The sequence below is a fragment of the Mesocricetus auratus genome, unplaced genomic scaffold (genome assembly GCF_017639785.1).
Source record: "Mesocricetus auratus isolate SY011 unplaced genomic scaffold, BCM_Maur_2.0 Super-Scaffold_100676, whole genome shotgun sequence".
In the NCBI taxonomy this organism is placed as follows: Eukaryota; Metazoa; Chordata; class Mammalia; order Rodentia; family Cricetidae; genus Mesocricetus; species Mesocricetus auratus.
Window position 1 is genome coordinate 181,193,560 of NW_024429266.1, and position 142,954 is coordinate 181,336,513.

The 142,954-nt window shown below is 46.4% G+C and overlaps 3 protein-coding genes and 3 long non-coding RNA genes across 6 annotated transcripts; 3 read left to right on the plus strand and 3 right to left on the minus strand.

Annotated features, from left to right (window-relative positions):
- Positions 1–8,542: 8,542 nt before the first annotated feature.
- Positions 8,543–40,102, minus strand: LOC121137248. Its single transcript, XR_005874491.1, has 2 exons — positions 39,986–40,102; positions 8,543–8,945 (listed from the first exon to the last, which is right to left on the minus strand). It is a non-coding gene; the product is annotated as an uncharacterized LOC121137248 (long non-coding RNA).
- A 14,557-nt stretch (positions 40,103–54,659) lies between these two features.
- Positions 54,660–55,286, minus strand: LOC121136813. Its single transcript, XR_005873959.1, has 2 exons — positions 55,125–55,286; positions 54,660–54,822 (listed from the first exon to the last, which is right to left on the minus strand). It is a non-coding gene; the product is annotated as an uncharacterized LOC121136813 (long non-coding RNA).
- Positions 55,287–55,350: 64 nt separating this feature from the next.
- Positions 55,351–68,244, plus strand: Pex26 (peroxisomal biogenesis factor 26). Its single transcript, XM_005066043.4, has 5 exons — positions 55,351–55,845; positions 56,940–57,080; positions 58,683–58,978; positions 61,473–61,619; positions 65,586–68,244. Exons 1-5 carry the CDS (start codon positions 55,628–55,630, stop codon positions 65,687–65,689), a joined length of 906 nt encoding a protein of 301 aa, XP_005066100.1. The 5' UTR covers positions 55,351–55,627; the 3' UTR covers positions 65,690–68,244.
- An 11,792-nt stretch (positions 68,245–80,036) lies between these two features.
- Tuba8 (tubulin alpha 8) lies at positions 80,037–102,389 on the plus strand. Its single transcript, XM_040737798.1, has 5 exons — positions 80,037–80,195; positions 90,404–90,626; positions 91,569–91,717; positions 93,150–93,830; positions 95,965–102,389. The coding sequence occupies exons 1-5, from the start codon at positions 80,193–80,195 to the stop codon at positions 96,256–96,258; spliced, it is 1,350 nt and encodes a 449-aa protein (XP_040593732.1). The 5' UTR covers positions 80,037–80,192; the 3' UTR covers positions 96,259–102,389.
- Positions 102,390–115,058: 12,669 nt separating this feature from the next.
- Positions 115,059–132,672, plus strand: Usp18 (ubiquitin specific peptidase 18). Its single transcript, XM_005066042.4, has 11 exons — positions 115,059–115,211; positions 121,363–121,616; positions 122,458–122,554; positions 123,781–123,926; positions 124,872–124,951; positions 125,185–125,331; positions 125,888–125,983; positions 126,401–126,568; positions 130,482–130,613; positions 131,009–131,058; positions 132,220–132,672. Exons 2-11 carry the CDS (start codon positions 121,469–121,471, stop codon positions 132,263–132,265), a joined length of 1,110 nt encoding a protein of 369 aa, XP_005066099.1. The 5' UTR covers positions 115,059–115,211; positions 121,363–121,468; the 3' UTR covers positions 132,266–132,672.
- On the minus strand, positions 130,373–133,828 carry LOC121136838. The gene is made up of 2 exons (XR_005873996.1): positions 133,723–133,828; positions 130,373–131,952 (listed from the first exon to the last, which is right to left on the minus strand). It is a non-coding gene; the product is annotated as an uncharacterized LOC121136838 (long non-coding RNA).
- Between the last annotated feature and the right edge of the window lie 9,126 nt (positions 133,829–142,954).

Here is a 142,954-nt window from a genome sequence, read left to right on the forward strand (position 1 = left end):
TCCAGAGAAAGCCAAAATTGATATTCAGTTCTCCTAAAAAATAACATTTTCTCTGGTCATATCTCTAGCTTTCTATATTTGAACTAAATTGTCATAAGAGTATATATTTTAATATATGTGAATGCACACACACACACACACACACACACAAAACCATATCTTGGTTTTAATTTAAAATACCTGTAGAAAAAAAGTCCCTGTCTTTGAAGATTCTTTTGTTTCTATGTTTATTTATTTATTTGTTTATTTATTTTTGAGACAGAGTTTCTCTGTGTAGCTCTGGCAGTACTGGAAATCACTTTGTAGACTAGGCAGTCTCAAACTCAGAGATCTACCTACCTTTTCTTCCCAAGTGCTAGGAGGAAATGTGTGCACCACCATTACCCGGCTTCTTTAACAATTCTTTTTACTGGGCAGTAGTGGCGCACACCTTTAATCCCAGCACTCGGGAGGCAGAGGCAGGCGGATCTCTGAGTTTGAGACCCGTGTGGTGTACAAGAGCTAGTTCCAGGACAGCCTCCAAAGCTGCAGAGAAACCCTGTCCCGAAAAACAAAAACAAAAAAAATTAAAAATTCTTTTTGAACATTATTTTATCTATTGAAGATTTATTTTTGTCATTCTAAAATAGTGTATTTGTGGGAGAACATGTACACAGTGGTGCAGGTGCCTGCAGACGCCAGAATGTCAGATCCCCTGGAGCTGGAGCTACAGTCATTTGCAAGCTGCCCCATATGGGTGCTCAGAACTGAACTCTGCAAGAGCAGTATGTGCTCCTAACTGCTAAAGCATCTCTGTAGCACCTATCTCAGTTATTTTATATGTTATTTTTTATTCATTTGGGATAGAACCCAGGTCCTGTGCAAGCTGAGCATGATTCACCTCTAAGTACTGGACCCAATCAAGCTATTATTTTCTATCATATGTATATATTTATGTCTTTATATATACATATATTTTACATATACACATATTTTATTTTATATATTATATATACATCATATTTTACATGTCACATTTTATATGAGGCAGAACAGAAAGACCGAGAAAATGATGGGGGCATGGCAGGGGAAGGAGCCCCTCATCTTGGAATCTGACTGATTTCTTGCCAGCTGAGAATCAAGAGTTCTGGTGCAATTAACATCGCTATGAAGGTCACAACAGAGATGTTGTAACATTTCTCTCACAATGACAACGAACCAAGCTGAGTACTAAACACATATGATTTTAGATTAGCTCTGTCTCAGTTACTTTCCAGTTGCTGTGATAAAACATCATGACCAGGGCAGCTTATAGAGGAAGGAATTTAAATTTGATTCCAGGAGGATATGAGGCAGTCATAGCATGGAATCATGGCAGGGGGCATGTATCAGGAGCAGCTGAGAGGTTACATCTCAAACCTCAATCAGGACGCAGACAAAGTCACCTGAAAGCTCAAAGCCCGCTCCCAGTGACACACTTCCTCCGGGAAGGCCATACCTCCTAAACCTATCCAAAGAGTACCACCTACTGAGGACAAGTATTCCAATGCCAGAGCCTATGGGGGACATCCTCATTCAGACCTCCACAGGCCTCATCCCTTTTCCCAGACCTCCTCCAAAAATCACAAACAAGACTATGAACTTGGGCTGCCGTGTAGATGCCTCAGCTGCCAGCATTCCTGTGGTCTGGATTTTTGCTTTCTCCATCACTATCTTGCCCCTTGGGAGACTATCATTTCACTTGGACACAATAGCGTCAAAACCCACCCAAAACTGATGGATGACTAAGGGAAACACAGTGAAGTGTGACTGTCTCAGAGAAATCCACGCCAGGGCTCTGGTGCTTTCTTCCCTAGAATCTCTTTATTTCTCTCAACTCTTGTGTTTAAAGTCTACATAAACCCTAACTCTGCCTCACACTGGCATTTTCTGACTGGTTGCTGCTGCTGTCCCTAAAATATAAAGGAACTCCTTAAGCTTTCAGGTGGAATTACGTCTTATATTTCTGTCTCTGTCACGGTTGACTCTCCCTCTCCCCTCACATATATGTATAATTTCTCTTCTATTACATATTTATTCCCAATTTTTACTGATGGAAGATAAACAGGAATACCCTTTTCCACCCCCCACTCCCCATTAATTCTTGACCATGTTTGTGTGCATTTCTTTGTGATGGAATCCTAGAAGAGTACTAGGTCAAAGAGAATAAACTTTTTCTGGGGACAGGATCTCTAGCCCAGGCTGTCCTTGAACTCCCTGAGGATAACCTTGAGCATTTCTGTTTTGGATGCTTCCACCTCCTAAATTGTGTGATTCCTGGTATGTGGCACCATGCTGGTTTATGTGGTATCAGGGTAGACTTTAGGAGCTGTTGGGGATAGGAGCTGAGCTCGAACTCCAACCAAAACCATTATTTAAAGCAGTATGTAATATTGTCCTGGCTAGTTTTATGTCAAGTTGATACAAGCTAAAGTCATCTGAGAGGAGGGAACCTCAATTAAGAAAATGCCTCCATAAGATCAGGCTGTAGCCTGGACTACCGAGCGAGTTCCAGGACAGCCTCCAAAGCCACAGAGAAACCCTGTCTCGAAAAACCAAAAAAAAAAAAAAAAAAAAAAAAAAAAGATCAGGCTGTAGGCAAGTGTGTAGGGCATTTTCTTAATTAGTGATTGATGGGGGATGGCCCAGATTATTATGAGTGGGACCACCCCTGGGCTGGTGGATCATCAGTTCTATAAGAAAGCAGACTGAGCAAGCCATGGGAGCAGCAAGTAAGCAGCATCCCTCCATGGCCCCTGCATCAGCTCCTGCCTCCAGGTTCCTGCCCTATTTGAGTTCCTGTTCTCACTTCCTTCAGTGATGAACAGTGATAAGAAAGTGTAAGCCTAATAAACCCTTCCCTCCCCAAGTAGCTTGGGTCATGGTGTTTCATCATAACAATAGAAACCCTAACCAAGGCAAAAACATAACCGACGTGATAATTCATAATTTATATTTCATATGCATTTTCTATTATATGAGACAGGATAGAAAGGGCACATTATTAGGCAAACTGAGTTGCATACCCTCTCTCCTCTGTTTTTAAGACAGGGTCTTACTACGTAATCCAGGTTGACCTTCAAATCAAGATCCTTCTGCTTGAAGATCAGGTGTGATAGTTCACACTCCAATACTTGGAAGGCAGAAACAGGCAGATCTCTGAGTTCAAGGACAACCTGGGCTACATAGCAAGTTCCAGGCCTGCCAGGGCTACATATAAGACCATCCCTTTAAAAGAAAATCCCTTGGCCAGGCAGTGGCAATGCATATCTTTAATCCCAGAGGAGGCAGGAGCAGGTGTATCTCTGTGAGTTCGAGGCAAGCCTGGTCTAGAGAGAGTTCCAGGACAGCTAGGGCTACACAGAGAACCCTGTCTTGAAAACCAAACAAATGAAATCCCTCTTTTTTTCAGGCTCCCCAGTAGTGGGATTGCAGGCGGGCACTGCTGCACCCAATAGGCTTTTGGAGACCTCTGTGCTGTCTAGCCCTTCTCTCTGTCACTTTCTACCCAATTCCACAACTGCACAGCCAGTCTCCTAAGTTTAGAATGGAATACCCACATTGTATCTTGCAAACCCTCTCAAATACAAGGACTTGTTTGTAGGTTTGTTGTTGGTTTATTCAGAAAAACTCAGTGTTTCCTTTTCATTTAAATATCCTCAGTAAGTAAGAAGTAGAACAGGTTTAGGGAGGGAACATTTGAGGAAGTGGTGAGCTTTTCCAGGTCCCATAATTAAAGCAGGGAGGCTGGATCTTGTCATTTTTTCCACATTGACTGAAGGGATAGCTTTAACCCATCACTTGAGGCTACGGATTATATTGCTAAGCTCTTGGTTATCCCTTGATATTAAACTCTGTGTGTGTGTGTGTGTGTGTATGTGTGTGTGTGTCTGTGTCTCTGTCTGTCTGTTTCTCTCTGTGTGTGTCTGTGTGTGTATGTAAATTGAACCCAGGGCCTCATTCAAGCTAAGCACTGAGCCCAGACTCTACCCTGAGAATAACTTCAGCCATCCACGTTCTTATTTCAGTGTGTACCTGATTTGCTGCTGTCAGGGAAAGCTGGGCTCAGTTGGGAGGATGAGAAGAGCTACTAGACAAAACCACTTTCTAGGGTAAGAGGCAGAGTGATATCCCTGACTATCTGCCGAAGTAAAAGGTAGCACGAGCTGGCATCCCAGTCCCCTGGGAGGAAAAGGTGGTAAGCAAAGAGGCACACAGGCCAGGCCAGAGGTAGATGCCGCCTTGGTCCTGCACAGCATCAAGCTCTCCAAGCAATCACTAGTTCTCCAGAAGAAGGGACATGGAGAAAGGGAGTGTGACATGGAGAAGAAAAAAACTATTTCTTTTCAATTTTCAAAATCGGCTTCTAAAAACTAGGGCAGGCCCAAAGGGGAAATCATTGTGCAAACACTATATTTACTGAGCTGCATTCCCTACCTCCCCCTTTTTTGAGACAGGGTCTGGTCTCACTGTGTAGGCCAGGTTGGCCTCTTGAAAGGGCTGAAGGCTCTTGCAAAATTGCTAGGAGTTAATGTGACATAGTGACATAACTTTCATAAATTCTCTTATGAATCAAGTTCTGAATGTTCAATATAAGGTTAAGAACACCAAAAAAGAAGAATGGCAAGACCAGGCAGTGGTGGCACATGCCTTTAATCCCACTATGGAGGCAGAGGCAGGAGGATCTCTATGAGTTCAAGGCCAGCCTGGTCTACAGAGTGAGTTCCAGGACAGCCAGGGCTACACAGAGAAACCTTGTCTTGAAAAACCAGAAAAAGAAAAAAGAAACAAAAACAAAACTAATGTCAGGCAGAATAACAGACTAAATTTAGGAACTAAATTTATCACAATGGAATGGGCAAACTGTAAATTTTTATGATTTTTTTCTCCCACAGACTAGAGCTATGTAAAAAATTAATGTTTAATTACAGAAATATCTGCTATGGTGTTTTCAGAGTTTAATTTCCTTAAAAGAATGCCTGGGGGCTGGATATATAGTTTGCTGATAGAGTGATTACCTGATTTCAATATCCAGGGCACAAAAATCTATGTATTAAAATTTTTATTTATTGGGCTGCAGAATTGGCTCAGTGTTTAAAAGCACTTATTGCTCTTGCAGAGGACTTGGGTCTAGTTCCTGGCACATGGTGGCTCACAAATATCTGAACTGCAGCCCAGGGGATCTGATACCCTCCTCTGACTTCAACGGGCACCAGGTACACATGTGGTGTACAAACACACATGCAGGCAGAACACTCAAACACACAAAAATAATAAGACAAACAAATATTTTTGGTGATATGTAATTTATGATTTATTAAAATTTGCCTGAGGATCCAGAAAGCAAAGTCAGCCTCAAGCTATAGGGATCAGGCAGTGGTGGTACACACCTTTAATCCCAGGACTCAGGATTAAGAGGTAGACAGATATCTCTGAGTTCAAGGTCACCCGGCCTATGCAAGAGTGGAGAGTAACAGAGCTCATGCCTTTCATCCCAGCACTGGGATCACACACCTTTAACCCAAGCATTAAGGAGGTGTATAAGACAGGAACAGGGTCTCAGAGCTGGCATTCATTCTCCAGCCACATTGAGGATAGACAGACAATCAGTCTCAGGATTCACCAGCCTCCTTGAGGAGAGCACAGCAGTCTGGGACTTCAGTCTGAGGTTTGGTGGAGCCAGGATCGCCTTTCAGTCTGAGCTAGAGGTAAGAGCTAGTGGCTGGTTGCTTTGCTTTTCTGATCTTCAGCTTGAAGCTTGAACCCTAATATCTGCCTCTGGGTATTTTATTTTTTTTGTGCTACAAATATTAAAAAATCATAACCCCACCGGGAGGTGGTGGCGCACGCCTTTAATCCCAGCACTCGGGAGGCAGAGGCAGGCGGATCTCTGTGAGTTCGAGGCCAGGCTGGACCGACAGCCTCCAAAACAATACAGAGAAACCCTGTCTCAAAAAACCAAAAAAAAAAAAAAATCATAACCCCCCCCCACCCAGTGTGTGTGTGTGTGTGTGTGTGTGTGTGTGTGTGTGTGTGTGTAGATGTCAGAGGACAACTTCCAAAGTTTTCCATCATGGTTTCCACAAACTGATTTTAGGTCATCAGGTATTTTCAGCAAGCTCTTTTACCCACTGAGCCAACTTACCAGCCCTGGGGCATCAAATGCAAATCTAAGTTAGTCAGTCTAGACAAAGAGAGAAATGTGATGTTGGGTTCTTATTTGCTCACGAAGGATTACAAGAGTGTAGGAAGACTACACCTGTACACGGGGCTGACCTTTCCTCCCCACAGAACAACTCCTTTCTTCATTGTCAACTCCAACAACACCAGACTGTTTATCCACAGTAGGCATTCAATGTCTTAGGTGTTCATTGTGTTTTTGAGTAAGCAGACATTCTCAAAAGTAGACTCAAAAGGTTTCAACACCCCCCCACCCCACCCCCACCCCCGCCCTGCACTCACAGCCCTGTCTTCTTTTCTCATGGCTAAGAAGTGGGTTCTGGTAGAAGGAATCTCCTGATCGGTTTTTAAGCATGGTTCTGAAAGTATGGTTCATCTCTCTACACAGCAGTTCTCAACCTGTGGGTCTTGACCCTTTTGGGGTCCAAGAACTCTTTCATAGGGGTCGTATATCAGATATCCTGTATACCAGATATTATGATTCATAATAGTAGCAAAATTACGGTTATGAAGTAACAAGGAAATAACTTTATGGTTGGGGGGGTTCACCACAACATGAGGAACACATAAACCATCACAGAAGTAGGAAGGTTGAGAACCACTGTTCTACAATGTAGCCTAACTTGGCCTACAGTAGGCTGTGGGTGCCAGCATCGAATTCATTTTCAGAACAGGCTGTGTCTTAATCCCATTTGCATTGCAGAGGGTTACTCCTTTTCAATCTGGGCTTTCTTTCCTCCCTTGTGGGACACCATGCCTAGAAGTCACAGCTGCTGGCACCTTTCCTCCTTTGTGGGATGCCATGCCTAGAAGTCACAGTGGTTGGCACCTCATTTACTCAGAATGTAGGAAGCACTGCTAGAGGCGATTCTGTAGAGACTCTGTTTAAACTCCCAACTCTAGATTTGTGCTCCTGATACTGAGCTCTCAAACAAGCTGTCCTTCAGTGCATATCTCATCAAATCAGCAAGTCTCCAAAGTCCAGCCTGGGTTCTGCCTTTTCTGTAGCAAGATGCCAGGTGGTACCAGTTTCCTCTGCCCCGCCTCTTTCCACCACGCCCCTGTTCCCTAGAGACACACAGCCCTGCCCTGTTACAGCCTCCAGGCTCCTGGGCTTCCAGGCTCTTTGAGCTGTTGCCCAAGCTGCTCCCAGATATGCTTGGCTCGGGGACTTGGAATGAAAGACAAAAGACCAAGTCCTTTGGGTGACTTGCATGTCTTTGGGGGTGGTTATGGCCTGGTTTTATGCCATTTAGCAATTAATTTCCTCTCCAAACCTACATGCTCTTCATTTTCCTAAAAATGCCAGAGGGTATTTTTAAAAAACAATGAATTTTTATCATCTTAGCTTTAAGAGTCTATGGATACCTCCCTGTCCCTTCACTCCATCCTGCTTCCTCCTCCTAGGACTTGATGTTGTTAGAAATGCCCTCCCCACAGTGTTGTAAAGCCAGGGGTCCAGTTGCTGCTGGAGGCCAGGAATTGACTGTTATCTGCAGGAAGGTGCTTGATAGAGTTCCCCTATCCCTTTCTTCTCCTGTAAACAAAAGGTAGCCTAAACTGGCCAAGGATAACCTTGAACAACTTCTGATCCTCCTGCCTCTACCTCCCAAGTGCTGGGATTATAGGCGTGTACCACCAAGCCCAGTAATAAGAGCTGTCTAATGAATTGCAGAGAGGGTTGGGACACAGCCCTGCCCAAGGCTTTGTCTAGGCCAGGATGGAAGGGACAGGTCTGAGCCTGGAATACCATTTCTGTTGCTGTTAGACACAGCTAAGCTCAAGAGCAGAGAGAGACAGAGGGTGTGTCCTGGGAACTCCATCCTCCTTCCTAAGGCTTCCCACACAGTCTGGAACCAGTTCTGTCCTTCCTTATGCACAGGTTTGGCTGAAACTGGATAAATCCTCCATTGTAGGAGGCCCCACGGAGTGGAAAGCAATAAACCAGAAAGTCATATCCCATGATGCTAGCCTGCGTGCCCTTCTGTGCCTTCCTGTTCTTTCGTGGACCAGATTATATCTATACTGGTATAGAGACCAGAGGCCAGACTTACAGTCATATGTTGGGCATGTTCAGAATTTTCATCGCAAGTTCCAGGCCAACTAGCCAGGGCTACATAGTGAGACTCTATCTCAAAAAAAAAAAAAAAAAGCCGGGCGTTGGTGGTGCACGCCTTTAATCCCAGCACTCGGGAGGCAGAGGCAGGCGGATCTCTGTGAATTTGAGGCCAGCCTGGTCTACAAGAGCTAGTTCCAGGACAGCCTCCAAAGCCACAGAGAAACCCTGTCTCGAAAAACCAAAAAAAAAAAAAAAAAAAAAAAAAAGCCAGTGCCAAAGAAGCGATCAAAAGAAGAACCGAGGCTTTTATTACAGTTTCCTAGGTATAAAGACATAAAGACATTAGGAAGTGCTAGGCTCATCCTGCTGAGGCACCCCAAAGAAAGGGAGACACAGTAGACTGTTGATTATAAGTCGGCCATGGGCACAGATGGCGTAGGGGCAGTGGTGGTTTGTGCGATATTTTATTAAGCCTGCTCAGCCTTTTAAAGGAGGCTAGTGGATCTCAGAAACCAGTGGACAAAGACTCTGGATACTTTCTAGGTCTGAGAAGGCAGGAGAAGCAGGGCCTCTGATCAACACAGGCAGGTTTTGATGAGGAAGCTGAGTTCATTATTTGCATCAGGAGATGGGCACAGGCCCAAGAAAGCTACTCTTCTGTGAGTCCAGAGGGCTAGTGGCGAGATCCCTGTAAACAAGAGAGGCAAGGTAGAGAGATGAGAAACTGAGGGTTAATGGGAAGGAAAGGAAACCCTTCATCTTGTCTCTTGCCAGCTGAGAGTCCAAAATTCCCACTCAATTTGTGGTGAAAGTTGCCTGCAAAAAAAAAGACACAGTTCTTTCTATTTACAGGTATTTTCAGCTGAATGTGATAGTGAATGTTTGTAATCCCAGCACTCAGGAATTAATAGCAGAAGGACAGGTGCAAATTTGAGTATGGCCTGGCCAACAGAGTGAGCCCCAGGCCCGCCAGATTTACACAGTGAGACCTTTTTGCAAAACACAAAATAAGGTTAAGCAAACAAAGAAATTCTAATAAGAACACTAAAGTAACAGGGAACCATGATGAGTATACATGAATCTTCTTCCTTTCCCAGATAAGTTCTGGAAATTTCCAAACAAGAGCAAACTATTATTGACAATGACAATATTTTAATTTATGCTGGGCAGTGGCAGTGTACACCTTTAATCCCAGTGCTCAGGAGGTAGAGGCAGGCAGATCCCTGTGAGTTTGAGACCAGCCTGGTCCACCAAGTGAGTTCCAGGACAGCCAAGGCTGTTACACAGAGAAATCCTGCCTAGAAAAACCAAAAGAAAAAAAAAGAAGAAAAAGAAAATGTCTTTTCATGCAATCTCTGTGATACTGGGTATAAGGATTCAGGCATTATGCTGGCCTGCCCCTGACACCTGGCAGAATGCACTCAGGCGGTTCCCTGGTCAGCCCAGGCTTCTATGACTACTAGTCTGCAGGAAGGTGCAAAGGACACCTTTAAAATACAGACCCCAGCCCACTTACGCTCTCTTTTCCTCTCTCTTTCCTGATGTTCCCGTGGGGCAGACAGGACTTTTCCTGTCTCCCTCTGCTCTTCTGTCCTCTCTCTGTGTCTCTGTCTCTTTACCTCTTTTCTCTTTCCTTCCCCTTCCCTCCCCTTTCTTTTTTTTTTTTTTTTTTTTTTTTTTTTTTGGTTTTTCGAGACAGGGTTTCTCTGTATTGTTTTGGAGGCTGTCCTGGAACTCACTCTGTAGACCAGGCTGGCCTCAAACTCACAGAGATCCGCCTGCCTCTGCCTCCCGAGTGCTGGGATTAAAGGCGTGCACCGCCAACGCCCGGCAGAAACTCAACTCTTCTTCTTACTGGCTCCTTGGGAAATTCTTTCCTACTCTGGCAGAGTCAAGAATCCTGTATCACCCAGTCTCTGGAAAGAAGTCCCTGGGCCACCAAAGGGTGACATTGGGTAACTGTGTCTCAACTGGTGCCTTACTGCCACTGACAGAACCAGGACACCAAGGAGGGAGAGCCTGCTCTCCATGTGCCAAGGGGTCTTCAAGGAAAGGGACTGCTATTTGGAATGGGGATGGGGTGGACATTTGCATTCTGGAGCAGGGGAATGAGCAAGCCAAGCTATGTATAGAGTGGGGGCTCCCCAGCTCCCCAGCTATAGCAGGCCATCTTGATTGCAGTACAGAATTTGAGATGGGAACGGGAGTGGGCAAGAGTTGTGTGGTTTGCAATGGACTTAAGTAAGAAAACTGGCTCTCATTCAAAAGTGCTTCTATCAGAGGTCTGGATGGGGAGCTGGCTTGGGTTCCCAGTAGCTGTCACCTTTGCACGGTCCCACTCCCTCCTCTGAGCAGAGTTCTGAGCTTAGGAACCTCAAATGGTTAATGGGGCTCAGCCCCTCTCTTAACAGACACCTACTGTGTCTGGATCAAACACTGTCAAGGGACTGACACATAGCTCAGCTAACAGGTTCTCCTCCCCCCTCCCCGGCCCTAATACATCTGCATGCACTCAGATATGTCTGTACCATCTCACACAGGCTGGTGGACATTCCTGTGTGCATGTGTGAGCATCAGTACTCTTATACACGAGTGCACAAGATAGCACACATGCAATTTGGCTGCCTGTGCATTTACAAAGAAACATAAGAATGTGTGTCTGTAGACAAACTAATATACATGGACTTTCAGGGTACTGAAAGTCAGAACAAACAGAACAAGTCCGCACCTCCCCTCCCCCACGGCCAGCATTTTCTTTGGTTCTGCATAAGCACACAGGTCCTTTGCTCCCCTGCCAGGGTTCCAGGATAGCCATTTCCACTTCTCTCTTCCCCCTCAGTCTTCAGTCCCCATCTGATTGGCCAGCTGTTGACACTACCCATTCTAATGGCCTCTGTGATAGGAGGGAGGAAACACTGAGCTAGCTGGTGGCAGGGAGCCAGGACCCAGGACAGTGGCTGACTTCCTCTCACAGGCCTGCCTCCTTGCTGCTCCTGAGAGGCCTGATGCACCTCCCTGCTCATTCCATCCTAGGGCTGTCTTAAGCTAGGGGAAGGCTTAACTCCCCCAGCTACAGGTCGGAAGGCCTCCTTTCTACAGCAAGGACCTCAGTTTCCCGGCCGCACCACGGAGTGATGAATTGTGGTACTTGTATCTGCATTTGCAGACCTGGGTATGATTTTTCTGTAGTAATAAACAATGCTTCTGGTGTGGATGTGAATACATACACACACACACACACACACACACACACACACACACACACACACACACACGGGGTGGGGGATGAGGCTCATTCCCTACGAGAACTCGTATTACATTGGGGACAAACACATCAAACAAAGATCAAGAAGAGTAGTGACAAAATATGTCTTGGGAAGACTTAATTGACTACAAAGTCTTAATTGAGCCAGATATGGTGTCACATGCCTTGAATTCCAGCACAAGAGGCAGAAGCATGCATACATCAGTAAGTTAGAGGCTAGCCTGGTCTACATAGTAAGTTCCAGGCCACCGGAGGCTACAAAGTGTGGCCCTGTCTCAGCATCAAATCAATCAAATCGGAATTGGTCATGTTCTTCTCGGGTAGAATCCGACACAGTGCATATGCTGTACTGTGGGGGCACCAGACCTTGAGCAGAAACCCACTTCCCCTTCGGCCTGGGAGCAGGCAGCTGTGTAATGTTTACTGAAAACAATTCAGTGCTATAAAGCTCTTGATAGGGCTCAGATAAGGGCTTGCTCACTGAAATACCATGCCTTTCACACCCCCTATGGCTAGATGCCTCTTCCTGTCCCCCCTGTGGTGTCTCCCCGATTCTGGGGCCGGAGATTAAACCACCAGCCAGGAGGGTGAGAAGTCTGGAAAGAATGGTATGTAGATGAATGGCAGAAGTCCTTAAAAAAGGGAAGCTCCTTTTTCTTAGAGAGACTTCTCCTGAGACTTCTCTCTCCTAAGTGGATTTGGAATCTCCTCCTAAGCTGACTTGGGAAGCATAAAGTTTTCTTAAAGCAACCGACCGGTCTCTGTGTCATCTATCCCGACCACCTCGCTACATTCTCGGATGCAGGCCGCACAGCAGGTGCGACACTTTACCACCGACCTACACCTCCAGTCCCTTAAAACAGTTACGAAGCAGAGAAGGAAGCAGACTAAAAGAAGACCTTAAGAAATTCCGTCAGATTTAGATCATGTTAACCAACCCTCCCCCAACCCCCCCCCCCACTATCCCAGCTGTGCTTCTGAGGTTGTCTCTCTCCTGCAGGCTGACTCATTATTCTTTTTGTTGCTGTTGTTTTTTGAGACAGGGTTTCTCTGTGTAACAACCCTGGTTGTCCTTGAATTTACCCTGTGGGCCAGGCTGGCCTCAAACTCACAGCTGCCACTGTCTCCTGAGGCTGGAGTTAAAGGTGTGTGCCATCACCGTCCAGCGACTGATCAGTTGTCAGGGTCCTTTCCTGGCCTTCTTCCCATCAGCTCCATGACCTTTGGCCAGCCTGGGATGTAGACGTCTGGCTTCCACATGCCTTTCCACCCGTCTCTGCAGGCTTCTGTCCATTGCACCGTCTCTTTCCCCCTCACTTCCCAGAAGCTGCTTTAGCTACCAGGCCGTCATACTCAGCTTGAGCAGACCTGGACTAAAGACAAGACTTTGGGCATGCCTCCGAGGGTTATCTAGACAAGGTGGTTGAGATGAACTCTGAAGCCCTTAAAGAGGAGGAAGTTGCCAGAGTTTGAGCACTGGTCTCTCTCCTGATTCCTATTTTCTCAACATCCTCACCAACACAGTAGGTCCATTCTTTTTTTTCTTACACTAAAGATGCTTCCTTTGTTCTCAGGATTAAGAACAAAATATTAGCCGGGCGTTGGTGTCGCATGCCTTTAATCCCAGCACTGGGGAGGCAGAGGCAGGCGGATCTCTGTGAGTTCGAGGCCAGCCTGGTCTACAGAGCGAGTTCCAGGACAGCATCCAAAGCCGCAGAGAAACCCTGTCTCGAAAAACCAAAAAAAAAAAAAAAAAGAACAAAATATTGCCTAGCACTGGGGCATTTGCTGTTAGTCCCAGCTATTCTGGAAGCTGAGGCAAAAAGATTGCTTTGAAATGAGGAGTTCAAGATCAGCCTGGACAACAGATCTTCATCTTAAAACAAAGCAAATATGTGTGTGTGTGTTTAATATTTCATATACATACATACATACATACATACATACATACATACATACATACATTCAAAGGGAAAAGCACTGCTGGGCAATGGTGGCGCACGCCTTTAATCCCAGCACTTGGGAGGCAGAAGCAGGTGGATCTCTGTGAGTTGGAGGTCAGTCTGGTCTACACAGAGAGCTCCAGGACAGGCACCAAAGCCGCAGAGAAACCCTGTCTCGAAAAACAAAACAAAACAACAGGAAAAGCATAAAATCCCTACAGCTCTGCTTGATGGACCCGCCCGGCTCACAGCCCCTCTTACTCACCGTCTGCCCCCTGCCTCAGTCTTTCACGGCACAGTGTCCCCCCCACCCCACGTCCTCCCTTCGTGATGGCTCTCCTTGACAAGCCTTTTCTCTGTCCTCCTTGGGAAGGTTGTCCTAGGACACAGATGCTGCTCGTGGTCCCCCAGCGGTCAGTGCTGCCCACAGCTGTGATCTGCTTCATGCCTCTGCTCTGCTCTGGAAGAATCTGATTGTCTGCTTTGCAGACCACTGAAAGCATTCCTCCCTCGAGGAGATAAAGGGTGGAGACAGGCTGTTTTGGAACTTTGGAGGCTGAAGTATGCAGGGGTCTCTGTTTGTATTTTGTTGCAGGGTTAGGTTTAAACTCAGGGCCCCATGAATGCTAACAGGGAGTGACATACCCCAGCCCAGTGTCCCCTTTTGACACACAGATGAATTGTTAGCAAACCTAGTCTGTGCCCCTTGTCCAGAAAATGTTCAGTTTAGGCCTGTGCCTCTACCTGCTGCCCCGCTCCCCCATTGCTCTCCATCTATGCCTGGTCCTTAGGGATTAGGAAAAATGGTGTTGGGAGTGGGATTGGCCAGCCCTAGGAGCCTAGTCCAGGAGCAAAACTGACTCCTAGTTCTGCTGACTCCTGGGCCCAAGCTAAATTTGTATATTCAAATTGCCTGGTGCTTGTTTCATTCTTCTATAAATGGTGACACTGCTTGCTGTAAGCAAGATGAAATGTCTCTCTCCCAGCAAGGCATGACGGCACACATTTGAGAACCTAGCATTCATGAGGTTATTCTGAGCCACATCGCCTATTCAAAGCCAGCCTTTGCAACACGAGACCCTGGTTTTTTGTCTGTTTCTTTATATTTATTTATTTGTTTATAAATTCCATCTATCCAGTTCTAACCTAACCTAAATGAACTAAAATTTCCATTTCTTTCTCTATTATGTCCTTTTTCTCCTAAAGGACTTGTTCAGACCCACAGCCAGGCAAATACTGCAGTGTAACACCTGTACTCTTGGGTCTGTGACCTCTGTGTCCCTTACCACATGCCAGTTTTCGATGCAGGATTTGGCTTTCTCTCAGAATGTACAATCAGCTTTTCCAGAAGGTCTGTCATACTCCCATCCCCACCCTACTGAGTCTTTGGTTGTGATTTCTGGAAATGGTCCTGTTTTACTTCTCTCTCAGCCTTAAGTGAATTCTAACGTGAGTTCAGAGGAAGTTCAAGAGTTCCAATCAGCCTTGTCAATGTTTATTTAGTTCCTTTTTTCTCCTCCCCTGGGGACCAAATGCTGGCCTTGCACATTCTTTAGGTTCCTAATGGCAACTCTGGTACTAGATTCTGGGGGCTAAAAGTGAATTAGAGTTAGCACCACTTGTCTGGAGGCTGTGGGGATGGGGAGATTTTGGTGTAGAATGGGGTTTACTCTGGGCCAGACGATGGGGTATGCCAGGTTTTGATCCTTTATGTTAATGACAAAAATCCCACCCTCTCAGGGAGAAACGGTAGCTCTGTGTGATGGAGTTAATGCCCTTCCCCTTCAAAAAATGACCAGGGAGAGCCCGATGTGGTGGTGTATGCCGTCAATGACAGCGCGCGGTAGGTAGAGGCAGCGGGGTTTCTCCAATAAGTTTCAGGCCAGCCTGGGCTACATAGTGGGATCCTATGTGGTGATTTGAGAAACGTCCCCCATAGGCTCAGGTATCTGAACATTTGGTCCCTAGCTGGCAACACTGGGGAAGTTGGGAACCTTCGGGACGTGGAGCCTTGACAGAGAAAGTCTGTCACTGGAGCCAGGCTTTGAATGTTTGTAGTCTTGCCTCACTTCCTGTTTGCTTCCTGTTTCCTGCTTGAGGACATGACTCCGCTTACTGCTTCGGTCCCCAAGCCTGCCACTTGCTGCCACGCCTAGCCACATGATGGACTCTCATTCCTCTGGAACCATAAGCCAGAATGAAAACCCTTTCTTCCATAAGTTGTTTTTTTACAGCAGCAGAATAGAAACTAATGCATCCTGTCTTTTTTTTTTTTTTTTTTTTGGTTTTCGAGACAGGGTTTCTCTGTGGCTTTGGAGGCTGTCCTGGAACTCGCTTGGTAGTCCAGACTGGTCTCGAACTCACAGAGATCCACCTGCCTCTGCCTCCCGAGTGCTGGGATTAAAGGCGTGCGCCACCAACGCCCGGCTGCATCCTGTCTTTGAAAGGACAAAGGGAACACAGATAAAAGGGCCTGGGATCGTCCATCTTGTTTGCCACCTTTTTACATTCCACAAAATGGAGGGCAGATAGACCTGGGAACAGCTGAGGGGTCAGATCACAAGAAAATGCAATGAAGAGAAGACAAGACAACTGTCTTTAGTCCCTGTTCTGGCCTCAGGAAGGAATTAGAGCAATGTAAAAAGGACATAGAAAACTTTCCCCTTCCCTCTAAACAGCGGCCCCCAAAATGTTTCTACTCCTTTAAAATTCCTGTGGATCAAGGGGTGATTAGATCTGTAGGTGTTCCACTCACTAGTGTTGGAATAAGGAAGTTCAAGGAAGAAATGAAGCCCTGGGAAGAGCCAGCTTCTGGATCCTAGCTTCTCTACCTAGACTGAGACAAGGACTCCTTGGGAAGGAAGGGGGTGATTACATGGGCAGTTTTGGTTATCTGAGAAAAACAACTCTCTTTGGAGAAGGATTTCCCCTGGCAAAACAAAAAATTCCAAATACAGACATTAAAAGAGATAATAATGATCTCCAAGACTCTCTCCCAACTGCTACTGCTGGCAATGTCACCTAGGTGACAGAGGGTATGCCACCCAGGTAACCTCAGAACAGAGTGTACCACAATTTGGTCTTGTAAAAAACACAGTCGACCATAGCAGCCATTTTACCTCTAAGACATTACAGGGAACCACGGGAAGTTTAATGTGGAGTGGAACTGTCATACTCCATGGTGTCCCTCTTCATCTGGGGGAGTGGAAAAAATGAATCAAAACTTAAAATACATATAACAATGCTCATCTTAGACACATACCTCCCCTGGACCAAATGTCTCCCTGTATCCCTTCCCAGGATTAGAACAGCTTCCAGAAGGGACATGGGATCGTCCCAATTATAAGATGTTATGTAGTCTACGAAATAAGAAGAATTGATTCTCCAACAATGGAAAATGAAGGCTGATTCTTGAAAAACTGCATACTGGCTACATCCCTCACTCTGTCACATAGTCAAGGGACTTTTTTCTTTTAATGTGTGGCCTACTGTTGGGAAAGTCCTGTGTATATGTCAATAAAGCACTGCTGGCCAATAGGGAATCAAGATAGGTGGGACTAGGAGTCCAGGAGGACTCCGGGAAGGAGAAACACAGGGAGTCAAGATGTAACCGCCATGGGGTAGGAAGCTCAGAAATTTCTCCGGTAAGAGAAATACTTAGATTAGCAATTATGGGATAAATACTTAAGTCAGAGCTAGCCAGTAAGAAACAAGCAAAGCCAACAGCTTCATAATTAATATAGCCTCCTGTGTGTTTATTTGGGACTCATGCGGCTCTAGAACCAGGCTGGCGGGAAGGTTTCTCTCAAGGAAAAAGCTTCCCTTTACAGCCTACCCTTGAAGTTCAAGGTTTATCAGTACCAGCCAGAAGATTTGGACAAGTTTCAGCTCAGCAGAGCAAACTCCTGTGAGGTTTTCCTGACCACTAAGGCTGCTATGTGAGCTGCAGAATATAGGCAAGGCCCATGGTGTTTGAGTAAAGGACAGTGTTTTAGGATTTCTTCCATTGCTGTGAAGAGACACCGTGACCATGGTAGCTCTTATAAAGGAAGACATTTAATGGAGTAGCTTATAGTTTCAGAGGTTTAGCACATTATCATCATGATGGGACATGGGAGCACCTGTCTCCTCTCTATCCAGAGACAGTCCTTTGTCCCCCTGGGGCAAATATTCCTCCCACCCCCTAACCCCTTTTCTCCCCTCTCCCTTGTTCCTCTTTCCTTATCCCTTGTCCTGTCTTCTTTGTCTCTTATTCCCACTCTTTGTTCCTCTGAAGAAAATAAATTTCATTTGTGCTGAGAACTCGATCTTGGGGTGTCTTGTGCCAACTTCGAGGTCCTTTCAAACAGGACTTATGGGCTTTGTCTCTCAGATGCAAGGACCAAATCCAGGGCCTTATGATTGCTAGGCAAGTGTGCTGCCACTGAACTAAGCCCCCAGCCCCAGGAAATGGACACATCTGGATCCATCTGGTAGGCTGGCTCTATATCTTTGTTAGATTTAATCCCCTCCTAACTGAACCACTACTGAAGGTGCCTAGGGGCCACAGAGGAACTCCTGAAAAGACCCAAAGAGGGTAGAAATGGTAGAAATCAAGGATTTAAGGCACACCTTAGAAATAGAACTTGGATATGCAGAGTTAAATGCTTCAGCAGAATGGGTTCAGTTTACGCTACAGGCTCTCGTTAGAGTGGTTGTTATGCTCACGCGTCAGGACAACCCCAGGTCAAGCAATACCTTTCCCCCTCGGATGAGACACATGCTGGAGGCTTGCATGCTGCATCAGTTGTGTGCTGGTCTTGTTTCAGGATAGGAACACATTGGGTGTGGGGACAACAGACCTTGGCCAGAGACCCACTTCCCCATCAGCCTGGGACCAGGCAGCTGTAAGACAATGTTTACTAAAAACATGTTTACTGGGCTGGAGAGATGGCTCAGCGGTTAAGAGCACTGACTGTTCTTCCAGAGGTCCTGAGTTCAATTCCCAGCAACCACATGGTGGCTCACAACCACCTTGAATGAGATCTGGTGCCCTCTACTGGCATGCTGAAGATTGTATACATAATAAATAAATAAACTATTTAAAAAAAGAAATATTCTTAAACTACTGGATGATATTCTAAAAAAAACAAAACAAAACATGTTTACTAAAAACAATACAATGCCCGGGGCAATAAGTTCCTGAAAAGGGCTGGCCCACAGAACGCCCTGACCTCCACCTTTTCCAAAGACTAACTGCCTCTTCTGACACACCCACGTAGGTCTCTGGTGTCAGAGCAGAACCAGCCAGGGTAAGGCAGGGAGCAGAAGCTTTTCTGAAGGGAAGCCTTTCTTGGGAAGTTTTCTTGAGCCTTTTTGGGGCCTGCTTAAAGTTTTCTTTACATTGTTGACTGGCCTCTGTGCCATCAATACCGATACCCTCCGCACATTCTCGGATACAGGCTGTGCAGCAGGCACGGCAATTGGGCAGTGAGACTTGCTGGAGTCTGTTAATCTTGTTCCTAACAACGCAGACTGGCCCACCTGAACATCCCCCTTCTCAGCCAAGACCGAGGGATGGATTTTTCTCTCACCCAATTAGGGATCCTCTACCCATGTCCTCTTGGAGACTCTCCCCGTGTCCAAAATGTCTCAGTTGACGAAGGAACAGATAACAATTACGCTGTGCTCAGTGTCTCCCAAGCTCACATATGGTGGGATTATTGATGGGAACCTTTATTCGGGTACAGTACCCAGCTTGGTGTAGGACCTGTGCAGTATTTCCATTACTCTCACCTTCAATTTCCCTGCCTTAGAAACACTGATCACTGAGTTAAGAGGTTCCTATCTGGTTCCTCTGACTCTCATGTCTGCATTGATTCTGTAGGGGTTTTCCAGGGAGGTTCCAAATGAATTTACGGCAAGAAACCACATAGCTAAAGTATTTGGACAGCTATGTTCTGGTGGTCAATAATAAACAAAAATGTAGATTGGGAAGCTGGAGAGATGGCCAGCTGTTCTTCCAGAAGACCTGGGTTTGGTTTCCAGCACCCATATCAGTCAGTTTACAACTGTTTCTCCAGCTGGACGGTGGCATTCACCTTTAATCCCAGTACTCAGGAGACAGGCAGGCGGATCTCTGTGAGTTCAAGACCAGCCTTATCTACAGAGGGAGTTACAGGCCAGCCAGGGCAGTTACACAGAGAAACCCTGTCTTGAAAAAACAAACAAACAAAAGAAACCAACAAACCACCCCCCGACTTCTTGTATCTTCAAGTCAGGTATCGAACGCCCCCTTCTGGCCTCCATGAATATGGGCACACAGGTGACATACACATACATACACAAAAACACCTACATAAATAAAAAAAATCTTAAAAAATAAAACCTGTGGACTGGATTGACTATCTCTTATAAAGAACAGCTTTTTAGTCATTCTAGGGTTGCTCATAAGCAGCGTATAGACAGCTGGATGCTGCCACTAGACTGACTGCCTTGGGCTCATACTCAGCATGATGCTAGCCCAGAAGGGAGGTTGTGTCATGCCTAGGAAGAAATGCTGCACATTTACTCCCAAGACTACTGCTCTTTTTTTAAATTATTTCTTTTTCATTTTATGTGCATTGATGCTTTTTTTATGTGCATTGGTGCGTATGTGCATGTATGTCTGTGTGAGGGTGTCATATTCCTTGGAACTACAGTTACAGACAGTTGTGAGCTGCCAAGTGGTGTAGTGAGAGATCTTACTAGGTACCAGTGGTGCTGACCATGCCCGTTTGGGCGTAGTCACAGGTGCATACATGGGCTTGTGGGATTTAGGACAGAGGGGAAGGATAGGCTGGCCCTCTGGGTTCCAGTCGGCTCTTGAGGGCAGCTGAGCTTGGATGCTTGGAGTGCTGATCCTGGGTTATTGCTTTCTCATGTAAGTGACTTCTCCCCTAATAAATTAATGTACTTCACCCCAATCCTGTGTATCGTAATTTTACTACCACAATGTGTGATCTGGGAATTGAAACCAGGTCCTCTGTAAGAATGTGTTCTTATGGTGGGGCGTTGGTGGTGCACGCCTTTAATCCCAGCACTCGGGAGGCAGAGGCAGGCGGATCTCTGTGAGTTAGAGGCTGGGCTGGACCGACAGCCTCGAAAACAATACAGAGAAACCCTGTCTCGTAAAAACCAAAAAAAAAAAAAAAAAAAAAAAAAAAGAATGTGTTCTTACAACTGAGTCACCTCTCTAGACCAAGACTACGGCTCTTTTTTTTTGAGGGGACGTGTTTTGAGACAGGATTTCTCTCTGTGTAGCTCTGGGTGTCTTAGAACTCCCTCTGTAGACCAGGGTGGTCTCAAAGTCACAGAGATCTGCCTGCCTCTGCCCCCAAGTGCTGGGATTAAAGGTGAGCACCATCACCCCCACTGGCTAAGACTACTGATGGGACAATTATGTTGTCCATTAATGTATTTACTACCCTTGCCAGTGAGTTAGCAGAAAACTCAAGGGTAGATCGTCCAGTTACCGATTGGTTAGAGGGGAGGTTTGGAAAGTGAAAAGGTGTAATAGCTTTAGCCTTCTGTCATCATCGTGGCAGAGATCCTACCTGCATCTGGCTGCTGTATCATTCTCTTTATGAAAGGATTAACCTAAAGGCTCATTGAAGCAGCAGTTAACAAACAAATGCCCGTGACATATCAACAAAATAATATGATGCTTCTAGGTGCTGAATCAGATCAAAAGTCCTGTGATGAAAAGAGTGGAGAAATTTTACCTTGAATTAAAAGGCTAAACTAAATATAAAAATACATCCAATGTAGATAAAATGACATTTGGAAGAGCTGCCAATTTTCTTTAATTTCTTTCCTTCCTTCCTTCCTTCCTTCCTTCCTTCCTTCCTTCCTTCCTTCCTTCCTGTTCTTCTTTCCCCTTTTTGATTGTGTGAGTGTGTGGAGGCTAAATGTAAACCTAGGGTGTGTGATGTCGACTTCTTTTTGACATAGTGTCTCTTACTGGCCTGGAGTTTGCCAAATAGACTAGGCTGGCTGACAGCAAGCCCCAGGGTTCTGCCTGTCTCTGTATCCTCAGCACTGGGATGACAGGCATGTTTCTTCCCAATGCACTTTTTTTTCAATGTGGGATCAAATTCCAGGCATCAGGCTTGCATGGCAAATACTCTACCTCTGAGCCCTTTCCACCTTATTCTGAGACTGGATCTCTCACGGAACCTGGAACTCATTCATCCAACCCCAGAGGTCCCCTGGGATTGCAGGTGCACTGCGTCACTGGCTTCTTATGTGGGCATCACGGATTGAACTGAAGTCCTGATGCTTGACTGGCAATAACTTCGCCAAGGGAGCCAGTTCCCCAGCTCATCCACACTTCTCCCTCCCTTCCTCCCTCCTCTTTCTTTCTTCCTTCCTTCCTTTCTTTTTTTTTTTTTCTTCCTTCCTTCACATAGCTTTTGCTGTCCTGGAACTCCTTATGTAGACCAAACTGGCCTCAAACTTAGAGATCTTTGTGCCTCTGCTCTCCCAAGTGCTGGGACCAAAGACATGCACCACCATCCACAGCCATACCTCTCTCTCATGTCATCCTTGCGTGGTGGCCACACTATTTCTCTGCGTTGTTCCAGTTTTAGTATATTTTCTGCCAAGGTGAGCACACCATACTCCTTTCACGTGAGAGAAAACTAAGGTGTCTCCCTCTGTGGGATAGGCCCTCTGGTTTAAGACCAGATCTTTCTAGAAAACTAGATTGACTGTGGATGATGCACACTTATTCTAAAGATATTAGGGGCTGAAAAGCAGTGCTTGGGAGCAGAATTAGTAAATGTTTCTGGTAAAAGGCCAGGCAGTGAATATTTTAGACTTTGAGAACCATACAGATTCTGTTACAACCACTTGACACTTGTCATCTTGCACAAGGAACCATGAGACTGTAAATAAATGATCGTGACTGTGCTCCTGTAAAGTGTTACATATACACACTGAAATTTAGGGTTACCATAATTTTCACATGTCATGAAATACTATTCTGCTTTTGACTTTTTTTTTTTTTTTTTTTTTGGTTTTTCGAGACAGGGTTTCTCTGTGGCTTTGGAGGCTGTCCTGGAACTCGCTTGGTAGTCCAGGCTGCTCTCGAACTCACAGAGATCCGCCTGCCTCTGCCTCCCGAGTGCTGGGATTAAAGGCGTGCGCCACCAACACCCGGCATGCTTTTGACTTTTTAAACAAAAACATCCTTTGCTTGCAGACCACACTAAACCAGGATTTGGCCTTGGCTGGAGTTTGCTAGTCAACATTATATAGACTACAGTTCCTATGGATCAAGCAAGGACTGAGCAATTGAGCCTTTACTGTTAGCTTGTTAGTTGTTTGTATGTTTCTTTTTCACTTAATTTCTAAAAAGACAAATGCCTTTTTCCTTCCACCCCTCCACTCCAACTCACCCCTCCCATACCTCAATCTTTTGTGATGCTTGGGACTGAATCCAGGGCCTTGCATATGACAAGCAAATAAATTTCTCGATGTCACCAACTCTTTTGATTTTTGAGACAGGATCTTACTAAGTAGCCTTCAACCCATTCTGTTCCCTAGATTGGCCATGAGCTTTAAACCTCCGGCCTCAGCTTTGAACTTTTGAACCTCCTGCCTTCAGCCTCCTGAGTAGCTTTGATTACAAACCTGTTCTGCCAGGCCCCAATTCCTCTGTGTTTCTAAACCATCTTAAATGTCTACAACGCAAGGCGACTAATTTTAAAATTCATCAAAATTTCCACATCTCCATGAATACTGCTGAACTGTAGCAACTTCGCCCGAGAAACCTCCTGCGGAGCAAAACTGCTACACTAGGCGAACATCCCCAGCTGGAAGACCCTGTCCTGCCGGAGCGGAGCTGACACACCGGAGAAGCCTTTCTCTGAGGCAAGGCTGTAAGCTGCCAAGCTTACTGCAACCTGTGGTGGTCCTTGGCTCCCGAGCTCCAGGATACCTTTCCACCTGAGCTGTGTAACACTCAGTATCCTTGGCTCCCGAGCTCCAGGATACCTTTCCACCTGAGCTGTGTAACACTGGGTATTCTGTGACTCCCGAGTGCCAGAATACCTGGCCCACTCCTGTTCCATCCTGTCCTGACCCATCCCGACGAAACGCTTACAATAGCTCCATGGCAAGAGCTGAGGTTGAAGACTATACCCTGGGGTATGGAGGAGACTCTCTCCCTCCCCTCCATCCCCCCTCCCTTCCCTCCCTCCTGTCCCTCCCTCCTTCCTCCCTTCCCTTCCTCCCTTTGTACTTGTGCTGGCAAGTACTCTACCACTGAGGTACATCCCCAACCCGCAAGAGTCTATTTTTAAAAGTTATGGGGTGTGAAGTTTGATCTTAGTAGGTAACTTTCCCCCTGAGGAACACAAAAATTAATGGAAAAACAGGAGGATAGCGTTCATGAGTTGATCCTAGAGACAGGAGCTGTAATCAATTCCAGAGTCATTGATTATTTCTGGGTGGTGGTGTTAATGTATGAACTAACATCTTGTGTACACCATTTGGTTAAAATTCTCATCGTTGTTTTGGGAATTGTGATAGTACATACACACTTGTTTTGTGTTTTGGCATAGGGGAGGGTTGTCATTCTAGACAATACAGAGAAACATGTAGGCTGGTTATGGTTAAGATCAGCAATTAGCAGCACTCAGGAGGCAGAGGCAGGTGGATCTCTGTGAGTTCGAGGCCAGCCTGGTCTACAGAACCGATTCCAGGACAGCTTCCAAAGCCACAGAGAAACCCTGTTTCAAAAAAACAAAACAAAACAAAACAAAACAACAAAAAAAATCAGCAATTAGGAGGCAGAGGCAGAAGGATGGAGAGTTAGAGGCCCAGCTGGGCTGTACAACAACACTCAACAAAAATTCAAACCAGAGGCTGGAGAGAAAATTCATCTGCTCTTCCAGAGGCCTTGGGCTTAGTTCCCAGCAGTTACTTCAGGCAGCTCACAACTCCTTGTAACTCTAGCTCTAAGGCAGTGGTTCTCAACCTTCCTAATGCTGTGCAACCCTTTCATACAATTCCTCATGTTGTGGTGACCCCCACCACAAATAAAATTATTCCATCACTACTTCATAACTATAATTTTACTACTGTTTTGGATTGTAATGTAAATATCTTCCAAGGGATCTGACCCCACAGGTTGAGAATCACTACTCTAGGGAATCTGCTGCCCTCTTCTGGCATTCTCGTGTACATGCACATACATAGTTTCATACACATATATACACATAATTAAAAAAATAAAATCAAGCCGGGCATTGGTGGCGCACGCCTTTAATCCCAGCACTCGGGAGGCAGAGGCAGGGGGATCTCTGTGAGTTTGAGACCAGCCTGGTCTACAAGAGCTACTAGTTCCAGGACAGCCTCCAAAGCCACAGAGAAACCCTGCCTCGAAAAACCAAAAAAAAAAAAATCATTATATGGAAGTGTCAAGATGAAATTCATCACGTGTATATGCCAATAAAAATAAAAGACAAAAAAGAATATTTTACGTGGTACTAATAGCAATGTATCTCTTATTCTTTCTTTGCTCTGTTGCTCATATCTCACATTGATTTTATTAAAGAGAAAGGGTGTGTGTGTGTATGTGTGTGTGTGTGTTTGTTTGGGTGTTTGCACTGTAAATAAACTCCTGAGGATAAACAAGTAACGTTTCCTCAAGGGCTTCAGAGTATGTACTAAACCTCAGATCTCTGCTGTGTGGTAGAGAATGCATTAGGATTCCAGGACTGAGGTACTGCCGAGATCAGCGGCCTCTTCTAGAGCCCCTCACTTCAGTCCGACACCCCACCCTGCCTGCTCCCAACCAGGTGCTTCCACTGAGGAAAGAGCAAGTGCTGGCAATTCAGAGCCTCTACCCTTTCTTTCAACCCCTTTGGAAGGCAGTAATGGTGTCGGCCTGCTTCCTGCTGGCACCGAGGGTTCAGCGGAGAAACGGCAGCCAGACCCGACCACCACCCAACGGATTGATCATGATTGTGGTCGAAAGCAGGCAGCAAAGCTGTGTGACAAGTCTGCCTGCCATGGTACCTGCCATCGTGAGCACCCAGGATGTGGAGACATAGTCCGGCTACAGGCTGCCCAGCCTGTCCTTATGACGTTAGCCCCTGGTAGAGTGTGGACTGACCAGAGCCACCAGCTGAAGGCTCATGGTTTCTGAGTGCTGGTGTCTCCTGAAGCCTCAGAGGATTTCTTGCAATTCCCTTCTGTCTTGTCACATGCTTAAAAACAAGTAAAAAATTTCACAGCTTGTATAATTGAACCATTCGGGGTTCATTTTACATTTGGGACTATTATAACCCCTTTATGCAATGGACTGTGAAGAGCCAAGAAAAAAAAATTGGACAGCATAAATTGGACTTGGCGAGTTTAAAAAAGAAAAGGAGAATATGCAGTTGGATGGGTAGGAAAATGGGGCTGGGCTGGATCTGGGAGGAGTTGGCAGAGGAAATGAATATTATCAAAATACATTGTATGAAATTCACAAAGAATACAAATGTTATTTTTAAAAAAGAAAAGAAAAGAAAAAGTCACAGGAAGCAAGTGCAAGATCAGCCTCAGGAGCACAGTTCCTTCTGCAGGAATCCCAAAGCGAAGGCAGTTCCTGAACGGGTGTGTGTGTGTGTGTGTGTGTGTGTGTGTGTGTGTGTGTGTGCTGTAAAAGCACACACACACACACACACACACACACACACACACACACACTCGACCTACAGCTCTGTGGGAGGGCTCAGCAGGCCAGGCACAGCTCGAGGATGCTATTATCTGGCTGTTCCTCACACATTTTTCTCAAAGATCCAATTTTTATCTGTTCTGTGCTCCCTTTAGCAGACTTCCCTCCGGTCCCCTCTCACATCCAAGTCTTACTTGGCTCTGGGACCTGGGAGTCTGGTAGACCTATCAGAAGACTTCATCTCTGGGGCAGATGGCAACACTGGAGAAGAGAAAGGTGACAGGGTGTGGCTGTACACGGGGGCCTGGGGCACTGTCTGTATCCAGTGTGCACCCCGAAAGGCCTCCAGAGGCCTTGGCAGTGGCAGCACTTCCCTTCCTCTCCTTTTCCTGCTGCTTGAGTCCACTTTTCAGAGGACATGGAATTTGAGACCTGGAATGCCTTTGAGTCACTTTCTTTTAGACTCTGACACACTGTTCTAGATTCACAACCCCAATTCATCTCATTTCCAAGGGATCCGACAGTCCAGGAATGACCGAGAACATCCTGAGATCACATCCCACCACTGGAGCTTAGATCTAAAGTGTCCTGGGCTGGAGTGAAGCTTTTCGGGGTTGAATCCAGGGAGCTAACCCAGAGCCTGAAGATATGGGCTTCATACTAGATGGAACAAGGCACATTTGCCTTTCTAGACTTCGACTGGAAGGGGGTGACAATCGGTCAAGGAGGGGTTGAAGGACTGAGCTGAGAGACAGATGAGAGGAACCCTGCCCCCATGGGGCCCGAAGAGGTCTTGGTAGTAGTGTGGGTGGCAGGGAGCCAGAGTTCCAGAGAAAGGCAGGAGGACATAGGGTCTGAGTTGCCTTATAGGGAAGCAACTTCACCAGCGATTCCAGGCTCAGAGTTGACTTTGCCAATTCAGAGCAAGCCTTGGCTCCTTCTTTCTGGTGTGTCATGAAACCCCAGTGTCCCCAGTCACTCTCATCAGCCTGCCACACACAGGCCTCCTACTGGGGTAGGTCCCCAGGGTCTCAGAGGAGAAGCCTCAGGGTTGGGTTTGAGGAATAATTAATTATTAGTAATCAAATAGACTGTTCTGCTATGCAAGGAGTAGGAATAGGCTTATTCCCCCTCCATTTCCCTCCCCCCCCAAGCAAAAATCTTTGCTTGACTTGGGGGGCTCACACCTTTAATCCCAGCACTCCTAAAGAATTTCTTTTCTTACCAAGCGAGTAGTGGGAGTCAGAGACAGGTGGATCTCTGTGAGTTTGAGGCCAGCCTAGCTTACAAAGTGAGTTCCAGGACAGTCAGGGCTACACAGAGAAACCTTGTCTCGAAAAGCAACAACAACAAAACAAACAAACAAACAAACAGATAAAAAGAATGGTCTTATCATGAAGAGAGAAAGATGTGGCCAGATTGCCATGTTCTTTCTGGTTAGCCTTCTGCCAGAACATCTCACTTAGCTCTTTGCCGTAGCTCTACAATGTTAGGAAGAGGTAGGTCTCTGGTACTCCCAGAGAACGGGAAGCCTCCTGAGTGAGGGCTCTGCTGCTATTTCCACTGAAGACACAGAAAAACTATCATCAGATAAAGCAGGCGGCTCATGAAAGCAATCTTAGGGCAGAATACATGATGGAGACAGGTCAGAGACTAGAGGACTGCAGGTCATGCTGGCTCCCGGTGGTGGGATGGATGCGTTCCCAGAACCTGTCTTCCAGTCCCAGTGCCAGTCCTGGTTCCTCCCCACTTGCCTCCATAGAAGGACGGCCACCAGTAGGTGTCCCGCTCTATGGTCGGCCCTACTTCCTCTGCTTTGGCAGTATATTTCCTGATAGTACAATCTTTCATCTCCAAACAGAATTCCAATTGCATTCAAAGTATTTAACTCACTATAAAAACTCTCTCTACAACCAGACAGAACGTGCTATGCCGCTCACACTTACTTCCCTAGGAAAGTCCCTCAAAACATCTGCTCAACTGAAATGATCAGAGCCACGGCACAGCTGCCCTTGTCAGAGGTGGTCTGTGAAGCCAGTGCCTCCGCCTGCCAGACTCCACTTCCTGGTCCTCTCTCTTCTGCCCTAGGAGAGGACAGGGCCACACTCCTTACCTGGATGCTGAGTCTCCAGCATCCTTCCCTGCCTTTCCCATGAGGCCTTGCTTCATCCTTTCTGGAGACAATCAGGTGGTCAGACGAGACCTCCTCCCTCTTCCCCTCCCCCATGCAGTTGGCATCTGCTTGCCTTAGCAGCACATTTGCCTCTAGTCTGTTCCTGTCTAATGACACCCTGTCCTTTGACCCTGGGACCCACACCTTTTCTCCTCAAGATCTTGGTTGGCGTCTCCCCATTCTGTCTGAAAACCTTACTCTTTCTTTTGCTCTCATCATTTGAAATTAAAGAAAAAAAATGGGGGCTTGGGGATAATTGAATGGTAAAATGTTTATTTGGAATGTGTGGAGCCCTGCGTTTGATCCCCAGCACATCTAGAGAGAGAAAGAGAGAGAGAGAGAGAGAGAGAGAGAGAGAGAGAGAGAGAGAGAGAGAGAGAGAGAGTCAGCCAGGGCTACACAGAGAAACCCTGTCTTGAAAACAAAACAAAAACACAAGAATCCCAAAATCACAAGTCAAATCTTGATAAGTGAGGAATGTTGGTTCTGTGCACACATGGAATGCAGCATGAATACAACAGACAGATGAGTGGGTCATGTCCTGGGAGGGACAGAGGGCATCATGTATGAGATCTCATCATGCTACTCAGGATGGCCAGCAATTTAAAACTTATGAATTATTTACTTCTGGAATCTTCCATTTAGTAATTCCAACCACAGGTAACTGAAAACGTGGAAAGTCTGGTGGTAGGAAGCATGCTGTAAAAAAAGAAAGAAAGAAAGGAAAAGAAGCCAGAAACTTTCGCTCCTCTTAAATCTTACAGAGCTCTATTTTAACTTCTCTTCATTTTACTCTCATTGTGCATTTACTGATGGGCTGGTAACTCCACTCCTACTCCTCCATCTTCTCTTCTTTGGACCAATGCCCCTTCCAGGTATTCAGTACCTATTCTTGCACCCCTCCAGGAGGGAAGAAGGAATCTTTCCTCTCCTCCTTCTCCCTCCTCCTGTCTTCTTCTTCTTCTTCTTCTCCTCCTCCTCCTCCTTCCTACTCTTTCCTCCTCCTCCTTCTTCATAGTATCTAGCCCAGGCTGGTCTTTTTTGAGGGGGGGGCGGTTTCAAGACAGGTTTTCTCTGTGGCTTTGGAGGCTGTCCTGGAACTAGCTCTTGTAGACCAGGCTGGTCTCGAACTCACAGAGATACGCCTGCCTCTGCCTCCCAAGTGCTGGAATTAAAGGCATGCCCCATCACTTCCCAGCCACCAGGCTAGTCTTTTTTTTTTTTTTTTTTTTTTTTTGAGACAGGGTTTCTCTGTAGCTTTGGAGGCTGTCCTGGAACTCACTTTGTAGACCAGGCTGGCCTCGAACTCACGAGATCCGCCTGCCTCTGCCTCCCGAGTGCTGGGATTAAAGGCATGCGCCACCAACGCCCGGCTCACCAGGCTAGTCTTGAACATGCAATTTTCCTGCCTTATCATCTGGAATGCTGGGGTTACAGTCACTGTCTACAGCACCCAGATCCTGTTTTCCTAAAGCAGTTCTTGCATCATGGCATTCCTCCCCTAAAAACATCCAACAGACTCTTTCCCTTGGCCCACAAGGCCCTTAAAACTGGCCTTTCCTGTTTGCAGCTGCCTCTCTCTGCTCTTTTCGCCCCCTTATCTGTCTTCCTGATCTCATCTGTAGCATCTCCATCTTTCAGGTGCCAGATTTAATGGCATCTGCTCAGACGGCTTGCCCTAACTTCTGCGCTAAAGGAGCCCCAGTTGCTTATTTGTGCTTAACTCTGTGTAGCGTTTATCAGTATATGATTACCTCATGGAGTCATTATGTATGTCATCTCTCTCCAACAACACCCTGGCCCCACACCTTGAACTCTCCAATGCAAGGTTCTCGAAGCAGGGATCTGTCTGTCTGCCGCCACTGCCTAGGACTCTAACTTGGCGCATGGCAGGCACCGAATATTTGTGGGTGCCTCCAACACTCCCGACGCGTGTGTGGTAAGTACCCATAGAGGAAGCTGTGGAGAGTGTGAAACCTTTCCTCTCCTCTAGGTCTCTGTGCAGCCCATGGCCATCTGCCTCTTCCTGTTTTTGTCCCCATTTCCTAGTACACTAGATACTTGCCAGGTGGGTGTTAGGTAAGGCGTACTTGGGAGAATGGGAGCCAACAAGTCCACAAAACACAGGCCAAAGTCCAGATTGATGGTATCAAGCCTGAATGACTCCAGCTGCATCTAATTTAACCTGGGCTGACTCACTGGAACCTTGTGGCTTAGTTGTCTGATTCTGCTCTTTTCCAAGCTTCAATTAAGGGAGCAACAAAAGATCCCTGTTATGAGCCATGAGTGGTGATCTCATCAGCTAAAACAAATATTTTCTTTCTGGGCATATTTATAGAACTCTTTCTTGTTTCCTTGGACGACCCTGGCTGGCATCATCTGTTTACCTCCTCTTCATCTGGGGCTGCATGTGTGGGGAGCAGCTTTCTATCTGTGCCTCCTGGCTGTGCTGGATTTCAAATTCTTCTGCTTTGCTTCTCTTTGCTTTCATCTGCAGGGCTCTTGTCAAGTCAGTTTGTAATCTCCAGTTACCGAGGCAGTAACTAGTACTGTTTAAAAGAAGGAGAAAGAGGAGGAGGAGGAGGAGGGGGAGGGGAAAGAGGAGGGGGAGGAGGGGGAGGAGGAGGAGGGGAAAGAGGAGGAGGGGGAGGGGGAGGAGGGGAAAGAGGAGGAGGGGGAGGAGGGGAAAGAGGAGGAGGAGGTGGCCTAGGCTCCAGGCCAGCACTGATTTTTCTTAGCAGTGCCTCTGTCCTCCCATAGGATGGAATTCGGTATCTATTTCCCCTTTTTCTACCAGTCAAATGCTTTGGATGTTAGGCCATCCTTGGTGCCCTCACTGGGTATGAAGCACACACCATATCCCCAGGCCATTAGACCCATGCCCGACTTTCTCCTAGGGTGTTGGCTCCTGCCACCTGGGAATGTTTGCCAAGTTTGCAGGAAAAGGTACCGTGGCCACCAGAAAGAGACCCTTCTCTCCTTGCACAGAGAGAGAAGCTGTCTTTGTGCCCCTTGGCCTCTTAGATCTAATATGTTTTCTTCTTGGTGATGGCTGCTCAGCCATGCATTCTGAGGTGAATGTTTTTCTTTGTCTTTTCTTTTTTTTTTTTTTTTGGGTTTTCGAGACAGGGTTTCTCTGTGGCTTTGGAGGCTGTCCTGGAACTAGCTCTTATAGACCAGGCTGGTCTCGAACTCACAGAGATCCGCCTGCCTCTGCCTCCAGAGTGCTGGGACTAAAGGCGTGCGCCACCAACACCCGGCTTTCTTTGTCTTTTCAAGACAGGGTTTCTCTGTGTAGCCTTGGCTGTACTGGAATTAGCTATGCAGACCAGGCTGTCCTCGGACTCACAGAGATCTGCCTGCCTCTGAGGCACATTTTTGGGAGACTGGAAAGCATCTTGTTTATGCCCAAAGCATCGATGGACATAGAGTTGACAAACATATGACACAGAGTAATGCCAAGAGGAAATGACCAGGAAGATGTTGGAATGCTTATGGTGATGACAAGACAGTCCAGGAACTCACTGAGTGGCTAACTGCGTTTGAACGAGTCACTCACTGAAGCTTCGCTTTCAGTGAAGAAGCTAAAACACATCCCATTAAGTCATAAATGTCCACTAAGAATTAAAGGGTATTGTCCACCGATAAGCCCAGTGGACTTAGGAAAGGAAGGGAGGAGGCACTAGCTGGGAGAGTAGGTTGAAGCAAGCAGGGGATCCACTGCTTGTTGGAAAGCTTGGACTCACTGATCATTGTCTTAAAATAGAAACATTTGGACACGGCACCAGTCAAAAGATCTTTTATTATTAATTGGAGATGTGTGAGGCTTCCTCAGAGATGTCAAAATTCTGTGTTTAGTTTGGTGATTTCTTTTTTTCAAGACAGAGTTTCTCTGTGTAGCCCTGGCTGTCCTGAAACTCACTCTGTAGACCAGGCTGTCCTTGAACTCATAGAGATCCTCCTGCCTCTGCCTTCCCAGTGCTGGGATTAAAAGAGTGTGCTCCACCACCACCACCTGGCTAATTTGGAATTTTATGGCAAAGAACAGAGTTTGGGGGGTCTGAACAGTTCTAGAGAAGTCAGGACTTGTGCTCATGCAGCCTTTGCCATAAGTCGGAGCTTCAGGGTTCTGCCAGCTTCACTTTCAAAAGGGCCATTTGGTCGGGCGGTGGTGGCACATGCCTTTAATCCCAGCACTCGGGAGGCAGAGGCAGGCGGATCTCTGTGAGTTCGAGGCCGGGCTGGACCGATAGCCTCCAAAACAATACAGAGAAACCCTGTCTCGTAAAAACCAAAAAAAAAAAAAAAAAAAAAAAAAAAAAAGGGCCGTTTGCTGTCAGTACCTCGATGATTCAGATGGAGACGAGCAGGTGTAAGTGGGTGTGTGGGCGGAGGAAGAGCACCTGGGGCCCTTTCCTGTGGACATGGCCCCTGGGCTGGGGTGTGCCTGCATGCATTGAAATGAGTTCCTGGGCAAGCTTCAAGACATGAAGTCACCCTTCCTCTCTCTATCTACTCTTGGTTTTGAACCAGAATCTTTCTGGTGCTGACCCATGTCCAACTTTGGCTGTAAAGGAAAAACAAAAAAAACAAAAACGCAGCAGGGCGGTGGTGGCGCACGCCTTTAATCCCAGCAATTGGGAGGCAGAGGCAGGCGGATCTCTGTGAGTTCGAGGCCAACCTAATCTACAGAGTAAATTCCAGGGCAGGCTCCAAAGCTGCAAAGAGAAACCCTGTCCTGAAAAACAAAAGAAAAAAAAATAAAACAACAACAACAACAAAAAAGTGGTTGGGAACAACTGGATACAGTCTGTAAGGAGGCAACAATGACAAGTGACTGAATACTAGGAAACAGATCTTTTTCAAAATGCAATTAGGATGGCCTTATGGCGAGAGAGGAGGCAGAGGGGGGGTGAGAATCACTTCTTTTTCTCTGCAGTTTTGGATGTGGAAGGGATATATGTGATACTCAAGGGGTTGGGTTTGTTTGTTTGACTGTTTGTCTGTCTTTATTCGGAGGCAAATACAAAGCTAACTGGGCTTTGTGTGCAATCCCAGACTCAGGGTTAGTGTAGGAAGGTATTGATTGGGATATCTTGTTAAGCCCAGGTCTTTCAAGTTACCTCGGATTCTCTCTTTTTCTAGAAACTGTGGAGGATCAAGGCACAGGGAGAGTTTAGTTATAATGGGGCTGGTTAAATTTACAAAGGACCTGTGACTCAGAACCTTGGATGGGCACTGCAGAAGCCATGCACTTGCTGTTTCTGACATGTCTTGATCTTAGGTTTAACTATTCTGATATTTGGTGGGTTAGATGTAGTATAAGAAAGAGTGGTAAAATGAGTGTGAACCCGTATTCTGCATTAATCACTTGCTAATTTTTGGACCCCTGTGCAAAGCACGCTCTCCTTGATACTGCAGATGGTTTTCCAGCTTACTTTTCATGCCGTGAAGCTTGCCAAGTAAGAAATAAATATGACAGTAGCTATAAACCGTTGTGTCTCGAGCAAACACAGTACATCTGTCCCTCTGGATAAACCCTCCTGTAAGCTCTGGTTGAGTGCTTCTGTCTGGAAGTGTTGGTGGAAACTGATTGCAGGTTTGAATCTCAAAACCTGTGAAATCCACCCATTCCAACAGCCCCCCCTGTTTATCAGCATCCCATTGCTGAAGTCTGCTGCGTGGCACTGATCTCCTTCCCAAGTGCTGGGATTGCAGGCGCATACATACTAGGGTGCTCAGTTATACAATCTTTTTTTTTTTTTTTTTTGGTTTTTCAAGATAGGGTTTCTCTGTGGCTTTAGAGGCTGTCCTGGAACTCGCTTGGTAGTCCAGGCTGGTCTCGAACTCACAGAGATCCACCTGCCTCTGCCTCCCGAGTGCTGGGATTAAAGGCGTGCGCCACCAACGCCCAGCCAGTTATACAATCTTAATGTATTGCAAGAAGCAAAATAAGTTTGGGGTGTGTGCCCCCCCACTCTGGAGGACGGGGATGGAATAGCAATGGGAAGTCACATTGTCATGTCTGCTTTGCTCAGGGTTAAGGTCAGGTTAGAATTTTAGAAATGTCACTCCTAATTCAGAGGGTGAGCTAGAGGGGCAGGAGGGGTGGGAACTGGGGAAACCGGGGAGATCTGAGAGCTCCTGCCAATGCCTAGGTCCAGAGTTAGGCTGGAGAATGGGTGTGAGGGGAGATGCAGCTCAGTCTGAATGATGCTAAATACCCGGGAGGCTTCTCCCAATGGCTTAAAATAAATCGTGTTAAAATGCACCTAGCAGCCAGGCACAGTGGCACTCACCTTTAATCCCAGTCCTCAGGAGGCCGAGGAAGACCGATCTCTCTCAGTCAGGCTACATAAAGAGACCCCGTCTCAAAAGAGCAACAACAGTAAGGCACATGGCGTGTTACCGTCTTAACCTTTAGACGTGAACCAAGCGCGCTGCGTCAGGTGCATTAGAATACTACGTGTGGGGCCGGGCGTTGGTGGCGCACGCCTTTAGTCCCAGCACTTGGGAGGCAGAGGCAGGCGGATCTCTGTGAGTTCGAGGCCAGCCTGGTCTACAAGAGCTAGTTCCAGGACAGCCTCCAAAGCCACAGAGAAACCCTGTCTCGAAAAACCAAAAAAAAAAAAAAAAAAAAAAAAAAAAAGAATACTACGTGTGGGGTGGAGAGATGGCTGCTCACATCAAGTGCTTACTGTCGTCCCAAAGAACTTGGGCTCACAGCCCCAGAACTGGGGCGCTGGAAGAAAAGATGTGGGGCTGGGTGTGGTGACACAGACTTCCAGTCCTAGAACTTGGGAGCCAGAGGCAGGAGGATGGAGTGTTCAAGGCCAGCCTGGACTATACAGTGAGCTCAAGTTGAGTTTGGTCAGTATGGTAGGATTCTGAAACGCCACACTCCCTGAAAGCAAGGGTTCCCACCATCGTCTCCACCACATAAGACTGAAACTCTGCTCCCGACACCATCCCCAGCCTGAGCAATTCTATGAATTTCTGCATGAATTTGGCTATTCTAGGAGCCTCATATAAATCATACCGAGTAATATTTTCTTTTTTGTAGCTGGCTGATTTCACTTACTATAATGTCCCAACTGTCAGAAAAAATTTTTCCCTTGTAAGGTCAGATATACATACATACATACATACATACATACATACATACATACACATATTCTATGCTGTTATTATGATGCACAATAAAAATGTAGTTTACATTATGATCTGTTACATATGTGTATATTATTGAAATCATATCTCATTAGTAAGTGTTATACAATGTGTATTACTTAAGTAAATATTTTAGATCCAAACCACACTTCTTTTAGGTGAAGTACTGGCATGTTCCTATTCTGTTCCTTTAAAAAACAATGCTGCTACAACCCTCTAACTCAATTTCATGACACACTAATGGGTTGTGATCCCCAGTTTGTAAATAATTGGTCTGTTTAGACAGTGAAGTTATCCAGGAAAATAGCAAGACTTGGTGTGGAGTAGTGCCAAGGCTTTGAATGAATCTGGAGGGGAAAAGCTATGCCACACGTTTGTCTTCATGAATGGCCTGCAACTGCAGCACACGCTACTAAGTTAAGTTAGAACTATCGGTTTGTATTGCGTGTAAACAGAATAATTCCAGGCTGCGCTGACTTTCCCAGCGGCCTGCAGCTGGCACAGGCCTTTTGCGCTGATTTATTCGCTGCCAGTGGCCATTGCTATCCATTTTTTTATCCCCTTCATGTTTCCAGGCTCCATTCTCTGCTCCTGGAATGGGGAGTAGGATCCAAAGCAGTGATGGTGGCCTCTAGATCTCCCAGAATCCCCAGAGGTCTAGAACCCCCAGGAGAGGGGCAATGTGTGTACTGGATGGTGGGGTGTGACTGAACCTCCGGCCTGCATGCTGGGCTGTGCCTTGCCAAGAGTGGTGTGCAGGTTTTGGGAAGCACTGAGAACAGAGGGCAGGCCTCACCCCCCCCCCCAGGGTGTACACCAGGATACCTGAGGGTCCAGGATGTTCAAAGCCTTTGCCATTGCCTTCCTGGGTCATTGCTCTCTCAGCTGCATCTGTTAAATATTAACAAACCAATGTCCCCAGGGAGTCACTATCATTAATTAGCTAATCTCTGTGGCATCTCACAGGGTGAGGTCAGGCCAGTCATCTTGTGAATAGCAGCAAAAATTTAATGAGGGTGGGGGGAGCAGGGGGCCATTCCGCCTTCCTCTGGCACCTCCTGCGTCATGTACAGCGGTGGTTGTGGAAGACACGGCAGAGTCTGCTTTTGGCACACTGGCCTAAGAGCAGTGTAGGAGTGGTCACCTGAGCAAAAGTCCAGGGATGAGGACGCATTTGACTTGTTCAGAAAATGGGTCTGGGGTTGTTCCCATCACGAACTTAGAACTCAGTGGCAGACAGCTAGATAGGGACTAGGTGGGGAGCTTGTCAGGATTGAGGAGAGGCTGAGTGATTTAACCAATGAGGATCACAGAGAACCTCAGCCTGGGCCATTTGAGTAGCAAAACATCTGTGCCTTGAGAATACCTGTAAAGCTGGGTGGAACAGCACTTAGCTAACAGGAAGGAGGCCCTGGCTGCTAGTCCCAGCGCCAGACAGAGTGGCGGTCCTCCATCTTCCTAAAGCTGTGACCCTTTAATACAGTCCCTCATGTTGTGGTGACCCCCAACCATAAAATTATTTTTTGTTGCCACTTCATAACTGTAATTTTGCTACTGTTATGAATCGTGATGTAAATATTTGTATTTTCTGATGGTCTTAGGTGACCCCTGTGAAAGGGTGGTTCAACACTCCAAAGGGGTCGTGACCCACAAGTTGAGAACCACTGAGATAGAGACAGGAGAGGGAGCCGGGCGTTGGTGGTGCACGCCTTTAATCCCAGCACTCAGAAGGCAGAGGCAGGCGGATCTCTGTGAGTTCGAGGCCAGCCTGGTCTACAAGAGCGAGTTCCAGGATAGCCTCCAAAGCCACAGAGAAACCCTGTCTCGAAAAACAAAACAATAACAAAAAAAAAAAAAAGAGACAGGAGAGGGAAAGGAAATGGGGGGGGGTGAACATCCATGAAACACACTGATTGGTTTGGAGATTCAACTATACAAAAACGTACAGATTTTATGCAACTTTCTGTATATGGTACTCAATATTACTCAAGGTTCTGTTTGAGCAAGGACTGCATTTTACCCTTATAACCCAATGAGGTTGAGACTGGTCAGTGACATCCTCATAGCTCTGTTCCAACCCCATAGTCCCAGCCCCTTTCCTCCCGAGAGCATGGAATTAAAGTGTGAGTAGCTTGATCTGTGTGAAATAGAAAAAGAGCCTGGTTGCTCTGATCCAGGGCTTTTTACACTACTCCCAGATCCTCCCCTGTCACCCTGCCTCCTCTGCCTAGCCCTGTCAGCCCTTACTCGTTCCTGGCGTGGCTAGGAGAGAGGACACCTTGGGGTCCTCGTATGTGTATCTGCAGAGTTAGCACTGTATGTGCTTTGTCCTAGTGTCTGACGGGCCTCTCTGAATAAAGCTTGGTCCAGACTCTCTCCCGACTGGCCAACCCGATGCCCGGGGATCCATCCCCAGCACCACAGACATTTTTGATGGAGAAGACCATTAAGCCTGATTGCTGGACCTGCCTGAAGGACTGTTTCAGCTCAGGGGGTCAGGATCAGCTGGGCAACAGCATAGCAAGCCCCTGTCTCAAAAGAGGAAAGCAAAACAAAACAAGAAAAACAAAACGACTAAGGCCGGCCCATAGTTCAGTGAGTAGTCATGGGGTTAAGAACATGAGATGGGGCAGCCGGCAGGCACAGAGGCGTTGGGAGCCTCTGCTCCCCTGAGTCCTGGCTTGCCCATCTGCTGAGGGTCCCGGGCTGCTGAGATTGCCCACTTAACCCAGGCCACTCTGCACACTGGAGACCGTTGTTCTGCGCTGCCTAGGGCAGAGGAGGTGCTGCGGGGCACCCTGACCTAGTGAATGTGGGGAGCCGTGCTTTCTCCTCTCAGGACAAGCTAATTTACTGCAGATCCAAACAGCTCCTATGGAAGCTGGGTCTCCGGAAGGCACAGCTGGCCTCCAGCACAGAATTCCAGGACAGGAAGTGCTTCTTGGGGGTCTCACATTAGCTAGACAATCCCTACTGTGGAAATCCATTTAAACACGCCCTGCATCTAGACAGTTCGTCTTAGTTTCAGCCTCCCAGCTAGGTACTGATTCTCCTTCACTGTTTTGTTGACACCGGCCCTACATTTTAACACAATCAAGTTTTCACCTCCGCTCCCTCCCTGAGGTTGGGGGAGGAGAGGATCTGAGATTTAGAGAGAATACAGGCCACCCACATCCTCCTGCCCTAGGAAGAGGAGTAAAAGAAGCTGCATCCAAGAACTCAGTGTGCTCTCTCTTCGAAAGGCTACTTTGGAAGGTTCCCTTAGCCAAACAAGAACCTGAGGGGAGCCTGGGGTATACAAACCTTGGATGAGGAGTGGAAGGAGTTGAGGTGAGCAGAGGGCTGGAGAGAGCATGTGTGGAGAACTCAAGTTTCCGAGTAACCGGTGTGTTTTGAGTCAGGTAATAGGCCTGGAAAAGCCACACCTCTTTATTTCTCTGCTTCAAGAAGCCTGGCTACTCATTAAGCCAAGTGATTCTTCTCATTCATTTAATAAGCATCCATGGACCCAGGGCCTGGAGAGAGGGCTCAGAGATTAAGAGCTCTGGTGGTTGTAGACAGTTTCTTTCCCACCTGGTACCGCAGCCCTTTAGGCCCAAATAAACACACGAGGTTTATATTAGTTATAAACTGTCTGGCCGATGGCTCAGGCTTCTTATTGCCTAGCTCTCTCTTAATTATTAACTCATTTCTATTAATCTAAGCGTTTCCACGTCATCTTGGCTTGCCGGAGAATGCCTGGACCTGGCGGCTCCTCTCTGCATCCTCTCCCCAGAATTCTCATCTGGTAGCCCCACCTCTACTTCCTGCCTGGCTACTCGCCAATCAGTGTTTTATTCATCAACCAATAAGTGAAACATATATACAGAAGGACATCCCCCATCAGGTCGTTTTTCTGGAAGACCAGAATTTCCAGCACCCACATAGCAGCTCACAACTGTCTGCAACTCAGTTCCAGGGGAATCAGATGCCCTCTTCTGGCCTCTGTGGTTACCAGGCATGCACACTGACACACGCAGACAAAACACCCATACACATAAAATAAAAGTTTTTTTAAAAATGCCGGGCGGTGGTGGCGCACACCTTTAATCTCAGCACTCGAGAGGCAGAGGCAGGCAGATCTCTGTGAGTTCGAGACCAGCCTGGTCTGCAAGAGCTAGTTCCAGGACAGTCTCCAAAGCCACAGAGAAACTCTGTCTCGGAAAAAAAGAAAAAACAAAACAAAAAAACACATTCACATATTCCCTCCATGGGTCAGAAGTTAGAAGTACAGAAGTAATATGTACAGCTGAACTCCAAAGGAGTTAATTGTCATGTGGGAATTCACTTTAGAATTGATGGTTACTGCAATATAGGTAAGTAGGGGGTGCTCTAAGTGTACAGACTGGGGGTGGGTATGATAGCACATGTTGTCTTAGTTATGGTTTCTATTGCTGTGAAGAGACCCCATGACCAGGATAACTCTTATTTAATTAAAGGGGTGACTTACAGTTGTAGAGGTTTAGTCTGCTTTCCCTACGGCAGCGAGCATGGCAGCTGGGATCATGGTAGTGTGCAGGCAGACATGGTGCTGGAGAAGTAGCTGAGAACTTTACATGCTGATCTGAAGAGGACAGGAAGTGGTCTGTCTCACTGGGCGTGGCGTGAGACTATGTGAAACCTCAAAGCTGGTCTCCAGAGACGAACTTCCTCCAACAAAGCCACACCTCCTGCTGGGTGGTGGCAGCACACACCTTTAATCCCAGCACTTGGGAGACAGAGGCAGGCAGATCTCTGTGAGTTCAAAGCCAGCCTGGTCTACATTGTGAGTTCTAGGACAAGCCCCAAAGCTACACAGAGAAACCCTGCCTCGGAAAACAAAACAAAACAACAACAACAACAAACGAACAAACAAAGCCACACCACCTAATATCGCCACTGCTTTTGGGGGCCATTTTCTTTCAAACCACCACACACACCTTTAATCCCAGGCCCCCAGTAAATGGAGCGGAAGGCTATTGTGTTCCAGGTCAAGGTTGGGTTATGAGGCCATGTCTCAACGCAAAACAAGTCCTCCAAAAGGAGAAGGAGGAGGAAGAAACAAGAGCAGCAACAACAAACCAATGGGCCAGACAAAACAACAAACATCAACAAAGACCAGAATAGAAAAGAAAAACAGTGGAAGGGAGGTGGGGGGCCGTGTCTACTTGCCAGCTGCATTCAGGGCATGGAGTAACCGGCAGCACATTCTAACTGTAGCGGCCGTTCAGGGAGTAGAAGCGGTGAGGCGCTTACTGGTAAACACCGTGACTCTCTTTGGAATCTTCTGGGTCTATGATGTTGGGAGGAATAGGGGACCTCAGTGTGATAGTCCAAGGGAATGTCTGTCTTATTGCTACTTCCTATTACTGAGAATTTACATGGGACCCAGTTTGGTCATGGACATGTAAACGCCAGCTCTCCATCCCTGCCTTTTCCTGGGGAAACAGGCCACCCACGCAGCATTCTGCCGCTCCCTGTTTGTGAATACTCCTCTCTCAGCGCGCTGAGGGCTGGGAGAAAAAGAAAGCGAGGAGAGGACTGTCGTTTAGTTTGGACACAGTCTGCTTTGACCTGGTGCAGGGGCACCGTGGTTTCCCAGAATGCAGATAAAAGGAAAAGCAGTTCCAATGAAAGCGCTTGGCATCGTGCTTAATGTGGACTTCGGCTTATCGTCACCACCAGGGGCTGGGGGACCGGAGATAACCATCTTTCCCTGGTTCAGGGTCATCATCGGACTCCACAGCTCTCCCCCTCCCTTTCATCTCTCGCTCCATCGTGGGCCTGACTCCTCTTTTATGCCCCTTCGGTTGGGCTTTAATCTGGGGAAGAAGAGGCTACTAAAGCGCCATGTGCCATATAAAAAAAGATTTATTAATTGTATGTGTATGTGCCGGTGGGAGTTTGTGTGTGCCACGCGTGTACAGGTGCCCCAGGAGGTCAGAAGGTGCCAGATCTCTGGCACCAGAGTTGTAGGTGGTTGTAAGACACCTGATATGGGTGCTGGTTACTCAGCCCGGGTCCTCTGCAAGAGCAATTAAGTGTTCTTAACCAATGAGCCATCTCCTCGCCACACTGTGCGCTTTGGCAGGACTGATGTCCCACACGACGGTGCCCCTCGCCTTGCGGATCACAGTGTGCACAAGAACTACCTTTCCCGTGCAAAGCAAACGGTGTTCCTGGGAGCTGTGCAATGCAGACACCTTGGTTTCACTCTGAGACTCAAAAACAAAGCAACAGATCTCTTGGAGACAACATCAGCCACCTGATGAAGACCAGGTTCTGACTAGACATTTAAACTGATGAAAGAAAACTGTCCCTGACCTGTCAAGTCTTGTTATTGTTGGCCCGAGGCCCAGGGTCTTTTAATATAAAGGCTTCAAAATGTTTCCTATCTTCTCTTTCAAGCTTGACATCCACTACTCCCCACCATGAGCATACATCTGGGCAGATGGATAACCTGGAAATGCCTTATGCCATCCTGACTCCATTCCATACTTCAGAAGTCCCTCCCAACTGAATGTCTCTCCCTGGAACAGTGGTTCTCAACCTATGGGTCGCGACCCTTTGAGGGGCCAAATGCCCTTTCACAGGGATTGCCTAAGACCATTGGAAATATCAGATGTTTACATTATGATTCATTACGGTAGCAAAATTACAGTTATGAAGTAGTAATGAAAATAACTTTATAGTTGGGGGATCACTACAGCCTGAGGAGCTGTTCAAGGGTGGAGCGTTGGGAAGGTTGAGAACCACTGCTCTAAAGTGCCGAGTCCACTGGGCCTCTAGCTAAGCCTTCCTTGCCAGCCCAGCTCTGAGACACTCCACCATCCATTCTCAGACTTTCTTTAATAGTCCCCGTTACTCAGCCAGCACAGATGGCACCGCTTAGGAACAATGGATTCAGCAGGGGCAGCACAGCTCACGTCTGTAATCCCAGTGTTGGGGAGGTGGAGAAAGGAGGATCGCCAATTTGAGGGCAGTCTATGCTAGATGCTGAGAAGCTGTCTGAAACACTCTAATTAAAGGTTGGTGGTGAAGCTCAGTGGTGGGGTGCTTGCCTGGCACACACAAGGCCCTGGGTTTGGTCAGACACCACAGAACCAAAACCAAGCCAACTGAAACAACCACAGCTTCCTACAACCCTTAGAGGAAAGGTCCTTGTCATCCTGAGGCCATGTACCATCTGATCCCAAACTCTCTTGCAGCATGACATCGGGGTTACCAGAAGACATCTAGGACAGAGTCTTCTGTGTTGACGTCCACTCCACCATGGTAGGTGCCTGGCCGAAACACAGTGGCCGGAAGGCACACGTGCCACACTGCCACGCCATACTGCCGTGCCACACTGCCATGCACTGTCGTTCCTTCCCTTTTGTCCCGTCTCTACTAAGCATCCTGAAGGCAGAGCTCTGACTTCTGCTTGCCACCTGCGGGTAGGCTCCAGCGCCTCCAACCAGGTGAGTGTGTTCATTGTGTTTGCTGACAGCATGAACACGGAGTGGTAGGAACAGCACTTTCAGGCTTTCCCACTGGGCAGGTTCCAAGGCAGAAATGAGTAACCCTTGTTTGCCTGGACACATCTGTGGATCAGACAGGGCACCAGCGGCCCCAGCCTGTGGAATTCCCCTGTGCAGCAGGGCTCCTCCCGCCACCACCGTCGCTTTCTGAGCTGCTCACGTGGGAATCTGATGTGATGTTCTGCAAGTGGCCCTTCCCTCACACATCTGCCCTGAGAGGACCGTGCAACTGAACGGACTGCTTGCCCCCAGAGAGATCTTCCCAAAAGACTTACAGCAGTATGACTTCAGGCTGCTACATTCCAAACACTGGACAGACACTGAGGAGATGGAGTTAAATATTCTAAACTTACCTCATCCTCCCCCTCTCTTAAGGGTGTCCGTGCTGCTCCTCGTCCAAAGCCCAGTCCTTCTCCATATTTGGGAATCTGAAATGGGCACTAGGGGCACAGCCCTGTCTCCTCTCACTGTCTGCTGGGAGCTGTAGTTCTTTTGGCCTGTAAGTGGGCTGTCCTCCTCAAGGGGACATCTACCAGCAGGAAGCCTGTGTCCACATGGGAGACGGAAAGGCACTTGTAGGAGTCTGGCCTGCTCTTTTCAGCTCTTGTTTTAAGCAAGGTTGTGCTCTTGTACAGGTTACAGTCTCCTAACCTGTAAAATGGGAATAATTACCTCTCCCTTTTCCTACTTTTCAAATTGTTCGTGGGTAGGGTAATTAACCAGCATCTGGGAAATCCTTTGAGCTCATTCCAGCATGGAGTCCTTTATAAAGGAAAATTGTTATCTCTATAGGGGCAAATATTAATTTTGATTACCTAATGGCTTTCACAAACCAACCCTGCCCACACATCAGGAGGATGCGATTTAATCCCTCCTATGTCTTTCACCCACCCTGTATTTAAATGGTTTTCCTTCACCTCTTTTTACCTTGTTTCATCATCTACAGTTTTGTGTCCTCAAGAATTAGCTCTTCTTTCTCTACGAAAAGAAAGAAGAGCCAGTTTGCTGTGTGAGAAAAGCCAGGAAAGTCACGATGATGAAGGACTTGCTTTGGGAGCCGCTGGCTTCAGCTTCCTTCTTCCTAGCTAACGTTGAAGCGCTCAGCTGTTGTGGGAGAGGAAGGAGCTACCAGTCTCCCTGCTCTTTAGTGACTGGAGGCTCCATGGTGTGGCGGGACAGCAGCAGACAGCAGCGGCGTGCTTAGAATCCTGGCTTGGAGACCTCAGGTCAAACATTTAACCTCTCTGGTCTCTGTTTCTGTCCCCGTAAAACTGAGAGGTCACAATATATACTAAAATGTTTTGCAAGATGCTGTAAAAGTGGTATAAGAAGTTAGGTATGGCTGGTAAGATGCAGTGGTTAACAGAAGGGACTTCTAAAAAATTAGTTCTCATGTAGCCCAGGCTAGCCTCAAACTCTTTATGTAACTCCTGGTGCCCCTGTTCCTCTGTTCCCCAGAGCTGGGCTTGCTGATGTGTATTGCCATGCCTGGTTTATGCAATGCTGGAGATCAAGCCCAGGGCTTCATACATGCCAGGCAAACAATACAAACTGAACAACATCCCCACCCAATAGAAGGGACATTAAAGTCAGATACACCAGATTGAAATTCCCCTGGGTTTGCCCATGGAAATTTGATAAAATTTTTTAGTCTACTTAAGCCTAAATTATGTTTTTTTTAAGATATAACTGAGACCAAGTGTGTAATGAACCTAGCTTAGTGCACACTCAAGCTATCCTAACACAGCTATGATTGTGACTGTCAAGTAAAATAAGATGAGGGGTCGGAGAGATGGCTGCTCTTCCCGAGGTCATGAGTTCAATTCCCGGCAACCCCGTGGTGTCTCACAGCCAACTATGATGTGATCTGATGCTCTCTTGTGCCATGCAAGTATACATACACAGCACTCATACATAAAATGTAGATAAACTTTAAAAAATTAAACAAATTATTGCTAAAAATGTGAAAATGCTTCTTGAGTTGGAAAGTTCTGCACAAATGAGTAAGGTCATCAATCTTCAACAGAAGAGAAGAAATAGAGTTCTGGAATTTTCCTTCTAGTTTCATGACCACAAGGCCCAAGATTATTACTTAGCTACAGAGAACTACAAACACATAAATCATAGCGTTAACAGCCTTCATGAGTTCTTGTTTTAGGTAGTGGGTACTACTAATATCCAATAGAGTGCTAACAAACACTCCCAGCACACAGTGTGAGTGGGTGGAGGGCAGAGCATAATTATACATAATTTCACAGATAGGCTGTATTCATTAAATGTTAAAGGTCACTTTGAATGGTGGGATTTCCTGTTATTATTCTCTTTGCACCTGAGGGATCTTGATAGAGTTATTTTGACTTTGGGTATATTTCATTTTAACAAGAATGACAAAAGGATAAAAGACAGCTGTTTCTGGACAGCTAGGTCTCAGGTGGAAAGGATGGAAGGGAGGGGCCTGAGTGCTCCTTCAGGTCTCAGAATGTGTCCCTAGGAAAGGAGAATGCAATCTCTGGGATCAAGGAGAAGATCCTAATGACAGAAAGTCAGAGAGAGGTGGGGGCCCTTCTAGACATCCCTAGAGCAGGGGTGGGGTGGGGTGGGGTGGGGTGGCCTGTGTGCCCTTCCCCCTCCCTGCTGTTTGCTTCATGGGCTGTGATAACATGGTGGTTTCAGTCAGAGCCTGTGTACACATGCATTTCCTTGTTTGCTATGGTAACACGGGATTCCTGTTTTTCTACCTCTATTCTTTGTGGTCCCTTGGATCCTGGCTGTCAGGGAAGAGGACGCTGAACTCGCCCACACATTCACATTGCCCCCATAATCAACCTTTGTCCCGAGGGATTAGGGCAAGGGTGTGGTGAGCCTACCTGTAATATGCCACCATTGCCTGCAACACTTGGAGCCAGATGCCCAGGAGGGAACACACTCCTCAGCAGGACACAAAACAGAAGGGGTGACAGCAGTGTGCCTACTGTGCATGACACGCTTCTCTCCAGAGAACTTTCCATAGGCAAGTCTGTATGTGCCTGGAGACAGCTTGTCTGTGGGGATCCCATCCTCTTCTGAGAACAAGAGATGTGGGACTGGGACTGGGAAGGCTGTTTGTTGTTCACACACACACACACACACACACACATATACACACAAATACACACATACACACACGAGCACACACACATGAGCACACACACAGACACACACACATACACACAGAGATATGGACACACACATACACACACATACACACAGAGACATGGACACACACATACACATATACACACAAATACACACACACAGACATGGACACACACATACACACACAAGCACACACACACAGACACACACACATACACACAGAGATATGGACACACACATACACACACATACACACAGAGACATGGACACACACACATACACATATACACACAAATACACACATACACACACACAGACACAGACATGGACACATACACATATACACACAGAGACATGGACACACACATACGAGCATACACACAGACACACACACAGACATGGACACACACACATACACACACAGAGACATGGACACACACACATACACACGCACAAAGACACGGACACACACATACACACATACACATATACACACATACACACAGAGACATGGACACACACATACACACATACACATATACACACATACACACACATACACACACAAACACACACAGAGACATACACACATACACATACACACAGACACACACACAGACATGGACACACACATACACACACATACACACAGAGAGACATGGACACACATACAAGCACACACACAGACATACATAGACACACACACATGGACACACACACATACACACAGAGACATACACACACATACACACACACAGAGACATGGACACACACACGAGTACACACACAGACACACACATACACACACACAGAGACATAGACACACACACATACACAGACACACACATACATACACAGAGACATGGACACAGAGACATACACACAGAGACATGGACACACACATACACAGACATACACATACACGTGAGCACACACACAGACACGAGCACACACACAGACACACACACATGAGCACATACACAAACACATACACACACATATACACAAGGACACATACACACACATAGGAGCACACACGCACACATAGAGACATGGACACACACATACGAGCACACACACACAAGCGCGCGCACACACATACACACACAGAGACATGGACACACACACATACGAGCACACACACACAAGCGCGCACATACACAAGGACACACACACATATAGGAGCACACACACACACACACAAGCACACACACCTGAATACAACTTAAGGAAGAGCCCAGTATATTAGCACTTCAGCACCAAAAGCCCTTGTCCATGTGTCCCACCCCCACCATGGTTAAGTCACACAGTTCCAGTTGTATCATTTAAACAGTCTTTGTTTTTGTTTTTGTTTTTCGAGACAGGGTTTCTCTATGGCTTTGGAGGCTGTCCTGGAACTAGCTCTTGTAGACCAGGCTGGCCTCGAACTCACAGAGATCCACCTGCCTCTGCCTCCCAAGTGCTGGGATTAAAGGCGTGCGCCACCAACGCCCGGCTCATTTAAACAGTCTTGACTTGATGATATTTCCTAGAGGTGTGCTGAGAGAATCCCAGGGTGGGTGACTTTCCTGTTGCCTTGGCTATACAGAAATAAAACCAACCAGACTAGATCTTAGCTGTGTAATTTGTTACTTTGAAATGAAGGAAACTGTTATTGGAGATCTGTCTATCTACATATCCATGTATGTATGTATGTATGTATGTATGTATGTATGTATGTATGTATGTATCTATCCATCCATCTATCTACCCACCCATCTACCTATCTAATATGTATATGTCTCCAGACACCTGTGGTCTTCGTCCTGTTAATCTCCAATATTCTACCTCAGTTCCCTTGACTGTAGTATACGGCTCCTTCCAACCCCAAAGCTGTTTCCTAGAAAACAAGGAAAAGAATTAGTTCAGAAAGGACACTGAAAATTACTTGTAAGCAAGAAGGCAGGTTGGGGTAGCAACATCTGGAACGTATTAAAAATCCCCTTCCTGCTTTCTGAGGCAGACTCTTGCTACAGCCAGCCTGGCCTTGAGCTCCTGATCCTCCTGCCTCAGCCTCCCGAGGGTTGGGGCAGATGTTTCTCTTTTCTCTGGAGCTGGGCAGGGTGGTGTCCTATATGTCTTCACTTATTGCTCTCCAGCCAGGTGTTCCAGCATGGAGATGCAATGGTGAGAACTGTTTGGAGAGGTTCGTCCAGAGCACTTCATGTCTGCTGTGTTGTACCATGCTGAGGAGCACAGGGATCCAGACATGAGTGAGACCCGATCTTTGTCCTTAAGAAGGACACTAATATGGGAATGATAGAATTAAAAGGAAATATGGAAATTGGGAAAGATGTATAGGAGAGGTATGAAAAAAGTCCAGCCCAAGTGGGAGTTTGCAGGAAGGAATAATGAACTTGAACTCAGTGCAGAGGAGAGCATTTTACTTCTTTGGCAGCAGGGTCAGGTTGAACACTAGTCCTGAGAGCATCTATTCCGTATTCCAAACAGCTGTCTCTCTGTCTGTCTGCTGTGAGATTAGGTCACCTGAATAGATCTTCAAGGTGGATGAATGAAGCTTTGTGTGTGTGTGTGTGTGTGTGTGTGTGTGTGTGTGTGTGTGTGTGTGTGTGTGTGTGTGTGAAATAGTCTCATTATGTAACCCTGGATGACCCAGAATTTACTATGTAGACCAAACTGGCCTCAAATTCAGAGGTCTACCTGTCTCTGCTTCCTGAGTCCTTGGATTAAAGGTTTGTGACACCACCCCTGGTTTATTAATAACTTTGCTGTTGTTATTTTATTGATATTGGATATAGAATAGCCAAGGCAATGCTGGGAAATTTGTTAAGTTGGAAGCTTTGTCATCAAAGACAAGGATTTGGAGTTCAGGCCGTCTCAGCTTTAGTAGAGACAGTAAGTAGGAACAACAACAACAATAATTATGGCAGTTTAAATTAAAATACAAGGGAAACCCTTCCCTTCATCCAGTAACAATGTTGTTTGCCTTGCATGGCTGCTGCCAAGTGCAAATAAGACACGCATCAGGGGTTTCGAGGAGCCGATGTTACATCCTCAGTAAGAAGGGGACTCTGGGGCCCGAATGCCCAAGTCATAATGCTAATGATTAAGATGAGTTCTGCCAGCCGGGCGTCGGTGACGCACACCTTTAATCCCAGCACTCAGGAGGCAGAGGCAGGCAGATCTCTGTGAGTTCGAGGCCAGGCTGGTCTACAGAGTGAGTTCCAGGACAGCCTCCAAAGCCACAGAGAAACCTTGTTTCGAAAAACCAAAAAAAAAAAAAAAAAAAAAAAAAAAAAAGATGAGTTCTGCCTTCAGCAGTCTGAAGAGCACCCAGCATAGAGTCAGTGCCATGCTGCATCAACTGAGACATCATTATGTCGGTATCCTCTGCAGGAGGAGTGCAACTGTGGTGACCACTCTCTAGGCACAGAAGTTGAATTTCCACTGCATCTAAGTGGGGAGGAGAAAACAGGAGCACCGAGTTCTCCCCTGTGCCCTGAGTCTCAGCTTTACCAAAGAGCCACAAAAATGCCTGAGAGGTCTAGAGCAGGAAGGCACACCCTTGAAGTCTTGGGAAAGCCTTCTCTCCACCCTGCCCTTACTTGGCTTTCACCAGGCCAAAGGTTCATGCACGGTGGCATCTATCGCCTGTGAAGCATGGATAAAGATAGCCTGTACTGAGGACCAAAGGTTGGCTGGAATCTGTGGAGAGGGCCGCTGAGGAGACAGTTTACTGGCTTGGAATGATGGGCCAGGCTGACCAGAGATGTGAACGCATCTGACTTTGCACAGAAGCGTCTAGCTAGAGTTGGATTCCAGGCTGAGGATGTGTCTCAGTGTGCAGACGGCTTTCCTAATATGCATGAAGCCCTGAGTCCAATCCCCACGACCATATAAACCGGGTGTGGTGACATAAGCCTATAATCCCAGCACTCAGGGGAAGTTCAAGGTCGTCCTTTGCTACATAGCAAGTTCAAGGACAGCTTGTTCTTAAAAGTAGGATCACAAAGATTCCAGAGCCTGGAGGTGAAGAACACTTTCCGTTCCTTACTTGAGCCTGAATATGTGACACCAGTCATTAGCCTGAAGGATGCCACAGATTTGGAATCTCCAGATGCTCAGCTGCATGTGTGTATGTGGCATGTGCTAGTGCCCACATCCTTAGAGAAGTCTGACGCACAGGGAAGTTGGATAGTTACATGGAGGTCAGCCAGCTTTGTCACAGACAGAACCAAGAATGTAACCAGAGTCTCACTTTTCTTCTGCCACAGCGGGGTGCCATGCTGTAGCTACCTGCATGTGAAGAGCCGAGTCCTGAGGATGGCCCCTAGAAGGAGGAGCACTGCATCATCACAGGAAGGCACTAGGAGCTGGGATAAGACCAGGAGACAGGTGTCTCATTCCCCCTGCTGGTTTTCCCGAAGTGAGAAAATCCCACCAATACAGATACTAACGCAGGCCAGGCCTTGCTGATGGGGAGAACTGTGCTTCGTTCTACTCCTGGTATTTCAAGGATGAGCGAATGGCAGGAAGGTAGGTGCTTCCCAAACGTCCCTGTATCAAGGGCCCTGAGTTAGGAAGAAATCTGGCTGCTCAGGTGTAGTATGTCATGCATGTTCACTTTCTCATACACAGAACAGACTGGCACTGGAGAAACTGGGCATACTCAGAAACAGGGGACAGTGGGTCACTGCAGGGGTATGCTGAGGAGTCAATCTGCCAAAGGTTAGGCGCTGACATACAGACCACTATGGAGCCCCAAATGCATAGCTGAAGGTCAAGTGAAACAAATGAAGCACAAGCTTATTTTCATTAACATTTATTATGCATATTAACTGTAAGAAATAATGGGTTTCATTGTGATGTTTTAACACATGCATTTAGCACACATTGACACAATTTTATTTTTATATGAGTTTAGCACATCCCACTCCTGCTTTAAATAGCTTGACCTCATTCTGATTATTGTACCACTAGGAAAATTTGTCTGGTAAGGAAGATTTAAAAAAAAAAGGCTAGTCTGCCATCTGCTGGACAAATCTGGAATAGTGGAAAAATTTGTTAGGTAGTAAGAAAGAAGTCTCCTGGCCTCAATCACACAGTGGTGACTCTATTTGGTGGCAGCCTCAGTTTGCTTATGTTGTCGTCGTCGTTGTCTTCTTCTTCTTCTTCTTCTTCTTCTTCTTCTTCTTCTTCTTCTTCTTCTTCTTCTTCTTCTTCTTCTTCTTCTTCTTCTTCTTCTTCTTCTCCTCCTCCTCCTCCTCCTCCTCCTCCTCCTCCTCCTCCTCCTCCTCCTCCCCCTCCCCCTCCCCCTGATTATTATTATTATTATTAATTTTTGTTGCCGGCCAGTGGTGGTGGCACACACCTTTAATCCCAGCACTTGGGAGGCAGAGACGGAGGATCTCAGTGAGTTTGAGGCCAGCCTGGTCTACAAAGTGAGTTCCAGGACAGTCAGAACTACTACACAGAGAAACAAAACACAAAACAAAACAAAATTTGTGTTCTATTTTTTGCTGCTCTCTCAGCTCTTACTGTTCTGACCTCTTAGGCCAGAGGTTGACATTGGGTATCTTCCTCTATTGCTTTTCAATGTATCTTTTGAGATTGGGTGTCTCACTGAACCTAGAGATCATTGATCTGGCTATCTTGGGTATTCAGTAAGTCCCAGAGATTTTCCTGTTTCCACTTAAGAGGCCTGGATTACAGGTATGTGCCACTGCACCTGTTTTTTTTTTTTTTTTGCTTTGTTTTGTTTGTTTTTAATATGGCCGTTGAGAATCCAAGATTAGGTCCTCATTCTTGCAACTGATCGTCAGCTGAGTCACCAACTGAACTACCTCCCAATTTCTGCTCTTCTGAGTTTTCAAGGTATACTTTTTTTTTTTTTTTTTGGTTTTTCGAGACAGGGTTTCTCTGTGGCTTTGGAGGCTGTCCTGGCTGGTAGTCCAGGCTGGTCTCGAACTCACAGAGACCCTCCTGCCTCTGCCTCCCAAGTGCTGGGATTAAAGGCTTGCGCCACCAACACCCGGCTTCAAGGTATACTTTTAAACTCGGTTTAAGGGACTAGAGAAATGGCTCAGAGGTTAATAGCAGTTGCTGCTCTTCCACAGGACCCAGGTTTGGAGTTTCAACACCCATACGGTGGTTCACAAACATCTGTAACTCCATATATTGGGGGATCCAATATAACACCCTCTTCTGGTTTCTGCAGGCACCAGGCATGCATATGACACACAGACATACATGCAGCAAAACACCCATCCACATTAAAATTAAAAAAAAAATCAGTAACTCAGTTTGAGAAACAGATGAGCTGTTATGTTTTGCAACCTCATAATTATGTTATTACTAATGATCTTTATCATTTAATGTTCATTGGAGGCAGAGCTGACGGAATATTTTGGCAGTCTCAGTCTACCCAATTCACATGCCAAGTATCTTTGCTTTGTCTTAGTGTTGGCTTCAGGGAGTAAATGTTGTCTGTTGCGGAAGAGGGTCTCCTCACAATGACACAGAGAATATGTTGGCTCCAAACGTGATGTTCCAGATAGTGAGCCCTAATAACAAGGACCGTGCACGGCAAAAAGACCATGCTTTCTGTGTGTTCTGTCTCTGTCTCTGGACTTGCTTTTAGAAAACAAAGACCATGTTTTCTGTGTGTTCTGTCTCTGTCTCTGGACTTGCTTTTAGAAAACAAAGACCATGTTTTCTGTGTGCTCTGTCTCTGTCTCTGGACTTGCTTTTAGAAAACAAAGACCATGTTTTCTGTGTGTTCTGTCTCTGTCTCTGGACTTGCTTTTAGAAAACAAAGACCATGTTTTCTGTGTGTTCTGTCTCTGTCTCTGGACTTGCTTTTAGAAAACAAAGACCATGTTTTCTGTGTGTTCTGTCTCTGTCTCTGGACTTGCTTTTAGAAAACAAAGACCATGTTTTCTGTATGCTCTGTCTCTGTCTCTGGACTTGCTTTTAGAAAACAAAGGCAAATGTATCTATTGCGCTGGTCTCTCCATGGTTGCCTCCATCTCTCTTCTCTTTCTCCTTAGTCTTTATCCTCTGACAACACCATTAACTGTATTTTAATGCTTAGATGTATGTATGCACACATGTACGTATATATTTAGAAACTGGTGTTGCCCAGGCTGGTCTCCAATTCCTGGCCTCAAAATAATCTCTCCACAGCAATTGCAGGAGTAACTGGGTCTAAGACATGTACATTTTTTTGTTTTTGTTTTTTTTGAGACAGGGTTCCTCTGTATTGCTTTGGAGGCTGTCCTGGAACTCACTCCTGTAGACCAGGCTGGTCTGGAACTCACAGAGATCCGCCTGCCTCTGCCTCCCGAGTGCTGGGATTAAAGGCGTGCACCACCACTGCCTGGCTGTACATTTGTTTATTAATAAACTTTTGTTTATTTTTGTTGTTTGTTTCCTTCTGTTATTATACAAGCTCCTGAAGGCTCTGTCCTTGATTTCTGTGATACCCTCAGTGTCTAGAATGATGTCTGCCACACACTAGCCAGTGTGACGGCTCAGTGGGTAAAGGAGCTAACCCCCGAGCCTGGTAAGCTGAGGTTGATCTCCAAGACACAAAAGGAAGCAGGAGAAAACTGACCCCTGCAGGCTGTCCTCTGCCCTCCACACCTGTACTGCGGCACCTACCTGGGGGCACATAAACACAGGTAGAATATTTAAAAATATATATTTTAGATTTATTTATCTTATTTTATGCGTGTGAATGTTTTGCCTACATGTATGTATGTGCACCATGTGCAAGCCCTCTGCCCCAGGAAGTCAGAAGAGGCGTTGGATCCTCTGGAACTAGAGTACAGATGGTTGTGACTATGTGGGTGCTGGGAATTGAACCCAGGTCTTCCACGAGAACAAGTGCTCTTAACCACTGAGCTATCTCTCCTGTCCTTAGGGGAAAAGCAAATTAAACAGTATTTTAAACGAGGGACATCCTGCCCTTTTCACCTTCGTCACAGAACCAGAGCCTGGCAGACTCGACATTCCTGTCTCAGCTGCCAGGACTTTCTGTAGAGACTTACAGGCTGTTGGGCCAGAAGAAGGTATGCATGAGGTGAGCAGGTCCTGGCCTGGTGCCTGCCTGCCATATCCAGTCACTGAGGGGGCAAATGGTTCTAGGAAAGCTTGGGAGAGAGTCCAGAAGCTAGAGAACTGGACAAAGGTAAAACAAGAAGGCTGAGAATACATGTAGAAGAGTTAGGAAACCCTGAAGCACACAGATAACAACTGGTTTATGGGTCTGTGTAAAACTGTATAACAGCAAGTGGTAGCAGTCTGATCCCTGAGTTCGAGGCCAGCATGGTCTACAAAGTGAGTTCCAGGAAAGCCAGGACTACACAGAGAAATCCTATCTCAAAAGACAAACAAACAAACAAACAAACCATATATAGTAGCCACAACTTAGCATTTCTTACTTTGGTCCCAGTACTGTACTGAAAAATTGCATTACACATGCATGGCTTTGCTTTTAAGATATCTTTATTTTACGTAAACAATGCAGGTCCCAAGAGCTTATGTGACTCACTTGTGTATTGTTGGATCATCTGCTGAGTACAAAGCGTAGATCAGTTCTATCTCCACCCCGACATTCCTTTCAGCCAAAAAAGTGCTTCCTTTGGTTTGACTGTAAAAGAGTAATAACTGTCCTTAACATGGAGAAATAACTAAGAATGCACAGAAAGCACTTTGCACTGTGCCACACTTTAAAAGTAACGAACGCAGGAAAGGGAAATAGCTAGTTCGGTGTTTCATTGTCCTAAGCTCCCTGTTGACGTCTTCAACGCACCCCTTCGGAAGTTCAGACTAAGGTGCAGGTAGCTCCACCTCCTTATTGGAATTTCTTCCGCCCTGCCTCTTCCGGTGAGTGAGAAAAGGATCCTATTTTACAGGACATAGGCGATTTTATGAATGATTTAAATGCCCCACCTTTTCCAGCCCAAAGTTAGTGAGGTGGTGTGTTCTTTGCAGGATGACAGTCTCTGGGTGCAAGAGGTTTGAGGCTGTAGTGGGAAAGCTCCCCTAAGCGTCACAGAACCAAGAGGCCAGGACTACAACTCCCAGAGTCCCGTGCTCCTGGACGCGCGCGTGCGCCGTAGTGGCGGGGGTGGAGGTGGGGCGCGTTTGCGACTCTGGGAGCTCGGGTTCTTCCAGCACTTGTCGAGGGGTGGGAGGAGTAAGTGCCTGGCGTTTGGCAGCATCACGATTTACGTGCAGGCCAGTCCCGCAAGAGTTAGGCTGTCGGTGAGCGCGGGCTGTGCTTCGGGTCCAGCGTCTTCATGGTCCTTTCCTAGGAACTGACCTGGGGAGGCGTGGAGGGGAAGAGTACGACGCCCGCCGGTCATCTACCGGCCCCCCATTCCGGATTTCTAGGAGCTCTGGAGAACTGGCCTCCCGACCTGTGAGGAGACCCGGCCGAGACCAGGCTGACTATGAAGGGCGACGCCTCGACTTCTGCAGCCCCCTTGAAAGGGCTCGGGGGCCCTTTGCGGAGCAGCGAGCCTGCGCGTGCCCTTCCGGCTGTGTCACCCGCGGTGCACCTGCTGGAGGAGGCGGCCGACCTGTTGGTGGTGCATCTGGACTTCCATGCCGCGTTAGAGACTTGCGAACGGGCTTGGCAGAGCCTGGCCGAGGAGCCCACAAGTGGCACGTATGTGCTGGGCTGCCTTCCTTTCTGATCCTTTTGGGGAGGAGTTTCTGGCATTGCCGGATTGCACGGACCTGACACCTTGCTTTCACTGGGGGATCCTCTCTGGGAGGGGCTGGTTGCTCATTCTGCACCCGTGCTACCGAGGAAGAAAGGGTCACTGTACAATGAAGTCAAATGATGAACAGTTTGCGGGGAAGCCACAGCCAATTCTTTCCTCACTTTCAGGGCAGGAGGACAGGGTGAATGTCAACCAAGTGTTCCGTTGTAAGGGCTTCAGTAAGCACGTAGCAGGAGGCCTCCTTTGGGGACCCACCCCCTATTCACTCATGGCTTTGTCAGATCATGGAAAATGGGGTCAAGGCAGAGTGGTCTGGTTCTGTTGAAGGATTGAATGAATTACTTTTAGGAAATACTTGCCCGGGATTGCTCGTTCTAATGCATAGGCCTCCTCTGGCAGCTGGGGGCACCGTTGCCCTGTGGAGTGTTACCTTCCTTAGGGCTGTATGAGCATACTAGGGAGGGAGAAGGCAGAATGAATCGTCAAATTTGATAGCAGAGAAACAAAAACTGGAGAGGTTGGCTGTGGTTTTTAGGTGGGCAGAGGTTGCACAGTGAATATTGGGGACTTTGCTTATGACCATCTGGACATAGATAATTCTTAGAGGCCAGCTGGGTTTCTATATGGATACCCAGTCAGACACCTCTGCAAGCCCACTTGTCACTAAGCAAACTCTTGGTGCCCACTCTGCTTCAACACACCTGGTGCTTCGTGCTAGCTCCCCACAGGTGCTGTGCTGTCCCCACAGGATGACCTCCAGCTCATTCAATTCTGATCCCAAAGATGTGCATTGGGCAATAGCTCTTTTGCCTCTAAAAGGTTTCCAGAACTTAATTCTGGGGATGGGTGTGGGGGCAGCATAAGAGACCAGTGGTGAGGCCTGGTCCAATTACTAACAGAAAAGGTAAGGTGGTAGGCTCCGAGTTGGATGCTGGACACTGGTCTGAGTGGAAGAGGGAACGGATGGTCTGAGTGGAAGAGGGAACGGAGAGAGGGCGAAGGCTTCTAACCCTGACTCGTGCCTTTCTGCTGACAGTGTTGTGGAGGTGAAGTGCTCCCTGTGCGTCGTGGGAATCCAGGCTCTGGCAGAAATGAATCGGTGGAGAGAAGTCCTGTCCTGGGTCCTCCAGTATTACCAGGTTCCTGAAAAGCTTCCTCCCAAAGTCCTGGAGCTGTGGTAAGTCCCTCGTGCTGCTACTGGGTCTGTGTAGGAACACACGTCCTCTCTTGAGTCAGGGTCTCATGACTCCTTTGCCCTCCTTCTCTGTCAGTTTCCTTCAAGTTCAGGTCTCCCCACTTTGTTCAGACCTCAAACCGCAGCAGCCAAGGATGAGGAAGGCTGCATTTGGGAGTAGGGTCCAAGAAAAGAGAGCACAAGGGACAGTCGTGAAGCACACATGGGACAGTCGTGAAGCACACACGGGACAGTCGTGAAGCAGGCTAAGGAGCGGACAGGGCCAATCAAGCGTCCTGCCTCCTGGAGAGCTCTAATTCCTAAAGAAAAATTAGAGAGAGAGAGAGAGAGAGAGAGAGAGAGAGAGAGAGAGAGAGAGAGAGAGGGAGGGCATGGAGATCAAAGAAGGGTGTCCGGAGTCCTCTGTCATTCTCTGCTTTATTCCTTTGAGGCAGGGCCTCTTCCTGAAGCTGAAGCTCACATTCTTTCTTGGCTGGGCTGTTAGCCAGCCAGTCCCAGTGGTCCTCCTGTCTCTTCCCCCTCAATGGTGGCTTTACAGATATGGGTAGAACCACATTGGGCTTGTTACGTGGGTACCAGGCCCCCAATTCTGATCCTCAGGATTGTACAGTTAATGCTCTTTTAAAAAATATTTTACTTTTTGTTTTATTATGTGTATGGGTGTTTTGTCTGAATGCATTATATGCACTGCACTACATGCATTGTATGTGTGCCTGATGCCCACAGATGCCAGAAAAGGGTGTTGGATTCCCTGGAACTGCAGTTACAGACAGTTGTGAGCCTCCATGTGGGTGCTGAGAATTGAACGTAGGTCCTTTGGAGGAACAACCAATTCTTTTAACTTCTGAGCCATCTCTCAAGTCCTCAGTCTTCATTTTTTTTTTTCCTGTGTAATAGCCTTGCCTGTCCTAGAACTAATTTTGTAGACCAGGCTGACCTTGAACTCACAGAGGTCTGCTTTCCTTGCCTCCTAAGTTCTGGGCATGAGCCACCATTCCCTATTCCCTGCTAGCAATCTCTAATTCTTTCTTTTTTTTCTCTGTGTAACTCTGGAGCCTGCCCTGGAACTTACTCTGTAGACCAGGCTGACCCTGAACTCACAGAGATCCATCTGCCTCTGCCTCCCGAGTGCTGGGATTAAAGGCGTGTGCCGCCACCACCCAGCACACCCAGTTAATCTCTAATTTTTTTTCTTTTGGTTTTACAAGACAGGGTTTCTCTGAATTTCAATCTCTAATTCTTAAAAACATTGTTGTTATTATTTAAAAAAACTGTGTGTGTGTGTGTACACATGAGTGCCAGTGCCCTTGGAGGCCAGGAGATATCCCAGAGCTGGAGTTACAGGTGGTTGTAAACTGTCCAATATGAGTGTTGTGAATCAAACTCCAGTCCTCTGCAAGAGAAGTAAACACCATTAATCACTCTCTCTCCAGCCTTCCAGTTTTTAATTCTTAACAGTGTTCATGCCCCCCAGGGAAGAGCTGGAGGACCTGGGAGGGCGGGATTGCAGAAATTTGTGGTTTTGCGAATGAGCCCCCTGTAGAGTACTGATTCTTCTCTCCTGGGGATTGTTTGGGCACACAGCATCCTTTTATACAGCAAAATGCAAGAGCCTGGAGCTGTGCTGGCTATGGCTGATGCCTGGCTGCAAGACCCAGACAACCAGGGCCTTCCCGAGTATGGATCACTGGCAGAACTCCACCTGCTCCAGGTGCTGCTACCCTTGGGCCGCTTGTCAGAGGCGGAGGGGCTGGCAGTGGGCTCTGCAGCTTTCAGCGAGGAGCAGCGGGAAGCAGTGCTCCAGGCCGTCTGCACAGCAAGGCAGCAGCTCACGCGGGAGCACTTGAGTCCTCAGGAGCAGCAGAAGCTGAGCCAGGAAGGTAGGACATCAGGGCTCTCTGGCCTCTGCAAAGGGGTCTGGCATCTCTGTACCAGGTTTAGGAACTTAAGGATTTAAGTCACAGAATAGAAAACCACTGTGTTATTTTACAAACCAAGCTAGACCCTCTGAAGTTAGAGGGCAAGGAGAGTCTACATATGGGGGGGGGGTGTTGTTGAGTCCCCTGACCCTGTTTTGTTTCCCAGTTGCAGGGATTAAAGGCTGATTGTGGTGGTGCACAACTTTAACCCCAGCACTTGGGAGGCAGAGGCAAATGGATCTCTATGTATTCAAGGACAGCTTGGTCTATGGAGTGAGTTCTAGGACAGCTAGGGCTCCACAGAGAAACCCTGTCTTAAACAAAACACAAAAGAAAGAAAAGTCACTTCCTTTGGAGTCTGATTGGCCTTTTCCTTGGGATCCTTTCACAGGGTTTTTTGCTTCTGTCATACTGGCTCGGGAGCTGTTACTCCTGCTTTAAATGCTGGCCCTATTAGACACATAGTGTGACTCTAACTTGTGAAATAAAAATGGCCTCCTTCAGCGTTGGGTGTTTATGTCCTGCCTCCTATCTGCCTTCACTTAAGTAGCGCTTTTGAGTGTTCTTTTAGCTGAGGTCCGCCTTGTTCTTTAGCACGAAGTTGTGCTACCCAGTGACTTCTGGTAGCATCCTTACAAGGCAATGGCGTGGAACCGGGAGGGGGTTGCTCTGTTACAGGAACCTAAAGGCTCCAAACCATCATTGCACCTCAGTCTTTTCAGCCCCCTTTCCTTCAGCCTGTGTGTGAATACTCCCAAGGTTAGAGCAGTGCCTGTCTCCTGGAGCACTGCCTTCTGTCCTTTCTTAAAGGTTTATTTTTATTATTTTAAATTATACCTGTGTATGTGTGTGTGAATGCAGGTACCCATGGAGGCTCTAGAGATCTCTCTGGAGCTGGAGTTATAGGCAGAACCTGTGAATGCCAGGAACTGGACATATAATGTGTGTGTAAACTTTATTATAGAAAAGGTTGCCTCCCTTTTATTTGCTATGATAATTGGATATGACAAAAATGATTGTAAATTAAGCAAAGCAAAACAACAACAAAATAAAACACACACCAAAATTAACGAGACTGAAAGACTATACAATTCAATAATCTTCTAAATAGTTTGAATAGCCATTCGGAACAGAAGCTGTGGAGTTTCACATTGGATTTTATATTTCCACATTGAATATATTTTTTATGTACTTAGCCACCATCAGAAACAAAATATCCATTTCAGAGTAGAACTAGAAAAACAATTGGCTTTATGCCTCCTTCCAGCAGCTTCTGTCTTTGGGCAGCTTAGGGACTGTTAAATTTTCTTCTTTTTAAAATGAAAGCCTGTCATTTTAATTAGGAAATCATAGCCTGTTCTCCAGGTTATAACCTTTTCTCTGTGGCCCTGCTGGGATCTTAGGCCTGCTTTGCTGGCAGGTGTTGGTTTTAGAGTTGCCTGTGGCCGCCAGGCCATCTACCTTTGCCTTAGTTAGGTTTCTAGTGCCGTGATAAAACACGATGGCCAGAAGCAATTTGAGGAGGGAAGGGTTTATTTCATCTTAGCTTCCCAATTACAGTCCCTCACTAACGGAAGTCAGGGCAGGAACTGAAGACAGGAACCTGGAGGCAGGAACTGTGTGGAAGTCATGGGGAGAGGGGTGCTGCATACTGGCCTGCTCCTCACGGCTTGTTCAGCCTGCTTTTTTCTTTTTCTTTTTTTTTTTTTTCGAGACAGGGTTTCTCTGTATTGTTTTGGACCCTGTCCTGGAACTCACTCGGTAGACCAGGCTGGTCTCGAACTCACAGTGATCCGCCTGTCTCTGCCTCCCGAGTGCTGGGACCTGCTTTTTTTCTGTGTGTGTTTATTTAATTTTTTATTAGTTTTTAAGGTTACATTACAAAGCAATTGGTCTCATTTATGGCATTTCTTTTTTATTTAAAAATTTATTTTTCATTTTACATTCCAGCCCCAATTTTCCATCCCTCTTCTCACCCCCCCCTCCTACCTTCCATCCACTCCTCAGAGGGTAAGGCCTTCCTTGGGGAATCAACAGCCTGCTTCCTTCCTTCCTTCCTTCCTTCCTTCCTTCCTTCCTTCCTTCCTTCCTTCCTTTCTTTTTTGGTTTTTTGAGACAGGGTTTCTCTGTGGCTTTGGAGGCTGTCCTGGAACTAGCTCTTGTAGACCAGGCAGCCTGCTTTCTTACAGAACCCAGGACCACCACCCAGGGGTGGTCCTGCCCCTATGGGATAGGCTCACACACATCAATAATCAAGAAAATGCTCCCCAAACCTCCAAACAAACAATGCCAGTTTTAGCGCTTTCAGAAGCGTTTTCTTTTGAACTATTTTATGATCTGTGCAAGGAAATCATTCTCATTCTATTTTGATTGACTCTTCAGATCTGGTTCAAGTCTCAGAGCCAGGGAAGATGATTTGCTTGCCTCACCCCGCAATGCTCTGTCCCCTGGTCAGGTTCATTCTCCCATAAGCTGATGTCATTGCTGAGGTTGCTTCGCCGGCTTTGGGACTCTGCAGCGAGCCACCTTCTCTCTCAGCCCTTCAAAAAGAGCCTCCTGGCAGCCTTGATCCTCCTCCTCTTGGTTCTGCGCTTTGACCCAGGTGAGTGAAGGGCACCTACAGCAGGGCCTGTGAGGGCAGGTGCTGCTGGGACAGAGCCACCCTCTATGATACTGTTCTCCGAGCCTCTTCCATAAAAAATAAGTCAACCTCACCTGGCAGGAGAGACCAGGCCTAGAACCTAGGAGAGCAGTTGGAGAACATTTCCTGCCCTCCTGATGGAGTCACCCTAAGCCTCTGCTCCATCCAGGGATGACCTCTAGTCAGAATGCAAGATAAGGACGCCTTCCTCATCCATAACACCTAAAATAGAATCTGTTGATCAGGTGTCTCCTGGCTAGTGTGACCTTGAAATTGTAAGTGAAATTCTGATGTATTTTAGAAGATGTGGGAAAATAACTGGAAAGAGCTTAATAATCAGGTTACAGAACCCTCCCTGCTGGTGTGTGCTGGGCCTCAGGGAATCATGGGAAAATAACTGGAAACAGCTTGATGATCTTATGGTTACAGAACCTTCCCTGCTGGTGTGTTAGACCTCAGGGTGGTTCGTCTTTTCTCCTTCACTGTGACATAGAGATGAACTTTCCAAGTGAGACTTGGGAACACACCAGAGGAGTGATTACCCAGATGTGCAGACACTGGGCCATAGTTAGGGGACCATTATTTGAGAAACACCCTTCCCCACCTTAAAAAAAAAAGACAAGGTATTGCTGTCAGTACAGAATGTCCTCTAATGTTTTACGTTGCAGTCTCCCAAATGCTGGGGTTGCAAGTGTGCATCCCCCAGCCAGGTTGTCTGTCTTACCCTTGCTTTATGAATTGTGACCTAGTCTCTACCTTTTACAAGAATTTAAATGTAGGGTAGAATCACGCAACTTTCAAAGCCAAGAGGAAATGAAAGTCCTTTATTTTGGTCCATTCATTTTCTTTCAGTTTTGGTTGAGAAATCTAATAACCAGAAAGGCAAAGTGACTAGACCAGAGTCACACAATTTGTCTGTTTTTAAAGCTGTCACCTTTTGACTTTAGGTCCCTGTTTTCCTCACTTCTCCTTTTCTTTAGTCAGAGTTTGTTTAACCCTTTGCTGGATTCTGAGCAGGAATGTCTCCTGTGGACAATTATGTAGGAAAGTCACCTGCAGCTTCCAGAAACCCTGAAAAAGACAGCAAGCAGCCACACCTGACAGAGGAAGCATCCTCTCAGACCGGAAAATACACTTAAGGGAGGGACGTTTAGTCTGTGCGGCTTATGTCTGTCCCCGACTTCTTCATGACTTCCCCCAAATACTTTTGTGTCATAAACGCTGATTTCTTAAATGTGATGCAAAAAGTGTCCTGAGCCACTCAGAGCTTCCCCAGATGTGTCCTGGTCCTCAGGAGAGGAAGACCTGGGGGTGGGCTGCAAATAGAACTTGTAAGGAGGAGGTCAGTTGCTTTAAAGAAAAATAGCTTGTATGGAGGGTTAGGGGTAGTTTCTGGTGGTAGATGCATACATAGCTTTTGTGAAGCCCTGGGTTTCACCCCTAGCCTTAGAGGACTAAATAAATACCTTTCTTCCCCCCTTGCACTATGTGTGCATGTGATGTGTGTGCGTGTGTGCACAAGCATGTGTGCACATGATGTGTGTGCGTGTGTGCACAAGCGTGTGTGCACGTGATGTGTGTGCGTGTGTGCACAAGTTGTGTGTGCACGTGATGTGTGTGCGTGTGTGCACAAGTTGTGTGTGCACGTGATGTGTGTGCGTGTGTGCGTGTGTGCACAGGCGTGTGTGCATGTGATGTGTGTGCGTGTGTGCATAAGCGTGTGTGCATGTGTGCATAAGCGTGTGCGCACGTGATGTGTATGCACAAGCGTGTGTGCACAAGCATGTGTGTGTGTGCACAAGCATGTGTGCACGTGATGTGTGTGCGTGTGTACACAAGCGTGTGTGCACGTGATGTGTGCGCGCGCATGTGTGCACAAGCATGTGTGCACGTGATGTGTGTGCGCATGTGTGCACAAGCATGTGTGCACGTGATGTGTGTGCGTGTGTGCACAAGCATGGACACCCGAGGCTGATGTTGGTTGCTTTCTTCTCTTCCCACGTTTTTGTTGTTGTTGTTATTACTGTTATTATTGTTATTACTGTTGTTACTGGGTATCAGGTCTGGGGTTTCTTACTTGTGAGACAAGTGTTCTATCACTGAGCCGCAGCCCCAGCCCTCCCGCTTTAGTTTCTGAGAGAGTCTCTTCACCGAACCTGGATCTTGCCATGGGATTACAGGCTCATGTTCCTCCCATGCCTGGCTTTCACATGGGTGTTCAGGATTTAAACCCTGGTCTTCCCACTTCTTCCACAAGGACTTTACCCACTGAGCCCTCTCCTTAGCCCTAAACACTTTTCCCCATTGGAGTGGCCCAGCCTGGCCTCAACCTAAGCTTGGTCCCAGCTAAGCTCCTGCCTCAGCCTCCTAAGGACCTGGGGTATTTCTTATGTTTAAGAAAGGGATATGTATTTCTTTTTTTTTTTTTTGGTTTTTCGAGACAGGGTTTCTCTGTGGCTTTGGAGGCTGCCCTGGAACTAGCTCTTGTAGACCAGGCTGGCCTCGAACTCACAGAGATCCACCTGCCTCTGCCTCCCAAGTGCTGGGATTAAAGGCGTGCGCCACCAACGCCCGGCGGGATATGTATTTCTTAATTGGAGGCCAGGGATGAACTACGATACCATGTTTTCCTGGTGTATACTGAGGCCTGGCTTCTGTTCCCAGCACCACATGAGACGTGGTATGGTGGCACATCCCCGTGGTCCCAGCATTTAGGGGATGAAGACAGAAAGATCAGAGGGCCAGTCATCCTTGCCTGTGGAAGTCCCAGCAAGCCTGGGCTACATAAGACCTTGTCTCAAACAAAATAAATCATGTCCCCAAATCAAACCAAAGATAGAGATATATGTTTTTTGTTTTTTAAATATGTAATCCAAACAGGAAAATAAACAAATGGAGCCAGGCATTGGTGGCGCACACTTTTAATCCCAGCACTCGGGAGGCAGAGGCAGGTGGATCTCTGTGAGTTCGAGGCCAGCCTGGTCTACAAAGCGAGTTCCAGGACAGCTTCCAAAACAATACAGAGAAACCCTGTCTCAGAAAACCAAAAAAAAAAAAAAAAAAAAAAAAAGAAAAGAAAAGAAAAGAAAAGAAAAGAAAAGAAAAGAAAAGAAAAGAAAAGAAAAGAAAAGAAAAGAAAAGAAAAGAAAAAGAAAAAGAAAATAAACAAATGGTAGATTTTTATTTATTTTCAATGTAATTTGTGTTTAAATGGGTAATACTGTCATAAGACTCCAAACTGAAAAGGCATAGAAAGGTACAAAATGTAGTGAAAGTCTCCCAAAATGACTCCCCAGTGGTAGCCATTGCTACTAGTGTATTTACTTTTCTCATGAGTTGGTTTTTAGACTTTAAAAATGAGTATGAGTCTGCATGTATGTATGTGCACCACAAGTGTGCCTGGTACTCTTGGAGGCCAGAAGTGTTGGATCCCCTGGAACTGGGTTTACAGATGGTTGTGAGCCTCCATGTAGACCCTGGGAACTGAACCCGGGCCTTTGCAAGAGCAGCCAGTGCTCTTAGCCACTGAGCCATCTCTCCAGCCCCAGTAAATATATTTTAATATCGGCCTAAGCATGGGAGTTAGAAAGAGAGGTACTCAGAAGGAAGCGAGCGAGGCACCCCTGGGCGCATGGGTGTGGGCTTCTCTCGAGAGACACCAGTGTCTCTGTGTATCAGAAAGATTACGATGTAATAAATCTGGATTGTTTTTCCAGAGACATCAGAAAGATTACGATGTAATAAATCTGGGTTTTTTTTTTCCAGCATATTTAAGGTTATTGTAATTCGAGTAGAGAAAACGTATCTCAGAGAAAGAGAAATTCCCTGTTGTTGAGAAGGCGGCTAAAAGCAGGAAGCCCAGATGTGTTTCCAGCCCCCATGGAGGGCTGGGGGAGAGCACTCATGATGGTCTTTCCTTTCCCACAGCAACCCCTTCTTCACTGCCCTTCCTGTACCAGCTGGCCCACCTCTTCCGCAGGATCCAGAAGGCCACACTCTCTCGGCTCTACCCCCTTGCCCTCCGTGACTGAGTGGTCCTACCGGGTTGCCTTGGCCTCCTACAGTCCACATCTCCAGAAGCAGAAAAGTTGAGTCCAGTGGCTGAGCTCCATCCAGATGGCACCATGAGAGTGAGCCCACTTCATTCTAGAAAGTGACCAAGGCAGGTGAGCTGTGGCTTGCTGCCTGAGCCCTCCCTTGGGCATCCCACCGCGGCTGGCCTCAAAGGGAATGTGGAAATAGTGGCGCCTGAGGCCCAGCCTCACCGGACAGAGGTCTGGCTGACCAGAGCAGTTCTCTTTTACCTCTTACTGCAACAGCTCCTCAAAAAGGAGGGGCTCTGGAGCAGGAAATTTTTGTGACAAAGACAGAGGGTGACTTGGCTCTGGAGCAGGAAATTTTTGTGACAAAGACAGAGGGTGACTTTCCAGGTCAGGGTGCTAACGGGGGGCTAGCTGGGGGTTCACACACATCTGGAGGAGAAGCCTTCGCTTTTGAAAAACTTACCTCTGAGACTTGCACCACAGGGCAGTGTTTGAATTCAGTGAAACCAGAGACGCCTCTTCTCCCATACTCCTCCCACAAATGCCATCCCCTCCCACTGGTCCTGCAGTGGGGCAAGAGGCATCTGTCTGCTTGAGGCATTTTGCTAATCAGGCGGAATGTGGCTTCTGACCCACCCAGGTGACCACTGGGAGCAAAGTGAGCCTGCCCGACCTTATCTCTGGGGAATGTGATCTTTCTTGGTGCCTCTTAGTCTTAGCTCAGTTTTCCAGTATGCCAGGGGCCAAGCACAGCCCTCTTGGACCCTCTGTACCCCACCACCCTTTGACCTGTCCAGCTAACTTTGTCTCATCACTGTTTCTCCTCGGGGCTCACTGTGGCAGGTCCCTTGTCTGTACCCTGTTGTCCTAGCTGTGGTCTGTTGTTTGTAAAACACCCAAGTTGCTTTGCTCGTGTGCCGTGAAAAGTAGGCCAGTCTCAGAGTTGAGAGCTGAAAATGGAACTGGGTAATCAGGTGAGCTGGAAGACTGTGGGGGCTGGGCCATGGGGGCTGATGGGGACCAAAGGGACAGACCTTGGGGAGGAGGCTCTGGACATGTTTCAGCATTTCTTTCGATGACCACAAACGTCTCGTGTGTTTCTGTGTCAGTAAATTGTATTTCATTCTGGTGTCACCTGTATGGAGGCCCTCAGCCGGCCATCTGTCACCCGATCTCCGTCAGAGTGGATGATGAGCATGCAGAGAGAGTTTGCTAGCTTTTTGCTGAGCTGTGAGTCGACAGCTTTTCCTTAGAAGAGGAAACTAGGAAACTGCACGATACTTAGAACTCCATCTGCATCCTGAAGACTTGGGAGTCACGACAGCCTTTCCCTATCATTTTGTGTGTGACTTTTAAATAGACCCCTGATGAGCTGGGAAAGAAAAGGACCCAGGAAGGGCTGAGACTCCTTGACAATGATTCCTCTCTTGCTTACTTTTGGGATGGCAGACTCACTATTGTTGCCCAACTTGGCCCAGAACTCCAGGGCTCGAATGGTGAACTCCACCCACCAGCTTCTTGAATATTTGTGACTCATGCACCTTATGAGAATGGTTTTGAAATGAGAATCTGGACATTCACTGCCCTAGGGAAAAAAAACAAAAAACCCTTAATGGCTTCCATGACCCACAGGATGCAAGTCTAGATTCTTATTAGAGACTTAGGCCCATTGTTTGGGGGCTCGGCTGCCGGCTCCTTTGTTGTGTTACCCTATTCCCTGGACATGCTGCATTCTGGCTGCCAGGCCCTCCTCAGGCCTCTCCACAGTGGCTTAGCTGTTGCTTCGGAGGGTCTTACAGCAGCTCTGTCCCAGGAGACTCTTGGTTTTTCAGACATGCTCAAGGGCTACATGACACCCTTCAGTAGCTCTTTCTGCTTCCCAGCCCGTCTCATGCCCCTCCTACAGTGGTGACTGGATGGTGGTGGGATTGTTTACCTCACCAGTGCTGTGAGCTCTTTGAAGCTGCAGAGCAAGGCTCATATCCCTGCCCTGCTGTGTGGGTGACTGCTGGGCAGAGTTCCGCCTTCTCATCTGTAAGTCATCCCTCATCTCACAGGGATTCACGTGACGAAATGGGCACGTAGGAAGCTTTTGGCACTTTCTCCTGCCCCAGGAAGAGTTCTTGTGAGTGGTGGCTGAGCTGAGGCCCGGCTGAGCCTGCGCCAGTGCTAACCTAACCACCTACCTGTCAGGTGAGGAATTTGCAACCGAAACTCCTGCTGTTACTTCGGCCTTCCCAAGGATGTAGGCTGGTCCTCAGCTCTGGGCGTAGCGAGGTCAAAGTGAAGTGTGGGCCTTCTTGGTAAATCAACCAGTAGAGGAGCCATCAGCCAAAGATGGCTTTTGAGCATGAAATGTGGCTCGTCTGTGTAGAGGCATTCTGTCATTGTAAGACATACACACTATTTCAAAGACCAAGCACTAAAACATAAAAACACAAGCTAAAATAAAAAAATGGAAATACAAAGATTTTTATATTGATCAAATGTTGAAATAATAGTATTTTGGGTGTATCGGGTTAAATAAAATCTATTGGAACTAATTTCAGCTGTTTCTGCTTTTTGTAGTGAGGTTTCTAGAATGTTTAAAATGTCTTATGCTGGTTGCATTTGATTAGTGCCATCCAAGACACCACACATACTGGCCAGCTCAGAGGGGGATCGATGTCCGAGAAGAGCAGTGCATGCTGGGATTGGGAGATGTTGGGTCTAGAGTCTCAGTTGCAGATGGTATCTTGCGGCCACCTTCTTTTTCAGTTAATGACACCGAGACTCAGAAAGGTAAAACCATTTGTCTTAAGTCGCAGGCTGAATAGGACCCAGGCCTTCTGAGTCTCCTAGTGTTCTTACCCTGCCCCTCCCGCCCAGTCTTCTCTGTCACTCTCTGGCTGGAGTTCATTGTTGATAGGCAGATGTATCAGAGAGGGAAAAAAAACTAGATAGACCCAATCAGCTTCCAGGTTCCTGCGGTGTGTGACGTAGAATAGACATTCTGACTTAAGGAGTCCTTGGGGCAGCTGGAACCCGTGTCCTGAGCTTGGCAGGAGGCTGGGCTGGTGTGGGTGGGCGGGATCCTGTGGAGGTGGGCAGGCAGCAGAGAGCTAGTCCCTGAAGGAGGACATGAAGTTCTGAGAAGATGAACTGTGCATAATGTCCCCTGCTCTTTGTATGTATATATACATATGCACATTTGCATGCACATTCATGCACGTAATGTATATGAAGACATACATATATTAGAGTTTTACACATACAAGTCAATGCATAAGGTATAAAATTATGGGAAAGAAACCTGCCCCTTTCACAGATCTATTCCCATGCCTCATTTTCCGCCCCAGGACAACTGCTGTTGGAATCATCAGATATATTCACTCACCCTTCAAGTTTTCCTTTATCTTACACAATAATAGTACACTACTGTTTTTGCACACCCTGACCACACTTAAAAAGAAAAGAAAACAACAACTTTATTAATCAAGGGGACTTTGCTCCCTGTAAGCACAGGTAGATCTGCCTCATTTTTCATAGCGATATAACAAGATCACTTTTTCATTTAAAAACAAAAACGGGCTGGGGAGATGGCTTAGTGGCTGAGATTACTTGTAGAGGAGCTTAGCTTGCTTCCCAGCAGCCATCAGTTCCAGGGGATCTGACACCCTCCTCTGACCTCCTCAGGTACCAGGCACATAAGTGGTACACACACATACATGCAGGTAAAATACTTACACACATAAATAAATCTAATAGTTAAAAACAACAAGCCAAACACCTTTTGTGCTGGTGTCTGAGCATGTTCCTCAATTGGCCTTGAACTCTTGGCTCCTGGCTCAAGTGATAAATTTTTTTTTTTTTTTTTTGGTTTTTCAAGACAGGGTTTCTCTGTATTGTTTTGGAGGTTGTCCTGGACTCACTCTGTAGACCAGGCTGGCCTTGAACTCACAGAGATCTGCCTGCCTCTGCCTCCTCAAGTGACAGTCTCAGCTTCCTGAGTGCTGGTGTCACTGACCCCCTATTCCTATCACAATGCTGGAATTTGTCTCCCTCTTCCCGGCTTAAGATTCCCAGAGATGGTCAGAGCTCTTCACTGTCACTTAACACAGAGCAGCTGCAAGGGTAGCTCCATGGTCCTTGCCCCGCAGCAGTGTCTGTGTGTTTGGGTGGAGGGCAGGCCTATGCACCCTGTCTGGACTTTAGGTGTCCCCTCAGCCTTCAGTCAGCCTCTGAAGCTGCCAGAAGAAATGATTGAAAGAGAAAGGTTTGGTATGGACAGCCTGTGGAGAGCTGTCAGGGATCCTTACTTTCCTCTCTGCACAGAAAAGCTGCAGAGTTAGTGGACTTTGGTCTCTACCCTTTTTGGGGTGTGGTGAGTTCACCTCTGCCATAGTTTGGCAAGCTGCTATGGCCTGGCCCCAGCTGACCTCACTCTACTCTTTGTAAGGTAGCTGAGAAACGCTTGAATGTGTCCCCTGTGCTGTCCCTCTGCACGCTGCTCCACCCCTCCCTAGCATGTTGAACTAGAAGTTAAGTGCAATGGGCCTGATGCCTTGAGCCGTTTAGGGAGCCGGGGTTAAGTGGATCCAGATGTTACCGAGCCTCCAGCCTTTTGACAACACACATGCTCTCTTTGATGGTGCTGGGGATGGGTGTAATTCAGAGTCTCGCACATGCCCAACATCACCCCTGCCACTCAGCTGTACCCCCGCCCTGTTTTCCCTGACTTAAAAGCATTGGTTCAACCTGTCCACTTGTCGGAGGTCACGATTTTCACAATTTCAGTTGCTACATCAAGGATATGACTAACTTCATGTTGTATCCGACTTGTAAACTTAAAACTTTATTTAATCATTGTGTGTATGTGTGTGTGCCACACGCAGCACCTGCATGGAGGTCATAGGACAACCTGCAGGAGTTTGTTCTTTCCTGTCACCATGTGGTCCCAGGGATCAAACTGTGTCTTCAGGTTTGGCTGCAAGTACCCTTACCTCCTGATTCATCTTGATAGTCCAGTTTATTTATTTATGTATTTATTTGAGACAGTGCTTCTCTGTGTTTCACCCTGGCTGTCTTGGAACTTGCTTTGTAGACCAGGCTGGCCTTGAACTCACAGAGATCCTTCTGCTTCTGCCTCCTAAGTGCTGGGATTAAAGGTGTGTGCCACCACCGCTGAGCATAGCCCCCAATTTATTATCTTTATCATATATATGATTTGCATACATATATTAGGATTTGCCATTGTCCTCAGTCTCATCTCAGGCATCCACTAGGGGAGTCTCTGGTCTCCTTAGGTGTGTGCGTGTGTGTGTGTGTGTGGTGTGTGTGTGTGTGTGTGTGTGTGTGTGTGTGTGTAGCATGATGATCTACCTAACCAGATTGCCTCAGACTGAACTCACTATGTAGCAGAGAATAACTCTGAACTCCAGAGCTTCCTGTCTCCACTCCCTGCTGCTGGCTTTGCATGTCTGGCTCACCATCTAATCTTGGCAGCTTGAGACCCTGTGGAGGAAATAGCAGTTTGCACGTGAGAGACACTGAGAGGTTGCTGGGCGTCCTTTGCTCCAAGAGAAGGGAAATGAACTTGGGAGACGGCTATAGGATGGTGGTATGTCCATCTGGGCCACACTTAGCACCGGGGCCAGATCTAAACATACAGGCTAGGGATTTTGTGGCCTGCTTCTAGCTTTTAGTTGTTGTTTGTTTGTTTTGTTTTTGATTTTTGAGACATGATTTTTCTGTGTAGTCCTGGTTATCCTGGAACTAGCTCTCTGTGGACCAGGCTGGCCTCAAACTCACAGAGATCCTCCTGCCTCTGCCTCCCAAGTGCTGGGATCAAAGGAGTGCACCACCACCTCCTGGCCTCACTTCTAGTGTTGATGCTTCTGGCCCAAGCTCATGTCTTTCTCCTACTTTCCAGGAGTCTCTTGACAGTTTTTTAACACCCCTTGTCCCTTTCATCCTGTCTGAGGTAAAATGTTAGATTAGATGGAGACTGACAAGCATAAGATGATATTTAAAGGCTTGCTTGAAAACCCAAAGAATTTTTTTGTATGTTTGGTTTTTTGAGACAGGGTTTCTCTGTGAAACAGTCCTGGCTGAAAGAATTTTTTGTGGACATATTTCAGTTTGAAAAAAAAAGTCACTTCAGCAATAATATCAGTGTTATTTACATGGAGATGTTTCTTGGGCAGAAAATCAATTTGTATGGCTAAACTGTAACCAACAGTTCTCATCCTCAGAGGTGTTAGGTTCTGGAAAAAGAATTCATATTTTTTTTCCTATACTGGGGATAGGATCCAAGATCCGGAGCATGCCAGGCTGTCCAGGGTGGCAGCACTCCATCCCTGGCTCAGCTCCGTGCAGCCTTCTGCCCTCCGTGGGGCCATGGGGTGTGGCCTGTATGTGTAGGGAGGTGGGGCAGAGTGCTGCAGGGGTGAGGTGGGGTGGGTGCTGCAGGGGCAAGGTGGGGCGAGTGCTGCAGGGTGAGGTGGGGTGGGTGCTACAGGGGTGAGGTGGGGGTCGTTTGCTCTCTCTGGGAGACTAGTCTTCCCTTTGCCTGGCAGTTTCCCAGCTCTGGTCCTGACCTCCCGGGGTTTGCCCGACTGCATTCCCAGCTGCAGAGAGAGCCTGGACCCGAGCTGCTCCGGCCACATTCCCCATCGCGCCATCAGCTTTCGCTCTTGTTACTCACTGGCTTAGTCCCAAACGCAATCGTGTCCAGTGTTCTCTGTTTTCCATTTTCCTGTGGTTCGTTGCCTGATAGCAACTCTCTCCTCAGCTGCGTTCTTTCTGTGAGGCCAGTGCTGTTGCAACAACTGGAATCCGTTTCTCTCTTCAGACCTGTTCTTGCACTTAATAACAAACCATGCGTTCCATTCGGTCAAGAGGCGCATTTTGAGGAGGCTAGTAGAGTGTCCGTCCTGCCTCACCCCCTGAGACGGACCTGAGCACTTTCCATATGGCAACACATCGGATCTTGCCACTTACAGTGAGGCGGGCATGGGTATGACAAAGTAGACACAGTAGGTCAGCAACTTGCCCGGCTCTGGTTGGCTGTTAGGTGGTGCTGAGATTCGAACCTAGACTGACTGGCACCAGGGGTCAAATTCTCACCTTCCTAAGAGGCCATGCAATAAAGAAGAGCTGCATCAACTTGGATTTTGGTCTGGAGAGTCAGAGGGAGGAAGGAACAGAAGCAGCAGAAGTTGCGGAGCCATAAAGGCCAACGTGAGGACTAAGGGTGGGGGAGGAAGGACCAGTTTGGGGACACGCTTCAGTTTGCTCAGCTCACCAGCACTGTACTGCCAATGACTAGGACAGATTGGTGGCTCCACCAAGATGAGCCCCACTCCTGCTTACCATTCGCCTTAGCTGCATTCCAGAAAAACTGCCTCTTCAAAAGGAGCCACTTTGCACCTTTGACCCTCCCCAAATGGTCGCCTGACATCTTGTTCCCTTTCCTTAGTCTAGTACAAAGCTGGGAGCTGGCAAGATTGTCTGTGATCCTACGAGAGATGCCACCAAACCCATTCCCAGTCTCTCTTTGGCAGTGGATGGTAGCCACCTTCCAGCAAACACTCCCACCACTACAAAATTCTGAGCTTAGCCTCTCTCCTCTCTGAGTGGTGGTCTGTCCCATTCACAGGTCTTATGGTCTCTTAGAGGAGTGACAATGACTTGTTTTCATAGGTGCTAAAGACAATGGCCCAAAGGTATGCTCTTGTGTCTTCTCTCTCTCTCTCTCTCTCTCTCTCTCTCTCTCTCTCTCTCTCTCTCTCTCTCTCTCTCTCTCTCTCTCTCTCTCTCTCTCTCTCTCTCTCTCTCTCTCTTTTTCTCTCTGTCTGTCTCTGTCTGTCTCTCTGTCTCTCTCTGTCTCTCTCTCTCTGTCTCTCTCTCTGTCTCTCTCTCTCTCTCTCTTTCTCTCTCTCTGTCTTTTTCTCTCTGTCTGTCTCTGTCTGTCTCTCTGTCTCTCTCTGTCTCTCTGTGTCTGTGTGTGTGTGTGTGTGTTGGAACTCAGAGTCTTGAGCATGTTAAGCACAAACTACTGCCAAGCTTAAAGGATAAATAATCCCTTCATGACTTAAAAGAAAGATTTATTATGTATACAGTGTTCTGTCTGCATGTGTCCCTGCAGGCCAGAATAGGACACCACATCTTATTACAGATGGTTGTGAGCCACCATGTGGTTGCTGGGAACCAAACTCAGGACCTCTGGAAGAGCAGCCAGTGCTCTTAACCTCTGAGCCATCTCTCCAGTCTGGCTTTTTCTTTTTTTCGGTATACTCAATGGAGTACTTTTGCTGTATAAGTGAATGGGTACTGTGGGATGCTATTTAGGAGTGCAGTTTCTGAGACTATGATTTGTGAATTGATGTCTCAGTTCCCCTTTCTTTGACAAATCATCTTTCCTGTACCTCAGTTTCTTTAATATATGCAGGTGGTTACCTGAGTTGACATTACTTTAGATGTCTTGAGGGATCTAAGCTTTAGGTGCCAGCCTCTAGGGTGTCTGAAGCAATTGGTGAAGGAGATAAAAGTTTTTCTTGGTCCCTTGACCTTGATGGCCTCTGGATTTTGTTTGCTGTCCTTGACATTCCGCTCCTAGCACCCATTGCACCCTGTTCCCTTCAGCTGGGTTCCATGTGTGGGGTTAATTGGTGTCATTAAAAAGCTCTTCCACTCCCAGGCCAGTGAGTTGAACAGGAGTTGAAGCTAAAGCTAAAGAGATGATGCCCTGAGAGTTACCATTTGTGACATCAGCCAGCCAGCATGAGAATCAGGGCCAGTGTGAAGATGATGTCTTTTCCAACTTAAGACAAAAGTGACCCAGCTACCCTAATGTTGACTTTGGAAGACTTACCTAGAAGAAGGGCTGATAGGACTGGATGGTCTTACAGTTGCCCTGAGATGTGCTTTTTCCCTGTTTACAGCTGCTATAACTATGGAGACCTGAAAAGGGGACCTCTGTGTTTGTGACACAATGGCCAAAATGTACATCATTCCTTTTCCAAATGCCCTTCAGACTCTGAGATAATAACATTGGAATATTAACATTTAAATATGAGTGTGCTTAAGGTGGTAGGGGATACACAACACTAATTATCAGTGTCACATTCTTGAATCCAGGTTATCTCATGATAAGATATTGCTTACTGTCTGTTACAGGCCATGGGCATCTGGACATGGACCCTTCTACCTAGATCTTTCCACAAGACAAACTCTGTCTTTGGCACTCCTTGTCTGGTTGCACCATCCTAGATATCTGGACCCTCAAGGTCTAAGCCAGTAGAGCATGGATAAGCCTCTTAATGTAAGGTTTGGACTCCCAGTTTGGGTTCACAGCCAACAACCACACTGGAGATCATGCCTCTGGCACCAGAGGTCAAGCTCTGCCTCTTACCAGTTGGACTGGGACTGATGGATCAGATTTCTACACAGTAAGTTTAAGGTTAGCCCAGGTAACATAATGAGACTGACTCAAGAATAAAACAGAAGCTGGGTGTGGTGGCTCATGTTTTTAATCTCAGGGAGATAGAGGCAGGTGGATCTCTGAGTGAGAGATCAGCCTGTTCTATAGAATATGTTAGTTTCAGAACACACAGAGCTACACAGAGAGACCTGTCTGGAAAAACAAATAAATTAACAAACGGCCAAAACCAAACTAACAAAAACCTGAAGAATAATCAGTTATTGAATATTTGTCTAGGATGTACAAAGCTCTAGCATATACTGTAAACACGAATGTATACATACATATTCATTCCTATGAAGACCAACTTTTCCTGTATAATCTGTAGACATTACCTCCTATTCAAATGAGTATGGCTCAACTTTGAGGTCATCCTAATTATTCTAGTAACATGAACTCACTGTACAGAAATGCATCCAGAAGAAGTAGACTCACACCTGCTAGGCAGACTGTGGAAGAGGTGGAGGTAATTCCTTCAGAAGACTTTTGAGACACACTGTGGATGGTTGCTTTCTCATAAAAAGCCTGGATTTGACATAGCTTTTCTCATTGCAGAAAGGGAATTGTATTAGGTTCCTCCAAGGAATGGAGATGGCATTTTATTTACTTATCTACCTAGATGTAGATTAAAGAGATTTATTTCATTTACACGAGCAGTGCTGGGAATCAAACCTAGAACCTTGGGCCTGCTAGGGTGATGCTCTACCACTGAGCCGCATACCCACTACTAATGAGATTGGTCATAAAGAGTGGTCCATGATATTACTGTGGCTAAAAGGTGTTAGGACATGAGGTCTGCCCGCTGCAGACCCAGGAGAGCCAATGGTGTCTGTTCTAATCCAAATGCAAGAAAGCACAAAAGGTCACTCGGAACTTAGCCTTGTACTCTGTCCCTCTCTTCATTTGGGTGAGCCCATCCATGTGTAGGAAGGCATCTGGTTAACTGGATGCTAATTTCATTCAGAAATGCTCTCATGGATACACCCAGATGTTTGACATCCTATGGCCTAGTTAAAGCATCTACACACACACACACACACACACACACACACACACACACACACACACACGCATGCACGCACGCGCACACACACACACGCACACACACACACACATACACACGCGCACACACACACATACACACACACATACACACACACACACCTACCTTATAGGGATGGAAAAAACATGTCCTTTTGTCTTCTAGAACTTCTACTCAGGAAGGGGCACGTGGGGTAGGGGTGGGGTTGGGGAGTATTAGTAAGCATTCTGGGATTGCTCAGGTCAAATGATTTTAAGAAGGAGGACTTAAAAATAAAAATGAAGCACACACCTCTTTGTAAAATGTTCATATTCATGAGGTCCTATGTGATGTGATATGGTGTGTGTGTGTTGGGCGGGTGGTTTGCCTGCATGTGTCTGGGTACCACATGCATTAAGCGCCGCCAGTGGAGGCCAGAAGAGAGTACTGAATCCTCCTGGTCTGAGTGACAAACAGTTGTGAGCTGCCAGGTGGGTGCTGGGAATCAAACCTGGGTCCTGTGGGAGAGCAGCCAGTGTTTCTAAATGCTGAGCCATCTCTCCAGTCTCCAGCACACATTTCTTACTCCAGAGCCACTTCCAGTCTGCTCAGGCTGACAAAACAAAATACCGCAGACTGAGCATCTTAAAGGGTACAAATGTGTTTTCTTGGGCTGAAGATCAAGTACAGGTAAGGTGTGATTCTCCTGTGGCCTAGCTCCTTGGTGTGCCTATGGCCTTCTTGCTGTATCCTCATATGGCCTTTGGGAGTCATGCCTAGTCTCTCTCTCCTCTTTAAGGATACCAGTCCTGTTGGATTAGGGCCTTATCCTTAAAAATAATATGTATGTATATGAATGCTTTGCCTGCATGTATGCATGTGCACCTACACAGGCCAGGAGAGGGCCTCAGAACCTCTGGAACTGGAGTTAAAGACTGTTAGGAGCTGCCATGTGGGTGCTGGGAATTGAACCCTGGTCCGCCGCAAAAGCAATATATTGTAGGAACTCATATGGCCTTTGGGGTGCTGGCCCATTAAGGTGTGGGCTCAGGTGCTATGCGTGAATGGATAAGGGGGCAGAATTGTGCTCTCCCCCCCCCCTCTCTCTCTGGTGGTGGTTGTGGGTTGGATCACAGTCTCCAGCTCCTCAGTGCAGAAGACCTTGATGGTGCCCCCCCAAAGTATTTGTTATCCTTTTATTTGGGCTTTAGTGGTCTTCTTTATACCTGTCCACAATTGGTGCTCAACACTTTTGGAAGGCAATCTGTATGCCATCCAAAAGTAATGTTTATCTGTTAGTTTGTTTTGACTCTTTGAAATGGGAAGAATTTTTCTGATAATATTTTCCATGTTTCATTGAGTGTATTTTGTTTGTCAAATTATGATCGTCATTTCCAATGGTATGAATCTTCTCAACTAAGCTGTCATTAGCAACAAGTGGTCTTGAGAGCTGAGCCATCTCTTCAGACCTAGGGTCTTCTCTTTAATCTCCAAATACACCCCATTGGGAATTAGGGCTTCTAAATGGGGAGGCAGATGCTAATAATTCCATAAATGACAGTCAACACTCTTTTTATTTATCTGGAATCAGTTAGCATTTGTAATATAGTCATGGGTCCATCAAATCTCATTATAGAATGCAATTAAATGCCATCATGATTACTAGTATCATCAACTTTATCCTTAGTCATTAAGAGACTGCTCATAAAGTCGGTGGTGGTGGCGCACGCCTTTAATTCCAGCACTCGGGAGGCAGAGGCAGGTGGATCTCTGTGAGTTCGAGGCCAGCCTGGTCTAAAGAGCTAGTTCCAGGACAGCCTCCAAAACAATACTGAGAATCCTGTCTCGACCCCCACCAGAAAAAGAGCCTGCTCATAGTATATTTAGTGGCTTATGAAAAAGACTTGAGAAATTAATTTATTCAGGTGCATTCTCTGAGCCTAAGATGAACAACATGACAGAGATGTTGCAATTTTATAGGAGTATTGAAATGTGTATACACACAACCTATAATCCAAAGAACATAAAATATTAAGTAATAAATGAATAGAAGAAGTAATAGAATAACCATAGGAGTTTGAAAGAGAATTAAATTGTGGAATTAATAACAACCATTCTTTTTTTTTTTTTTTTTTTTTTTGGTTTTACAAGACAGGGTTTCTCTGTATTGTTTTGGAGGCTGTCGGTCCAGCAGCCTGGCCTCGAACTCACAGAGATCCGCCTGCCTCTGCCTCCCGAGTGCTGGGATTAAAGGTGTGCACCACCACCGCCTGGCAATAACAACCATTCTTTATTGAGTATTTGCCATGAGCTGGACACGATTTAATTATGAGTCTCTATTTTTATTTATTTATAGTTTAAGTTTTTGGTTTTTCAACACAGGGTTTCTCTGTGTAATAGCCCTTCCTCAGTGTAGCCCTGGCTGTCCTGAACTTGCTCTGTAGACCAGGCTGGCCTCAAACTTAGAGATATCTGGCCTGTTTCTGCTTCCTTTGTACTGAGTCTCCCTTTTGAAGCTATTACGTTATAAGACTGTGACCTGCCTGGGTCCTTCCTCTCTGTGGGCCCTGGGATGCTTCAGGGGAGCTGCTGGTCCAGCATGTCTGTCCCAAGCACTCTTCATAGTGTGTTACGTGGAGGTGACTTTTCTGGAACATTTGGAGTGGGCAGTCTCAGCTTGGAGGCTGGGTATCAGTGGGAAGTGTGTTCAGTGCTTTCTTACATGCAAAGATGCTTAAAATAATGTGTATCCTATCCTCAAGAAATTCATAAATGGGCAAATACAGGAACGGTGGGCCCGCAGAGTATACTACTGCCTAGAGCAGAAGGGAAGGTTGTGTCTTCACCCATGTTTGGAAACAGAGAGGCACATGTCAGGCCACAGCCGCTCCAAGTCCATCTTGAAGAACTGATTTCTCTCAGTGACTTGCTTGGTGGGCAGGTACCAGGGGAAGAGGGAGAGAGGGAGAGAGGTTTTTTGTTTTGTTTTTTTTTTTTTGGAGACAGGGTTTCTCTGGTTATGTCTTTAAGTGTAAAGTGGCCCTTGGTGGGAAAGACTGTTGAGGTCGAGGCATAGGAACCATCCAGCCCCCACGGCCCAGAGACAAAGGGACACTGAATCCAGTCAGCAATGTGGGTAACTAAGGAGCAGAGGCTCTCAACAAGGCCAGGCACCCCCTCCCCAAACTAGATGGAGCGTGAGGAAACCCCTTGCTTTTTAATGTCGTCTGTGGCCACAAAGAGGAGGTCCTAGCACAGGGCAGAGGCAGTGAGAACCCTGGTGTTCTGGAGTAAATGAGGTGGCACCTGCACATTTGGTGACTGAGTAGGAAGGGGTCTTGTAGCAGAGTCAGGAGGAGAGGCTTGAGAATGGTGTAGCAGGAGTTACTCTGGCAGCATTTGAAGCAGGGCCGGGTTCCTGAATCCCATTGTGGAGTGCTTGCTCTAAACAGGAGCCCCATGCATGGTGGAAGCAGAAGCTTGAGCCCTGACCCGGGGCTGCTCAGATCCTGCCGGCTCTCCTGGGCCGAGGTGACTCTGCCTGACAGACCAGTTAGCTGCCTTCCCACCACACCAGCCAGTGCTGGCAGCAGAAAGACTGTGAACATTTGGGGAGAAATGAGCATTTTGTTTCGAAGTATTTTTCCACTGCTTTCCAATGCTGATCTCGGAGTGGATGCGGGGTATGTGTGCACACGTGTGTCACGGTCACAGGACTGCTGAGCTCCCGACTCAGCAAGGCGCAGGAGCTCAGCCGCCGCCTCCGGGCAAGGGAAGCAGCGGGGCTGGATCAGGGAGCCGCCGGTGGGAGGGGAAGTGCCATTGTGACCTACCCAGGTCCCTCCCCTCCGCGGGCACTGTGATGCTGCTGGGCCACTGCTGGCCCAGCATGTCTGTCTCTGGCCCCCTCCCTCGCAGTGTGTCACAACCGCGGAGGCGGCCGTATCTGGAGCAGTTGGGGTGGGCAGGCCCAGCTGGGAGGCGAGCGGGCGAGGAGAGCGGCCACGATGGTGAGACTTCCCGGCCATGGGCTAGTCAGGGACGTGCGCAGGTGCCCCGGTAGAGAGCTGCGGGGCCATGGAGTAGCTGCGGGATAGCTTTGGATTCGTTGAGCTCTCTTGGAGGGGGTGTGGGTCAATTCAGGACCAAGAGTCGTATTCCAGGGGTGGGAAACATCTAGTTGTCAGGTACCGTTTATTTTGCAGAGCAAGTGGAGAGCAGGGGCCGTTCGCCCCTTGCAGGGACCTAGGGGAGATTTGCGTTCGCTAATCAGAGGAGGGCGGACCTGGAGAACGGGTGAGAGGCGAGTGACACTCTGGGAGACCCCCACTGGTGGTTAGAGTGAGAAGAAATGGGATGCCAGGGACTGGGTGGCTGGGCGAGTAGATGGAGTCGAGTCTCCAAACCCAATGGGGTCATTCTCCACTCTCATCATCCGGTCGTCCGCTTGGGTTTGGGCAGCTTCAATTCGAACTGGGTCCTCTGGACCCGGCCAGCTCCGCAGGCACCTGCTGCTTGTGCTGGCTTTCTGGCCATCGTCTTGGGTTTGGCGCACCCTCGATTCGAGCTGGGTCCTCTGGACCCAACCAGCTTCGCAGGCGCCTGGCGCTGGTGCCAGCTCTTCACCAGCGGTCAAAGTCAGAAAGACTTTGGGACTCGTAAGTTTCCCTCCCTGGAGACCTGGGGACATCAGCAGTTTAATTTTATTTTCTTTCTTGGCTTCGAGGCAGCGACTCCTCACTGGTGGCTGTCTCCTCTAGCGGCTGTTACCTTCTAGCTAGAGAGACCCCCTCCCGAGCGCCTCATCAGCTCTGCCAAAAGCCCCTGGGGTGTCGGCCTCAATTACACCCTCCCACCCATCCCGGACGCCTGGAAGCCCTGGGGTTTCTGCAGAGAAGTGGGGCAGAAAGGTTAGGGTGGCGGGTGGGGCAGAATAGCTCACAGACCAAGGTCAGGTTCACCGAGCGAGCGCACTTGCTTGGTGTCGGTGTCAGGGCAGCTGCGCCAGAACCTCCCTTCTCTCCTCCCCACCCCATCTCCCCTCCCTTTCCCCTCCTCCTCCGCCTCCTTTCTCCCTCCCCTCTCTCCTTCCCCCTCCCCTCCCCTCCACTCTCCTTTCTCTCTCCTCCCTCTCCTTTCCCCCTTCTCTTGTTTTCCACCTCCCCCCCCCGCGCGCTCTGGCTGTTCATTTGTGAGAGTGCCCAAGAGTTTCTGGCGCAGGCCCTCCTGTTAGTCCTAACTCTAAGCCTGTCCATCACTCCTCACTCCCCAGCAAGCTCCCAGACACACCTGGGAGCTTGAAGAATTTGAGAACTCAGGAGAGAGTGGCCAGAGGAAACCACTTCTGGTACCTGGTTTGGGATCTTAGAAGGAATGCCGAGCTGAAGTTCAGATTTTAGCGCTTGGCTATGCAGCTAGTTGTGTGACTTCAGGAAGGTCATTAAACTTCTCTGGACTGATTTTTCTCATCTACAAAATGAAGAGGACTGAGTTCAAATTTCCAAGACTCTACATACATTTTATTATTTTTAGGTTTTTATAAAGTGATTTAAATATACATGTTATATATACGTATATGAAGAGTAAATAAGTTTATTCTATACATCATCCAACTTTGCATATTTGCTATAATCAGTCATTTGTTTTTTTAAGACATGGTTTCTCTGTGCAGCCCTGGCTGTCCTGGAACTTGCTCTCTAGACCAGGCTGGCCTCAAATTCTGAGGTCCATTTTTGCCTCCTGAGTGCTGGGATTAAAGGCGTGCACTATCACATCCAGAAAAAAAGTCAAAATACTTATTAGTGTGTTTTTGTGTGCCTGTGTGTGTTTGTGTAGCAGGGTTCTCCTTTCATCACGGAATTTGGTGATCAGACTCAAGTCATCAGGCTTGTTTAACCAGTGCTTTTACCTGTTGAGCCGTCTGTGTGGCCTCGGCTATCAGACTTGCTTTGTTATTTGGCCACACCTGCAGAACTGATAATTACCACTCACAGCTCCCAGTGCTTTATGGTTTTCAAAGTGCTCTCATATCCATACTTCAGGCATTCTGATCTGAGTGTCCACAGCATAGAGCCCACAAGACATTTGGAGGAGGGGCAAAGACAGTAATCCAACCCGTGGAAAAATGCCAGTGTCTGCTGAATGAATATACCTGGGAAACAAAACACAAAAAACAAAACACAGTAAAGTTGAAGCGGTTCTGAAAACCTAAATGGTCAAATAACTTGAAAAGAGCCCATCATTTTATCGAGAGCCCCTGAACTTTGAGTACTGAGAACTTTCCTTAATGCCCAGCACTGTTTTGATGCATAACAGTCTCCATTCACAGAACCTCTTAGTGAAATTTTTTCTTTTTACCTCCTCCCTCCCTCTTTATTTTTCATTTTGAGATAGATCTCATTATGGTGTTCAGGCTTCCTTTAAACTTGTGTTGTTTCTGCTCAGGAGCTGGGAGACTCGATGCTTTTCTTCTTTTCCTTTCTTCTTACATGGGAAGTGGGGGACCCTGAGGCTAAGTCTTGTATGCTTGGCAGCTGTGCTACCTTTGAGACACATCCCCAGACCCCCTCATTCCTGAAGGATTAGAACGACCAATTTGTAAACCCTGATCTGAAGTATCCCACCCTTTCGAGAATGTCTTCACTTCCTCCAGTGGGTCAGGTTTTAGGCAGCCAGCCTCCATGCCCCTCTTCCTATGCGGTCATGGGGGCGCAAGGAAGGTAAGCAGAATTAACTTTGCCATTTCCATTTTAATTGGGTAAGAAATATGTAAGTCGTCCCCACACATATTTTCAGTGTGGTCATTCTTCAATTTCTGGGCGGGTGGGCATGTGATTTCCCAGGTGCAGATCTTATGACTTCCCAGGTGGTCCCACACCAGATACTCCAGCATACAGCTCATGCCATCTCTCTAAAGCCTTTCTTCTTAAACATCAGCCGGCAGGTCAGTTCTATACCCCAGCATCCCATCTGTTGTCTGTGCTCTTCCAACAAGCAAGCCCTGCGAATGTGACGATGACACTAAATTTTAGAAGGTGCTATGGAGATCCTTGGCCAGGTACCCTAAGCTGAACCCATATCAATGGTAGCAGGGACCAGAGAGAGTTTTTATAAAGGTCACAGGGAGATGGGGACACTTATGTGACATTTGAAATACCTTCATGCCCAATTCCTTTAGCTTTGAGGAACGCTGGCTGCGTGAGATGGAAATGGACACAAGCGGTGACAAAGATCACATACACTTGCAAAACTTGGCGGTTAGAGAGGAGTTGGCAAAATTGGCAGTGTGTCTGGGGGTGGAGGTGGAGTCGTTGTCATATCTGGTGTCCTCTGCCATCATGCAACTGTACCACGAGGCTGTGCTGTGCAAAGTAGATGATCATTGTGTCTCAGAGCACCATGGGGGCTACGGCCATTTCTCCCTTCCTATCACCAACGGCAAGTTTTTCCTCCTAGGTACTTGGGTACCTGCTCCAGAGTCATGGGTCCTTGGTTAAAGCGATGGGGCGAAGCTGTTAAGTGAGTCTTGACAGCAATCTTTTAGGCTCAAGCTAGTACACAGCTGAGGGAGGGGTGTTTACTATGTGTCCTTGATGAGGGGGCTCCTTGGTGACCTCGATGGCTCCTAGGCTTCTAGGATGAGAAATTAACTTTGAGGAGGAAAGGGCTGGTGACTAGGTCAGTGATTGGGAAGGGTGGGAGGATGTGGCATCCTTTGAGGAAGGAAGTGCACCAGCTGCTCACTTTTTTTGGCTGCTGGGGAGTTGACATTGCTGTGGCCTTTGTGGCGGTTACTTGCTTTCTCCTGGAAGACCATGACAAAGCTTTTGCATGACATTGAAGGCTGGAGCCTGTCCTGTCTCAAAGCCAGCTGGAGTCCGAGGGCCTTTGCCATCACAGGGCCTCTTGTGCCAGAATCCGCTTACCAATCACTTCCATCGCTGGTCTCTCATCAGCACCGCTGCTGCCCACGTCGTCCGAGCCCCACTCCTGAGCTGCCTTCTCTCACTGATGCTCGTTTAGGTCAGCTCTGTTCAGACTGTTGCTCATTTGCTGTCTTGTCTTTCTTGCCAGTGATCCCAAATACACTCTAATTGAAGGGTCTGAGCGGAGACAGCGCAATCTTTGATGAGTCACGTTTGCTCTTGCTTTAATTATCCCTTTGGAACACTATGGATCTACTTTTTATTTGTCAGCTTTGTGACCTAGGCCCTAAAATACATGTGACTTTATTTTTTAATTCTAGCCCAACAGCTAGAAATAATGCTGTGTTAATAGGCGCCTGAGAGCGACTGCCTGGCAACTGAGTACACAGGTGGCCAGGGGACAATGGACCTGTCTGAGTCCTTCACACGGTTTCTGATGCTGGTGTGAGTCACCAACTATCCTAGAGAAATACTTCACTGTTACTTTTTTATGTGAAACCTTGAACTGACTTTTTTTTCAGTCCAGGGTCTTCAATGTACTTGAACATTCTCTGTCATACTGGACTGTGTCACTGCATCAAAATGTTGTCATAAGACTCAGAGCATGCTTCCACAAAGTAAAAGGGGCTGGCATTACCAAAATAGAGGCTATATATTAAATAGGGGCAACACAAGGGTTTCTTGCAGTACGCTCTAAGGGCTGCAGAGTTCTAGAATATAATTTTGTGACATATGCTCTCCATGGAGGATGGGCGGAGGGGACACAGCTGTCCCACCAGCTCTGCCCCTCATGGGCTCATGCTCCATATAAACTGGCAGTCTCGGGACATGTTCTGAATTCTCCAGTCTCTTGTTCACTGTTCCCAAGCACACTCAAACATGCCCCCAGGCCGTCTCAACGCATCAGGGGCCTGTTGGCAGTTGTGGGTCCCTTGGTTGAACTCCCATGAGCTGCGATTAAGTGTTCTTAGGCTTTGCCTGCTCTTCATGTTAAATGGTTCATAAAACCATGGAGGGTTCTTATTCCACTCATCTCTGCTGTGTCCAAGCACTGTGCTTGGTGCTGGAAGTTCAATTGCTTGCCCATAGTCTCTGTATCAGGAAAAGGCAGACACTTGAAGAAGCCACCATCGAGGCTGAATGTTGTGTGATAAACAGAAAGGCATCATGAGCAAACCCAGCAGGGACCCTGCGGCAATCTGTGGGTATCCTTGCTTCCTGCCAGTGGGAGTGACATTTAACTGGAGTCCTGAAAAATGGCATCAGCATGCTGCCACGTAGAGCCTTCTTGCATGTGACAGTACTTACCATGTGGGGATGAACTTTTGCAGGTGGTGTTTGACTTACCAGCTCTGTAGAGGGATGTCACTTTTCTTGAGCAGTGTATAAGTCTTTCTATTGCCCTTTACCCCCCTGCATTGCTGAGTTCTGATTCTGGCAGCATACAGAGCCTTCCCTTACAGGGACCCAGGAGAACAGAGCTCCACAGGCCCAGATTCAAAATAGAATCAAGAGGGGGAGGGGACAGGAACTCTGGCTACCAAGGGGAACCTGAGATATGAGTTTGGAGCAACATATGACTGAAATATCCTTGCTAACTCAGCTTACCTTTGCCCCGCATCCTTGGCTGCACAGCTTATCCCGAGGAACAGCTTCCTGGCAGTGGCAGAGGAAGATGACTCACTTTGAAGGGGACTGGTTCCCGATGCTCTCCCAGCATTTCTGTGCAGAGAGCATTTCCCATTGGGAGGGTTGCGTAGTTAGCTTGGTATTGACTTCCACTACCAGGCAGCCGCATCCCTAGGCCCTGGAAATTCAGGGTAAGGGTGAGTCAGGAGGTTGTAGGGACAAAGGCCAGAGCTCAGGCTGGACTTGAAAGCCCTGGGTTCTAGGCCAGGCATTCTTGCTGCACTGCTGTGTGTCTTCAGTCTAGCCTTTGCCTCTCTGTGCCTACCTGAGATGGAGAAGGCATCATTAGGTCATCCGCGGGGCCGGCCCACCCACGTGCTGAGCTTGCATCTGGCTCTCGCCAGGCAGACCGATGCCCTTTCCTAGGTGTGGGGACCGGCTTCCCAAGGGTGTCACACTGGTCTCCCCTGCTCATCTGTGTGGGACTTCAGGTAGAAGGAGGGGTGGTGGCTGAGCAGACCATGTGGAGAAGCGGCCCCTGTGCCAGCTTCTGCCAGGGCAACACACCCTGAGGTTAGGTACTTACGAAGTGAAAGGTTTATTTTGGCTCGGTTTTGGTTGTCCCTATCAGTTCTAGGTCTGAGGTGAAGTGGTGCATGACAGAGGAACATGGTAGAAGCTAGTGACAAACCACATGCCTGATGGCCAAGGAGGGAAAGACGGGTTCTGCAGTCCCAGGAGGGTGTGCCCCTGAGAGCCGACACACACACACGGCTGGACTCCGCCTCCTCTACTTCCCGATAGTGCCAGAGGCTGTGGGTCAGGCCTTTAACTCGTGACCCTTTGGAAGGCATTCTAGGTGCAAACTGTAATACCCTACCATGAGCAAATCATCCCCTGGGATTCTGAGGATGTGCATAGGCCACAGGATCCCCGGAAAGTGCATATAAGTTGTGATCTACTTGCATCTAAACTTAACCCTTTGCGCCCAAACCTCTTGCCTCCCTCTTAGTCTGAACTTCTGGTGCCTTAGGTAGTTGGTGATGGCATCTATCTGGTAGTGGACATCAATACCAAGCTAGCCATGTAAAATTCCAAACAGGAAACAGATCAAGCCCAGGGCCTGGCTTGTGTGGGAGGCAAGCTCTTATGTAGCTTTGCGATTTTTGCTAAGCCTCACAGGGTGGGCCCTTAGCAAATGTCATTTGAGTAAGTGGCTGTGTGAGATGAGAAAACCAGGTTAACATGATGGAGTCTCTAACTCCTACTTTTCATCTATTTCTTTTAGGTTGTTATTAGTGTCTTCACTTTTACTATGAAAAAACTTAAACCTCCAGAAAAGTAGATGAGTATAATGCCACCTATATGTTTATTGCTTATGTGTAATAATTATCATTTAAGGCCATACCTACTTATCTCTTGTGTTTATTAATGTGTTTTAAAAGATAGGAGTGTAGCTCACTTGGCTAACATTTGAAGGCCCTGGGTTTGATCTCCAATACTGTTAAAAATTAAAAAACAGGGCTGGAGAGATGGCTCAGGGGTTAAGAACACTGCCTATTCTTCCAGAGGTCCTGAGTTCAATTCCCAACAACCACATGGTGGCTCACAACTATCTGTAATGAGATCTTATGCCCTCTTCTGGCATGCAGACATACATGCAGGCAGAACACTGTATATGTAATAAATAAAGTCCTTTAAAAATTAAAAAAACAGTGCTTTAAATACAGATATATTTTATTGCTAGGTGCTTCAGATACTAATTCTAGAAAGTAAAAGCATTTTCATACCTAACCGTATTTTTATTATACTTAATTGAAACTAATTTTTCCTATTTTGATTTGTTCAAGTTATAATTCAAAGTCTGCATAGTTCAAGCAGCTGTTCTGCTCCTAACATGGTTTTGGTATGGTATAGTCTTGCAACCACTTTTATGAGACAGAGAGTGTGGTTCAGTGGTGAGAGGAGACAAATATATAAGGAGGATGAGGAGGAAGAGGTGAGAGAGAATAAATGAGGAGGAGGAGAGAGAAGTTGTGAGGATTAGGAGGAGGAGGAGAGAGAATTTGTGAGGATTAGGAGGAGGAGGAGGAGAATTTGTGAGGATTAGGAGGAGGAGGAGAGAGAATTTGTGAGGATTAGGAGGAGGAGGAGAGAGAATTTGTGAGGATTAGGAGGAGGAGGAGGAGAATTTGTGAGGAAGTATACGGGGCGCTATTACGCCATCATTTGGCTCCTAGGTGTTTGGGGGCACGATACTGTTGGAAAAGAGCTCTCTGGGGATGTAGCTCAGCGGTAGAATGAAAAGGCCAGTCTGGGAGGACAGCACAAATGTGTTTTTCTCAGGATAGTTTCCTTTTGTGAGTTTTACTCTGAGGAGAGAGAGGAGGAAGAGGCTAAAAGAGAGGGTCTCTGCAAAGTTATTTATTTATTCATATAAGATTGAGGCATGGCAGGGACTGGAGATATGAGCTGGAGAGATGGCTTAGAGGTTAAAAGCACACCAGCTGCTCTTCCAGAGGTCCTGAGTTCAATTCCCAGCAACTACGTGGTGACTCACAGCTATCTGTAATGAGATCTGGTGCCCTCTTCTGGTATGTAGGCAGAACACTGTGTACATAAGAAATACATAAATCTTTTTAAAAAAAGTTCTGGGTGGTGGTGGCACACACCTTAAATCCCAGTACTCGGGAGGTAGAGGCAGGTGTGAGTTCCAGGCCAACCTGGTCTACAAAGTGAGTTCCAGGACAGCCAGGACTATTACACAGAGGAGTCCTGTCTCAAAAAACCAAATCTCCCTCACCAAAAAAAAAAAAAAAAAAAAAAAAGATTGAGGGGTCATCAAAGAGACTGAAAAAACTGGATCGTGTGTTGCTGACTGCAGGTCACTACTATCCTATTCTCTTCTCCTCATGAACTTTTTTTCCTTTCTGCAATAACCTTTCATCTTCCCTGGAAAGGCCTAGAGTGTTCCAGAAGGAAGTCAGAAGGCTGGAAACCATACAGCACCCTCAATAAACTGGGGGTGGTTGGTATACGATGGTGACCTGAAGAGACAAATCTCGGAAAGCTGAACTTTGGGGACACAGATGAGACTGTAATTTGGAGGAGGAGATTCAGGATCGGCCTCCAAGTGGGCTGCCCAGTGTTCCCTCAATGTCAGGGGCCTTCCTGAGAAGCCATGGCTGCTTACTGAATGTGTGCTGTAGCTTTGTGTCAATAATAACACGCTTAGTGTGGGACGGCCGCTCGGTGTAGGGTGTGCTTTCCTTAGTCTTAAAGTGGAAGTAGAAGCAGGCCCCCAACAAAGGGAGTAAGAACAGGAGCCTGCGAGCTCTGACTCCCTACCTGTGCTCCCAGAGGGTTGAGGAGGAGCTAGAAGATCCTGCCCTATGGTGACAATGGTAAAACCAATGACAACATGGCTAAAAGCTCATTTTCAGATGAGGAGAGGTCAAGGGTCATACAACACACCAAAAGAATTGAGATGTCTACCTGTGAACCTTGCATGGGCAAGCTGTGAGCGAAGAAGCCTTTCACTGAGCCCTGGAAAGTAATGCTGGGCCATAGTCTGCAGCTCTGTGCCCCATACAGATGGCTTCGAATGCTTGCACACTTTCCTTCCAGTGGCAAGGGCTAGCAGAGTGATGGGGAGAGTAGGGACTCAGCTACAAAACAGAACTAGGGAGCAATGGGTCCTGAAAGCTCTGGTCCTTGGAGGTGCTCAGGGCATCTGCTCCACTCCTATGCCTGGAGAGGCTTCTGAATTCCCAGGAGTCTGAACTTGGATGTGGACACTGCTTGTTTCCTGGACCAGCCATGCTCTCCAGAGGCTTTGCTTCTGGCTTGGGTAACCCAGAGCTGGAAGGTGCCACATCAGGTCATGGATAAGAATAGAAACTTCTAGACCAGGCACATGCTTCCCTGCTGGTCTTTGGCAGGTGTCACAGTACAGAGTCACCCTGTGTGGGCCACTGCTTCCCCACAGTCTGGGAAGGGGTGGAGGATGAGTCCATATTCCCGGGACATTTGGTTGGAAGGGTTCTCAACACACACACACACACACACACACACACACACACACACACACACACATACCAACACACTCACACCTTATCCTCATATGATAATTAATTCCGGGATCAACTGGACATTTGTTGCTTTTAATCAGAGCAATAGAGATAGAAGGACACTCAAAAGGTGAGTTTTACTTAATGCTTGGCCTGATCTAAGCAATGAGGTAGTTAATGGTGGCTCCAAAAGTGTTTCTAATCTCTCATCGTTCCCTGGCCTTGATGGTATATTGTGTGTTTATTATTTCTGCATTTGCAGTGGTAACACTGACTGTGTCTATGGTGGCTGCCCTGTGATAGTCCTGGGCTCTGTATGCACACCAGTGTGTGACACGCTTAGGAGTTAGTGTGAACACTGGCACCATGTGTTGTAAAGTTAAGATTCGTCTGTAGCTGTCTTTGACTTCTTTGGGCCCATGTCTTGTGCCAGATGTAGTGGTGCCAAGCACCCGAAAAGCCAGACACATCCTGGTTGTGGAATGGTGAGGCTGTAGGCTTGAGCATCCTGCTGGTTGAACGTGAGGGAGAGATAGCCTCAGCCCATGCCCAGGGGCTTGGGTTCTCTGACTTTGATGTGCCCTGTTTCCACAGCGGGAATGCATATCAGTTCACGTGGGTCAAGCTGGAGTTCAGATTGGCAATGCCTGCTGGGAGCTCTTTTGTTTGGAACATGGCATCCAGGCAGATGGAACCTTTGGCACTCAGGCCAGCAAGGTCAACGATGACGACTCCTTCACCACCTTTTTCAGTGAGACTGGAAATGGAAAGCATGTGCCCCGGGCTGTCATGGTCGACTTGGAACCTACTGTAGTCGGTGAGTACGGGCCAAGGCGGCTCTGCTGCACAACAGCCACGTGCGGGGCGCTGGCTTACGCGAGTGAAGTGAGTTGAAAGATGTGAGTGAGCCAACTAGAACTCACCCTCCCTGTGACTTCCCCCGGCTCCTGGGGGAGTTTGTTGTAGGGGCCAAAAGGCTCTTTGCTCGGCTATGCAGAACCAAATGCTTCTTCAACCTGCTGTGAGAGATGGAAATGGCTGCGCTTGTTACTGATAGTAGGGGGTTAAAAAACAAACAACTTTAGAAATTATTAGAAACCTCCCAGCCAGGTGGTGGTGGCACACGCCTTTATTTCCAGCATTTGGAAGGCAGAGATGGATAGATCACCGTGAGTTCGAGACTAGCCTGGTGTACAGCTCGAGTTCCAGGACAGCCAGGGCTGTTACACAGAGAAACCCTGTCTCGAAAAGCCTCCCAAGCATTCATTTCCTAAAGTGTAGGTCTCTGACTATAGCTGCAGGCTGGCCTCAGGGGTATGGTCTAACCTTGCAGAACTTCACAGTCAAGGTGGGGTGAGAGGAGCCACATTCACAAGTAGAGGTGTTGCATTTGTAAGGACACTAGGCCTCCTGATTTAGAAACACACAGGTGAATTCCGGCTTTCTCAGAACAGGGTTCCTCGGGCTTCTTGGAGAGTGCTCTGGAGGATCCAGATCCAGGTGGAGGCAAGGAGAGAAAGGGAGGAAATGGCTTTGGTGTTAGATGAGTGGACTCTGTTTCTTGAAGTCTCCTCCTCCATTCTAACTTGGCTCATGGGCCCGGGCTTGGTTAGTGCCCTTGTCACTTAGGATCTTCAGTCGTTTAGACTTGTTCTCGGTCGGGTAGACTGGCTTCACTCCAGTGGAGTCTCATACTCAGATGATCTGGGTAGAGCATTTTTCCTGGACACCAGCATCTGAGGCTCCTGTCTCTTGACAGATGAGGTGCGGGCAGGAACCTACCGCCATCTCTTCCATCCCGAGCAGCTGATCACGGGGAAGGAGGATGCTGCTAACAATTACGCCCGTGGACACTATACGGTGGGCAAGGAGAGTATCGACCTGGTACTGGACCGTATCCGTAAGCTGGTAAGAACAACAGGGCAGGGCAGAGCACATCTGGTCAGGCTTGGACTCAGGTGGGGTAGAGGCATGCATCGGCTGGCTACGTGTGTAGCTCCTAGAGTTCGTGGGGATGTTTGTTTGTTTGTTGGTGCTGAGGACCAAATCCAGGGCCTCATCATGTCATGCACATGCTGTTCTAATGGCTGTACCAGCAGGCCTCTGCTCATTTTCAGAGGGAGCATTCACAAGGATAACATACCTCCCTCTGTCTGCGTACACTGGCCTACTCTATAGACCGGGGTTAAAGTTAGAAACATGGGTTAGTAAGGCTTGGAAAAATTGAGGAAGAGATTTGTTTGCATATTTGAGTACTGATATAGACACTACAAGTTCTGATTAGACACATTACTTTGCTCTCCAATAAACAAACAAGGGAGGTATTTCCTTTGTAAGAGGCAGATAGAGGAGTTTTGGACTGGAGTCACACTTGGGTCACACTAGTTAAGTGTGCTAGAGAGTGCAGAGTTAGCGTGTGAATCAGGCTCTTGACTACAAAGCTGCATTGTAGGCTACATCACTCTGTCTTTTTAAAGTTCTCATTTCCACATGGTGTGGAAAAATTGACAGATTTGTGGTGCTCAGAAGTTCAGAACCACTGGATCATAGCTTACATCCTCTGGGAAAATTCTGTGAGTCTATGAATTCTCTTAGTTCTGCCAGTAGTCAACATGGAGTGCTTACTATAGTTCTTCCAGGAGTCAACATGGAGTGTTTTCTACACATCAGGTACTTGCTGAGAACATGATGCTATCTTACTAGCCATCACAGAACCTTCCAAGATGAGGATGTAGCCAAGGGAGAGGAGGCCCTTTCCTTTGGAAAGGTTAATAACTGGTGAAGAATTTACAAGTTGGGAATTCATTGACATGTTGCTTGTCTTGCTGTGGTCATCCCACGATGCACACAAAAGCCACAAACATACACAACTGTGATTTGTCAACCTAAAAACATTTTCTTAAATCTCAATATTTCAAAATCTTAAAAGAAAGAAACCATAGCCCCTTTTACTTTCCTCAAACTGGCACCCTGAGCACTTTCCAAGTTTGAGATGTGCATGCCAGCCATGCCCATAAAATTATACGTCAAGGACAGGTGTAGCAGGCAAGGTTCGAGTTCTCAGAAGGCAAGGTCTACCACTCTGGCAACTCTGAGACCACTTACTCCTGCTTTGGCCAGCTCCAAGTTAGAGCCTTTTGTATCCATGTGTAGTTTGTCAGTCTAGACATTAACCACTCCTCCCGAGATCAAAACAACCTCTTTTGTGTCTTATTCCTTATAGGCTATTATGATTTTCCTGACGTAAAAATACTGAGGATGGGGTGTGGCAGACAACTGCGGTTTGTCTCCATGTGGGGTCAGGGCTCTTCTGATTCTCCTTGTGTCTGGCTCTCCCCAGACAGATGCCTGCTCCGGCTTGCAGGGTTTCCTCATCTTCCATAGCTTTGGAGGGGGCACAGGCTCTGGCTTCACGTCTCTGCTGATGGAAAGACTTTCCCTTGACTATGGCAAGAAGTCCAAGCTAGAATTTGCCATCTACCCAGCACCTCAGGTGTCCACAGCAGTGGTGGAGCCCTACAACTCCATCCTGACGACCCACACCACCTTGGAACACTCAGACTGTGCTTTCATGGTGGACAATGAAGCCATCTATGACATCTGCCGCAGGAACCTGGACATCGAGCGCCCCACCTATACCAATCTCAACCGCCTCATCAGCCAGATTGTATCCTCAATCACTGCCTCTCTCCGCTTTGATGGAGCCCTCAATGTGGACCTCACGGAGTTCCAAACCAATCTGGTACCCTATCCCAGAATTCACTTCCCGCTGGTCACTTACGCACCCATCATTTCTGCTGAGAAAGCCTACCATGAGCAGCTGTCTGTGGCAGAGATCACCAGCTCCTGCTTTGAGCCCAACAGCCAGATGGTGAAGTGTGACCCACGTCATGGCAAATACATGGCCTGCTGCATGCTCTATCGAGGTGATGTGGTACCCAAGGATGTCAATGTTGCCATTGCTGCCATCAAGACTAAGAGAACCATCCAGTTCGTTGACTGGTGTCCCACAGGCTTCAAGGTGAGAACTGATGATTTGGGGAGGTGGAGAACTGGAGTGCAGAGGGAGTTATTGGAGAGAATGAATCTTGGAGCTTCTGGTCTTTATGATAATGTTGGAGATGACTTAAATCAATGCAACCCTGACTTCATTCAACTTTGACTGAGGTATTCAGCTCTTGAAGGCTGGTCTGCTTTTAGAAAGTGCTTGAGTTTGCTGCTATTTAAGATTAGTTGACCATCTTTGACTTTTTCTTTTTTTAAACAGAGGGACCTGAATCACAACGCCTTGAGGACTGGCGATTCATTTCAATTTGAAAAAAAGAAAATTTAATAGATATTTTACCCTTCTAGGTACATTTTAATTTTAGAGCCAACTAAACGATTCCAATTGCTAGGGAGGCATAATTCTTTTTTTCCAAAAGAAGATACATTTTAGTTAACTATTTTACCTGTACGCCTTATTCAGCTCAGAGTAAGACTGAGGGAGGCCTAGTCTTTGTGTGACTGAATCCCATTTGTCATGAAGTCTCAGTTTCTCCCCTCCCTCCTGCAGAGCAAGGGCACCGCTCTGCTCACCGCTCCGCTCCTTGTGATACTCACCACCTTTCCTTCCTAGACACTACCTAGTTTTTTTTTTTTTTTTTGGTTTTTCGAGACAGGGTTTCTCTGTATTGTTTTGGAGGCTGTCGGTCCGGCCTGGCCTCGAACTCACAGAGATCCGCCTGCCTCTGCCTCCCGAGTGCTGGGATTAAAGGCATGCGCCACCACCGCCTGGCTGATACTACCCTTTTTTATGTGTCAGTTTGGTCACTCTGGCCAAGGCAGTCAAGGCCATCCAAAAACGGGAGTTCTTTTTTTGATTGAAATAATAACATGAGCTAATAAGGGAGTTAATGGGAAAGAAAAATGAAAGACATGTAGGGATAGTGGGGTGATGAACACAGAGGGGATGCCCCCCATCTTAAGCTTGCTCTGAATTCCCATATGGAAAGATGAGTAAGGTGCTATTAGCCTTGATAGGTGCTTTTCAGAAAAGTGCATGCCTGCAGAATGCATATTGCTAAGCCTCACCAGTTGACTTTCTCCCCAGGGGAGAATGTCCCCAGTTTGACTCAGCTCTACAACGGCACTGTTGAAGAGGGAAGAGAGGCCTGTGTTGGCTAGAGCACAGCAGCAAGATACAAGATGTGGCAAAATGTGTGTCTCATATCTGTGGCCGGCTGCTTGCTTAGCAGCCGTGTTCCTTGCAGCTAGTACTATCTGAAGACATACGCTTTAAAACAATGAATCTGAGAGTTTGGCAGCTTAAGCACAATGGCCTGGTAATATATGTTAGTTTGGGGCAGTGCCATGGTTCTCAGTGTCCTTCTGATGACACCACAGTTTGTCATCTTGATGCCTTCTAGTTTCCTATAATTCTTGGTCTGCTTTGGTTTGAGACCCTTTTGGGGAGATTTCTAGGGTAGAAGCCCCACTGGGAAGCTGCCCCTCCCAGTGTGTTAGCAGGTCTTGGGAGGTTGGCTTGCTTCTATGTGACCTTTGATTTCTATGGTTGCTCTTTCTGCTTTTCTTCTAAGAACCCTGTTTACTAGAGACCCGGTCTTGTGAGTAGTAACACTGTCCCCAGGGACCTTTTTAATTTATTGCTCTGGATTCTCCCTGTGACCTTCTTAACAGCCCTTCACCCCTGACAGAGAAACTTCCTTAAATTTATTGCAAAAAAACCCCCAAAAACAAAAAACAAAAACCAAACAAAAAACCAAAAACTCTAAGAGGAGCATCAGATAAACATCTAGAAAATAATGAGCTTTATGACAATGATGCCAGTTCTAGAAATTGATCTGCCTCTTACAGGGAAGGAATTTCCTGCACCTTGCTCCCTAAGTAAACAGTTGGAGGTGCTGCCTTTCATGTCACAATTTCATGAATTGTGGCCCTTTGGTTTGCTTTCATTTTCTCCCCAGCACACATCCTTTTGGTCTACCCATGTTCCCAACTTCCTTGTTCCTTCTCCTGCTCCATCATATAGTTCCACACCACACCCATGCCTACATCTGGCCAGCAAAGCTTATTATTACCAACAGATTGCCCAACGTTGTTTTTGGTCAACTTGCATGCCATTCTGTTGCCTGTCTTCTTTCTCTGTTCTTCAGGTGGGCATCAACTACCAGCCACCCACGGTTGTGCCAGGAGGGGACCTGGCTAAAGTCCAGCGAGCTGTCTGCATGCTGAGCAACACCACAGCAATTGCAGAGGCCTGGGCCCGTCTTGACCATAAATTTGATCTCATGTACGCCAAGCGGGCCTTTGTACATTGGTATGTTGGAGAGGGAATGGAGGAAGGAGAGTTTTCGGAGGCCAGGGAGGACCTGGCTGCCCTGGAGAAGGATTATGAAGAAGTGGGGACTGATTCATTTGAAGAGGAGAATGAGGGGGAGGAATTTTAAATAGACACCTGCCCCATGACTGTGTCTCTTTGTTTATGTCACTCTAAGCATGTTGGGTTCATCTCCTAGCACTTTATACAGACAGACAGACAGACAGACAGACAGACAGACCAGCAGCTGTGCCTGCTCACTCCCCGTTTCTCCTCTTAGCACGCTGTGCTTACTATTCTATGGGAAAAGGAAACCCCAGAAAGAGAAAGTGACAGGCTGGCCTCTCAGCCCCAGCCCAGTTCCTGTCCTCCACAGAAGGAGGGCTCCTGACTCAAGTACTCAGGCAATGTGACAGCCACATGGGTAGTGAGCACACAGGGGACCCTCCCTGGAATGAGAATAACTTCATTCCTAAAGGATGAGAGCGAAGCTGAACGGGTCACAAGCACAGGGTGGGTGAGGAGGCACACGGGGGATCTTTAGTCTAGGTAGGTTCGGCTTATCAGTCCCAGGGCAGGGTCGGCTGGTGGAGGAATGGGAAAACTCCAGGAAAACCTCTGGAAATGCCATGGAGAGAGCAAACAGAAGCTCATGAAAGCAGATCTGCAGCACAGCCCTGAGCTCGTCTGGATCAATCACATCCATTCACCAAGTGTTTGAATAGCTTCATCCCTTTCCCCTTCAGGGGTGCAACCCAAGACCCCCACTAGGTGTTGACAGCCACCACGGAGTCCTGACCTTGTTTGTATGTGTGTGCTTTTCCATACTTACATTATGAAATATAATTTCTATATCAGCACAGTGAGAGATTGACAGGCATCACCAATGCAATATAACAGTTACAACAAAACACTGCAATAAAAATTATGCAAAGACTTGGGGTGTAGTTCCATGATGAGAAGGAGCTCCGCCTGTGTGAAACCCTGGGTTCATTTTCTATACTCAGATAACAGACCCAGAGCAGCAGATGTGCCTGCTTGCTTCTGTTTTCTCATCTGAGGATGCTGTACTCCCTCTTCTGTGGGAAAAGGAAACCACAAGAAACGAAAAGTGAAAATAGTGGTGCCTACAGTCTGTGCTCTGACAGAGGCACCATCCTAAGAGCTAGAGTTAGAAATACGACAGTCCCCTACCTCCCTAAATGCATTTCAAAAGATGAGGCCTCTTTAGATGGTGTTTAGAGATTTCAAGCAGCAATGACAGTATCTGGAGTGTCTTTGTGGGCTAGTGGGGCCCAGATAAAATGAGCCCAGAGATAATGGGCATAGGAAACAGCGGTTTGAAAAGAAGGGACCAAGTGTGGGTCTGACAGCAAGAGTGGAGCTTGCTAGGAGGGTGGGAAGTCAGGCAGGTGCCAGGGTTTGTTTATCTTCAGAGAGCATCATGGATGCTTAGATGTCTCCTAAGTGAAACATAAGCACTTGAAGGCTTGAAGAAGGCTTCCCCTGCACCTCATCTTTTATACACACCTTCTCCAGCGCTCTCAACACTCAAGATGGAATTTTGGTCATTCTGTAGAGACCCTGAGGGATGGAGACTCAATTGCTAGACAGCAAGGTGGAGTTCAGCTGGGTCCCAACACCAGGCCCCTCTCCGCTGTTTGACTCTTGTGCTTCTGGGTTCCTCATGAAATAGCACACAGCAGAAACATAGCTCCATTTGCCAAGGAGACGCGGTGCCTCCCTGCAGCCGGCACTCAGGATTTCAGGAGCGATGGGAAGACTGTTATTGTTTAGTTACCCGTGAGACCTCCAGGGTTGAGCCCCGTTATGTTATGGGTCCTGTGCATCAAATGCACAGCTCTTCAAGTCTGTTCCCAGAAGGGGTCTAGCCAGTTCCTTGGAAGCCCTGACAGAAGCAGAAAAGATGTGCTGCCAGCTGCCTCCAGGGAGCCTGCTCTCTCGCCCTTTTGTGCAGGAGAGCATGGTGCTGAAGGAGCAGGGCCAGGTAGGTCTGTTGTCTGTGGAGGCGTCTGGCAAGAAGAGAACACAGAGCGTGCCCTTCACGGAGACGGGCTTTCCACTTTCCATAGCTGTCTGTGGTAGGGAGTGGTCAGCCACTGTCAGGAAGGGGCATTTTCTCTACTGACAGAAGCGAGAGAGGGTCGCTGACAGATTCATACCAACCTGACCTCCAGTCACAACAGTGATGCTTCAAAGGTGTGTACAAAGGGAGTGGGGGCTCAGGGGAGTCAGGAACCACCCTTAGGGGCCTTTGACTGAAACTGTCTCTTCTTCCATCTTCCCTCATTTGTTTGGGCCCCTGGGTACCTCTAGGCCAGCTCCACTTTTATGGCCTAGCTCAGGAGGTGGAAGCAGTGTTGTTTTAGAACTGGGGGTTGGTATCCCCAGTTATTAGAGGATGGATAGGGGAATAGGAATCTGCCATTTCCCAGGGCAGGTAGCTTGTGAGTCTTAGCCTGTCACAGATCATCTTGAGGCTTCCTAGGAAGGTGAAGTAGGGGGCTGGAGAGATGGGTCAGTGCTTAAGAATACTTCCTGCTCTTTGGAGGACCTGGGTTTGGTTCCCAGTACTCACATTCGACAGCTCACAGCCTGTAACTCCACTCTAGAGAAGCTTACATGCTCTTCTGGCACCTGTACACATAACACCACACAAACACATACACACACTCACATACATAGACACACCATACACACATACATATACATAACCCATATCACATACACATCCACACAACACACCCACCATAATGCATACACCATATGCCTACACATATACACACCAGAGATATACATACCACACACATACACAATACATATATACACACATCACACACACATCCATACCACATACACCACACATGCACCATATACCACATTTGCAGTGAGTCTTGAATTCTCAACAAGAAACACAGGCTTCCAGCCCGTGGGCAGAAGTCAGCCTAGGTTCCAAACTGAATCTATGAGGGCAAGGTGGTACATCCATTTTCTCTGAACTTGCTGATTCTGCAATCAGTTTGATGAGTCCTTGTATTGGTCAGGGTTCTCTAGAGGAACAGAAACGTACAGAATGAATATATTTGGGACTTATTAGAATGGCTTACAGTCTGTGTGTGTGTGTGTGTGTGTGTGTGTGTGTGTGTACATATATATGAAGTTTATTAGAACGGCTTACAGTCTGTGTGTGTGTGTGTGTGTGTGTGTGTGTGTGTACATATATATGAAGTTTATTAGAACGGCTTATAGGCTGTGTGTGGTCCAGCTAGTCTAACAATGGCTGTCTACCAATGGAAAGTCCAAGAATCCTGTAGCTGTTCTGTCCGCAAGGCTGGAGTCTCAGCTGGTCTTCCGGATACGCCAGAATTCCGGAGGAGGAGGCTCCAATGCCAGTGGAGGAATGGACTTGCCAGGGAGAGCGAGGGCAAGCAGGCCGAGAGCAAGCTTCCTTCTTCCCTGTCCCTTACAGGCTGCCAGCAGGTGTGGCCCCGATTAAAGGTGGATCTTTCTACCTCAAAAGATCAGGATTAAAAGTGGGTCTTCCCTGCAGGGTGATGGTGGCGCACGTCTTTAATCCCAGCACTCGGGAGGCAGAGACAGGCGGATCTCTGTGAGTTCGAGGTCAGCCTGGTCTACAGAGCAAGTTCCAGGACAGCCTCCAAAACAATACAGAGAAACCCTGTCTCAAAAAAAAGTGGGTCTTCCCACTTCAAATGCTGTAATTAGCAAAATAAAACCCCTCACAACTGTACCCAGCCATGTGGATTTTCGTTAATTACAGATCTAGTGACGATGACAACCAAGAATAGGCAGTAGGTCCGCATAGTCTGACTTGACTGCAGTGGCAGGGGGCGTGGCCTCTCATGCAAACTAACAGGATTGGAGCCTCCCTTCTCCTCCCCTCCCTTCCCCTCCTCCCCTCCTCCCCTCCCCTCCTCTCCTCTTCTTTCCTCTTCCCTCCTCTCTCTCCTCTCCCCCTCTTCCCTCTTCTCCTCCCTCCCTCCTTCCCCCTTCTCTCTGTGTTGCAAGACCTAACTCTCCACACTAAGAAATAACACAAAACAAACTGCCCCAGCACAGTATCATAAATCCAGGATGGCGGGTATCTTGAATTTCTACTTCCAGCCATTTGGCTCATGTTTAAAGTGTTGGTTAGAGCAATTGGATAAGAAAAACTAGAGAATAATCTCTACTGTGATATTATGGACCATCTGATAATACTGTGTAATCAATGACAATCAGAAGGGTTTTGGAATTTGTGTGTATTATTGTTTATAGATTCCTGTTTGAAGCTTTGTCTGTAGGACTTAATATTATTTTCTTTTAATTTCCCATATTGGAAATTTATGTCTTCTATTTTTCTTTGTTAGTCATGCCTGCTGGAGATTTTTAAAGAGAACAGACCTCCTGTTTTATTATTTTCTCACTGTTGTGTATTTTTTCAATTTCATTGACCTATGTTCATATTTTTAATATTTAATATTATTTGGTGCTATAAAGCTCTAGCTAGCTTAGAGCTCACTGTATATACCAGGCTGCCCTGGAAGTTGTGGTGATTCTCCTGCCTCTGCCTCTTGAGTGCTGGATTTAAAAGCATATGGTACAATGCTTGGCTTAGTTTCTTGTAGTGAAATCTTAAGTGATTAAGACTTTAGCTTTTTTCCCCTAATATAAACACTTAGTGCTATACATTAGTCATAGTAGTAGCAGCTTTAGCTGTGCCCCATAAGCTCTGATGGGCTGGACCTGATGTGGTCCACCTTAGGAAATAGTAGGTGCACTTGCATAGAACGTGTATTGTGCTGTTGTTGGATAAGGTGTTCTATAAGAATCATCTAGATCCTGCTGGCATTGAGCTCTTCTGTTGTTCTTGCTCATTTCTGTCTAGCCGTTTGTGTGTCAATCATCGAGATTTCTCCCAGTGGAAAAACTTTTGCCTTATGTATTTGGAATCTAAATACCCATCTTGTTGTTTAGGGTTTCTAAGTCTTCTTGGTGGGCTGACCCTATATAATGTCCTTTTCTTTTCTTGCAATTCCACCACTCTGAAACCTATTCTTTATTACATTAATGTAACCCACAATCCTCATTTGCATTTGATGTTTGTGTGGTAAATCATTTCCTCCACCTGTGGGGAGAGATGAAGTCCTTAGTGAATGTGTGCCTCAGACCCATGGGAACGGCGAGGCCTTCCCTAGCTTTGAGTACAGATGTTGACAGTGTGTGTAGAGTACAGACCACAGCTTCCAGTACAGACCGTGGCTTCCTCTCCCAGGTTGGGATACCGGCAGCCTGAGACTGCTCCCCTAGAGACTGGCTACTAAGGTTAGCTAACCTGCCCCTTCCTTCCTGATGGATATAATGCCATCTGAATGTCCATCTGAGTGCACCGTCCACTGGATCCCAGCTTTTCTGCATGTGTGTCTGTTGTTTCTTCATTACCTCAATTAGGTCAAATCCAAAACTGTGCAGGTCTTGGCACCCGCCTAAATTACTGCCACTTTCTTGTGACCAAATACTTGCCAGAAACAAAGATCTGCTTTGGTGCCTGGTTCTGGATGATTTCAGCTCATGGCAGCAGTAGAATGTGATGGAGGTACTTGTCATCACAGTGGACCAGGAAACAGCAAATCTACTGCCAGAGGTCAAACTTTAAATGCCCACTGCTTCTGGCTCCTTTTCCTAAAGGTCCCGCAGCACCCAGAATATGAGCTTGTGGAAGCGATTTCAGAGTCAAACCACAACACAACCTATAGCATGTGTGTGTGTGTATGTGTGTGTGTGTGTGTGTGCACCACAACACAACCTATAGCGTGTGTGTGTGCACTGTTTTTAACTCTTAGAAACAGTCATGTATATTAATTATAAAAAATACTAGGTTTTATTGTGACAGTTTTAGACAGGGCTATAACAACCTTAATTATTGCCTTTATTATTTCTCCAAGTTTTCTTTCCACTCCCCAGTAGATATTTGTGTAATCTTTATTTTCTCTAGGATGTAAACATGAGAGAATCCATGTGATATTTGTCTTTGTGAGGATGTCTTATTTCGCTTAACATGATGATTTCCAGTTTCATCCATTTTCCTGTAAATGATGCATTCACTCTTCATCATGGCTAATACACAACTGTGTACACGTGTCATGTTGTCTTTATTCATTCGTATGTTGATGGACACCTAGGCTTATCCTATGTCTTGGCTGTTGTGAATAATGCTGAAATAAACATGGGTATGGAGAACTCGCTAAGGTCTATTTCATTATTACTAAATTTGTTCTTGGACAATTTTATACATGCATGCCTGACTGCTGTCTCTCACCCTACCCCTGGCTGTGCTCCCTTCCCTACAAAACTCTCTCACACATGCTTGTTTTGTGACCCATGGATTTTAACCATGGCTGTCTGAGTCACCATGGGTTTCGAGCTATCCACTGAAGCCTGGTGGGCTCAATAGTGGGATGACAACCACAGTTAGTGATCTCCCCCTCCCAGGATCTGTTAGTAGCTAATAGTTCAGCTGTAAGAGGTGGGCCAGATGAGCCACCCCATCATTTCATGACGGACTGTTGATGGGCCCAGTCCTGGCAGACAGTGCAGAGAACTGTGGTTGCTGTGAGTTCAGGTTTGTAAGTGTTGTGCCTGGTTGAGAGGAACGCATTTCACGGCCCTTCACCTTATGTACTTCCTGTTCCTTTCTGCAGGGCTTCTGGTGCCTCAGTGGGGTTGTAAATGTCTTGGAGGGCTGAACCCCCACTTTCCACTTGTTCCCAGAGTCCTGGGAAGCCTGGAGTCTCTGAATGCATGGACATTCACTGCAAAGAAAGAGGCTTCTCTGGTTAAGACTGAGGGTAGTGTTTGTCTGTGGAAGAAACCATTTTAGAAGGTAGTTGCTGCTTTGTTATCTTAGTTAAACAACAGTAGTAAGTGCCCTGTAGCACAAATTCTAATTGTTCTTAATAATAAAAACTCAGAGTCAGATTTTGGAGTTAGAGCTGAAGATCAGAGAAGCAAAGCAGCCAACCACTAGAGTTCTTACCTCTACCAGTGCTCAGACCAAAGGGGTGATCCTGTCCTCAGACTGCTACCTCAGACTACTTAGACTGCACTGCTCCTCAGCCTGCATCTCTCTCGTCTCCTCCTGCCTTTCTTCCTCTCTGTGCCCAGCCACATCCCTTCCTGTCTCCACCTCCTTAGTGCTGGGATAAAAGGCATGTCACTCCAAGAGCTGGGGTCAGCTTTGTGAGCTTCCTTTCTGTTTTACACTGGGTCAATTTTGTGTATCCCAGGGTGACCTTGAACTAACAAAGATCCATCTGCCTATCTCCTGAGTGCTGGGATTCAAGTATGTACCACCACTTCCTGGCCTCTATGGCTAACTAGTGTGACTGCTGGGTCATCACTGTCTGGCCTCTGAGGCTGACTAGTGTGGCTGGTTTTGTACTCTGATCTTCGGGCAAGCTTTATCTGTTAGATCATAAACAAAATCCCCACAGCACCCTACTTGACCTATGGTCTCCCAGGTGAGGGTTGTTAACCAGGCTTACAGTACCAGCTCCTGCTCTTGGAACGCACCTCAGATCCAATCAGAGGGTGGTTGCTTGCCTCTACAATATTGTGCCTGCTCTCTTTATATCCTGGAAGGAGATGTCTGGTGTAGTAGGGTCTTCTGGCTTTGGTGGGTACCAAAAAGAACTGATGGTAGCTGGGCTGTGGTGGCACACGCCTTTGATCACAGCGCTTGGGAGGCAGAGGCAGGCGGATCTCTGTGAGTTCGAGACCAGCCTGGTCTACAGAGTGAGTTCCACGGTGGCCAGGGCTATACAGAGAAACTCTGTCTCAAACAAAACAAAACAAAAAATGGAGCCAAATTAATAGTGAAAAACAGAAAACGATTTATTCAAGGTGGATCTGTTGAGAAGAGGGACAAAGAGAGTCAGAGCTCCCCCAAGAACCCCAAGCCCATCTTTTAGGTCTTAACATGGGAGATAGAGTTTAAATGGAAGGCAAGAGAACCACATGCATAAGTCGTCCTGGTCACGTGTGGCTCCATCACAGACCTATGGCTCCACTTGCCTCTCCTGTATGTGATTGGGATGTTACTGGACTGTGTGAAGCCCCTCCTCCCCTCTCCTCTCTTCTCTGGCTGGCACCAGGCTCCAGCCTTTCCCTTCTCTGGTGTGGGAGGCCTGGAGCAGGGAAAATTCCAATTCCCTAGGGTTTCAAAATGTCAGCCAGCCAGAGAGAAAGGCTCCATAGGAATCCTCATTCCTTCAGGCATGCCAGTTTCGGTGTTTAGTAGGAATGCAGAAGTCTGGGGCTTGACGCTGACCCCCAGAGAAAAGACACAAAAGGCTTCTATTCTCTGTTCATTAGAGGAATGGACCTAGGGACTACAAACTCTGCCAGGTTTGGACAGGTTTGGAATGGGTCGGAATGATCTGTCTCAAAAGTCAATTCTTTTCAAAATGGTGGATTTTAAAGACTCCATTTTCTTCTTCCTGGACTTATATAAAAAGCTGTCTTAAAGACAACCTGGGACCTAAGGTCCCATTCCTCAGAAGCAAGGAACAATTCACCGTTGTGATAGTTGAGTGTTTATCCTTTGTAGCTACTGTCTCACAGTTTCCTATAAGCTGAATGAGAGAAAGAGACTTCTTCCGCCGCTTTGCCCTAGCTGTAAATAAGTGTGTGTGTGTCCATGTTTAAGCAGGGTATGTGTATGCATTTGGGGATCCTGTACCCTTGTCTTGGGTATCTGTGTTCTCTCTCCTCCATTCCTCCTATTTCTTCTTCCCTCCCTCCCTTCCTCCCTCTCTTTCTGTCTTCATTTCTTTGTCTTTCTTACAGGGTCTCATGTAGCCCAGGCTGGCCTTGAAATGGCTTTGGTTTTTGAAGGGACTCTGGCCAGCTCGAACATGATGGACCTGGCTTTGGCAGACTTTGACCTTCTCCCCAATTCCCTCTGCCTTGCTAAACTGTTATATTACGTTCCTAAAGCTGGCCACTAAGGTCTATTCCCTTATTTGACTATCAAGGTCCACCTATTAGAGTATTAAAGTCCAGCAATGAAAGTTCCCCTTTGGCTCACCTAATTAACATATCCAGTTAAAATTAAACACCTCATTTTAACACCAGGTTTCCCCTTGTACCTTTATAAACTGCCACTTTCTTATGGGCCACATCTGTCTCCTCTCTATCCAGAGGCGGCCCTTTGCCCCCTGGGACAGATACCTCTCTCCCTTCTCCCTCGCCCCTTTTCTCCCCTCTCCTTTGTTCCCTTCTCTCTCACTCTCCATCTCCTGTCTTTGCCCCTTATCCCTGCCCACTGTCCCTCTGGGGCAAATCAATCTCCTTTAACTTGGTCTGAATACTTTGTCTTGGTGGTCCTGAGCCAATACTTTTCCTTTCAGTTTTGAGATGTGGTCTTATGTAGCTTAGGCTGGCCTTGAACTTGCTTTACACCTGAGGCTGATCTTGAACTCCTGGTCAGTTTATGTCTTCATGCCTAATCTCCCCTGTGTTAGGATTAAGACATTTACTACCATGCCTAGCTATATGTTAATCCCAAAGATGGGAGGACAGAAACCATGGACCTAAATCAACACAGCCAAATTAATTAAAGCAAGATTTTTTAAAATTTGTATACAGGGACTGCCTCCCCCTAAGGCAGGGTTCTAGAGGTCAGCATTGGATGTAAGGAATACAAAGTTTTTATAAAGCTCATGGGTTCCAAATAGGGGATTTGACAGGCAAAGTAGGCGGGGTTACAGGAGCAGAACATAAGCATAAAAAGTTAGGCCTAAAGACCTCCTGAAACAAAGGCATGCTTGCCAAGTGGGTGTAACAACATGCAGTCATAACAAAGCAGTCATAGGTGGTCATACAACCTTTTGAAACAATGGTACGGTGCAAGATGGTTATTGACGTTTTGAAACAATGACTTGGCTCTCATTTCCTGGAACAGACAGAACCATTTGTAGTTAAGATCACAGATGAGACATAGCTTAATCCTTGAGAAACAGGTTTAATCATAAATAAGAATGAGCCTGGTTTGTCTTTGCTGTAAGATGGCCTTTGGGCCTAAGATGGAGGCAGGTTGGCTCTGCACTGCACTGTTCCTTTCTTAACAATCTTTCTAAGTACTCATGCTTATGCGGATCATGTGCTATCTCTTAATTCTGTGTAATAAACTCACCCATGGAGTAGTGGGAAGGGTCTGGGTAGGAAGGGGGCAGGAAAAAAAAGCAAAGCAAAACAAAACAGAACTCCAACAAAACCAGCTGGGGTGGTGGTGAACACCTTTAATCCCAGCACTTGGGAGGCAGAGGAAGGCAGATCTCTGAGATCAAAGCCAGCCTGGTCTGCAGAGGGAGTTCCAGCACAGCCAGGGCTACACGGAGAAAACAAAAACAAACAAACAACCCCCCCCACCTCCTCCCAAAACCCAACAAAATCCAAAGGATCACTGACCTTGCTCTCCTGTGACTTGTCCTGGAACTCTTTTCTGTGGCGCAAAAGTACCTGGCTTTACCTGACAGAAGTGGGGACCGCCTCAGGCTACTCGGAGAGAGGGGCACTTGGTGCTTCTCGCTGACCTGTAACTCCGATGGACTTTAAGCTCACCTCACATTGAAAACGAACCCTGGTAATTCACTTCTATGTCTTCTTACACTTTTCAGAGGACAGGGGTGGTTTCATGGCAGGCTCTCTGATTCTCAGGCAGGAGGCAGGGCAGAGGGGGTGGAGGGGGGAGGACCAGGATGTGCCCACCAATCCCCACATGTGAGAGGTTGGGGCTGCTTCAGGTACGGTGGCCTGAGCAGCAGCCGAGATTCTAACAGTACTTTCCCCCCCCCCTTTAATCAATCTTTTTTAAAAACCTTTTGAAAATTTTTATTTAAAAAATGAAAGAAATACAAAACAGATATTTTTCAGTTCAGTATGTGGCCTGATGCATTTTCCGGTTTGTTCAATGCTTTAAAGGTCAAGGATGCCTCACTTTGAATTGTACACGGGCCTGAAGCATCCTAGCCTTTGGCAAGCAGGTAGGAGACAAAATAAAAAACAAAATAGGAACAAAACACTAAATGCAGGGCACACATCTGCAAACATATTATACATTTGAAAATTACAATACCAGTAAAAGTGATACAGTTTACAGGTGAAATGAAACTATCTGGAACTGAACTACCACAAGTTTCTGAACTTGGACTGATACAATAAGTTATTATATATATTCTTATGCATACCCTGGTCCTGGGCCAGATGAATTAGAACATGGCTTGTCTAGGAAGACACCATCTTACCAGGGAATCCTAAGCCACTTGTCACCTTAGAAAGACTTAAGATGCTGCTGAAATGAATTAGCCCTGGGCTGGTACCCAGCAAGATAAAGTCTCTAATCAGCACATGTCAGCTTCCAAGACACATTTAACTGGTCAGTTCTTTGGGACGAGGCTCTTACCTTCTCTTTTTAGAAACAGGCTTTCCAGTTGGTTCCTCAGCCCCTCCTGCTTCTGAAGGAACTGACTACCTTCTGTAAAGTGTGTAATTGCACACACAAGGCATGGGGACTGGCCACTCTTATGACAATGTGCCTGCAGCTTCCCTGAATCTCTAAAGAGGGTTTCCTAGTTCTTCTTTTCCTTTTCCTTTTAGATGCACAACTAATATAAGAGCCTTAACATAAAGCTTAATGAAACAAAACAAAACAATGAAATTAACCACATTGGCCCAAACACCCTGAGTTAGTGTGATTATATTATGCTCTTTTAGTTCTGTGTTAGTCTGTGGTCTGTGTACTTAACAAGTATTGGTTTCTCATGGTTGTTTATGTGCCATTCTGTCTGTTGGTTTAGCTGTTAACCTGCACCTGTGAGTTGGCACTCTTGTTTTGTGTGTGAGATTGTAATAAGGAAGGTTCCCCCCCCCTCTTTCTTTCTTTTTTCCTTTCAGCCTAACTACTTGGTTCTAATCCCAGCACTAGCAGGTGGATTTCTGAGTTTGAGGCCAGCCTAGTCTACAGAGCGAGTTCCAGGACAGCTAGAGAGCTATACAGCCAGAGAAACCCTGTGTTGAAAAAAGAAAGAAAGAGACAGAGAAAGACAGAAGGGAAGAAAGAAGGAGAGAGAGAAAGGGAGGAAGAAAGGGAAAAAAGAAAGAAGGGAAGGAAGGAAAGGAAAACTGTCTATGTTGATCCAGTCCTGGCTAATCTAGAAATACAAGGATTGGGACTAAGAATTTAGGAGACAGAAGCAGGAGGCAAAGGTCATCCTCGGTTACCTACCTAGTGACTTTAGGGTCACCCCGGGCTGCATGAGACCACATGTCAAGCAGTAGCTACCTCAGTCACAGAATGAGACAGCCACAGCAACAGCAAAACGCTTTAAGGAAAAATTAAGGTGACACAGAGAGGCACAGCAGCTCCTCACCAGGGAGTGAGTTTACATTTCTCTCTGGCTGAGTCAGAAATGCAACCAAAACAGCTAAGACTGGGCTCAGAGACGATGCATGTTCTCTGCCAGCGCTCTCAAACACGGCTGTTCACAAGAGAAAAGGAACGCGCTCCCTCACCGCCTTGACCACGGCTGCATCAGCATTCCTTTCTTATCTCTAACAATGCTTCCCTTATAGAATCATCTTAAAATTGCACTTATAAAGGAAATTCTTCAAGAAAAGTGAAACAGCTGATGGTTAAACTTGGCTTTCGCCTTGCTTAGTCTTTAAATCTTGTGAGTTACAGCCTTTGAGCAGAGTAACCTGAGATGTTAGATTCTATAACTATGCATCAGCCATTGCAGACACAACCGAGAGGGGACGGCTCTCTCTTGAGGAGCTTGCACCCATCATGCCTTATATGTATATTTTCTCTCTGTCTCCCTTTCCCTCCTTTCTTTCCTCCCTCCTTCTCTTTCTCTTCATGTTTAAATCTAGAAATGTACACTGTCTCCTATTAACTTTTTAAAAAATTATTTGCTTTTATTTTATGTGCATTGATTTACCTGAATGTATGCTTGAGGGTGTTGGATCCCCTAGAACTGGAGTTACATACAGTTGGAAGCCACCATGTGGGTGCTGGGAATTGAACTGGGTCCTCTAGAAGAACAGCCAGTGAGACATCTCTTCAACTCCCTCCCCCACCATTAACTTCTTAATAAGCTAGCTAACTTGTGTCACTTTGTCTTGTCCTGAAAGTAGTCAGGGACCTGACTTTATCGGAATGGAGGTCCCTAAGGTCCCTGAGTCCTCAGGGTACTGGCAACAGAGCTGGGCTTCACATGCCACCTACTGTGGACACTATCAGAATGGTTAAACTAAGAAACAGTGACATCAACAAATGCTGGAAGGATGCTGGTGGACCAGGTCACATATCCATGGCTACGGGAATATAAAATAGTGTTGTCAAGTGTGGAAAGGAATTAGACACTTCTAGAAAAATTAAGCATGTAGCTACGCACAACATAGCAATGCACTCTAGGCATCTATCCCAGAAAAAAAATCCCTGCAGAAAAATGACATAATTTTTTAAATAGTAGTTTTATTTGTAATCAATAAAAATTAAAACAACTCAAGAGATGGCTTAACAAATACATTTGTACTATGGACCACTACTCAGTAATAAAAAGGAACAAACTGTTGATATTACTCAACAATCACAAAAAACCTCTGAAGATTTATACTAGTGTTTGTGGCAGAGCTAATATCTACTTATATAACACATTGGCACACAAACACAGATCTAGCTGCAAAGGGAATTAAAGTTTATTCTGGAGTCAAATTTGAGTGACCATGGCACGGGAAACACAGAGCTAAGTTACCCCAGGTCCCATGTTCCCACACAAAAGCAGTTTCATAGTAGCAGAACAAGGTCGTAAGTCAAGACACTTTTAAAAACAGTGGTGGGTCTATCAGAGAAGTGGCTAAAGCAAATGGGGTCTCTCCTGTAGGTCCCAAATGCTCTCTGATGACAATCTCAGCTTTTGGAAACTAGTGCTCTCTTAAGTTAATACGTTCCCAAAGTTTTATCTGTCAGTGCCAGGACTTCAAGTCCTACACTGAGGCGGGCAAGGAAATGATTATTCGGGGGCTAAAGCTAGCCCAAACAAGGTGTAACTGGGCTCTAGATCTGCGGCACGTCAGCCTCTCCACATCAGTGTGGTTCCAATCTGTTAGTCTGTCCCTGTAGCATCTTTCTAGGAAATCTTATTCGCAGACGTGTTTGAAGTGACAAAATTATAGATATGGAAATCAGAGGGTATGGGTCAAGACTTAGGGAAGGAGGTGGAGGAGCAAGGACCTATGGGGCATTCTTCTGTGGAGGAGATGTTCTATGCTGGGGCTGAAATTTGTACAATAGTTTTGCAAAAACATTGTCCTGGGAACATGTTTCCAGCATCTTTATTTTTCTTATAACTGAACACATGAGTCTATAAAAGTCTCTAAATAATGATGAAAAATCTAAATGAATGAGATTATTTATTTTATCCAAATCTAAATAGTGACTGGATTTTAGAAAGTTTCCAAATTTGATGATAATTCTATGCAATAACTTATCTTTGCTTCTAGGAGATACACAGTGAATAATTCAGAGCTGAAGAATCCTGACTGTAATTCACCACTAAATAGTCCACAAAAAGGAAAATCGATATATAGATTTTTCTATATATCGTATATGTGTATTTTCAAGGCTGATAAGCAATTAGACAGTTGTACACAAAATAATGCCGAGTGAGTGTCATGTTGTGGTCATTGAAATATTTTTGTTTTCCCTTATGTGTAAAATCTGTTTTCCAAAATAAGACATTTAGCAATAAGTTTGAAGGGCCCTCCAGGGAGGCAGTGCATGGCCAGAGGACAGAGGATGCTGGGCAGGTAACAGACACTTTCCTTTCCTCGTAGTCTCTGTCACTTTGTCTTCCGAGCTTTCAGCTGGGAAAGTGAAACTTAATGTTGCATGTGCTGGCTTCAAGCCAGCACCGCCCACCTTCTCAGGGGTGACTCTGTTGAGGGAGAGTCAGTTTACAGCCTTAAAAAGGCTATTATTTTATATATTTGGCTGTGAGCCTAGCCTCTAACAGCTGAGCCATCTATTTAGCCGGCGTTGGTGGCGCCTGCCTTTAATCCCAGCACTGGGGAGGCAGAGGCAGGTGGATCTCTGTGAGTTTGAGGCCAGCCTGGTCTACAGAGCGACTTCCAGGACAGCCTCCAAAACAATACAGAGAAACCCTGTCTTGAAAAACCGAATAATACAAAAAAAAAAAAACAACCAAAAAGGTTACTATTGATTCTTGACTATATGAAGAATATTGAAAAATTTAGAGTGCAAAAACATCAAGACGCAGAGGAAACTAGGGAAGAGCTGTGGAGATGTAGTCACACCAGACAACATATACAAGGATAGACATGAGCGTGGTAAAGAATATTAAAGCTTTATTAGCCATTGTTTACTTTAAAACAGCAAACTTTCTTACTCCATGCTGCAGCGTCTACCTTCCTGTGAACATTGCTGTTCTGGCCTCTGAAATGACTTGTTCATGAAGTAAGTATTCCCCCCCCATACCCCCCAAGTCAGGGAGGGCATTGCTTTGTCCCACCAAGTCAGCCAATCATTTCTTCTGTGACCAGGTTTTTGAGTGAAGTGGTTAGGCATGGCCTCATTTCATAATTCAACTTTTAAAAAGGCAAACAGTAAGATATTCTGCCAATAATAATATTCTTCTCATAACACTGAAATTAGCCCAAGTAGGCAGAAATGGACAAGCCACAGGAAAAGTTCCTGGGGACCCAAACTCACTTTTGGAACAAGTATTACATCATTTGAACTTAAATTCTTTCCTGCCTGGCATTTAAAAAGCATCTATAAAGCACAATTTTATAGCAGTCTTCAGAAAAAGATATACTACACCATAGTTTTATTTTATATTTAAAAACTGAAACAATATAAAGCCTATAGAAAGCTGTAGTACAAAGAACTTATACATATTTTTTGTACCACATAAGGGTAAATTATCTCTCTCCTTTTCCTTTCTTATTTCTCTTATCCTTTCTTTTTTTGAGGCAAAGTCTGACTCTGTAGACCAGGCTGACCTTTAACTCCTACCTCTGCTTCCCAGGTGTTGGGGCTACAGATGTGTGCCACCAACCCAGCAAGAGTATGGTTTCCGTCCGATGTTTCTTCCCGCCTTACTGTGAAATTATTACCACTCAGATTTTATCAGTTGTCCCAATAACGTCCTTTAAAGCAGACGACCCATCTCAGGGCCTGTGGCTTCTCTTTGTTACTGTGGTCCCTGCCAGACTGGGACTGTTCTTCTCATCTTTGATTTTCATGACCTCAAAGAAGGTCTTGTCTTTAATGAAGACAGTTAACTGGTTTGCAAAGCATCTGTCATGCTGGATCACTCTGATGTTTCTTTGGGAGCAGTCAGGCCACAGGTCTGTGACAAGAGAATCACAGAGGGGAGCTGTGCTCCTTCCATTCATTAAATCCTGTTATGCTCCGTTGGTGTGATTGCAAAGCCACAGACACTGTCAAATCCCCTGCAGCTGGAAGAACACTTCTTTCTGACCACTTAGTATTCACGTTAATTACAGTATTTGCATTTATATGTAGAATATTACCAGTAATTGGTGGGTATTTTGAGGGAAAGCACTTTGACATTGTGTAAATATCCAAGGCACGTCTCACTTTCTGTTTACCCTATTTTCTGTTAATTTTAGCGATTACAATCTTATTACCATATCTATTTCCAAGTTGAGTTTGTTCCAGACTCAGCCAGTGTGAGGATGTGTCCTTTAGACACACCCCTCCCATTCTCTGAACATGTAGTGTTGGGCAGAAAAGGGCCCTGCTTAGGTTCCTCTTGTGCTTTTCTTTGCCCCAATTCTGGAAGCACCATTTTTCTAAGCAACTCTGCTTTGCGCTTGAGAAGAGCAACTAGAGGCCAGCACTGGTGTGCTAGATGTTCCTCTGCAGTGTCTCTAATCCATACCTTCTCAGCGGGTCAAGCTAGGGAATGTACACGCATGCGCGCGCGCGCACACACACACACACACACACACACACACACACCTCCCTAACTGCTCATCAAAAATCATGGGTCTATGAAGACTCAGCTGCAGGGTTTGGCCCCCATTCTTTGGGCATTTTCAAGCTTGTTGCCAGTTCTACACTGTTGTGGATTTGCTCATCGAATTCTGCTTCTGGGGATAACAAGTGTTTCACTCTACCAACATCTTACACATACACATTCCTCATCCTGCCTGTGCCTTGTCACCAAACAGAACCCTCCTCCAGCCCTCTAGGCTCTCAGGCCCAGGCAAGCTGAACCCGCTCCATGCATGGGTGAGTTCCTCAACTAAAGTGGATTCTGACACTGGTGGCTGGCAGCCCTCCTATGTTGACACTCTGCCCTGGGTCACTGTGCAGTTCAACAGCAGGGATGTCTACCTCGCTCAGTCTACTCCTTGTTCTAGGTCTGAACTGTGCTGGAAGGTAAGGAGAGAACGGGGATGGGAGAGGAAGAGCCCCAGTAGGAATCATAGTGAGTTCTTGCATTATCCGTCTCCTGCCCATGATTGACCCTAGTCCATTCCATACTGGTACACATGCCAATCACTTGTTTCATTGACCAAGCAGGATTAAAAAAACATCACCTGGCTATAAGGAGCTATTTACTGATCACCACTGGGGACAAATACAATTTGTTCCCTAGAACTCTACAGGTATAATGTATTGATCAAACTATCAAATTTTGCAACATCTTCTTTTCATTCTTCTCCAGTTTTTGATGTTCCTGTTTTTGGACACAACTGAACAGATAAAATAAAGCAATTACATAATTGATTGATTTGAAAATGTATTGGGGGATTAATATATTTGTCTGTGATGTATGCAAATGCCATGCTGATTACCTGAACCACTGATCAAGAGAAAATGTGCTGCCCCGGGGAACCATACTGTTTTCTATTTTCAAACATGAAAATCCTGTTTATTATTAACATGTGTGTATAGTTCATGACACACACACACACTATAGACAGAAGTATTTGGATATCTTTAGATTGTAACTACAACAACAAAACAGGATACAGACTCTACCAGACTCATAAAATCCTTTGGGTTAGGGGTATCTCTCTGTCACCTTTGTCCTGTGCTGGGGGTGGGGAGGGACTCACTCTCGGAACAAACCCCTGTGGAAACCTCATTTTGATCGCTGTGCACATCTCGCCCAACCAGCCCCCCAGCCGTTAGCAGATCACCCTCTGCCTCCACTCCTATAGCCTGCATAATGAAATAATTTTGTAGAGACCTAGTAAGCACTTCATGTGTGTGTTTCCCGGATCCTTCAAACCACGCTCGGTTTAGGCCTCTACCTTCATAGCTACCTGATGGTCTGTTATTTTCCACAGAGGGGTGGGGTTGGTCAAAGGCCCGGTTAGTTGAATTTAACATTTTATCCTATCAAATTGGGATTAAACATGGAGGCGCAAAAGACCATTGTGTAGATAAAATTGTTTTCAGAGTTTAACGGTGAGCCTGGCAAATAACAGAGGCGCAGTAAGTGTTAGCGCTAACTGGGTCGGAACCCTTGGGACTAGCCTCAGAGAGGGAGTCCTCTGCTGCCGGCTCCTAGAGCAGACGTCACCGCAACTGTGGGCATTTCCAGTTTTAAAATTGTACATAAAAAAGACCGAGTATCCGGGAGTTACTGGGCCAGACCCGACAGGATGCTGAGGTGCCAGTGCTAGGAGACCGCGGGTTCCCGGAGCGCGAACACACGCGCTCCTCGCGCACGCCCGCCCGCCCGCTGCCTGAGTTTCGCTTTCCTTTGGATCGAGGGGAAAACGAAAGCTTGGCGGTGAGGGGGGCGTGGCCGTCGTGCAGAGGGCTTGGCTAGGGCGGGGCAGGAGGGTGGCTGTACCTCGGGAACAGTAGACGTTCCTGAGCCTCGAGGCTAGGAGGCTGCTTGCTGCTGCTCAGCTCTGCTGTGCCACGTCCTGAGCTCGTCGCCGATCTCGCCCTCGGTCTTCGCGTTGGAAGCTTGACGCGAGGTGCTTGAGGCAAGTTTGTGGCTATCTTAGGAAGTTTTCCTTCATTTACCAGAGCTTTGCTCATATATCTCCAGATGATTAAGAATTTACTTGGGCTCTGCAAATAGTGACAGACTGCATTTTTGGCATGCATCTACTAGGGCAATTGGTTTGCTTTCCAGCAGATAAATTTATTTGGACTTTAGGCATGATTTGTGTTTAGTTTGAAAAAAATTACCAAAGTGGATTGTTAAAAATCTAAACGCAGACAGATGTGTAGAGATGTTTCACTTAATTACTAACTCAGTATCCTTTTTCTGTACACTTTATCAGAAACATTTTTCTTTTCTTTTCTTTTTTTTTTTTTTTGTTTTGTTGTTTTCTCTGTGGCTTTGGAGGCTGTCCTGGAACTAGCTCTTGTAGACCAGGCTGGTCCTGAACTCATAGATACCTCTGCCTCTGCCTCCCGAGTGCTGGGATTAAAGGAGTGCGCCACCACCGCCTGGCTTATCAGGAACATTTCTATGCCTATCTTTAATAATATCATTCTGTAACTTGCTTCTTGTTCTTCATGTTTCCATGCTAGCATTTTAACCAATATGTCATATGAGAAGTTCGTATTTATTTAACTAACTCGTGGACATTTAGGTTATGCCTTATTTTTACTGGTATAGGTGATTTTCATCAACAAATCACGTTTTTTTTTGTATGCCCTCGTGCAAATACACAAACACACTTGTGAAAAGTTCCTAAAAGTGGAATCAGTGGACTGAGAAACTGACTTTTGTCCAGTCTCATAAATCAGTGTTCTAACCCTATTCCCTGGACTGCTTTTCATCTTCTGTGAAGAAAGTGGAATATTTATCTTTAAATATAAAGGACCCCTGGAAGCCCAAGTTTATCGTGTTTCAAAATTATGACTTAATTTCACACTGAACACCGAGGTAGTTAATGCTTTTGAAATCGGTTCAGAAAGCAAGGTGAACACTTCAGAGTGTCTCCCGAGAGGTGTCTTTTGTGAGCGTTGATACCCATTACCTCCTGTGTTCAGAAGAGTAAGCCCTGGCGTGAGGTGTACTGCTCCCTCGTGGCTCACCCCACACTGGCAGAGGACTTTTTAAAAGGGGGGCTTTTTGCTTGTTTGTTTTCTTTTTTTCACTCTGGAAAACTGTGCTTTGTGGTCTTGGCACTTTTGTGCAATGTTAGGTTTATAAGGTTTACAATGGATGTATCATGTGATTGGACTGTGGCCAGAGCTCCTGCTGGCACCGAGAGGTGCATCGACATTTCCCAGCTGAGGACACGTCTGTCCAAGGGTATGCTAAGGGGAGCATCGCTTCTTACCATCCCACTCGGGCCAGAGGAACCCCAAGATGCCCTGTTCGTTTGGGTTTCCTCTGGAGAGGTCTCATCTTGTCCGTCATATTCTCATTGTTCATAAAATGTGGGCAGATCATTAAGACTGAGGTCAAAGCCCAGAGTAGCGGTTCAGGCCTTTAGCAATCACTGTGGATCTTAGCCCTGAGTAGGCTGAGTGAGGCGAGAGGACTAAGAGTTTGGCTATGATGACTCAGCTCACACCTGGAATCACAGCTCTGGAGAGGTCCGGGCAGGATTTTGTCGAGAATTTGAGGCCGGCCTGGGCTACATAGTGAGACTGTATCTAATATATATACGCGGAAAAGTTTGAGGTCAGTGGACTACATTACTAGACCTTGTCTCAAAAGTTTCAAAGATGAAGCTACTTTGATATTGCTGACAATACTAATTTTGTTCCTTTCCAGACATTTTTAGCTGCCCCCCACCCCTTGTGAGTGAACAGCCAAGGAGGGACTCCCCACCCAGAATTCCCATATCATGCCATTGGTTCTCTAGCTCTCTCCCTCAGGGCCCTTCTGCGGCCAGGTCAGTGGGCTGCCCGTGGTGGTTATTTCTGTCATCCCCCCTCATTCGAAGGGTACAAGCTTCAGGAGGGGTGGAGCCAGGTTTCTGCTTGGAGCCAGTGCAGTCTGGATCAGGGGTCGAGCTTGGGGATGCAGCTTCCTCTGCTGAGGCAGATGTATGTCACCCCTGCCTCCCTGCCTACTTCCCACCTCCTCAGCCCCCTTGTTTCCGTTTCCTTCCCTGGGCTCCGCTACCTGCCTCTCTACCAGACTGGTTTTTCTTTCTTTCTTTTTTTCTTTTTTGGAGACAGTGTTTCTCTGTGTAACAGTCCTGGCTGTCCCAGAACTCACTCTAGACCAGGTTAGCCTCAAATTCACAGATACTCACCTACCTCTGCCTCCTGGGTGCTAGGATTAAAGGTCAACTTGAACTTTTAAAGACCTCCCCATCAGTCAAACAAAGCTTTGTAGACTTGACCTCCGTGTGAATGCTGTCTCTCTGCCTCCCAAGCTTTGTGCTTTGAGCAGTGAGAAGGCTTCTTCGCCCAGGCCTAAGCCCAGGCGTCTGCTTCTGTCAGTCCATTAGCCTTAACTCCAGGTTACACTGAATGAACTGATTAGTAGTAAAATAGACCTCATGTCCTTGCTCTGCTGCCAAAGCTGACCGTTCCAAGCAACACCTGATCCTCCTCAAGCTTCAGACCCTTGCATTCCATTAAAACAATTGCCTAAACTTGATTTCATTTTCTATTTAGAAATTTTTGACATCAAGTTTGAATCTATAGCATGAAATTATATAATGTTTCCTGAAGTTTTCTTGGTGTGTGTGTGTGTGTGTGTGTGTGTGTGTCTGTTTGTCTGTCATTGTGGATGTGTGCATGAAGAGCAGAGGTCACTCTCAATGTAGTTCCTTAGGAGCCATCTACCTTGTCTTTTGAGACAGGATCTCTTATTCTGGAAACTACAGATGTATACATCTTGCTTGTTTATGTGAGTTCTGGGAGATCAAACTCAGGTCCTCATGCTTGCTAAGCAAGCACTTTATAGACTGAGCCATCCTTGCAGTCCTGAGATTTGCTGTTTTGAGTAACAGCAAAAACAAAAACAAAGAAACCCTAACAAACAAACAGTGAAAGAAGAAGAGTGACTGCAACAAATTGTCCCTTGACCTCCTTTTGTGTGCTGTGACACCCATGCCCACATACATACACAATAAGATAAATAAATAACACAATAAGAAACTTTTAATCTTAAAAAAAAATCATGTTTAGGTCCAACAAGATGGCTCAGCAGGTAGAGGTGTTTGCTGCACAAGTGGGGGCCGGGTTCAATCCCCAGACAGAACTGACTCAGCTGAGGTGTCTTCAGAGTTATGCACGTGTGCTGTGGCATGTACCTCTCCCCACACACAACTAATATTTGAAAAGAAGAAATCCAGCCCAAAGGTGGTGGCAAACACCTTTAGTCCCTGTACTCTGGAGGAAGAGGCAGTGGATCTCTGAGTTTGAGGCCAGCCTGGTCTACATAGTGAGTTCCAGGGTAGCCAGGGCTGCACAGAGAAATCCTGTCTCCAAGTGTTTTTTTCTTTTTTTTTTAAATCCTATTACCCGTATCTCCCCCAAAGCTTGGCTCAATAAAAATTTAAATATATCTTATTTTTAATTGACACACAGGGATTATACAGATTTCTACTGGGTGTGGTGGCATTGCTGCCTGTCATTTTGAAACTCAGGAGACTGAGGCAAGGGGATTGAGTTTGAGGCTAGTCTTGGCTATGAGTAAGCATCTTGTCTCAAAAAACAACCAAATGACTCAGAGGTTAAGAGACTGGCTGGTCTTCTAGAGAATCTGAGTTCAATTCCCAGCACTCACATGCTGTCTCTCAGCCATCTATAGTGGGATCTGATGCCCTCTTCTGGCCTGCAGGCATACATGCAAATAGAACACTTAAACATAAAATAAATAAATAAATCTTTAAAAAACAAAGCAAAGGCAAAGCCAAAAATAACCAAACACCCCTCTTCCCCAACTTCACATTTATACCGGAAGCATCCTGAATGGCTTTGCACTCCAGCACATTGGTGGTGTGCAATGATCAGATTCTGCCAGAATTGTTGACTGTTCCCAGATGGAAAGTGTAAAAGGATGCCTTATTATGGTCTCAATTTGGGTTTCCATGACTGTTAACTTACCAGTTAGTAAATTTCTAGACTGTACTTCCTTCCATTTTGAGTTTGAATTTCCTTATGCAAATTTCCTTATGCAAATCTTCTTAAAGTGCTCTGCACACACTTACCCACATCCCCTTTCTCCAGACACCAAACTTTTGCACACTACCCATGTTAACTCTTGCATCAATATTCAGATTCTTGTTCTCTCAATAGGGTCTCATTCTGTGGTCCAGGCTGGTCCCAAACTTGTTATTACCTGTCCTGAGCCTCACAAGTGCTGGGATTACTGGTGTTTAGCAACACACCTGGTTTAACAACCTTAGCACTCACACCCTTTTGCCCTTTGGTCTTTAATAAACACAGTTATAGACCGACTTATTCCATGAAATATCCTCTTGTACTCACAATTAGACTTAGACCACTTCTTTCACCACCGAGTTCTTACTGGCTCTCCCCATTGGCCATACTATAAACAGGTACAAGACATGTAGCCACATGCATTAAAAATGTCACCCTTTGGTACTGGAGAGATGGCTCAATAGTTGAATTGCTCTTGCAGAGGATCCGAGTTTTGTTGCCAACCAAACTGTTTGGACAGCTCACAAGGGGATCCGACACCCTCTTCTGGCCTCCAAGGGCAACTTCACTCCTGAGAGCAAATGCACACAGACAGGAAAAGAGAGACACGATTAAGGAACATCTTAGCTTTAGGCTGGGGAAATAACTCATTAAATAAAATGTTGGCTGTGTGAGTGTGAGGACAGGGCTTGGGATTCCTGCACCTGTGTAGATGCCAGGTAGGCATGGTGGCCTCCCTTCGATTTTAATGCTTCAGAGGTGGGGGGCAGGAAACCCACCGAGTAAACTGATAGCTAGATTGGGCTGTTTTGGTCAGCCCTGGGTCACCTGAGAGACCATGCCTCAATGAATAAGATGGAGGGCAGTTGAGGAAGACTCCCAACACCAGCCTGTCTAGAAAAGACTGTGATTGAGAGGGCCCTAGCTAAACCCAGCTGACTCAGTGTTTCATAGCCAGAGGGCTCTCGGGCCTCTCCACTTACTTGCTCATGGGGAAAGAGAAACACAGAGACACTCTGGGGTCGTGTGTCTGCCTTGGCTAGAGAGGAGACATAGAGGACAAGGCACTTCAGCTTAGGCCTGTGGACCCGCTGAGGGTTAGAAGGAAGCTGCAGGCAGACATTAAAGCCTTTCAGAAGGGACTGGGGGATCAAAGGGCACCCTGAGGATAGCTGGGGGGTTTCCACTTTCGCATCACCCCTAGTTGACGAGGCCAGTGTGCTCATTCCAGATGGCCTCTGTGGCTGCCAGTGCCTTGCGGTGGCCCAAGCTCGCTGGAGAGAGGCGGGTGAGGCCTGGCACAGCAGTTGTGACTTTTGTTCTGAATCATGTGCGAGACCTCCGGGGATCCCAAAGAATTTTGGGGAGGGTTTACAGGTGGCTGAGGCCTGTGATGTCAGGAGGAAGTAAGAATTAGGACTGGCCGATCATAGTACGTTTCCTCATCTGTACTACAGTCTTGTGCTTATGAATCTTTGATTTGGGTGAGGGGAATGCAGTTGTCCTATGGGTCTGCTGAAGGGCTGTCTGCTGAAGGGGGGCCTGAGCTGTGAGCCACCAATTTCACACACAGAGACACATAGTCCTCACATCAGAATTTGAATAACTTTGTGCCCAAAGTGCTTAAAGCGTAGGCGGCCACAGAGCCTTCCTGAGGACCTAGGCCAAGCTTCCCAGAGGAAGGACCTTAGATGTCTGCAGGCATGTCCCACGGGGTCAAGGATGTGGAGAGCAAGGGGTCTGCTTGTGGGCAGTCTCTAGCTAGTGATATGGACACCTCTTCCATCTGTTAAGGATTGAGAATCAGGGGCAAGGAGACCCTTGGTTTTTGTTCTAGACCGTTTACTAAGAACCCAGGAAGAAGGCCAGCGTTAGCACATGACAGTCCATGCTGAGAAGGATGAATGGAAAGTGAGAAGAAGGGTTGGGGATGTCCAGCTTGTCATTAATTCCTGTTTCAGAGCTAAGCCAGGCTTCCTCTTGCAGTTGGAGCCGATGGCATGGGCATGTCCCCATCTCACTGTCATTGGTTGCTTTGTGTTCCCACAGAGGTTCCTTCGTACCTGGCTTGTGTGGACTCTTCCAGCAAGTGAAGTCGTGGAATCCCCAGCCTTAGTCAGGCAGTCCCAGATTCAGGGTTTGGGCTTGGTCACTAATGGGCAAGGGGTTTGGGTTCCTGAGGAAAACCTGCCAGTCAGACGTGGCTGAGCCTCAGTGCCCCTCAGAACTGGAGGAAGAGAAGAGCATGACGAGGAAGAGGGGGCTGTCTAGAGAACACTGCAGTGCCTGGGACCGCCCTCATGGTGAGTAGAGCCTCCTCTCCCATTTAACCACTGTGTAGAAACGCTCTGTTCATGCTCTGTTCTGGAAGTAGCACACTCCACATTAGTTTCGTGCAAGTAACTTTCGTCTGCTGACTTGTCAGCTGAAACCTGTCGCCCCTGGGGTTTTCTTTTGCCTTGTCCTGTCCCAGAAGCCCTTTCTTTGCCCAGGACTCTGAGATGTGGCATGCTCTCTTGTTCTTCAACCCCTTCTGGGGTCAGCTGAGCCTGTGGTTGGGGGGGGGGACGGGGACGGGAGATTGGTTGTTGGAGTGTCTAGAAATACTATTTTTTGGTTTTCCCACATTCTTGAGCATTGTCTGGCTTTCTGCCTCTTGGGGTAAGTTTAGGGCTGGTGGGTCTCCCCACAGCCACCATCAGTGTCCTCCATTTCTGTGGAGAGGACTGAGGCCAGTGTGGACCAGGTGGACACTGATTCCTCCAGAGTTGAGTTAGAACGATGTGCATTCTAACTCAGCTGTGTAGAAGCAGAGTGAGGGAATGAGTAGCTCCCCGGGCATCTTCTCAGTGGTTCTTTGCCTCCCCCACCAACAACCACCGTGATGCTCATTGTCAACATGTGATGTCTCTCTTCTTTAGTGTGTTATTACTGCTTCTTCTGTCATTTAATGCTTGATAGCCTTCTTCTGCCTAATGCTTGATAGCTCCTTCCCAGATTGTTTGTAGGGTCCCTGGTAAAGTCTCTGTGTCCGTGAGAGCGTTTCTCAGGATTTCATGTCCTTAGGAGACCCAAGAAAGACATTGGAATTTTGTTCAGTGTTATGCCTCGCCTTCAGTATTTTCTCCCCTCTTCACCTTCCAGGCTTGGTTGGTTTACACAACATCGGACAAACCTGTTGCCTTAATTCCTTGATTCAAGTGATGATGATGAATGAGGACTTCAGAAAGATATTGAAGAGGTACAACTATGGTTCTGCCTGGGAATGTGCATATCATTTATGTCTTAGGATATTCATTTATTCATAGTGACTTTGATGAGATGCCCGAGAAAAGACATTTTCTTGCACATTTTGTACTGCCGGTTAGCATCACTTTCTTTTTTTTTTAAGATTTATTTATTTATTATGAATACAACATCCTGCCTCCATGTATGCCTGCACATACCAGAAGAGGGCACCAGATCTCATTACAGATGGTTGTGAGCCACCATGTGGTTGCTGGGAATTGAACTCAGGACCTCTGGAAGAACAGTCAGTGCTCTTAACCTCTGAGCCATCTCTCCAGCTCCTAGCATCACTTTCAAAGTTTAAACATACACATATGCTCACCCCGACTCCATTTAGTCTCAGGTGGTGTGGGCCATTAGTGCTTTTAAAATTGTTTATCATTTTTATTTTATTGTTTTACATATGTGGGCATTTTGCCTGCACCTGTCTCTATGTACCACACGCATCTGTGTGGAGGCAAGAGGAGGGGGTTGGATCCTATGGAACTGGAGTTAACAAATAGTTGTGAGCCACCGTGTAGATGCTGGGAATTGAACCTGCGTCCTGTGGAAGAGCAGCCAGTGCTCCTAACTGCTGAGCCACCTCTCCAGCTCCCACTAGTGTGCTTTTTTTTTCTTTTAAAGACTCCTCAGATATGTTTGAAATACAACCAAGGGTGACAGTTACTGGTCTGGAGTTGGGAGCAGACCAATATTAGAGAAAGTCAGTGACCAGATGCAGATGCTTAATCAGTGATTCTATTTGGCCCAGTGGTCTCTCCTTTTGCTCATCCACAAAGCAAGAGAGAATTGCCTATAGCTAAATGAACCAGTGTCAAACACTGTCACCTGCCATATTGCCCTTTAGTCCCCAGACCTAACTCAGTGTTTGCCTTTGGAGTACAAAGGACCTCAGGCTGGACACTGACCTGCTCACCCTAGTGTGGGCCCAGAATGTGGTGCCACTGTCCTTCCTTAATGTGATGGCTGAGCATGGTTGGGGTGGGCCTGTGTAGATCTCCCTCTTAATAAGGAATCCTGTATACCCCAGTCCCTAAAGCACTGAGTACATGCATAAATATAGTCACTCCCATAACTCTAACCTAATCCAGAGAATGGCACAGACATGGGGGGTGATTTCATTATGCCCCGGCCCTCAGGACTGTGGGTATGAGCTGCTTGGCTGTTCTTATTTGACAGGATAACAGTGCCACGGGGGCCAGAAGAGCAGAGGAGGAGTGTCCCCTTTCAGTTGCTTCTGTTGCTGGAGAAGATGCAGGACAGCCGGCAGAAAGCAGTGCTGCCCATGGAGCTGGCTTGCTGCCTCCAGAAGTACAACGTGTCCTGTGAGAGCCCTCAGCTCTGTCGGGTGGGGAGGGGGCCTGAGGGAGAGGGCAAGGGAGAGGGCTGATGGGCCGGGAAAGAGCAGGGAGACTCTAGACCCCTTTTATCAGAGGCATTGGTGCTGATTGGAAAGACACATCTCTTTACTTCTGCAAGGCAAAGTTTCATGTATGAATGCTTAGTGACTATTATCAGCGTACTGCCTTGTGATTTAAAAAAAAGCATGACATCTGCCTATTTTCAGGGTGTAGTGTGTTGGTTTGGTACATTTGTGCAATGTGTAATGACCAGATCAGGTTAATTAGCGTATCTTTCTCTTTAAACACTCATTTCTTTGTGTTGCCTATAGCCTAGTGTATCTTTGCCAACACACACACACACACACACACACACACACACACACACACACACACACACACACGGTTATTCACCCTGTTGTCCTCTGTCCTGATTAGCTTTTAACTGTCAAGTTAACACAGTCTCAATTGAGGGGCTGCCCAGATTAGACAGGTGTGTAGGTGTGTCTGTGGGTGATTGTCTCCGCCAGGACCATCTAACGTGGATGATCTGACATCTAACATCTATCTTTTCTCTTTCCTCCTTGTATTCTGGCACCTCTGGGGAATCCTGGTTGGATTGGGCTCAGCTTTTAGGGAAGTGAATAAAAATGACCACCAGGGGGCGGAGGAGTCCAGGCACAGGAACCGTTCAGTGGAAAAGTGGGAGAAAGTAGCTGGCTTCTAGAGGTGGATAGTGAGAGAAAACGGTGGGACTGTGACCTTAGTTCTAAGAGAAACTCTTAAAAAAACAATGCCAAGCTTACTTGAGTGAAGGGAAGGCTAGGAAAGGATAGAGGAGTGAATGTTCCTGTGTTCCTGTGGCTGGGGACACGGTGCTTCTGCAAGGGCAGGAGATGTCTCCTTACATATTGTGCTTCCCCTGACCAGTGTATGTCCAGCATGACGCTGCTCATCTCTACCTTACAATTTGGAACCTGACTAAGGACCAGATCACTGACGTGGACTTGGTGAGAGCTGGGATCTGGAGAAGTCAGAGATGCGGGGGACCGGCGCCACTACTGTGTGCACTATTAGCGAGGAATGAGTCCCCGCGTGGCGTGGCTCCCTGGTGTGGTTCCCTTTATGTGCAGGGAAGCAAAGTTTTGTGTCAGTCGTATCTAGAGCTTCTGTCTAAAAATCACTCATCCCGACCTAACGTGACTTCTTGGTGGTCTTACCTTCTTGCTTTCTCTACGCGCAGGCAGAGCGGCTGCAGGCTCTGTTCACGATCTGGACGAAGGAGTCCCTGATCTGTTTGGGCTGTGCTGCAGAGAGCAGCAGAAGCAGTAGGCTGCTCACCCTCTCTCTTCCTCTTTTTGATGTGGACTCAAAGCCCCTGAAAACGCTGGTGAGAGACTTCTCGTCAGGGACTTTGTACACCCGAGGTGGCCAGTTTTCCTTTGCCTCTACCCCTACCCTTGGGTTTTTAACAGTAATTTGTGGGCTGGCAAGATGGCTTAGCATGTGAAGGCGCTGGTTGCCAAGCGTCAGGACCTGAGTTTGATCCCTGCGTCCTACACAGTGGGAGAAGAGAACCAGAAAACCGGTTCCTGCATTCCACATATGTGTCTTGGCATGTGCCCCCCCATGATAAACAAAAACAAAAATGTAAATTTTAAAAAGTGATGTGTTCCACTTGTGTACCCTGGGCCAGTCTCTCCTTCTTTCTCTCCTCCTCATCCCTCACATCCCCCCCCCCCCGCAAGCCCCTCCAGTCTTGTTCCTCTTACCAGTGGGTACTTTCTGAAATTGTGCCCCGTTTGTCACATGTGCCCACTTAGGGGGTGGGGACTAAAGAGTAGGGAAGCTCGGGCGGGCCTCCACCAGCATGGGAAGAGGGTTGTTTCTGAGATGGGGAACACAAATGCTGCCCTTTGCTTATGCTTTTCTCCTGGGTGGGGCAGGAGGATGCCCTGCGCTGTTTCTTCCAGCCGCAAGAGCTAGGGAGCCCAGACAAGTGCTTCTGTGACCACTGTGGGAAAAAGACGCCTAGGAAGCAGGTACTCTTTAAGTTCAAACTCTTCACTGGGATGGAGTCGCCCATGGGGTTCCTGACTGGTCTTTGCGAACCCCTTAGCATCTTGTAATGGCTGACATTGGGGATCTGGGTGGAGCCAGTGCCTGGGATCCCAGGGCTTCTCATTTGCATAACTTCAAACTTGGCATCTCAGAACGTGTTGCTGAGGGGGACAGGAAGAACCTTTTAGGGACAAAGAGGAGAAGGTTCAAGGGTTTGGTTGGAGTCCTAGAGTAGACGCCAAAGTTCCTGTGCTGGAGCTGAGGCCTTCTGTGGAGATGCGTGGTGAGTCGTGACGGTGCCCTGTGGGAAAGAACACACCACCAGTCTTGCCACTGCTCTGAACCTGCCCGTCTCAGTGCCCAAAGACTTCATCACCAGGCCGGTTTTGCTTTCTCAGGTTTTGAAACTGACTCATCTGCCCCAAACTCTGACCATCCACCTCATGAGATTCTCCACCAGGAACTCACGGACAGAGAAGATCTGCCACGCAGTGTATTTCCCTCAGTGCTTGGATTTCAGTCAGGTTCTGGCAACTGAGAAAGAACTTGGTGATACCAAGGAACAGGTGAGGCTTGCCATCCGTCCTTCCTTCATCTCAGCAGGCTCTGTTCTTCTGAGGTGGCTGTCCATTCCCGTTAACTTCTGGGCACCACTCACTCATAAGTGCTCTAATCAAATAGATTAATCAAATACCAAGTCTATGACAGCAGACTGTGAGGTGACATGGACCAGCACCATGTGGGCCAAACACTTCCTAGGTCCAGCTCTCACCCAGGGACCCAGGCTCCCTGTCAACCACACTTGGTATATATAACAGTGAAGAACAAATTGCAGTTTAGTATGACTCACAAAAGCACATATATATTCAGGACTTCTTTTTTCTGTTTTTCGTCTTTTTTTATTTAAAAGTCACACTTATTTATTTGTTAGTGTCTGAGTATGACATGAATGGATTCAGGACAGCTCGTGGGAGTCAGTTGCCTCCCTCTACTACCTGGGTCCTGAGGATTGAACTCAGGTCCTCAGTTTTGGAGGCAATCACCTTTGCCTGCTGAGCTGTCGAGCCAGCCCATGACAGACTTCCTTTCTTAGGCAATGCTTTCATGATGAAGCCTTTGTAGTTCTGAGAAGCAGTGGTGGGTCATCACCCCACCGTCACGGCCAGCCTTTGACTTTACTTTTAAAGATTCAGAAAGCTTCCTTTTTCTAAATATTGGGTTTTGTGGAAACGCCTCAGGGAATTGAGAAAAGAGACCTGTAATTCGGTACTTCCCATTTGAAATGTGGAATACTCGCAGGCACATAAGTAAACACAAAATTTCAGGTTCTTAGAGCCAACTAAACTTTCATATTAAAAAACCAGAGCCTGCTTTAAGGATCATATCAAAGTAGCCAGTGATGGAATCAGATTTAATTAGAGGAAAATTTAATTCAGTTGTTCCAAGTCAGTAACTTCTTGGGAGATTCTGAGAAAAAAAAATGGCTGTCTTTTCCTTGTAGGTTTGAAGTAGGAAATGTTACGTTTGCAGGTTTTAGGTCTCACATAAATGGCTCCATTGTTGGAATGCTTGTTCTGTTACATTGGTCTTTTTGCCAATTTGTGCTCCAGGGCCATGATATTAAAATACAAGGCCCATCTTTACCTATTAGGTGTCTGTGTTTCACAGTGTTCACTTTTGCTCTCTTTCTCGTTTTCTTGCTCAGTCCAGCTGTGCAGTGCATTTGAATTTACTGTTTAAAGAAGATTTCATTGTGGAAAATATCAGACAAACACAAGAGAGTGGGGAAATACATAACAAACTCCCATCCATCCATCCATTCAGCAGTTGACTATTTAGTTACACAAATTTATGGTCAGTCATGATTTACCTCCATGCCCACCTTCTTTTACTCAACTGTTCTGGTTGTTTTTTTTTTTTTATCAACTTGACATAATCTAGTCACCCGGGAAGAGGGAAACCTCAGGTGAGGAATTGCCTCCATCCATTTGGCCTGGAGCAAGCCTATGGGGGCATTTCCTTGAAGGATGATTGATGTGGGGAGGGGCAGCCTACTGTGGGCAGTGCCACCCCTTGTCAGGTCATCCTGGGTTGTATAAGAAACTGAACAAGCCATGGGGAGCAAGCCAGTAAGCAGCACTCCTCCATGCTTTCTGCTTCGGTACCTGCCTCCAGGTTCCTGTTTGAGTACCTGCCCTGACTTCCCTTGATGATGGACTGTGATGTAATATGAAATAAACTTTCCTCCCAAAGTTGCTTTTGGTCATGGTGTTTATCATAGAAACAGAAAGCAAACCTTTTAGATTATTTTGAAGCAGACCCCAGAGTTTCTACTATTTTGTTTATAAGCACTTTTTAAATGTTTCTCTAAAGAGTAAGCATATACTTTCTTAGTGTAATCAACCCTATATTATAATTTCTTACTATTTCCAAATATCCAGCCAATGTTTTGATATCTCTGTTCTATAATTTCTGTGGTGTGGTAGTTTGAATAATGGCCCCATAGGCTGATATATTTGCCTGTTTAGTAATCAGGGAGTGGCACTACTTGAGAGGGATTAGGAGGTGTGGCCTTATTGGAGTAGGTGTGGCCTTGTTGGAGGAATTATGTCATTAGGGGTAGGTTTTGGGGTTACAAAAACCCAAGTCAGTCCTAGAGTTTCTCTCTTTCTGCTGCCTGTGGATCCAGATGTAGAACTCTCAGCTACTTCTTCAGCACCATGTCTGCCTGCTTCCTACTATGCTTCCTGCCATGATGATAATGGACTACATCTCTGAAACTGTAAGCCAGCCCCAATGAAATATTTCTTTTATAAGAGTTACCATGGTCATGGTGTCTCTTCCCAGCAACAGAACACTGACTAAGACGCGCGGTTTGCTTGAGTTTATATCCAAAGTCTACATTGACATCTGGATAATCGTCCTCCCTTCATCCCTCCTTTCTTCTCTCCCCACTTTCTTCCTCTCTGTTCTTTGTCTTTCCCTCTTTCCCACCCCCTTTCTCTTTTCAGTTAAGTTTCTTTCCCATCCTGCTGTTCTTCTTGAAGTTTAGTCAGGGGAAGTCGAACTCTCATAGTCCACAGTTGGCTGCTTTACAGTAGTCCCCAGCCCTCTTTTTTGTAACTTGATCATTATATCCAGGCATTGCCTTTCATTTCAACAAATTCCAGCAAAAAAGTTAGTACAGAAAGTAAAAGGTGCTTTCTGTCCTCCATTTGTCTACCTTCCCTCTTTCCTGCTTTGATACTACTTGTCAAGACACTGACTATGTGGAGAAACTATATGAAGTATTCTTTTATTAAAAAAGAAGTTCTCCAGGGAGGTTGCCATTTTGTTTGTTCATTCAAAATTTTCTAATTTTAGCTTCGTTGGGGAGGGGCGTGCACATATAATTCTAGTCCTTGGAAATTGGCAGTGTGTGTGTGTGTGTGTGTGTGTGTGTGTGTGTGTGTGTGTGTGTGTGTGTGATGAGTTTGAGGACAGCCTATGCCACATAGCAAGACCCTGTCTTGGAAAACTGAATGAAGGCTGGAGAGGTGGCTCAGCAGGTAAGGCGTGTGCTGCCAAGCCTGATGACCTGCCACTTACCTATGTGGCAGAAAGGGAGAACACATCTTCAAAGCTATCCTCTGAAGTCCACCTCCACTGGCGGGACACATCATGTACACACAGAAACAAATAGTTAAATGTGATAAAACCCTAGCGTCATCTTTAAAAAAGACCTAAGGAAACATACATTTTAATTAATCTTTATCTTGAAAATATTATCTTTTCTGTGTATTTGTGTCCATGTACTCTCTCTCTCTCTCTCTCTCTCTCTCTCTCTCTCTCTCTCTCTCACACACACAGATGGCTTTGTAGAATTGGTTCTTCTCTTCATCCACTTTTATGTGAGTTCTGGGGGTTAAACTCACTGGGTTTGTGTGGCAAGTACCTTAACTTGGCTGCACTTCAAGTGTGTGAGGTACTAGTGACTTGGGGAAGAGGTGGGCTCTGGGCTCACATTCTCTTCTTGGTTCCTATGGTGGCTCAGACTGCATGGAGCATCGAGGGACCCTGGCTGCAGAGTACTGGAACCTAGGCTCCAGGCTCCACGCCTGTTGAGCAGAGAGCACACGGTGGAACTTTAAGAAAGTGTCCCACTAAAGTGGTGATCTGGTCCACAGGCAGCCACAATCTCTCTCACCGTTCTTCCATTTTTCACAGAGAATTATCTCTTATTTTGCTTTCCTAAGGATTTGAGGGAATGGCATGGTTTCCTGTCAGTTCTAATGGTATTAGATTTCTACTTGGTCTTCAATAGTGACAACGTGCTCTCCAGATGTCTGTTGAATTGGCTACTTTGTGATAAACACTACAACCAGGGAAACTTACAGAGGAAAGAGTTTATTTTAGGCTTGTGGTTCCAAGGAGGTAGAGTCCATGGTGACAGAATGGAGGGATGGTGATTGAACCGTTTCTCCATTTGTCTCCCTCCAGCCTGGAGTACATTATGAACTCTTTGCTGTGATTGCCCATGTGGGTATGGCTGACTTTGGTCATTACTGTGCCTACATCCGGAATCCTGTGGATGGAAAATGGTTCTGCTTCAACGACTCCCATGTTTGTTGGGTGAGAAACATCATCCAAATTGTTACTTGCCCTAGATTAACTACCTCTAATAAATCCAGAGCATAGGGCTATCTGGGTTCTTGCCATGGAGACTGTATTCTGAATGGGGGTGCCTTTTAGGAGGGGCAAAATCCTGTTCCTCCTCCTGGAAACTGCTCCCGGTTTATTAACCTATGTGCTCACTCAGCTCAGTGCCCTGGGTTCTGGTGATCTAGGCTCAGTGCCATGATGCTTCAGACTCTGTGGTAAAGTTCCCTAAAGCCAGAGTCGTAACTCTTGGATGGGCATGACCCAGTTTAAAGAGAGGAATGGACTTGTCTAGGAGGGCAAACCATAGAACCACACATTCTGAGAACACTGAATACTGATTAGGGTGTTGCCGTCTTCACTTCTAGGTGACCTGGGAGGATGTCCAGTGTACCTATGGAAATCACAGATATCGCTGGTAAGAGAAGGGTCGGCTTGGTGAAGCCTGATGACCTCACTCTGAATTCTCAGCTGTGGGAAACTCTCATGGCCTCAGCTGTTCCTTATGCTCTTGTGACTCCTCTGAGACTGTCAGCTTCATCTGTGACTATACCTGTTTTTTCTCGATACTAAGGTTTAAGTAATGCCTACAGATTCCCAGTGGAGTCCAAATGCTGTGTCTGCCATTTTCTACCCCATTGCAGAGTCCCCCTCATGTTTCGTTCCTCACGGCCTTCCCCACAGTGCAAAGCCTTTACAGATCGACCCAGGCAGACGAGTGGGTGCTTCTCGCATGCTATCATTGTAACTTGAGCATACCTCTCTATGACAAAGAGCGTCTCTTAATTGCTTGCTTATATAACTCTCCTTCACATGTCACATATTCTCTTCGAGGGGAAGAGATCACGCTTCTCATCTTTTTATGTCTAGCAGTAGCTTGCATTTAGTAAGAATCAACAAATACCTTTTAAAACCAATCATTACAGAGGGGACGCTGGAGAGGAAAATAAAGCTGGATGAAGATAGATCAAAGAGTCTTTGTATCGCTTTCCCAGCCTCCTTTCTGGTCTGGGGACAATGGCATACACAAAGGGCGATCTGAGATGGCTTTCAGCTCAGAGGCAGGCTTGACCACTTGAGAAATAAAGAAGTCGATGCAATCGTGTTTGAAATCCTCCTTCAGCCCGCTTGCCTGCTTGCCAGCTTTCTCTATCAGATGCCACATCTTTGTTTCTGATTGTTGCTGATGCCCTTCTGACTTAGGGCAGGAGCTGGCAGACTGTCTGTAGAGAGGGAGGGAGGACGTTCTCAGCTCTGTGCAACACAGATCCTGTTGCAGCTACGGGGCTCTGCCCTTGTAGCCCTGAAGAGGCTATGGACAATACATGGACAACTGGTTAAATTGGCACTATGACAGAATCTATTTGCCAAGACAGATTTCTTTTGTGGTCCCACCATGTAATTTAGATAACAACTAATAGGTACTCACTCTGGTCACAATATCCCCCATCTTTCAGGGAATGGCTTAGAGGGTCATGGGTTAGATGAAGAGTCAGGAAGTTTACAGATGTGTGTCATGTCATGGTTTCACTGTGGGTGTTTCATTTTCCTGTGCTGACACGTGTTCTTTGCTTTCTAGGCGGGAAACTGCTTATCTCTTGGTTTACATGAAGATTGGATCCTGATGGATATACCCATACCTTCTGGGAATGATGAACTTTTATTTTCCTTTCCCATATCTATGTTTGCTGTATAGTCAATGAGAATCGTAATTTAAAAGAAGTAATTACACTTTATTTATAAGCAAAAGTTAATATTGCTATGGCTTGGATGTGGCTTATTTCCTAAAATCACACATGTAGGAGGCGTGGTCCTTAGCGTGGCAATGTTTAGATGGTAGTCCTTAAAGAGACAGCATCCAGTAGGAGGTAATTGGTCCATGGGAGCTCTCTCTTCTGCGCACTAATAGTTCTTTTTCTGTTTTTCTACCATCTGTGATGTAACCAGGGGTCCACAACATGATGCCAGTGCTATACTGATTGGATCCTCCAACTACTAAATTTTTGAGTTAAATAAATGTTATCAGAAATGATTCAGCCTCAGGTATTTTGTTACAGCAACAGAAAATGCATGACTATAATTGTTAAAATACTTAGCAACGATCCCTCATAGGTCTAGATCAGTAGGAATGGATAATTTCAAAAGTGGATTTGGGTAGATCATGATCCTGATGTGGCTGTCAGTATAAGACATGACCACAGTTGGGAAACTGGGAATACAGGCATTATCAGGGAGGAATCAGTGGTAACAGGAGGACCTGGAGTGACAAGGGACAGTGGAAGGAAGTATAGTAGTGCAGTGTAACAGCTAGTGTGACTACACTGGTATGCACTGACTAAATGTCACCCTAACTGAAAAATATTATTATTATTATTGTTGTTGTTGTTAGTGTGTCTGTGTGTCTGTGTGTGCACCATGGCATGCATATGGGATTTAGTTCTCTAATCACACTTTGGGATTCAGGGATTGGACTCAGGTGGTAAGATTTGTATACAAAGCCATTTTACTCTCTGAGCAATCTCGCTGACCCTTGGCCTGACGGTTTTTTTTTTTCTTTTATATGTATGGGTGTTTTGTCTGCATTACATCCATGAAGTACCTGCGGAAACCACAAGAGGGCATCAGATCCTCTGGAACTGGAATTAGAGATGGTTGTGAGCCTTGATGTTGGTGTTGGGATTCAAACCCAGGTGTTCTGTAAGAATATCCAGTGTTCCTAACTGCTGAACCATCTCTCCAGTCCCCCCAGCCCTCTTAGTTTATTACACATTTACTTGGAAATATATTGTGGTCATCCAGTCTCTATGAGGTTGTTATTATTACTGTTGCATAGTCATGACCAAAATATCTTCAAGAACAACCTAAAGGATTGGCAGTTTTAGAGGACACATGGTGACTTAGCCCTGTACACACCATGGCATTGTAAGGGTAGTGGGGTAGGCTCCTCATCCCACGGTGGACAGGAAGGAGAGAGCATCTGAGAGCCAGAAAGAGAGGGAGTGAGGGAAGAGGAAAGAAAGGATTGGGAACCGCTCACCCCTCAAAGCCAGGCTTCCATCCACTTCCTCCAGCGAAGCCCTACCTGATTTCTCAACCACGTCCCAAAACAGTGCCAGCAGCTGGGGAGTTTGTGGCTTAATGAGGCACAATCGAAGTACGGAGACGCTGAGAGCTTGCGCTTCAGGAAGAGAAAAGGAAACCCTTCTGTGGTGGGGCCGGAAGTAAGCCTTTGAGTGGGAGGAGCTTAGAGGGGAGGGTAACTATGTAGAGAAAGCGAACGCAGTTGTGTGGCTGAAAATAGACTATATTCAAGGTTCTCATGCTGGGGAAGAACGTGCTGAGGGGTGGAGACCGGGAGTGAACTGGAAGGCCTCAAACCAGGCTGCGAGGTTGGGATTTAATCAGATGGCTAGTGAACTACTGGAGGGGTTAGAAAGGGAAGAAATGCTTAGTTATGACAGAACTGATCTTCAGGTGAGAAGGCTTAGAGACAGAAATGATGGAGCAGAAGGACTTTGAAGTCACTAGGGCCATTTTGGATTAAAAATAGTGTGGGTGGTGAGTGGAACCCAGAGGATCCAATAGCAACCGGGGAAGTGATCAGCACACTGCTTTTACGGGTGATACAATTCGTACACACTCAGTGTTTCACAGTTGCATTAGGGAACCAAACTGATAGGATAAGTCTGCATCAAAAGGGAGTCATTAGGTTTGCTTACACAATATGGCGTGGGTAGAAACAAGGGCCATCTTTACACTGAGAGGCTGAGGACCGGTGGCTAGTGCTTAGACACAAGGCTGGACGCCTAAGCAGTCCTCAGGGGCCGCTGGAGGATTCCTCAAGAGCTGCTTGCCATTAGGTCATGTTGGCAGCTGAAGAAGCTGAGTTCTGGTGTCAGCAAAGAGGTAGCTGCCGTGGCAGCAGCCAAAGAGCAGGTGCGCTTCCGGGCAAGAGGCTAAGGCGGGCAGGCAAAAAGCAAGACGTTCCCCTGGGACCTCCTCATCTCCTGCTACAGGAATGTGCCATCCCCACACAAAGGGAGAGGCTTTCCACTTCAATTAACCTAATAAGGAAAATCCTTCCTGGGCACGTCCAGGTGCAAACCTAATGTAGATAATCCCACAGGTGTGGCTAGGGTAGTGGTTATCAACCTGCGGGTTAAGCCCCCCCCAGGGGTCACATATCAGTATTTACATTATGATTCATAACAGTAGCAAAATTACAGTTATGAAGTAACAGCAAAAATAATCCTCTGGTTGGGGTCACAACACAAGGAACTGTGTTAAAAGGGTCGTAGCATTAGGGAGGTAGAGAATCACTGACCTGAAGGCTTGTAAAAGTCAACAAGTGCTTGCAGGAGTCAATTCTATAGTCCTTGTAAAACTAAAAAAATTTCTGATATACAATGGTTTACAGTAAACATCCCAAAAGGGAAGAATGGGACATAGCAAGAAAAGATTGGGTCAAAATAAGACTGAAACCTGTTAGGAAAAACACCATGCCTAGTATCTGAGTCATATAGTGTTGTGATGTGAACCCCAATGGATTTGGGTAACTCGGCTCCTACAGCCCAATAATTGAAGCCCACAAGGCCCCTCTAATAAGTTGTTCCATTTATTGTCTGCTGGTTTCCTTGGCAAATGTTCCATGTTTGTGGTATCTCCATTGTCTTAGGGTTTCAATTGCTATGAAGAGACACCATGACCACAGCAACTTTTATAAAAGAAAACATTTAATATGGGGGTTTTACAATTCTAGAAGTTTAGTCCATTATCTTCATGGTGGGACATGGCGGCATGCAGGCAGACATGGTGCTGGAGAAGAAGCTGAGAGTCTACATCTTGATACCCCAGGCAACAGGAAGTTGTCTGAGACACTGGGCATAGCTTGAACATAGGAGACCTCAAAGCCCACCCCTACATTGACACACTTCCTCCAACCAATAGCTCAGGCTGGTTACTAACTAAATCTTTGCTTGTTTGTTTTTTGAGGCAGGGTTTCTCTGTGGCTTTGGAGGCTGTCCTGGCACTCGCTCTTATAGACCAGGCTGGTCTTGAACTCACAGAGATCTGCCTGCCTCTGCCTCCCAAGTGCTGGGATTAAAGTCACACGCACCACTGCCTGGCTTTACTAAGTAACTCTTATATTAACCCATATTTATTATTTATGCTTTTGCCACGTGACTTGGTACCTTTTCTCAATATGGCATTCTCATCTTGCTTCTCTCTATATCTGCTCATGACTCCTGACTCTGCCCTTCTTCTTCCCAGCATTCTCAGTTTGGCTCTTCCACCTACCTTTATCCTGTCCAGATACTGGACAGTCAGCTTCTTTATTAACCAATCACACACACACACACACACACACACACACACACACACACACACACACACATATTTGCTCAGTGTAAAGGAATATTCCTATGAGCTTATAGGGGTCAATCACATTCAGACTACCATATCTACCATTCTGAAGTCTCCATAACAGCTCATACTTCACCTTCAAGGGTCTTGCATGTCCTACCCAGAGTCACCTTGCTATGTATTTCCTGGCCTCACAGAACTTTCTCTGGAACCTAGTGCAAACCTTTAGGGCCCCATTACTCTCATTTTGTGCAAAACCAGAACTTACTGGGCTTGGAGAGATGGCTCAGAGTTTTAGAACATGTACTGTTGTTGCAGAGGGCTGGAATTCAGTTCCCAGCACCTGTGCTGGGTGGCTTACAACCACATGTAACTCCCGCTCCAAGAGGTCTGGTGTCCTTTTCTGGTCTCTGGGCAAAGCTCGTAAGGACTCACATTTCCTGAATGTCTGCCCTACTTTCACTGATTAAGCCAATCACATCAGATTGTGAGGTTGAACTCCTACAAATAGAACGAGACATAGACACTACCTATGTTAGGCATAAAAGATAGACGTCATCTTGGCCGGTCCCCTTGCCAGCCCAGTTTGGGTTTTGGCACACCTTTTTTTTTTTTTAATCCCCAAAATAGCTGCACTTTTGAGCTAATTTTGTTGTATACTTTCACTTTGCGTGAACACTGAGGTTATTCTTTGTTTCTAACAGCTGTAAGATGGAATAAGCCCATTCACCCCCAAGCTGATTTTTGTCACAGCAACAGAAAATAAGTAATATGGAAGTTGGTGCCAAAGAGCGAGCGGGCTGCTGCTGCAAAGAACCTGACTGTGCTGGTTTTTGGAGGAATGTGAACATTTGGGGACTCTGGGCTAGAAAAGCAATTGAACCCTGTAGGTGGGACTTGTGGGCCATCATTTTGAGGATGTGGAGGTTTTACCCAAACTACTCAAAACTCTGATTCCCAGGCAGGAGGCAGGGAAGGGGTGGGGAGCAGAATGTGTGGCCACCAATATCCTCGGATGCAAGCCCCACTTCCTCAGGTGGGGATTCTGGTACCTGGATGTGTGTCAGCAGGAGACTCACAGATTGTGTGTCAGTAGATTGCCTGTCAGGGCTGCTGTGGGTACTGTGGTCTGAGCAGCAGCTGGCCTCCAACATCACACTCTTACAAACACGGGCCTGCTAAGACATTTGCCCTATCTACCCTGTCTCTCAAACTCCAACAAAATGGCTCTTGGGTTTCTTTCCTAGTCCAGTTGCAAATTTTACAATCTACTAGACTAAGAACCCACAACAGGGAACTTTGATTTCTCAGGATTAAATCATCTAATTCTATAGCATTATTTACAAGAATGTATTTCTGAGCAGTTATCCCAATGGCAAAATTAGCTCACTTTTAACATTGGTAAGCTATGTATCTTTCAAATAGAAGGCCCAGAAAGCATGTAAAAATATCTTTTCATAAGCTTGCCTAGCAAAAATTCAGTTTAGAGGTTAGGCATAGTATCCAGTGCTCAGGAGGCAGGAGGATTGTAATAAGTTGAAGGATATCTTGGTCTACGAAAACCAAACCAAAACAACAAAGACAACATCAGTTTGGAGATTTTTTTCCAAACATTTAATAAAAGTATATTTTAATAATTCAATCAGCCTTTAGTTTATTTTCTTTGTATTAGTGTTTTTACCTTCATTTATACCTGTGAACCACATGTGTGCAGTGCCCTCAGGAGTCAGAAGGGGACATCAAATCCCCCAGAACTGAGCTACAGTTGTGTCCTGCCATGTGGGTGCTGGGAACTGACCAGAGTCTTCTACAAGAACAGTGAGTGCTCTTAACCCTGAGATGGCTCTCCGGCCTGTAATTAGCCCTTATATATAACTTAGTAGTTTATCTCCTTTTGGTAGGCCTAACAGAAAATTACCACACACAGAGCAATCTGGAGAGACGGCCTCTGGCCTCTGTGGGCACTGTACTCATGTGCATGTCCCACAAGCAGACACATACACCTGTACATAATTAAAAATAATGAAAGTAAATCTCTAAAATGTTATTATTTGTAGAGATGATATGTCCTGCAATTTTCATTGAAAAAGGAAATTTAATGCAAAGATGTTTGATGTGTTAAGGGTATATATCACACCCTGAATTAAAGCTGGGTATTTATCACTCATATATTAAAAGAATGAAATGATAGGCAATGATCCAAAAAACAGATCTTAATGTAAATTTAGAGGCTTTTTAAAATCAACTTAAAGCATTTGTTTGTTATTTGAATTTTATCCAGCTTTTGTAATTTCTGTAATAAGATTTCCCCTCTCCATCTCAGTTTCTTGAATTAGCACTAAGAAGCATCAGACTCAAGCATTCCACTAGCAAGGAGTCTCTTAACTAATATTTCCATTAGTTACCACTTTAGACTGGCCAGCCTGAAGTCCAGTTCTCCTCCTAGTTTCAAATTCTCTCTTGCCTTTCAGCTGTCTTCTCTTCCAAAGGGAAGCTCTTCACGCAGACACTATGAGCTCTTACACAAAAACACTCCAGGGTTTGTTAAACATTCAAGAGTACAATTCCCTCTAGGGGGCACTGAGGTAGCATTTTTCATGGTTACAGAAATCATGGCACAAATCCCAAAATCCTTGCTTCTTTATCTCTATAGTTCTACAGAACCTAATGATCCACGAGCCCCAAATCCTCTCCTGTCACATCGCAAACACCCCAAGTAGATCAACAGAACTACAGGTTTGTTCATGAGAGCTTTCGAATTGAGAGAGCCTGTCACACCGATGATGTGGTAGATCAAATAGTTCAGCAAGAGACCTGTCAGAGACAAAGCCAGACACGAAGTGGTAGCTACTAATGATGGTTCAGGTGAATCCCAAGTTGCTCAAAGTCTATTCACATGTGCATGTACTGCCCCTGCAAAAAATCCAACAAACAAACAGAAAACAAAACAAAAACAGGAAAGCAAAGCCTGGGGTACACAGGCCAGGGAGGAACTTTCTCCAAGGATCAGACTTTCTGGATAATCTGAAGCCAAGTACAGATCCAAACACTCACTTTTCTTTCGCATCAATGTTAGAAATAAGTTTGGGCTCACAAAGAGGCCACCACTCCAACTGAAGTGTAGCTTTATGAGTAGTGGTCCCTTAGCTGGGTGACTGACTTGCCCAGCTGAATGTTAGGTCTCTACCTGGCCCAGAGAGCCCCTTCTCTTGACTAGGAGGTAATGGCTTTTCCTTAAAGGGCCTTCAGTGCTAATGTAACAACATTGACTGTGATAGTATTTTAAAGCTATTTAAAAATGCCCAGGTGCCCAGATTATACAGAAAGGAGGGCAGCAGGCCATACCTCAGAATGACAAAAGTTCCAAAAGACTGGTTGCTAAGCAGATTGATGGCCAGTGGAGAGTTGTCAACGTGTTGGGTTAGCATCAGGCAGTTACCAAGTCTGTTGGTACTAAAAGGTAACAGATCAAATGTCCAAAAGTGAAATTTTATTTATTAGAATTCTGTAATTCCAGGTTATATCACATCAGTTAGTAAATGTGAACTCTCCAAAAAAAAATGCCTGTGCACCAGCCACCATTGACACTGATTCTTAGCAGATTAGAGTACTGACTGCTAACCTGATGACAGAGTTCTCTCTGGGAGCCAGGGTGGAAGGAGAGAACTGGTGCCCATAGTCTGCCCACTGGCATCTACATGTGCGCCTTGGCATTGCACAGACCCTGCCCCAATTATATATCAAAGAAACAAACAAATCTAATAGAAAAACTAAAATAAAACACTCAGGTTCTTTAACAGTCCATAGATGGTGGCAAGGGATGGCTGAATGGACAGATGCCTGGTCATTCTGCTTTTCCATTTAAGCTAAAGTAACTCTGCTTTTCTTCAATTGGAGTTTTATGTAATGCTTAGTATTTTTAAATTTATTTTATTTTTAAAGATTTATTTATTATGTATACAGTGTTCTCTCTGAATCTGCAGGCCAGAAGAAGGCACCAGGTCTCATTACAGATGGTTGTGAGCCATCATGTGGTTGCTGGGAATTAAACTCAGGACTTCTGGAAGAGCAGCCAGTGTTCTTAACTTCTGAGTCATTTCTCCAGCCCCATATTTTTATTTTTTAACAACTGCAAAAATATTTTATGTGTACAAGTGTCTTGCCTACATGTCTGTATACCATATGTGTACCTGGTGTCCACAGAGGCCAAAAGAAGGTATTGGATCCCCTAGAGCTGGAGTTACAGACTGGAAATTGAGTCTAGATCCTTTGGAAGTGCCTCCAGTGGTCTTAGTTGCTGAGACTTCATCTCTCCAGCCCCAATATTTAATATTTTTAGAATAGAGTCTATTTCTACTAATAATGAAGGGGAAATAGGATGGGCATGGTGGTGCACGCCTTTAATCCAAGTACTTGGGAGGCAGAGGCAGCCTGATCTCCGTAAGTTTGCAGCCAGCTTTGTCTACAAAACGAGTTATAGGACAGCCAAGTTTACACACAGAGAAACCTTATCTTAGAAAAAAAAAAGGGGGAACCTCGTTTAGGAAACCTCCTTAACGTAGAAAGAAAAAAAAGTGTGTGTGTGTGTGTGTGTGTGTGTGTGTGTGTGTGTGTGTGTGTGTGTACACCAAGATGGCAGATTAGAACTAGCCTTTGTGTGATACCAGGAATGAGAAAAACAAGGGAAACTACAAAAGGTATCACAGAACAACCGAAGAGATCAGAGAGATAGAAAAGATAACGAGTTGAAACATGGAACCATTCTGCCTTGCTCCCTGGTGAGGGTGGGAAAGCCTAAGCTCTTCCTCAAAGCTCAGACAACTGAGGAGACTGACAGCCTGGAGCAGAGGGATAGGGTGCCTCAAATTCCGCAGCTGCTTCTCTGCAATGCAGTTTTCCATCTGCATAGTTGAGGACTGTGGTCCATGCTCCTTGCAGCTCTCCCCTCCCACAGGGCGTTAAATGCCCAGCATGGTTAGAGCCTTCGATGGGTCCTTCCATAGCTGTTCTCAGTGCTGCCGCACGCACCTGTTCTGGCATACCACAGCACACAGGGAAATCGCCACGGCTCAAATGATAGCCGCCTCAATGCTAAAATCAGAGTCTACGAAGTGAGCGTTCAGATGGGTCTCCTGGTGTGCCAGGAAAGGAAGCCCCTGAAGGCTCAGCACCTATGTACACAGAATGAAGCAGAGGTCTCTATCCTCACATGACCACCATTATACCTGTCAGGCTCTAATATTAGAGAAGCCAGAAGGAAATGTTTGTGTGTGAGCATGTGCCTGTGAGCGTTTACATTATTTTGTCCTTTGTATTTTTCCTTTCATTATACTCTTGTTACTTTTATCTTAAATGTCAGCTTATACATTTAGCTTTAATCTTATGTTTATTTAGTTGAACATGTCTATTTTTCATTGTGCATTTTGCTTATTTATTTATGCGGGAAGTGTTATTGGAGGAAAGAAAGGGAGTAGGGGAAGAGAAGAGAGGATATATATATATATATATATATATATATATATAATCTTCTCTCTCTCTCTCTCTCTCCATCTCTCTCTCTCTATTTATTTATTTTGAAACTGGATCTCACCATGTAACTCTGCCTGGCCTGGAATTCAATATGTAGCCCAGGCTGGCCTGGACCTCACAGAGATTCATCTGCCTCTGCCTCCTGAGTGCTGGGATTAAAGGTGTTGCAAAGCAAAGCAACCAAACCAGAAAACTCTTCTTTTCCTGTCTTCTTCCTACAATTTTTATACCTTTTTTTTCTCCTTTCTCCTTTTAATTTAGGTTCTTGGTTTCTTTCCACTTTTCCCTGTTCTTTTATTTCACACAATTAATATTTTATTACATTAGACATTTCTTGTGTGGGGTGTGTGTGTGTGTGTGTGTGTGTGTGTGTGTGCATTATGACACAGCATGTGTGTGGCACTCAGAAGACAACTTGTTGGCGTCTGTCCCCTCCTTCCACAGTTCTAGTACTGAGCTCAGGTCTTTGGGGTTGGCAGCAAGCACCTTTTCCCGTTGAGCTGTCCTGCCAGCCCTATATCCCATTTTGGATCAGGTTTCTCTTTTACTGTTTTTGACACAACCATTTTTTGTTGAGTCCTATGATGGCTCCAATATTAAATTTCCTGCTGTTCTTTTTCTCTTTAAATTGTATATTTTATATTTCCTTTTGCCCCACTTGCTCTTTTCACTGTAGATGTGTATCAGTGTGATTACTGATAACCATGTAACATAGTCATTATTAGGCTGTCTTGAAGTCTCCTTCACCAAGGAAATTACCTTTAAGTTTAGCCTCAGATAAGTTCTTAGCACAAAGATAGAAAGCAGCCATATTCTTTGCCAAAATATCACAGGAATAGTCTCTATCCCAGTTGCTAGTGTTGTTCCCCTCTGAAACCTCTTGATCAGGGCCTCCATAACCCACAATGCTTTAAGTGCTACCGTCTTCCAAGTGTCTACTTAGATGGCCCATCAAGTCCTGCTTACAGCATTCAACTGCCTTCCTAGTCCAAACCCTCAGTCTTCCACATTCCTTCACAAAACATTGTGATCAGGCTAGCACAGAAATATCTCCCTCCTTTGTACCATCTTCTGCCTTGATTTGTAACCATTTGACTGTGAGGGTGGGGAGGCATCAAGACAGCACTGGGAATTGAATGAACCTTTTGAAAACTCTAATGTGCCTCCAGTAGCACACCTCCTCAAACAAGGTCACACCTCCTAATCCTTCCCAAACAGTTCCACCAACTGGGGATCAAGTATAGGGGACATTCTCATTCAAACTGCCACAGCTAGCCTGTAGGAATAAATTTTCCAGGTCAGTAAGAACTGGATTTCTCCATTTCCTATAATTTAGCTATGTGGTTTCTTCAGCAATAGGGTCTTACCATCAAGTTCTGGAGCAATGGCAATAACATGTAATATTTGGAAGTTCTATGGGA

Coding starts and splice junctions, on each gene's coding strand:
- Tuba8 (XM_040737798.1), top strand. Junction 91,718..93,149: donor TGGACCGTATCCGTAAGCTG/GTAAGAACAACA, acceptor GGCTCTCCCCAG/ACAGATGCCTGCTCCGGCTT. Junction 93,831..95,964: donor GGTGTCCCACAGGCTTCAAG/GTGAGAACTGAT, acceptor TCTGTTCTTCAG/GTGGGCATCAACTACCAGCC.
- Pex26 (XM_005066043.4), top strand. CDS start 55,628: ATGAAGGGCGACGCCTCGACTTCTGCAGCCCCCTTGAAAGGGCTCGGG. Junction 55,846..56,939: donor GAGGAGCCCACAAGTGGCAC/GTATGTGCTGGG, acceptor TTCTGCTGACAG/TGTTGTGGAGGTGAAGTGCT. Junction 57,081..58,682: donor CCCAAAGTCCTGGAGCTGTG/GTAAGTCCCTCG, acceptor TTGGGCACACAG/CATCCTTTTATACAGCAAAA.
- Usp18 (XM_005066042.4), top strand. CDS start 121,469: ATGGGCAAGGGGTTTGGGTTCCTGAGGAAAACCTGCCAGTCAGACGTG. Junction 126,569..130,481: donor TTGGTGATACCAAGGAACAG/GTGAGGCTTGCC, acceptor GTCTCCCTCCAG/CCTGGAGTACATTATGAACT. Junction 130,614..131,008: donor ACGACTCCCATGTTTGTTGG/GTGAGAAACATC, acceptor CTTCACTTCTAG/GTGACCTGGGAGGATGTCCA.